The sequence below is a fragment of the Toxotes jaculatrix genome, chromosome 19, assembly GCF_017976425.1.
Source record: "Toxotes jaculatrix isolate fToxJac2 chromosome 19, fToxJac2.pri, whole genome shotgun sequence".
NCBI classification, from domain to species: domain Eukaryota; kingdom Metazoa; phylum Chordata; class Actinopteri; family Toxotidae; genus Toxotes; species Toxotes jaculatrix.
Genome location: NC_054412.1, coordinates 8968511 through 9076231, shown reverse-complemented (window position 1 = coordinate 9076231; position 107721 = coordinate 8968511). Strand labels below are relative to the sequence as shown.

The 107721-nt window shown below is 41.2% G+C and overlaps 6 protein-coding genes across 10 annotated transcripts; 3 read left to right on the top strand and 3 right to left on the bottom strand.

Moving 5' to 3' along the window:
- Positions 1–2618: 2618 nt before the first annotated feature.
- adgb (androglobin) lies at positions 2619–37585 on the bottom strand. The gene is made up of 35 exons (XM_041064582.1): positions 37453–37585; positions 36834–36993; positions 36547–36639; positions 35196–35267; positions 34744–34920; positions 32513–32652; positions 31183–31269; positions 30006–30172; positions 28086–28162; positions 27113–27287; positions 26597–26690; positions 25911–26061; positions 23259–23304; positions 22256–22367; positions 22036–22099; positions 21759–21866; positions 20647–20755; positions 20236–20374; positions 18583–18697; positions 18066–18233; positions 17817–17955; positions 17175–17306; positions 15186–15279; positions 14454–14585; positions 13988–14141; positions 13482–13669; positions 12954–13120; positions 11809–11948; positions 10147–10258; positions 7717–7874; positions 6378–6533; positions 6112–6202; positions 5897–5999; positions 3301–3484; positions 2619–3115 (listed from the first exon to the last, which is right to left on the bottom strand). The coding sequence occupies exons 1-35, from the start codon at positions 37521–37523 to the stop codon at positions 2912–2914; spliced, it is 4479 nt and encodes a 1492-aa protein (XP_040920516.1). The 5' UTR covers positions 37524–37585; the 3' UTR covers positions 2619–2911.
- Positions 37586–39051: 1466 nt separating this feature from the next.
- rab32a (RAB32a, member RAS oncogene family) lies at positions 39052–52599 on the bottom strand. 2 transcript variants are annotated; one of them, XM_041064407.1, is made up of 3 exons: positions 52236–52592; positions 43674–43951; positions 39052–40383 (listed from the first exon to the last, which is right to left on the bottom strand). In XM_041064407.1, the coding sequence occupies exons 1-3, from the start codon at positions 52447–52449 to the stop codon at positions 40234–40236; spliced, it is 642 nt and encodes a 213-aa protein (XP_040920341.1). In that variant the 5' UTR covers positions 52450–52592; the 3' UTR covers positions 39052–40233. The 2 variants fall into 2 exon arrangements, with proteins under 2 accessions (XP_040920341.1, XP_040920342.1); XM_041064408.1 differs by lacking the exon at positions 39052–40383 and adding an exon at positions 40399–43447 and having other exon boundaries at positions 43660–43951; positions 52236–52599.
- Positions 52600–53197: 598 nt separating this feature from the next.
- On the bottom strand, positions 53198–80272 carry grm1a (glutamate receptor, metabotropic 1a). Its single transcript, XM_041064406.1, has 8 exons — positions 79543–80272; positions 76186–76435; positions 63879–64114; positions 62157–62403; positions 61363–61531; positions 59917–60043; positions 57309–58242; positions 53198–55582 (listed from the first exon to the last, which is right to left on the bottom strand). Exons 1-8 carry the CDS (start codon positions 80270–80272, stop codon positions 54766–54768), a joined length of 3510 nt encoding a protein of 1169 aa, XP_040920340.1. The 3' UTR covers positions 53198–54765.
- Positions 80273–85044: 4772 nt separating this feature from the next.
- On the top strand, positions 85045–90878 carry LOC121200056 (F-box only protein 30-like). Of its 3 annotated transcripts, XM_041065108.1 has the most exons (4): positions 85045–85181; positions 86515–86563; positions 87760–89904; positions 90038–90878. In XM_041065108.1, exons 3-4 carry the CDS (start codon positions 87817–87819, stop codon positions 90230–90232), a joined length of 2283 nt encoding a protein of 760 aa, XP_040921042.1. In that variant the 5' UTR covers positions 85045–85181; positions 86515–86563; positions 87760–87816; the 3' UTR covers positions 90233–90878. The 3 variants fall into 3 exon arrangements, with proteins under 3 accessions (XP_040921042.1, XP_040921041.1, XP_040921040.1); XM_041065107.1 differs by lacking the exon at positions 86515–86563 and having other exon boundaries at positions 85046–85181; XM_041065106.1 differs by lacking the exons at positions 85045–85181; positions 86515–86563 and adding an exon at positions 85258–85376.
- A 2065-nt stretch (positions 90879–92943) lies between these two features.
- si:dkey-17e16.9 (hydroperoxide isomerase ALOXE3) lies at positions 92944–98924 on the top strand. Of its 2 annotated transcripts, none has more exons than XM_041064383.1 (15): positions 92944–92975; positions 94020–94186; positions 94298–94502; positions 94655–94736; positions 94853–94975; positions 95070–95173; positions 95609–95781; positions 95959–96102; positions 96224–96427; positions 96866–96952; positions 97041–97207; positions 97400–97521; positions 97616–97716; positions 97925–98095; positions 98211–98924. In XM_041064383.1, the coding sequence occupies exons 2-15, from the start codon at positions 94040–94042 to the stop codon at positions 98388–98390; spliced, it is 2010 nt and encodes a 669-aa protein (XP_040920317.1). In that variant the 5' UTR covers positions 92944–92975; positions 94020–94039; the 3' UTR covers positions 98391–98924. The 2 variants fall into 2 exon arrangements, with proteins under 2 accessions (XP_040920317.1, XP_040920318.1); XM_041064384.1 differs by lacking the exon at positions 92944–92975 and adding an exon at positions 93893–93903.
- A 540-nt stretch (positions 98925–99464) lies between these two features.
- epm2a (EPM2A glucan phosphatase, laforin) lies at positions 99465–106952 on the top strand. Its single transcript, XM_041063666.1, has 4 exons — positions 99465–99808; positions 101646–101820; positions 104741–104985; positions 106196–106952. The coding sequence occupies exons 1-4, from the start codon at positions 99562–99564 to the stop codon at positions 106477–106479; spliced, it is 951 nt and encodes a 316-aa protein (XP_040919600.1). The 5' UTR covers positions 99465–99561; the 3' UTR covers positions 106480–106952.
- The last annotated feature ends 769 nt before the right edge of the window (positions 106953–107721 follow it).

Sequence of the window (107721 nt, the reverse complement as noted above, 5' to 3'; positions counted from 1 at the left end):
ATTAAAACATTTTTTGCTGACTCAGTCAGCTGATAACTTACACACATTAGTGTCAGACCTAATTAGGTGCTGCGTCCTCATCAGGTTTTGTGTTGGGTCTTGTTTTAGATGCATCTAGTCTGACACTTTGATGAAATAAAAGCACAAAGTGCTTTAGTGTGATGATTGACTTCTGCTGTGAATGTACAAAGCAAGATAATTGGCCTAAATTGCTGTACTACAGTAGATGAGCCATTTTAACAGCTTACTTGTATATGGGTAACTTCATATAGGAGACATTATGAACTATGATACCAAGCCATACGAGATCTAATGAGGGTGGGAAAGAGCAGCATCATAGCTCACTGAAAGACACTGCAAGACAAGATGTTGCCATAGAAAAAGAGAGAGAAACCACAGACATAGGGAAATTCCTGTCTATGTCTCAGAATGCCCTTTCATCATTCACAAAAGTAACAGCAAAGAAACTGATTAAGGCGTCCTGGAATTATTACCTCCAATATGGAAAGTAAATTAAAGAGCCACCACAGTCTCCACACCACTCGGAGAATGTGTATCTAGTTTCTCCAGTTTCCTTTCATCATTCACAAAAGTAACAGCAAAGAAACTGATTAAGGCGTCCTGGAATTATTACCTCCAATATGGAAAGTAAATTAAAGAGCCACCACAGTCTCCACACCACTCGGAGAATGTGTATCTAGTTTCACTTAATTTCATCATCCCTCTATGTGGGTCCATTTAAGAATCAAATATTTTCTTATTACTTGTGGGAAGTCCAATGCTCACACGCAGTGACACACACACACACACACACACAATGGCTGACTGTTCCCTTGTTTTCAAGGTTACACCAGAGTTCTTCTGTCGTTCACAACACATTTGCATCAAACCACCAGCAAACAGCTGCCAATTAACAAACAGCCCCTCCGTTAATACACACACGTCACTGCCAATTACAGTGTTGTATGATCTCTCTCTCCCTCCAACAACAGAGTGGAATGAGGCACGCACACCCAACCACTAACACCTCATACACACTGGTGAAGGAATTTCAGGAGGTGGAGAAGGAGGAGGAGAAGTAGGAGGAGGAAGAGGAGGGAGGGTTTAGGTGTACAGAAAACAGCAAATAGCAGCTAACGTTTTAGAAAGCGAGGAAGGAATTGGGCGAGAGGGAACAGTGCAGAGACAAGAGGAAATGTTCTGTGCCAGGAACAAGGCTTTCAGGATTAACTCTGTCATGCAGCTACAAGGGTAGGAATAGTGGCCGGTTAGATGAGGCCTGACAGATAGAACAGACACATAAAATGTGGAGGAAAGTACACACACAACACTGAAGCACACTTATAGGAGCAGAGAAAACACTGAGCAATGTACAAATACAGACAGTGTTTGAAGTATATATGTAGAGTGAAGCACAGGGTGGATACATATGTATTAAACACTGTGTGGCCACAGTCGCACACATCAACAAATTACCATTAAATTTGCTTGTGTCTACAGAACTTAGATCTTATTCGTGTGTTGTATGATGCTAATTTAGCTCCAATATCATTATAAAAGGGAATAATTTCCTAAATAGGATCGTTTTAATTCAGGCATCGTCAGCAACAGGGTATAAAAGCTTTAGAGCAGGAGAAGATTACTGCAGGATGACTTTGCACACACACACACACACAAGCAGGCACAAATAATTATTTTTATCCTGCTATCTTGTACATACACACACATCCACTCACTCTAACACTTGCACACACACAGAGCAAAATGATAATTTCCTTCATGCAGCAGCACAAAATTGAACTATTCATTATTGTCAACCTTGAAAACAGCCAAGTGCAGGCTTGATAATGAGAATTTATTAATGTCCACAGCCACTAGATGGCACCCTCTTCCCTTTCAATTCCAATTTAGCTTCCCATTCCTCAGCTGATCAGCTGACTCTCTCTGTGGGGATGGAGACCAACTAGATGCACTCTAAGATAAAGGGCACTTATACTACCACAACAAATTAATTTGAAAAAGAAAAAAAAAACAGAACAGATTGATCAACACGTATGTACATATCAGAAACCTGAACAGCTGTTGTGAAATACATTCATTTCAACCTTGAGGATTATGGTGATCAATAGTTGCCATGTTGCTGTAAAGATCTCCCACCTATCTATGTTGCATTTTTCGTACACATGACTTTGTCTTGGTTTTGTATAAACAGACTCTTGTAGGCTTCTATCAGCAAGAATATATCAATCAGCCAATCAATCGGCACCACTCAGCTTGTGGGAGGCTGGCTGTATCCAGCATGCCTGGAGTCATTCAGTCAATACAGTGACCTTCAAGAAAACAAAAGATTTGCAGAATATAATCAGGCATACTGGGCATCAAAAAGTCAATGCCATACATTGCAAGTGAGATGGCTTGACATTCTCAGTTCAATGAAAGAGAAAGTGGATTTGCATGTCTGCACACAGCCAGTAACAGACATTTTGTAATTTAGAAATGATTATGTTTGATGTGTTCTACAGGAAAATGAACAAAAACTACAAAGACTGCTTTTGTAGGTGAACAGTGGCTCTGTAAACACAGGTCATAAATACCAGATGAAGGATATAGATGTGTGCTTTAAGAATGTGATTAAATATGGTATGGAATACAGTATAAATATTGTGAAATTATGAACATTGTTTGTAAGAACTGAAAAAGAACTTTACAAACATTAACAAACTAACTTTTTAGACTCCCTAGTTTCATTTTCAACCATAGCATTTGCAGCTTTGAATTAAAATCTTTTGGTCAGGTGTTGTTTCATCAAGCTACAGGGTTGTGATTAAATGCAGATCGTTCGGTGTTCAAACAGACTTGTTGAGAGGTGTCTGAGAGGAGAACTGAGACTGGAAGTTGGTGCCAATGACCATCATTTCTTCTTGCCAGCACTCTTGGCACGTTTGTTGGGTTGCTGGGTGGCAGCAGAGGTGGGGGTTGTTTTTTCTAGAACTGCCTGCTGGGCCTCCTCCAGAGCTTGCTTCTCTTCTTGTTCCCTTTTCACGGCCGCCATCTGACGGCTACTAAACGCCTCACAAGCATCGAGAAATTTCTTACAGCACTGCTTCAAGGCTGCCTGGAGACAAGACAGGGAGGCAAAGGGATAGAAGTTACAGAGTGATGTCTAACCAGAGGGAAAGCTAGCTGACGAAAAGTCTTTCACACTCTGTTTCACTATGAAAGCTCCTCATTATTGCTGTCTACATCTTCTACAGAAAGTTTCACCAGTCACTTAACTTCTGTGTGTGTGTTGTGACTGACCTGCATATTCTCATACATCTCCAGCTGGCATCTTATTAGCTCCTTCCTGTTGAGTTCCTGCTGTTTCTGGTGTTCCAGCACGTTGTCTCGGACCAAACGGTAGGTCTGGATCTTTTCTAAGCGCTCCCTCTGCTGGCTCTCCTCCATCTGTGAATCCATCAGCACTGGAAAATCCTTTCGGCGCCTGCAGGCATACACAAGAACTTGATACAATTTGTATATATCCAACACATGAGCCCTTTACACCTTTTCAATATTGTCTCTAACCCGAATGCTAATGTCAGATACTTTATTTATTTACAGTGAATACTCAAGACCTTGTCCGTGTTGTGCTATTGCATATGTTCCATCAAATTTTGAAAGAAATATTTTGAGGATTATATTGCCATCTCAAACTATTGTAGATCTTATCAAACTCCACCAGGTTGCAGATTTCACTGGCTATTTTGTGAGATGGGACAACCGACAATGTTGACACAGGCAGAGCAAATAAAATGGAAATGTGGCAGATAAATGTAGAGACGGGCAGAGGAAATGATAAACACACTGTCCCATGCTTTATCTCATATCCCAAGTTGTACATCCAGATTGATATCTGTGAAATCCATTTGGTTTTGGTTATACCCACCATGTTTGGGCATTTCTCTGTTAAGATGTGATTGTGTAACTCAAATGTAATTTATTTGCGTCTATGCGTGCATTTTAAGAGAGACAGGAGCAGCAAAACATGGAGGAAGACAGAAACAAACTGCATGTGTGAGGCAGTTAGTCAACGTGTGTGTTTGTTTGAGAAAGTAAAACAGCTGGGAGTATTCTTCTGATGATCTCGCGCACACACACACACACACACACACACACACACACACACACACACACACACACACACACACACACACACTCAGGGAGGAATTTAACGAGAGACTGCCAGTGCTAAATGTGGCTGCCTATTTCCTATAAGCTGACCTTAATGAAGAGGGGAGGCCAGTGGAGGTGACGATGGAGTTCATTTGTTTAATGAACATTGCCCTGTTTAACCTCTTTCACTGCGTGTAACAACGTGTGCGCAAATGCTATAAAGATGACAGGCATGAGCGCGTGTGTGTGCGTGCGTGTGTGTGTGCATGAGTGTGAATCTACGATGTGCTCTGTGGTGTGCCTCTGTGAGAAAGAGGTGTGTTGCAGACTAATCAGACTCCCCTAATAGACTACTCCTCAGGATCTCTCTCTCTCTCTCTCAGCTTGGATTGCAGACCACAGTGCCAGCAGCCATTAGCAGCTGGACACGAACACACGTGCGGACACACACACACACACACAAACGTACCCACAGCAGGAGAGGATGGAGAGGTGTTGGGAGAGGGGGCACATCTCATTGGAGCGACAAGCTCATTGGGGTCCTGAAATAGCTCTCTAATTAACAGACCCAAATATCATCTCATTTATCATGGAGAGGGACGGACAGAGGGAGGGAGAGTAATGGGAGACTCAGGGGGAACTGTGGAGGGAGACTCTTCCCTTCTGAACACTTACTGACAAAAGTCGAGAGCTGACACTTTACATGTTGACAAGCAGAAAACTCAGAATGGTGCTTGCGATAATAATTGTACATTCATATTCGAGAAACTGGTCAAATTGGTGAGTGACATTTCTAATTAGGTCCAGTTATAAAGCAAAGCTGTTGTGTTTCCACTTTGTGGTTGCATTGCATTTGGCTGTGCAGCTACTAATGATGTAGCTGAAGTCAACACGCCCATCCTAACACACTGCATAAAATATTGCACTGATGTGTATTTGTTATATTTGCTCTGGAGGTTGTGGATGGAGAATATTTTATCTGGAAGCAGATCTCTTTATTTATTTGTTTATTTATTGTACAGCTTTTTCTCCACATTGCCCCCCGCCTCATGTGTGTATACATTACATACAGCACTATCCTCTGGAGTCCATGCATTGCCCTTTCAAGCCAGGGAAAGTGTATAGTCTTGTAACACTGCTGTTCACAGCACCAATGGGAGCAAAGGTCACAAACACTGGCAACGTCCGTTGCAGATGCTGCATGAACCGATCTGCTTATGGGAATAAGGATGCTGGTATGTCCACCAACATAGAAACATCCACAGTCAGCATGTACAAACATGCACACACAAAAACAAACCCCCAGTCTACTGCAGTCAGGCCTTTCAGCTAAGTCTTAATTCAGGCCCACAAAACTAAAAAAGCAGAGTGATTCAACAACTACATTAGGCAACTGGACCGCACACTGCATATTACCCACAGGACTTGAACAGGAAAAAAAGATACTGCCTATTAGAAAAATACAGTGAGATGATGAGTCTGTCTTGGCTGTTTATGTATTATTATCCATCTCTGCCCTCTAAGCACAGAAAGGAACAGGCCGACCTGAGGTCACAGTGGTGCAACAAACGGAAACTGAGAATTCTGCAATGTATAGTTATGTGGCCATGTAACTTGTAATGGCTGCGGTTTGCTCCCATCCTCTTTCTAACTGTGTACTCATGCTGTCCAAATAAAGGGAGGAGTAAAATAAATGTAAAGAAAGAAAAAAAGCAGAAAGGGTGAGAAAGCAGCAGAGCACCTGATGAAGGGCGTGTAGTCCATGTGGGGACAGGTGGAGGAGGTATCGGTTAACGTTCGACTGGATGGGCTGAGAGATGTATCAGGACCAGATCTGGAAGCAGCTATAAAAGAGATGTATAAAAGGCCTCATTACCATACTGTATGTGACAAGTAAAGGAAACACAAGGTGCACAAATACATATGAATATGTACGTATGTGTGTGAGTACTGAACCAGGCTCTCTGTTTTCTGCATCATGTGTAGGAGCTTCATCACTGGCTGGATGTTGGACTTGGTTTAGAAACCGGAGACGAGACTGTAAAGCCTAAAAAGACAGAAATAAATTCTGTCTGTAGTGCATGTTTGAATATAGGTGAGGCCCATACCTTTCACATTTCTACAGGTGATACAATATATCAGAAAGTAAACTTCATGAAAACGACTCCAAGTAGTAGGTAATTAGATTAAACTGCCATTACAAACACAAGTTTTCAGGTTACCTTGGCACAGCGGCCTGGCTCAACCATTTCCCAGAGTTTTTTAATGGATTTAATCTGGTCCACTCTCTCTGTGTCCTTCTTCACCTCAATGCTTGCTGCTTTACTCTTGTCACCGACCACACGCAGTGTCCAGTGCGGCTTAGTCACGTCAAAGCTCTGCACAAGCATGTACACACACAGACCACAAGGCAAACACAGACAAAAAACGTTGCGCACATGTTCACACACACTAACATCCCAGCTGAAGGTCACCGTACCACGATGTATAATGAGTGTGTCTCTTTCAATTTGCAACTCAGACAGTCTGGTACACAGCCAGCCAGCCAGGATTTTATGTTCTGTTCAGCTGTCTTGTCTTTATTGTAAATAATAGATCATTTTTAGTCCATTTGTCCAGAGATCATTATGTCCCCTACCTTCACCAATGTTGTGCTGCTAATGCTGAAAAAATATTCAAAATGGAAATTTACTGAAGGTGACCAGCATTCTGAAAATGTGCCTTTCAAATTTGATTGTGTTTAGGGTTTGACATGTAGCGCAGTGGAGAATAAAAAGAATAAAAGGCACTTATTATGTGGATCAGAGATTTATCAAGCAGCTGTGGTTCTGACTACTAAACCAAGACCACTACGGACCATGAGATCATAGTGTGTGATAAGATGAAAACATGTCTCTTATCCAGTGTATTAACACTGAATTAAAGGCAGGTTTTCCCGGCAGCTGTGGGTCTTTGTTGATGTCAGGCTCTCTTTGTTAGCATTTCAGAGTTAGCTGACAGCAGAGTCAACCAAATATGTACATGCTGAGCCGCCTGATAAAACAAACTAAACATATTACAAAAGTGATGTCAGGAATGAGTTCAACAACCCCATTACATTGGTTTAGATGGGAATCTGTGAAGAGGAGCGAAGTATGTACTCCACTGGAGTACCTCAACACCCTCCTCTCCAAAAGGTTAATATTATTTACTATTTTTGCTCAAGTTTTAAATGACAGCTACCTCTGTACCTTATCTTAAAATAACATACCGGCAAAATACACTGTGAAAAAGTATGTGATTATGCTAAGAATGCAACAGCACTGCATGGCCTTGAGTGCACATTGTCTATTGAATTTGAGCTCTTATAATGAATGGGTTCCTTATGTGGCACAGCAATGTCATTGCCTATAAGTGTATATAATGCAATAAAACTAATGAAACTCGAACAGTTATTCTTCAACAGCTCATTCTTGTGTTTATAGATTAGAAATACATGTGCATAATATTGGTCCTATTTTGCAGCTAACAGTGTTGTGGTGTTTTGTCGCTGTGTGTCACAGTGTAGTAGTGATGTATTACCGTTTCCTGCCTGAAGCCAGATTTGGAAATGGCAGCTGGCTTCCCCTTCTCCTTGTCGCCTTCGACTTTGAGGTTGGTTTTGGGTGTGTCAGACTTGTGCCCATCGTGGCTCAGCGTGTCAGTGGTGGATGAACGCTTCAAGTCCTCGAGCTTGTATACTACGTTTTGCAAACAGAGATTAGGTAAATTCACTTTTTCTTTCATCATCTACAAAGTATGCTGAGTATAAATACTGGCAAAATGGTGTTAAATACTATGAGATGTAAATTCATGACTATTATCATAAATATTTTGTTGTAAAAAGAATTTGAAATGTTACAGCCTTAATATTCCAAATTACAAAATGTCTTTGAAAAGCATATAGAGTATACTTGTAACATTAGAGTAGCAATAGAATATAGAAACTCGTCTACCATGTCCAATGGTATACATCTTTAGAATGAACCTCTGATCTTCACATTCTACTAAACGCAAGTACAGCTCACCTGAAGGAGGAGTGTGATAGTTTGGGCAAACACTGCATGTGTTGTGTGGTTGCTTGTGTGCTAGATGGCAGTGTTGCACTTTATAGCTAAAATGCAACATTAACTATGAGTCTCACTTTCCTGATACAGAGAGGCATAATAATCCATCATTTAGCTGACACCCTGTCATTCTGCCTGAACAGCTTTAGTGCACGCTCATTGAGTTGCTCTTCTTTCAAGTCATACAGAAATTCAATGTTTAAATTGGATATAATTGGATATATATATATATATATGCCAATCTGTGTTGTTGTAATTTCCAAGCTGCTATGTGTATTGAAATTGATTTTTAGCTGGACAAACCTAGAAAATATTTATTAAAAAGATTTTGCTCAGAGCCTAAAAGGACACTTGTCTGGATACAACAAATGTGTCTTGCACAGCTGCATGCACAGCTACTGCTGACAGCTGACTGGTTTAACAGTATATACTGGGGTTTAAAGCAGAGATGCATGTATTTGCATGCTTTAAACAGGCACAGTACAGTATTTTGACTGCAGCTTGTTACACAGCTTGTTAAAGAGGTTTCAAAGCTTGGCATGGCATGTAGTGCATGTGCATCCATGTAGCATGTAGGGAGCATGATCAAGGGCACAGCCTCACCACTGAGACAGAGTTAAACTGGGTGAAATTAATTCACTTTCCTGCGGAGATATTTCCCAGGGCACCAGGGGGCAAGAGCCAGCTTCATTTGACTTCCCATTGACCCACTTTCACAAGCTCATCGGAAAACCACAGGAGATACATATGGACATTGACTTACACATACACACATGGACAAACCTGAGCATACATTGGCAAAAGAACCTTAACATGCTCACAGATAATTGCGAACAGAGATTGCATGCAGAAGAGTAGATGAACACACGGCATATCTAAGCAGGAAGAAATCATTACTGTTCATCTCACACATGACCATTACTGTAATAAATACAAAGCTTCGTCTTCCTCTGTAGTCAATTTGACATCTGGATATCTGGCTTGTTAATTAGGAATACTAGGAATAAGTCCCACACAAAAACGTGCATGCACACCCACACACACACACACACCATCCGTAAATTTCATGCCATGCAAACAGAATGGGTAAATACAGGGACCATTGTCAGAAGCAATAGAGAAAAGAAAATGAGAATTCAATGACAGCAGGCTGCCCTTCCTCTTTAGGCAATCATGCAAATTATCACCCATGCAGCACCTTTTTCACACCAACATCCACCCGTGCAGCAATTAATTCATCCCCTCAGAATATTTAAGAAGGTTCTGCAAATTTCAAAGCCCTGATTTTTCAATCGATCCAATTTGTGCAGCATGATTAAAGGCAGAGAAGCAGAGTTGGTGGCAGAGGACAGGATTATTGCCTCAGCCAACGACCAGTGGGCACAAGAAATCACACTCTGTGATCTGCGCAAGCAGCTGTATTCATTTGGCTTTCATTAGGCTTGTGATTACAGGCCCCTGGCTAGCGGAAGCAGAGAACAAACAGAGTCTGCCTTGGCCCCTGACACTGCCTACTGAGTATCTGCCACATTTCACACTAAACACAAAAATAAGCAGTGCAAAAACAAACACGAAGGGCATATTAGAAAATCCATTCAGAACCCAGGGCTCAAGAGCTGAAAACTTTTGAATGCAATAATAAAAATGAAATTGCTTCATGACCCACTATTGGGGATATTTGGGGATATCTGACCCACAAATAATGCATATTTAGACTTTCATTTTGATATTCAGATCAACAATCATGCTACTTTACTAAATTAAATAAACTATATTTTTATGTTTTCAAGAGAAGAAAAATGATTATGAAGAAAAATACTTTAAACAGTGACTTTCCTGTCTTTCCCTTGGGTGACAGAGTGGCTGACTGTTTGAGGCGGTGTTTGTGATTGTCTTAAGTATGTACCTTTCATTTTATTCTTCTCCAAGTCTCTGAGCATATGGACAAAAGCCAACTGAGATTCATCCAAATCCCAGCTCTTATAAAGCACCTCTGCCTGCACCACATACTTATGACCCTGTGAAACACAGATAAGTAAAGTCAGCGTACAACTTCCTCATTGTAGTTTAAACACAACGTAACAGATACACATAGTCAAAAAAGACACACACACAGTATAACATGTGGCATACAACACCACAAGCTTAAAGCTAGCATCAGATGCAAGCTTTTTTGTGAACATACAGCTGCAAACTTCACCAGTACTGATGACTCAGAGAGAGACGCAGACATCTTAAAGAAGAAGATTACATTTTGTTTTTGCCATTCTCTGCCCTCTTTGACAGAAGCACACGCTTGGCACAAAGGGAGAGAGGAGGCAGAGGGCTCGTTAGCCAAGATTATAGCAGGGGTGGTAACTCCTACATCCATCACACAAAAGACAGAATTTAGACAACATTTCAAGGTGAGACTCCAACTAACAGAGCAAGACATGCTACAAAAACCGAAAATTAGCCAAATATAACAGTTTTATTTTGTCAGATATTAATGTTAATAGTAATAGAGCCTAATAAATGTATCTTACAGAAACTGTTTGTGTTATGTTTTTTTTTTTTTCATGTGTTTACATGTGTATTTAAGTCGCAAATACGTTACACCATAGGAGCCTTCTCCATCAATCCACAATTACTGAGCATCGATATGTCTCGTGTGTGTCCCTGCGGCGCAGAACAGCACCTTAATCACTGACCCTTTGCTCTAAGTCTTGATCAATGTTCTTAGACCTGATCAATAGCTGTTTATTCTGGCCTGCTGCTGATCTGTGGGATCTGACATGATCTGTCTCATTAATATTGATGCCACAACAGTATTGTGTTCCTTCATGGAACAGGCTTTATTAAAAAGTATAGTATTTGTAATATGTGCAAACCTCTTAGTGCAAAAAAGATAATATTTGGTGTTAAAAGGCTCAATTCACTACTGTTAATTTCAAATGAACTGCAGTTATTCATGAGGTGTAAGCCGTTGCTGAGGGAACATTAAAATGATTGGTTGTTCTGCACATGCATCACTTGTATCAATGACAGTCATAACAACAACAAAAAATCACCTCAGTTAATTTTCACACTTTTATGGGCTTGTGCACACTGCACAGTCGATGTGCGATGTGGTTTTTTTTTGTGTATGTGAATGATAATAGCGCATAGTATATACTTTGGCAATAAACAAACCGTATGACAACAGGTCTGTTAGGTATAGGGCCTTCAGACAATAGAGTGGCTCATAAATCACGCACAAATCACTGCTCTCTGACAAGTCAGACAGTAACAACAAAACCACCCCTCCAGTTTCTGCTGCTCTCCTCTTGCAAATTTTGTCTGTGTGAGAGTGTGTGTGTGTGTGTGTGTGTGTGTGTGTGTGTGTGTGTGTGTGTGTGTGTGTGTGCGTGTGCGTGTGTGCATGCCTACAAGTAAGGCGTTATGTGTATCTGGCAGTGAAAAATTGATATGAACACAGGCAGCAAGAAAGTGGGTGAGAAAGACAGAGAGGGAAAGTGTGATGAACGCTTGTGTGCGTGTGCAAGTGAGATCAGTTAAGTGTTTGAGTAACAGCAGATACCACGCAGACAGTTGATATCGTAGTCTCTGTGGGAGGCTGGTGCCGGTCAGACGAGGAGTCTGATTTCCCAGGTTTTTGTAGGGGAGTGTCTGCCACTTTGACTCCCTTGTCCTGGGAGGGGCATCCTTTCTGGTTCTGGTTCTTCTCATTTGTGTTACTGGGGGCTGTAACAGAGACTAAGCCCGTATCTGAGAAAAGACAAGAGGGGTCAGCAATGTGTCCTTGTGTAACTAATCAAAGCATCGACAGAAAAGCAGACTAAAGAGTTTTACTGGAAGGTTTTGGTATTTACTTATTATCGGTACATATCCCATCTGTATATCTGCTTGTGGTCAAGTAAAGGCAAAATGCCAAAAAAATTTTTTACAGGTACTATTTCTTCACAACACGTAGAAACAATGTGACGCCACAAATTTAACATGAAACTCTACGACAGCTGTGGCATGACACATGCCACATAAAAAGGAGTAAATTAACCACTTTAACCCTCTGTCTAAAAGGTGGTAATATCAACTAATCCAAAGCTTAAATTCTGCCAGTCACTTCAGAAATACTATCCTTGATGTCCAACATTAATCCCTGTGCAGTAGTGACAAGTTACAACTCTTAATACTAAACCCAACAAAGCTATTTGATGTTTGGTCTTGGGTTGTCAACACCAAGTACACCAGTGTAGTTTTAAGTAGGAGTTTGGATTTTGTGTTTCAAACAGGAATGTCTGCAAACTGAATTAAGAAAAATGAATTCAAAAAAGAAATCACCTGACATGCTCAAAGCTAGGGTGTGCAAATTTCTACATTTTTGATTAATGTTAGCCTGAGTATGAACAGCATGCGCCCAACCAGCCTAACAAACTGTTCTAGGAGGGTTGCAGAGTTTAAGTGTGGACTGCTGGATATAATGAGAGAACAAGATGGGTGGCAGAGAAGAAAAAACTACACAAAATGTAAAATGATTTCTGTGAAACAAAGAGCCAATGGGGATAGAAAAAAATGTTCTTTTACGGAACTGATGTCTTGTTCATATGTGTGCAGGTATGTGTACAAAGAGCAAAAGGGTTGAAGAGAATTTGCAAGCCTGGCAAATCTTCTGCCAGGATCCAGAAGGATTTCATTCAGCAGCTACTTCAATTACTAAAGGGAATGGCTTCTCACCTTTGTTGGCCAGGAAGCAGAACACAGGAATTACCACATGGCCTTTCCCAGTGTTGCCAGCCACCTCTTTGTCTTGGTCCAGAATGGACAGATGTATCAATACATCCGGCTTGGAAGTCTGAAACTGAATTGTTCCTAGGACATCTGTTGTTACCTGCACTGAGTAACTGTGGAGAAATTTCAAATAAGTGGGTACCATTATTCTCTCAGAGTACCATTAGTCTCTCAGAGTGCCCTTAATGTCGTCCTTAATGTGTCGGAAAATGGGGCCTTTTCAAGAGCTTCCTTAAGAGGTTACCTGTTGCGTTTAGTAAAATATGTGCTCTGTGATTATTGTCACACCTTTTTTTCTAATAATAAAACAGATCACTGCAGTGTAAGTAAGAATAAGTGAGATCTGTTGGACAGCATTTATTTTTATGACAGACCCTCAGCAACAATGAATTTCAATTGACTGTTATAAATCCTATGATAATGATTCTACTTAACCTATCAATTAAGTATATAATACACCCATAATTCTCTCACCGGCATATGAGGTTTTTGTCATTGGGGATGTAATAGTCCCTGAATTCCTTCACTGAAAATGTGTTGAGCGGTGCCTCGAGGGACCGCTTTGGAAGGGGTTCCCTTGAGCCGATCAAGCGCATCCTCCACTTGGCACCAACAGGGGGTGATTCAGGTGTGACAGCCTCTGCTACAAAGGTGTATCCAAGCTGGAAACAGAGATACAGAGACATGTAACTATGATATCAAAATATTTTCAGGGAATGTGTTAGACAGATGTACACAGTGAAAACCACCACAAGTAGAAATTTTAATTTACTCCTCCCTCTTTTAGGATTTGTTTAATAGTTAATCCTAGAAATGTTCCAGTCCGTATTATAGCAGGCAGCCACAACTGTCTGCCAAACAGTCAACAACAAGTTTGTACCTAGTTACTGATAAAGTCTGGCAGGAAGAACTCCTATAGTGGGGCAATTTAATATGTCACATGCATGAAAGGAGTGCACAGGCTGAAAGCATCCACAGACCTTGTTGGGTTGATAGACATGGGCTGATAGTTTGTTGAAGACCATGTCCAGCTCCTCTCCTGTGTCATTATTTATCACGTGCAGCAGACAATTAGGGACTGGGTAATAGACCTTTGGTACCAGCAGCATCTTCTTAGGAACTAGGAACACCTCTCTTCACATATAAGAAAAATAAAGAAAACAACAAGATATTAAATTCCAAGGTTTGACCAAACTGTTGAGTACTTTCCCACAGTTTCTGTTTAAATTCAGAACTGCAGTGTGTTACAGAAATATCTACATTTCCTGATATTAGCTTTACAGCCAGAAATGAGAGCTGAGTGCTTTGCTCAAAGACAACATTATGACATTTGGTGAGAAACAGGACATCAGTCATTTACACCTGAATTCACCCAGATTTTTCAATCCAGGTTGGGAATCCTCTTTCACTGACAAGCCTAACCTTTAAGTAACAATGTTCTCTAACCTAAAGACCAAGACCCAGGAGCTGGCTGTGTCTTGAAGAGAGACAGAGTAATCAGCGAAGGTGATTTTGGTCCATTCATCCTGCTGACAGGGGTAGAGCTCCCCTTTCCCCTCAGAGCGGTCAATGATATACCTGTGCAGGAAACACAGAAGGGAAGAGCACTTTTAGAAATGTTTTAAATCAAGCAGATGCACTTCACATCTCAGCACGAACTTTGACTGAAGTGGATGTTTCTGTCAGTTAAGAAAAACACATGCTCAGAGGCTCACAACACCCAACAAACCCCCACCCTACCCTCCATATACACAATGACCAAGCTCTGAACGCTCATGCACACACATACTTCCCCAGGCAGCGGGTCATTCAGCAGACGCTGCTAGCCGATTGGAACGAGGAGAGGATAAACAGCAGATGGTACCACTGGGAAAAGATGGAACACAATGTGGAAAATGTTCCCTGCCTGGCCGCCACAGGCCGCCACAACCAGGAGAGGGAGCAGATTTTGGGCATGCGGTGCGACAGAGAGGCAAAACGGGTGCCATACAATGTATACAACACTGGCACAGGACTGCGGTAGGAGTGCCCTCATATTCTCTCAGATGATGACAATGTGTGAATTAATATGTGCCATATCGATAAGGTGTGTGGTGTAAGCTAACAAAATTAATATAAAAATTTTTTACTTAGAGTTACTGCAATTATGTATTTTTACAAGATGTCTCCTTCATTTACCGTAGCAAAAAGACAGCATGTTTGTCTGCATCTGATTCGATCTTCGGCCACATGTCGTAAAGGATCTTAGATGCACTGAGATTCTCCTTCGTGCCTGGATGATATGAGCACACACACACATTAACACACACACACAACACACACACACACACAGGAAACTAGCCAACATTAAAGATGAAAGACAATCCATGTTGCATTAACTTTCACACTCATCTCACAAGACAGGTAACCACCCTGACAGAACTGAAGCTTTGATTAAAAAAAAAAAATGCAGTGCTCTGTGTTCATGTGTATGTGTGTGGAAGTGTGTGTTGGTGCATAGAGAGAGAGAGAGAGAGAGAGAAACACTCCAAAGAGATAACTACATGATAGATGTTTTCACATCTGACATGTGGCATAGGTGTCCTCACATCCTCCCTTCATCCCTCCCTCCTTTCCCTCAGCTCTTTCTTTTCAAATGGCCACTTTTCTAAATTGACAGCCATTAGAGTGGCCAAGGCTGGCTATTGAGAGATGAGATCTTCTACCAACTTTATAACTAAAAGGTGGTTACCAAACGGAGGCAACAGACAGGCAGACAGGAAAGAGGGGAAGGGGAGTATAAAGCCTAAAAGAGTGAGGAGAAAGAGAAAGCTGTACAGAAATGTGGGGTGAACAGCAAGTTGTTCATACCATGGTACAGTGTGCTTTGAACAAATGTGCTGAGGAATTTGGCCATCTAAAATAAGAAAAGTCTGGTTCTTACTTCTCTTTAAATAAATGGCTTTTCAAATTCTTGTTAAACAGGCAGGGCTTTTTAAAATGATTGGTGCTTTGCCATTACTGCAAGAGCCACTCTGAAGGCACTTTGTGATTTGAAAAATAAATGAATAACATTTATGAGAACTTAACCATGACAGGCATATTTCATAGAAGTTATTCAGCCTGGGCGTGTGTGCTCATACTAATGCCACATAACCACCAGCAATATTTTTTTTTTTTTAGCATCGCTGGCAGATGGGTTCTATGATGATTTGTATATTCTGGATATTTGGTATGCTCAAGCCATAAGGAAACAAGGCAAAAATCCACTGATGCTACAATACAGCACCATTTTATGCAAATGCTACATTAATGAGGCTGTACATTCTCCCATATGTGCAAATTATTCAGAGGGTGGCAGTGTCATGTGTTGTGCCTGGAGAAGACATAGCCAGCTTCCGGTCCTGGCAATAAAATAGAGAATGTCTGAGCAGTGTGTCACCTCCAGGGTGTCCTCTGGAATCAACAAGCAGAGGTGTACCTTCAAAGTAAGATAATCACCACCACCTCTACACAAAACTGGATATTAAAGCCTATTCAACTGAAACTGGAAACTTTTAAATTACCTGCAACCTGCACAAGAGCATAGTTGGCAATGAAACAGTACAAGAAAAAAAGAAAACACTATTTCACAGCAAAAATGCTGCTCAGCTCAGTCCCTCTATTTATTCTCTCATTCTCTTCCTCACCTTCCACTTGCTGTCACTATTGAGAGGTTTGGCTGTTGATGCCGGAATGTTGTGTACGTGTGTGTGTGTGTGTTTCCTATATGTGTGTGTATCCCCTCTGTGGCCACCCCTCATCTGTCAGGGTGTATTAGGGAGAGTGGCAGTCTCATCAATACATATTTGTGCCTCTGCTCAGAGGCTCAATATATGCCACTGGGCTAAATCAAACAGGGAATATAAGAAGCAGAAGGTGTTTTGTCTGTGCGTAAATAATAATCTACAAATGAAACACATGGATTCTGTTGTTTTAGTTTTATCACTAATTTAGCTCCTTTAGCCTGCCCAGCTGCTGCAGATGTGTCTGTCTTTATAACACAGAGCATTAAAGAAGAAAGCTAAATCTAATGAGACTGTAATCAAAAGTCAGTATTTTCATCTATTTAGATAAAAGTTAAGATTTAAATCTGATTGTGATACTTGAATGAATATATGTTCTGTGTGTGTGTATGGATGTGTTTACCGGGTTTTGAGGCATTAAGGATTTCTCTTGCCAAGTGCCCTTTGAATCCAGCCTGCAGAACAGTGACTGCCTTGACCTCCCTGTCTGACGGCTGCCTGTCTCTCCAGTTTTCTGGAGGTTCAGACTCTGCGTCTACTCAACAGCAGTGTAACAGCAGAAAAATGCAAGTTACAGGTGGAATATTAAATTATGACAACCGTGATATACTATACAATAAAATCCAAGTTCAAAACAATATATTAAAATTTGGGAAATCTAAGCGGTGAATAAATATAAATGGTAGAAAGGTAAACTGCCCAAGATAAAACTAAAAGTTTAGGTCACCAAAAACTGAAAAAATTTTAGAAATTTTATAGAAATTTCAGAAACGCTGCGACACCTTACATATAAATTTATGTAAATTTAAATAACTGTTGACAAAATTGGGTTCTAAAACATTTTTGGTAGTGTGGGTGTCATACAGTGGTTTAATCCTTTAATTTTAGCAGTTACATTCACTGCAAGAGAGAGATGAAGGTGTAGCACAATTTAAAGAGTCATGTTTAAACTTGCTGTGACACACAGTATTACATGCTTTAGGTATATACTCATACACATATGTAAATGGACAACATGCAAAATTCATAAACAAATTACACCTACATGCAGGGGAGTCTTCTTTGCAGCCAGTGTCCAGGAGTGAAGGGTCAGCAGTGAGGGCCAGTACAGCAAACCGCTCCTCTGCTGTCAGCTTCCTGCCCAGAGCCTCACATAGTGTGTGGTAAACTGCAGCATTAAACACCTATAAGACAAACCCAGACATACAATAAACACACAGTTATCTGTATGTTAACTGTGTGTTTGTATTCACTAAATCTAAAGTGCATCTGTGTACCAAGATATGCAAGCTACCTGAAGGTGTTCCCATTTTCCGAGGGTGGTGTTTATGTTTTGGGGACAATGAGCCTCTTCTAGTGTTCTTCTGGCTGCTGGCTGGTCCTGCTCATCACTAAAGGAAGACACCACTCTGGACAAGGCTCCCCAGATGGATGAAGCCTGCTCAGTGAATCGAGCACTTTCCTGTTAAAAGATAAAAGTCAGGAAGCATCTAAGTTTTTATGTACCTATGCAGATTAAACAGAACGCAAACAACAGCAAATAAGATAAGGCAGTTTTTCCCACAAGTATGAACCTACTATAGCACATGCTGTTTCTCTTAAATATGAAGGTGTATCTATCTAGTAGCAGCAGGTGACAAAAAAGGTGACAAAAAAGAACAGTATGATGATGGGCTTCTCAGCTGTAAAACTGCATCCACAGATAAATAAAAATAAAAAAACTAACTAAAATTATCTCTTAAATTCAGCAAGCCTTCAGTGCCTAATGGAATTACTATTAGTGTCAACTGATAAATACAGGCCTTTTTCACCTTAGTAAGTTGTGACATTATGGTTTCTTCATCCCCAAAGATGAAAGGTGTCTTGCTGCACAGGTGGACGTGGTAGCCCAGTGCTGCCTTTGTGTGGAAGGACAACACATGGCGCCTGGAGGGGAGAGAGAGAAAATGGAGCATTTTGAAAACAGGCACACATAATCCAGGTTTACTGCACACTATTAATAACTCGAAAAATGTGGTTCCCAACCTTTCTGGTATGTGTCCCCTTAAAGAGAAGTTTACTCACAACTCTTTGTCAAAGGCTGTATATGTTGCTATCACTTCAACCAGTAGTTTTAGTGTTAGCCTACTATAAATACCATCCACCCCACACCCTGTGGCTCCACAGTTTTGAGAGGTAATAGTAGCCATACACTAAGATGGAAAATGCATGAAACAGCATGTGCAATCCACTGAATAAAATTCCTTTCTAGTCCTAATAGTAGAACTATGTTTCTGTCATGTAATAGTGAGTGGGTCAAACAGTCAGACGAACTGTGGCCTAATGTCCTCTCTGTGCCAAGCTCAGTTCACAAGCCCTGGTCAGATATAAGAGAGTGGAACCCCACTTGCTTGGCCCCCATTAGCTTTACATAATTCAGCCATCACAGTCTAACTAGATGGATGAGCACTGAGGCAGAGCTGGGCTACAGCTGTAGAAGAATAGGGCACACAAAAGGGAAATAAATGGGAGAGAGAGAGAAGAAGGCAGGGAGAACAGGAGGACAAGAGAGAAGAAAGGAAGAAAAGACAAATGGAAAGGGAGGGGAAAAGAAAGGGGGATCACAGAAGAGGAAAGAAAAAACTCTCTTCAAAATTAAAAGAACAGGACAGTATGAAAGCATAGGACAGCATGTTCAAATGTTATAGAAGAAAAAATAACCCAGGGAAAATAGTACCACATACAGGTGAGCTGACAGGGACACAGAAAGAGAAAAAGAGTGGAAGTGCTTTAAAAATGACTGCTTCCCAACATCATGGACAGCTATTATCTCTTGGAGAGAGTGTACTATGGGGCATATGGGTATGATAAGTTGAGTGCTATGTGTGTGATTATGGCTCAGTGGTAATTGCACTGCTGCATACCTGCACCTGACCCCAGAAACTAGGCCCTCTGCTTCTAGGCCAAGCAGCACCCATTAATAGAGACTAGGACAGATGCTTTTTACTGCTTCTCAGAGCATCTGAGGTAGACAGATAGCCTCTGCTAACTTTATGATAGCTTAAAGAAGATCTCTGCAGACCGGTGAAAATCACAACAGATCTTTCTTTCATCAAAAGCTCTCAACAGTGCTGAGTAAAAAATGTATACATCTTTATGGCACATTCTCACACGTGTTAGCCTTTGCCAGATATAGTGTACAATATTTAAATTATTATCAAATATTAAATATTTTAATTATGAAACGGCACACAACACACAGAATATACTACTGTGGTAGTAGCTAATGGTATTTTAATGACCACAGATCTACGTTATGGAGTCTTAAAATATAATTATTGTAAATGACAGATATGCATCTTTTCTCTGAGATGTCCCAGTGACCATGATCTAAGCTTTCAGATTCAATCCACATGGTACACAGCTTCTCAGTATTCTGTCATGATGGCATACAAAGAAAAGCCAAACAATCAATGCTGCCCTACCCTGGAGGTAAGTTAAGCATGGCTGCCTTGGAGGAGGTGGTCTTGATAGTGAGAACAGGCAGCTGAGACTGCAGACTCTTCCAGGAGTGTGGCTGGGCGATAAGAACTGCAGACCTACACGCTGCTGACATTTCCTTTTCTAAGCGGTGTTGTAGAGGGGAGTGAAAAAAGATGTATTGGTCACACACAATAATCAAATATCACAAACACAGTAGATCATGTTGATAATTCATGCAGCTTCTATGAATTTTTACATATACTATATGTTCCAAATAAGGTTATGATGATGGCTTGTGCATGATGAGACAGGATGCAAAAACCATTGTGGGTTTAGGTTACAATTAGGTTTAGGCAAGGGTAAGGTTTAGGGGTCTGTGTGTGTGTGTGTGTGTGTGTATAGATAATCCTTACTCTCTTCAGCTGTATCTCCCCAGAGAAGCAGAGTAGAGAAGCTGATAAGGATCTGGGAAGGCTGCAGGCTGTCCACACACAAGTAGTGAGTGCCTCTCACCTCTGGACACTTGGGAAACGCACACACACAGACACACATTTAAAAAAAAAAAAAAAAAAAATATATATATATATATATATATATTTGTGTGTGCGTGCACTGGACTTAGTTATCACCATGAAGGCAGACAAGGAGAAGAAAAAGTGAAAGAGAGAAAGAGCATAAAGCCATAGGGAGGAATGATGGATAAAAGGTGGCTTAGTAGAGGAGAATCTGGAGGAAATTACAGAGGAAGAGAAAAGAAGATGGGGTAAGTAGAGGAAATAAGAAGAGATAGAAAAGAGCAGAGTGAGCTAAAGAAGCATTTGACGTGGCACCTACATAGAGAGGACACAGAGAGGCCAAGATGGTGAATTTAGTCATATAAGAAAAAGCAGACAGTGAGAAAGACAGAGAGAGAAAGACAAATCAGGGGACAAGAGAGGGACAGGAAAAGACAGACAGAGAACAAGAGATGAGGCAGAGAGTGGATACATGTCCAGAATGACAAGGAGAATCAGCACTTTATACATGCAGGCATAAACACACACACACACACACTCTGTCACTTTCAGGCAAGTTCAGAGGAGTGTATATGCGATGCATGTGATACGAACAGTCAGTTTTCTTAGAGAATTTGACAGAACCACTTCTTCCTGAAGACAGCACAAGTACTGCTTCTAACAAATACCTCAAATCTGGCTACGTTTCTGCTGGTTTGGCCTCAGTGAATCCCACCATGGATAAGTCTAAAACTGCTACTACTAAAATTGCTTTAAAATCCTCCTCATTACTAACAAAGCTTTGCACAGCTTCCAATCACTATATATCTATAAACTGCTGACCCCTCAAAAAACCAATGCATCTCTTTGGTTCTCCGACAAATGATCTGCACTTACACCGATGTTGCCTCCACTGAATATTTGGTTAGCAAGCTTTATGTCATAACATGAAACAGGATCACACAAGCTAATATGCAAATTGTGATTGTGTGCGATTAGCGTCTGTGTGTTTGCATGTGTGTGTACAGTACTTCGGGGCTTGCTACAGCAGCTGTCACAGGGAGGGATCCGGTGGTAAGAGAATGTGTAGATGACCCAGTGCAGTGGCTACCTGTTGCAGTCTTGGCCAAGACTGTGCTCTGCAGACAACAGATAAGTTGCAAATAGCAATACATCAAATGAAAACAGCATTAATGTCTCAAACACATGGAATTATGTGGGAAATGAATGGAAAGCTTAGAAAGTATCAACACTGGAGACTGAACATGGTGAAATTAATCACTGGTAATTTTCTGATACATACTGTACCTTAAAATGAGATTTTTTGACATGATGTGGGTAGATATGTGATTTATGGAACACCAACAGAGTCCTGGAAGAAAAACATAAAGATGTGCCAAATATTTCTGTACTTAGTTAATAAAAGCAATTACAGTTACAATCTCGATCATTTAATTTTCTGATTCTGTCTATTGGTACAGCATGTTTGCAGTGCATAAATACATATGTGTGCCTATGTGTCTCTCACTGAAAGCATTTAGCAAAGTCATCCAGGTCCATCCAGGTCTCCTGCAGGATGGGTTTGACCGGAGCTGAAAGTTCCTTAGTTCCAGGCTCCCTTGTTGCAGTTTTGGGCTGATCTACAGATTATAAAGCAAAGTACTTTATCTAAAATTCTTCATTACTGCTAATACAAATCTGCAGCATCTCAATAAGAGAAAAACATGCCCTTATCAAACTGAGAAGCATCCAATTTGACTGGTGCTTTTCATGCCACACTTAATACCAAATGGATATAGAAACTGTGAAATCTCCCATTTCAAAATGCTGTGAGTAACAAAATGCTTTTCCTCTTGTGACTCATAGCAAGTTATCCTAGACTCAAATCATTATCTTAAACACAGTGAGTCGAATTGGCCAAACTCCCACATAATGGCATAGTGTAAGCGCACATGCACATCCATACTCCCACTCACTGACTCCCACTATCTCAATGCATGCAGCGCAAAGTCGTAGACATATGCACACAGACACGCTCTCCATCCAAAAAACACACACATGCACACACACGCACAGTTGCTCTGCCCCCGAGCTCTACTCAAAGCGAGAGTCTGATCAGAAAGCTGAGGCGGCGAGGGCCGGTGTCTCTGCTGCTGAGCAATGGTGGTCTGCTCACTCAAACTGCAGGTGTTACTAAGCAACTAAACGGGGGCAGAGAGAAGGCAGGGAGTTGGCCGGTTGTCATGAGGCATAATTTCAGTCCCATCTTCTTCAAAGTGTCTTGGGCAACCAATGGAGTCTTGGAGAGAAAGATGGAGGGAGTGGAGGCAAGAGATGCAAATTCCTCTCATCAAATTAACTCAACTATGCTTCACAGATGCTGTTCAAGTCAACCAATAATACAGACCTTCACTATTTTTCATTAGTTCCAATAAACCAGAATTAACGAGCCTCTGCCAACTGTGGTAGCCAGTACAGATTATTTGCAACATAAATGAGGGGGCCCAGCATTGCAAAGGAACAGCTTTTACCACTGCAGATTTCATCAACGTCCTTCTTCCTGTCCTCTGCAGTAACCTAGAGGGACAGAGCGAGAGAAAAAGAGAGAGAGTGAGAGAGGCATGAACAGTGAGTCGCTGATAGAGTAACACTGCCAGAGATATGTCTCCACCCTCTAGTGATTCCATGCCAGCTGTGGTGTTGCGCCATTCTCGTTGAACACAACAGGACACGAGACACGGTTTAATGTGACAGGGGCTGCTCCTCCCCTGCTAAAAACACCACCAGGGAATACCAACTCTAATTTACTTCGACTGTCACTGACAGATGAGGAGTTATTATGTTGTTTAGCATGTTATTTCTCTTAGAGGGGAATTACTCAACAGCTCTGATTTCATGCTCGTCTGCCCAGCACAATAAAGAAATATAGCTAATGAGTCATTATTAAATCCTTCAAATACCATATTCTTCTGTCTGAGCAAGGCAGGACATGCTGTGGTCTGGAAAAGAGCGTTACTGCTGCTTTGATAACAAAGCTGGATTCAAGTGCAAGAGCTGTGGTACACCTGTATCAACTAGCTTCACTTCCCTCCAAGCCCTTTCATTTGAAGTTTTTTTTTTTTTTTTTTTAATAGTGCTCCCTTGAGGAAAAATCCTGGTGAATGTCCAACAGTTTACTCAGCTCTGAATAAGAATTATGGCTTTGTGTCGTGTAAGACTCTCTGATGAGTCAGAGTGAGTGTGTGTGTGTGTGTGTGTGTGTGTGTGTGTGTGTCTGTGTGTGTGTGTGAGTCACCACTTATTTGAATAAGTACCCAGAGACCCAGACAGACGGAAAGAGGCATTGTGATTGGGAGGCACACTTGACCTCCTCTCCACCACGATAGCAACACTTTCCCGCAACAAAAATGTACGTGTGTGCGCATGTGTTCACAAGAGTGCATAAAACTTTGAGTCAAGCTCTAAGGCACGGCACGTCCTGTCCACCCACAGCATGTCATTCTATTAGACTGCTTGTCTTACCTGCGTACAGTAAGAAGACACTGAGACTTGATCTTACAGACAAGGCTCCAGGGATTTTAAGCTGCTACTTTCAGAGGCTGCAGCTATTTTCTTCTGTGATCAAATCACAGTCATGTGTTGATGGGTGGAAGAGGCCGCCTTTCTTTAATCCCACACTTTATGGGGCTTTATTTTACGCAGCCAGAGTTAAGTTTTTGCTCTTCAAGGGTCTCTCCATATTTCAGATTTTCCCCCTGAAGTGTGCCCCAATTTACACATGAAAAATCTGAAATAAAATCAAGTTAGAAATCTCTGTGGCTGTTCACAGTTCACAGGCACAAGGAAATCCATTGATCTCACAGCCCAGACTGGACTTTGGGAAGTGTAGTTCTCTGATACAAGTAAACTGAAACCATGGAGGGGCTTTAGTGATTTAGTGATTAACCACATTCCAAGCATATTAGAGGTTAAAACTGCACACGTACTCCAGAATCAAATGCTTTAACCCACACTAAAGTTGAGCGAGTAGGCCATTAAGGGTATTAGGGACATCATGTGACACCACCTTTTTCTATTCTAGGATCCAGGCACAGAGGTTGAGTCTGTTGGCCAGCGTTGACAGAAACAGAAGGAGGGGTCAAGACAGCAAAAACTCCTTCTCACTTGATGTACAGTCCGCTCAGCATGTGATCCACCACGTGCTTGCAAAGAGTATGAACACACGTTCAGTATAAATGTGGCACACATATGACACATACACAAACCAATCCACACGAGTGCATGTGCTCACACACATCAAACGACACATCAAATTAGTGTGTCCATACTGCCCTAGCCTAACCGCTCTATAACTGGTCACAGTTACACAAGAGGGCGATTAATATGAACTCTATTTTTTCTCTGTATGCTCGGAGTGAAGTGTAATAATGAACCCCCCAGGAGATGCAGACACTGATGGCTCACCATCTAATTGCACTGCTTTTTTCATCAGCTCAGTACACGACCTCTTCCCGTATGAAACCCACGCGCCCCGTTCACCACCACCACCACCACCACACACCAGAGATTCTCTTTTCCCATTCTTGCTCTGCTTTCATCTCTAACTGTCCAACTGTCAGTTTCATTCCATTTTTCAGTCCCCCTCCTTTCTTGTTCGGTACAGTTGTCCCCCCACTTTACTCCTCTTTATCTTTGTTTCTATCCTCGTCTCTGTGTCTCTCCGCTGCTGCTCTGAACCCCAGCCCACCCCCTCATCTCCCTTCCGTCACCGGTTCTCTCTTTGGTGCAGATGTGCCCCTGGTCAGTGGTGGCCTGGCTGGGAGACAACAGAAGTGACTTTGAGACTGGGGGATGGCAGCCTTGTTGTCACTGACACACAGAGCTACTCTGATGAGCCTTCAACTGCATACTTACGGGGTAGACAGAGGGGTGGGAGAACAGGGAGAAAAAATAACGCAAGGAAATAACAAGAAAAGGCAACAACATTTTGCAGACAGCTGCGACTTAGTTTTTGTAAACAGTGTTACTGTGGACTTCACAGATCCTCATGGCCATTAAACAAATGGCTTGGGCTAACCACAATTAATTTTCTATTTCAAACAACAAAATGCTCAGTAAAATGTTAAATACACACATAGTAAATGTATAAATTAACTGTGTGCTGAGCAGACAAGTCCATGTACCTCTATTTTGTCAGTGCTGTTTGGTGAGCTAGCTGTGGTTTCAGCTGCATCAAGCTCGAGGCCTTCTCTGCATTCAGTCTCCTCTCTCTCAGCAATGGACACCAGAGGGGATCCGTAGGAACGCTTCCTCTGAGCACTCTGCTTGGCCTCTCTGACACACAAAGACACATATTCATGCTATGTGCACATCCAGTGCATGCATGATATTATCATCATGCCGTACATGCATCTCATCTCATGGTAACATGTTTAGAAGCAACACACCATATCATCTAGAAATGAGTCATATGTTTCACATTATAGACATAAAATGACACCAGTACATCATTTCAAATTAGTTAGAGGATGTGAGAATTTTTCAGTTAGTATAGTAAAAGGCAAGTGGAAAAAAACTGTGTATATGAATAAATATGCCCACATGGTTTGAGTTGTCAGCTACCTGTATGTCACTGCCGTGTTGCTGGGAGAAAAGCAATACAAGATGGATTTACAGAAACTAGATAGGAAAAGGAAAAAAATAGTAATGTCATAATGATAATGTACTTTATTAATTCCCATATGAAAGCTTTTGTCTTGCTCTGTGTCCTCCACTGGGAGGTTAAATGAGCAGAAGAACAGAAAGGCAAAAAAAAACAAAAAACCATCTTGTTTAATTTCTCTGTTTTAGATCATTTCAGTGTACCCACAGCTCTGGGACTGAGCCAACTCTGCTCTTGACACAGTAGGACAGAAAAGGGCTGGCAACCTCAATGAACTGCTCTGGTTTTGACAAAGGTAGCTCTGCAAAAAGAGAAAAGAAAAAAATCCTCACACATCATGCCAGAGCTGCTTTTTCACACTGACTCTTTTTACTGCATTTTCTGTTTTTCACTCCGAGATCAGCTGATGTCAGATATGCCCGAACCAGCAGCTATTTACAACACAGGAATATCGTACCTATCCTCCTCCTATTTTCATTTCTGCATGTGGTACTGTATGCCCTCTGTACTGTAGGTTCTAAATCTCCTGCATTAACACTTGCTTTCCTTTCTAGTCATATTTATTTATGACAATCACCTACACTCTATCAAATAATTTGTGCTTTTCTATTTGTTTGATATCCTCCCCTGCATCCTCCCCCTGGTTTCCCCTTCATCACCTTTTCTTCCAAATTTAATCTCATCATTTTTTATTTCCTGGTTCCTCCTCTGTCTCTCACTCACTCTGTGGTTCATCAGTGACCACAATCTTCTTGCGCTGGCGGATGAGTTTCCATCGGGGCACAGGTAGTGGTTGGGGTGGCGCTTCCAGCCGGCATGCCCGGGTTCTGGTCAACAGGGCAATGTGGCTATACATCAAGGAGAGGCTGTACCGACGCAAGAACTCTGAGGAATTAGCCTGTGATCGGGCAGATAGACAAATGCACAGAAATAAAAGAGCACACAGTGTTCACTGTGGATTATGTGCACTAATATTTAAAAATGCAGTTTAAAACTTCTTCTCCTATGCTGTTCATTGTCACCTATAACCAACTCTACATGTGAATCAGTTCAAACTGTCAAACTGGATTCTGATTCAAGATCAAAGTGTGGAGGTCATACCTCCAACAGAGGAAAATCCTAGAACCTGTCCACCAATTAGGTTTAGCATGGGTGTAAATAATAAAACAAGTGAAGCCTGTTGAGGCAAAGCATCCAAATAGAACACAACATGCCCCCAGATCACAAGCACTGTTGTGTTTCATCTCCACCTCCCACTGCTACTATGGGGCTTCAGTGCATTTTCACATTTGCTATATAACAGAAGTGACTAAAACAGCAGATATTTTATAAAGTATTGAAACTCGATAATACGTTTTAAATCTTAATACATATCTATGAGTTATTTAAATCAAATTGGAGATAATTGTTTATATATATTTGGGTCCAACTGGGTCAAAACAAAAATGAACAAGTATGTACCAGTCATACTCCTTAGGTTGTTGATAACAGTCACATCAGAGTTGAGATTTTTTGCACCAAGACCATGTAGCATTTGCATCCTAATATGAACCTCTGTGCTGCTTCCAAATCAGTAGTGGAGATCTAACTGCAATCTACAGATTGCATGGATGAAAATGTCTCACGTACCAGTGTAATAAATGATTATGGGTGCATATGTGGCAATCAAGAGAGGAGAAATAGCAAAAAGACATACCATTTGGCCAAACTCAAAGGAATTGTTATGCGGCTGAAAAGGATAGTAGCTGGCACAAACCACTATCTCGGGGGTACCTGAGAAAAAAAGAAAAGAGAACCTTCATTCGCTCAAGTAATCTAATTAACAGGTAAACCCAACAGGCATATGCAAACTCACAAGCATTCATGGGCACATAAGTATATTCTATACAGTGTGACTGATATTGGGGACCTTGCAGTGTAGCATGAGACATTAGATTTTAGAGACAGGCTGAAATTAGACTGACTCTGATGAAACATTTTGATATAGTAAAACCTGGAGTCATCTACAGATGCAAAGTAATGTCGACAAAGAAAATGAAACTAAATTTCCAAATCAATGTTAAGTGAATCCCTGGAGATGTGAAAGCACTGCTGGCCTTCACGGGTATAAATAAGGAAAAAAGAGAGTATCTAGGTTATCCGCGGATGGCCCTGAACCCTATAGTGCATATTAGAGTATATCGTATAAGGAGTACATGGGCCAGGAGACACGGAAAATCAATTTGAAGGACCACAGTGAAGAGAGATGGAAGCACTGCCAGACTAATATAAAGGCTACACATTAAGAATTGAACAGAGAAGTGGTTCTCACACTGCATAGTGATTCATGCATTTCAATAGAATATAACAGTGAACATGGAAACTGTAACTGTAACAGAGAAGAATGTGTGCAGCCACTTGTATTTGAATGTGTGTGTAAGCCTTAAAACATACGTGTTTTGTGAAGTAATTCCACTTTGTGCATGCATGCCATTCAATGATGTTAATACCTTCATTATTACAAACAAGTGCGATTGTAGGCGAGACCAAGAAACAGATTACTGTTTAGTCTTGATTACAAGATTTTGTCCCGTATTATTTCCTTAGCGTCACTTTACAATAGACTGAATTATGCACAATGTTGAGAATGATTAGCATCTGCGTTAAATGAATTGTACAACCTTAATAAAGCCTTTATCTCTCTACCGTAATGACCTGAAACAACTCCAAGCCACTAACTCTTTTCTGAGGACATGTTTCAATCCTGCCTTCATCAGATAACCGCACTTGACTTGGGAGGCTCTTCTGCCCTGCGGGAACACCAAATAATTCACCCTGCCACTGCTCCCTCTGCTGGTTTATTTATAGTCCACCATACACGCATTAACCCTCTCTACACTTCATAATACATGAGCTTGGGAAAACAGGAAGTGATGCTTGAAACGACAGGAAAGAGGCAGCAGAGCGCTGGCTGACTGACGACAGGGCTCAGAAATGGAGGTATTTTGCAGTGTGGCATGATAGTGACTTTAGGCCTGGAGTCTTTCACATCATAAAGTAACTCACCAGAGAAATCCTATGAGTGTCGCAAAGGTTTAAGGGTTATTACTGCTATAAGAACATGGAATCATCGATCAGTGCGAGTTTCTGTGGGACAATGAAATATTCATTGTCATGCTCTATACTGGTTGAATTATGGATGCAGAGGGAGCAAAACAGAGATTTACACACACTGTGCATTCGCATACATATATACAAATATACAGTACATAGTACATACACACAGACACGCAACACACACACTTCTCTTTGTGTATATATGTGTGTATATATATGTGTGTGTGTGTGTGTGTGTACAGTGGGGTCCAAAAGTCTGCCACCACTTTGCCATTCAAGTGAACAGGAAAGTGGTCTCAGACTTTTGGACTAGATATGTGTGTATATAAACAACACAAATGATCACAATCTAATGGATGACTGATTGAACTGACTCTCTCAATTACACGTGCAAGCAGAGTGTGTAATTGAGATGAATGTTTGCGAGTATGCATATGTGCATAACTGTGTGCCTTTTGGCCTTCATGTGTGTGTGTGTGTATGTGTATACGTCTGGCTGTAGTACAGCTTGGGCCTCTACTTTTTTCTGGCTCTGGCAGCTGGCTCTTGCTGTCATTCAGGCTGGAATCTCTTCCTGCAGTTGGATCTGCAGTCTGAGGCTTTGTCTCTGGCAAGCTCTCATCCGGGTGTGTAAATATAGGAATGGTATCTTGTAAGAAATCCCAGATTCTTCCCAGGTATACAGATCTAAGAGGAAGTTAAAGAAAATATGATTGGTTACAGGTTACAGTTCTTAAAATTTCACAATAATCACTTTTTCAGTTGCGCAGACAAGTGGTGATGTCAGTCTCTCTCTGTATTGTACACCATGAATGCTCTGGTATCAGTGGCTGTGGCAGTGGCTGATAATGATGCACCAGAGCATCGTGTAATTTCTTATGCCAACCAGCTTCCATTAGCAGTGAATATCAGGATAGTATAACTAAAAAAAATACATCTACAAATGAAATCATAAGCAGATTTTTTTTTCTTCAGCTAAAATACTGCTGGAATTGTTCTTTTTTGGTACCACAGTAGCAAATGATGTAAATAAAACCCTCTGAATGGGTGTGGTCATGGGTACATGCACATGGGACTGCATACCCACGTGTCACAAATCAATCTGAAACACAAACACAGTCATGCTCAGTGCCTGTACGTGTTGATAGATTCCCCAGGCGACTCACTAACAGTGGCTAACCTGCTGAGCTAGAGAGAATAACATTCCCGGCTCCACTCCAAAACACTGTTGCCCCATTAAAGTTCCATCGCTGACAAGCTGAGATTCTCCACTGCACACTGCCTCCCCTCACCCTTTATTATATAGCTCCTTGTTTCCATCTTAGACCTCAGTTATTTTCTCCCAACATGTAGCTTTCCATACCGCTGCAGACAGATACACTTCTCAGTACGATTTTGCTAGAGTATACTTTACGAAATAGTTTACTTGAGAGGACAGAACGCACACTTTGTCAGACTAATGAGTGAGTGGCTTTAGTGCCACAGCCTTTATTGTGATAAACCACTAGAGATTAGATGGTCCGTCTCACATTTAGTTTTTTTTGTAAATGGAAGTAAAACACAAAGGGAGGGACTGTCAATGCCCCTTTCAAAGATAAAAACAAAGAGGACCCCATATGTGTAATTTTTAGGACATGTAACTAAAGACGCCAGGAAGACGGGGACAGAAGAGTGGAGTGAACCAATGAATATCTTACTTTACAGGCCTGATTTCCGGGATCCAGCCAGTGAGGGTGTGGATAAAGGTGAACTCACCAATCTCCCCACAGACCTCTGACTCAACACTGAAAAACAAACAATTATTAAAACAGCTGCAACAAAAGACATGCAACAAACTAGACACTCCATTCAAACCACCCATAGTGGCACTGGAACCGCTCTCAAACGGAACTTCTGAGGTTGTAGTTTCAATATGGTATATCGAATACACAATATGCCTGGTGTTCAAGAGGTTTAACTCATGAGAATGCTGTTGCTAAGCAACTGACAACAAAAATAGATGTCACTTTCTCTTTGCAAAAATCATGAAGGACTGTTTTCTGTCTTTATTAACACCATGTTTAGGAATGACACCGGTGACAGACAATATTCATGGACTCTGTGAACTTCACCATTTTTAAAAATATTTGTGTTTGTGAAACCGAATGTCAACAAATGTATGAATAGCATTATGGGGTGTGAGTCTAAGTGTGTATCCTTCACACCCAATTTTCAGTTGAAACAGATGGCTGCAGCTGCTCTAATTGGTCCTCTTGGGATCCTGTGGCCAACATGACCAGCCCACAGTCAAGACACTGAAGGAAGTGAAATCAATTCAACTTAATCAGTAATGTCAGAGTCCATAACCACTACAAAAAAGCTACTTAGCACCAAAGCGTGTCCTAAAATTCAGGTTTTTTTTTTTTTATTAAAAAAAAAAAAAAAAGACTATTGCTCTTCTAAAGAGCCCCAGCAGACACCTGGGCAAAGTTTGGTTCTAGTTCAGTATGAAGAACTTTCACTATGACTTATAAATGATTCACCAGAAGAGAGGCTCCTTTGTTTCCTGTCCTGGATAAAACATTTATGTCTCGACCTTCTGTGGACACTGGAACAGCCACCTTTACACACGCCATGTTGCCCCATCACAGACACGCACACGGCCTGTCTGTCACCAAATTCAACTCAGCCCAAGGCAGAGATTAGGTCAGGTAAAGGTTTGGGCAAGTCAGCAAAAGGCACTCTGTCAGGTTCACGTGTATGTGTGTGAGCTTTAATTCATTTTGTTCAATTCACTTCCACAAATGTAGGTACTGTGTGTATGTGTATGTCAACTTGAAATGAACTAGTGCAAAAGGTTAGTGTGCATAATGTGTGATGTATTATTACAGTGGTGTTGTTTAAGCCAAGCTGCATAGTGGGTATATATTTGGAACAGGGTTAAGTCTGTTTATAAGCCCTCTTACTTTAAGACCATAACTGTTTCTCAACTCCTTGGGGAAGTGCTGAGCTGCTTATGGAGTTTTCTGTTGGAATGTACAAACTCACCTTGTGTTGGCCACTTTAATGAGAGCCTTGGCCAACAACATTGGCCACAGCTCTGACTGACAGGTGGAGGCAGGGAGGAGAAGGTTATTTTCTTCATCAAATGGCATGCAGTCATCTACTGTTATCTTCCGCCAACAACCCTGAAAGAAAGGGCGGAGGACCCAGTGAGTGAAGATGGGGAATAACAATCAGTGCACCTCAAATAGGAGTTTTAAGAAATTACATTATCTCTTTAAATTAGTCATGTGAAACTACAACCAACAGCTGGTTAACTTAGCATAAAGACTGGAAACAGGGGGAAACAGCTGCTCTGAATATGTACTACAGTGAGTTTTGATATTTGTTCTCCCATCAGTATTCTCATTGCTGCTCAGAATCCTCACCAGTTCCCAAAAAACAGAGCCTATTCCGGCAAATTTAACCATAAAACCAGTTGCAGAAAACACTGAATTCCTTGACGTATAATGTTTTGGACTGAAACAACAGTTTCACGTTAGAGGGAGCTTGTTTGATCTCTTTACCAAACAGCCCATTGTGGTGGGGAGGCAACTGCGTTTAAAGATAATAAGAAGATCAAATATGATTATGACTGACACCAGCCTCTAACACATCTACTGCTAATGTAAAATTAAAGAGTTCTCCTCTCATTTCCAAGTGTGCCACGTGTAAATCTGATCAGCATAGCAAGGACAAAAAGGGGATTTTTTTTTTTAATTTAAAAAAAAAACAGTGTGTAACTAATCACCACAAAATCTCTGATCTATGGGTTTCATCTTTCTGCTCCATATTTCTCCTGGCATTAGCTACCTTATGCTTGCATCTTTGCATCCTGTGTGGTGTCAGAGCTTGTTACATGCTGTCTGTGGTGTGGTCTGTCTACTGGCCGTCTGGGGGAGTTTCACACTGCTTGTAAAGAAAAGCAGCACAAGCAGGTGATAATCTGACTAACTGTTCACAGCTGTACCTCTCCCTTATCTACGAGAGCAGTGCGCACAAGCTATGCAATCTTATATACAGTGAAGACAGGCACACTCGCTTTCTTGCTACTTCTTCCACTTTCTTGTCAAACCATTGCCCCGAGGAGGAGCTTGATGTGTTTGCAGATGGGGTAATATACAGTGCGAAAGGGCAAGTTAGAGGAGGAAGGAAGAAAAGGAGGAAAGGAGAGACAGAGTTGTAGGATGGTAAAAAAAAAAACAGGGTGACAAAATGAGAATAGGAAGGATATTCACAGCGCCGTGAAGGAGGAATTGGAAAAAAGACTGGTGAAGAACAGTAAAGGATCAGACAAGCTGGGGAGAAATGGAGTAGCTTATGAGCAAAAACAGGCGAGGAAACGGGAACGGGGGTTGGGGGCTGGGTGCTTAATGCCATCTCAACAACCATCTGTTAGTGTGCTCTGGTTGGCACGGGGACTGCTGCCTACAACCGTGTCATGCTTGTTTGTCAAGGCAAGAGTCACAGTGTTACAGAACATCATCACTTTTCGCTGTGCCTTTCTCACTCTCACGCTGACCCAAATTGTTTTGCAGGAAGAAGTTCCCTTTCTGAAGTCACACAATGATGTAGTGTCCACTACCCAGAAATCTGTGGCAAACAACACACATACCGATGCTCACAGGATAGCAACTTCAAGCTGTATAGTTAGAGAAAAAAAAATCTGTAAAATCCTTAAAATTAATAATTGATATGAATGACACTGCAATGCATAAAGCCCTCCCAGGGTTGCGTCTGCTCTCATATAGACCCACAAGGCATCGATATCCAAGTTGAGCCTTGCTCTCTGAGAAGCAGCTGACTCCTGTTAAGCTTTATCTATTCATCAGGCAATGTATGAAGCCCAGCCACTTTTGGCACAGCAGTGAGTCTGATTGATTTAAGCTCTGAGTGGATAAGACTTTCTGATTCTTCCCCCGTCCAAACCTCAGCCCATCCCCAGTGCCCTCTCATCTGCTGCATCCTACAGGGTCTGCTCAACAATACAATGTAATTCTATGTCATCCATCGCCTCAAGCATGCCCCCCCAAAAAAGCGTGATCAACAAAGAGGCATTGTGACACGACTACATCCGTAAGGATGTCAGCATTTTTGAGTTTTCTGACATGTTGCATTTTCATACAGTGTAAAGATCAGACCAAAAAGCCATCTCATTTTTTAATAAAAGTCCTCAGTAGGTTTAGATGACTATGTGTGAATGTGTGTTTGCATGTGTGAGTCTGTGTCCAGCTTACCATCCAGTACAGCCTGACCAAGTATTTCCCATAGCTGTTGTAGAGTGGCACATGATTTTTCACCACCTTACACAGCGAGTAGATGTGCTCCCAGGGCTTCCAACCTCCTTGTTCTGTGGACGTACTGTTATACAGCGTCCAAACAATATAGATCTCACTGATGATCCACCTCATCAGCTTGATCAAAGATGGAGGAGAGAAGAGAAAGAAAGTAATCACGGGTCTAATAACTACCAACCAAACTTAGAATCTATTGACTGAATCATCAATTATCTGATCTATTATTCACTAAATCAATAGGGCATTGCATTACCTGAATCTAATTCATTTCTGTCAGTCAAACGCCACTCTGTCTGACACCTGAATTAAACTATCCAAGTGCTGATCAATACTGGCTAGCCAAAAATCAGTGTGATCTTTATTAGAGAAGTAGAAAACTGTTGAAAACTAACCTCACTGCAAATCAGATGATCATTGGGGGAGATTAAGTCAAACGTCATTTGATTTTCAACAACGATGGGACCCTAAAAGAAAACACATCCTTGTTTTCATTGTAGGCGTAGATTGATACGTTCACCTGAGAGTTGACAAACTTTCTGAATTTAGGTTATTGTAGAGTGTGTTGTATCATCTGTACATATCAGAATTATTCATTTTAATAGCACACTGTCAAGCTAACTTTAGAATGTTGCTGTCACAAGTCACCTGTTTAAAAAGGTCATGAATATGTGACCTACTTAATGCTTCCCTACTCATCCCAAGGTCTAAACTGGTCTAACCTCGCCATGATACTCCCTGACTGTGTCTGTGATGAATATTTGACCACCAAGCTAATAGACTCTCCTATGTTCCTAATTAAATATGAATTAATGGGTCAGGTAATGGTGAGAGAGATCAAATGTGGGTCAAGGGAGGTTGTGCTTTCTCCCATCATTACAGCGAAACCAAGTGAGAGCAAGAATTTCAGTCAATAACACCAGGTTTAGAAATATAAACTGCGATAGACTGATTCAGAGGGAATTTCACAGAGGTACTCTTGCCTGCATCTGCACAGCTGATTGATTTTGTGATTAGCCCGTGCTCCTCCTGTATGAAATTAATGAAATGCTTGTGACATCTTGAGTGAAAAGGCAGTGTGTGACCTGACAAGGACTAATTCAAAAAGCAGGAAGTTTTCAGTAATTGCTAAATACTGCACTGAGAGAGGGGAAACAGAAAAGTGGAGTGATGCAATTAAAACTTCACTGGAGGTGACTAGAGAGCAGATTTCTTTAACTACATTTCACACTATGTGGCAAAGAAATGCACCATGTTAATAAATGTAATAGCTGAAACCATCAGATTAGTTACTTCATTAACCTGCCAATTTTTCTGATTAGGAGATTAATCCTTTCAGTCAATGCAAGACCATGGTGTCTTTTAATCCTTTAGTCTAAAAAATATTAGACAAATGATCACAAACGGTTAGAAGAAGTAAATACTGTGTTTAAACCTCTTATTTGGTCTGACCAATCATCCAAAATCCCATGGATATTCAATTTACAGTGAAATGATAAGTAATTTAATTTAATTTAATATGTGTATACCTGCATGAGACATACAACAGACCCTATTTATTATTGTTATCCTTGACATGTCTTTGAACTGCTGGTATAGTATACTGTGTAACTGTCCAAGTGTAAAGAAGTTGTGTCAACGTACACTGTCACACACTGACTTTGTTGAATTAGGACAGGTAGACATTTGGCGTACACTTTTCCACCAGAAACCATTTTTTTTTTTTTATAGAAGCATGGAGGTTACCTTGTTGACAATAAACTCTGCAGGGCGTTTCCAGGAGTGCACTTTCAAAGATGGAGGAAGGGAAATTTTTCCCACAGGATCTTCAAAAAATGACTGCAGACACAAGTACACAAAGGGAATATTAAATCCAGAGGCACAGAAAAATCAACAGAGTCAAAATTAATATCAGTTGTAAAATGTGTTTGAAGGAAATTATGCACTGTACTGTATTGCAGCACAGTGTACAGAATATGTCGCTTATGGCAATGATGTATTGGAAATTGAAATGTTTTCTTCTCCACATTTACAGCACTGGGACTCTTGCTTGTCTTTCCATCTTCAGCTCCTTCACTTGAGTCCCATTTCTCCTTGCTGACTTCTGCATCGTTCCACTCAGGCCAAATGGGGAATCTGCACCTCAATACACCACCTAGGCTCTCGAAGGAAGGGGCAGCTAGGGATGCTGCTCTGAAATGGTGACACATAGCAATTCATTTCATTTGTTCTTGGCTTCCCTTTTGTCAATATTTAGCAACAAAATTAGCCAGCTCAGCAGCAGAGATTCAGTCTAGAGTAAACCCACCAAATCTCTTGTTTACCCTCTCATAGTGAAAGTGATGTTAGCTCATATTGCAGACACAGACTGGGGATTAACACACATACCATACGTGCTCATGTACATCTCAAGTGGTTAATAGGCTTCTGACTCACAGCAAAGACAGACTAATGGATAGCTAGATAGCTACTATAGATAGTGTATGTTTTCTATTCTTAAAACACTATGAGACAAGCCACAGTTAACATATGACGTTCTACCTCTGGTGCAGTTAGCAAGCTTCCTGAATGTTGGGTAACACTAAGCTAAGGCTAACGCTAACTACAGCTGTCCTTAATCAACGCTAATTGTCACCATTAACCCAAACTCACTCTGTCTGTCGGTCGGATATAGAGACTTTGCTGGAGGAGGATTCCTTTTTCTTTGGCCCTGCCTTGGACATTGCAGTTGGTGCACACTGAAAGCCAAGTTACAAAGAAACGAACAAGTCAAGTAGCCTCCCGGAGGTGCGTTTGTTTGGAAATGTCTCTGCTCTCTAAAGTTTGCGCGTTGCTAAGCAACGGAGCTTTACCGTGGGCGGGGTCTTGGGCTGTTGCATCACTTGTTGCTATAGAGAGGGATGGGCAGATTTTCCTGTACTACACATCGATGTACAGAAAGATACTTTAGTGCACAAACCGCAAATGCGATAAATTAACCTGGTCTGATCGTATTATTCTAAACAAACAACAGGTGGACAATATATTAGAAACAGCTTTCAATGGACTGGAATCCAGTACAACACCACTACAACAAAATGTGCTCAAAATGGCAATTCCTGAAGGCTATAGTGTTGAATTGTACTGAATTGCCTCAACTCTGTCACCATGTTATATGCATGTGTATGAAATGCATGCTGAAATGCTTTAATGACATGATGTGGGTTGCAGTGTGTGCTCTGACTGAGAATTGTTGTAAAGCTTGCACACAACACGACTGGCATGCCTCCATTGCATTCCTGCTCTGGTAACAATTAGGTATGTGGAAGAGCACAAGCTGTAGTGTTGAGAGCATAATATCTGATGACTATCACACACTGTTTCTTGAGTGGAGTCACATGATCCTCTCTCTCTCACACACACTCAGTGTGAGTTTGACTTTTCACACATACAGCTCTATCCTCCCTTTGTGCTGGGAGTTTCTTCGAGGTACACTATGGGTTTTCTTACACATTTTGTACAAATACACACATTCTGTGAGCTTATTTGTCCTCCCACATATACAGTGCTTGATTATGTAGAATCTAGACTGTTAAGGCTGGGGAAGTGAAATTCACAATTTTATGTAAGCCTTATTATGGCCATTAGTCCATTAATGCTTTCCATTAGGTTAACTAATCTTTAGGGCTGTTTTAAAATTGGTAAATTTATGTTGCCACTCAGTCATTTCTCAAGTGCAGTCAAAGTAATGTCTGTTTTCTGTTAGTGCTGTTGCAGCAATTCTGCTATAGCACAGCAACATCAACTTGTGCCCTTTTAAAGTCCAAAGAACCTGCAATCACCTGCGCCAGGAATTAGTGCTTGTGCACTATGTTAATAAGAAATGTTTTAATAAGAGAATAATCCCAGCTAAACCGGCTTCATCCAAGACGTCCACACCTGTAAAAACCAGTGGATTTCATAGTCTGAAACATCTCCTTGGGAAAATGAGCCAAACCAAATCCGAACAGGGAAACAAAATGTTTTCACTGCATTTGAGTCAAATATTGTGCTTTAAGTATGTTGTTTGGTGCAGGCCTCATTTAGTCATTCACATACAGCTTGTTCATGAGCAGGTTATATGACTGAGTGAAGTGTGCATGATTTGGAGCATGTTGGCCAGCCTCAACATTGTTCCAGTGTTTTGCTCGTACATTTGCAAATACATTAGATGAACACTTTTAAACGATTAGACTAAAACGTGATCATACAATTATTAATACACAACACAAATCTGTTAAAATGTTTATTCTCTTTTGGTCTTGTAGATTTAAAGTATTTTCACATGTAAACTTAATCTCATCTCCATGTTTAAAAAAAAATCTGAACATTTTTAACAGATTACCATCCCTATGTACAAGAGAGTGTAGTCCTCTGTATGATTCTGTTTTTATCTCACCAGTTGCATAATGCATGACCCAACACATTTTAAAAACACATACGGTAAATCAGATCTACATTTTTATACCGGTGAAAAAACAATCAAACAAAGATTTCTCAGCATCTCATATGTTACCATTATTAGAGTTTTTTTTTTCTGAAATACTGTATTGTCTGTCTTTGTCCATGTAAAGGTCTCAGTGAACAATGAAAAGTTTGACCCCCCTCCATGTATTATGGCACATTATTTCAGAGAAAATATGGCATAAAGACAATTCATGACAGCAATAAGAGATACGGTTACACCTTGATACAGCTTAACAGTGATACTGATATGAAAACGGCTGGACACACACACAAACATGAATGTGGTGTAAGATGAATGTTTAAGGGGTAGTAACATCTATGTCAACTGAAGAACAGCTTCAGATAGAGTGAACAATAATAAAGTGTCTTGTTTCACAAACAAATGTTGAATGACAAGGAAAATGAGAGAAAACAGACCAAAGTGATAGAAATTAGGAGGCTACAGGTTGTTTTCTAGCTTGTGTTTCTCAGTGTTCCGCTTAGTTTTCACCCCTTCTCAGGTATGGTACAGTACAGAGCTTCAGAGGCTGTCAGGGCAACTGGAGGAGAAGCAGGGTTCAAGTGTGGAGGGCTGGCTGGAGTTCATAGCTGGTGATGGAATACAGAGTCAGGGGAATATGTGGTGAGACAAACACAATTATAAAGATGCTATGGTTTGGAGAAGTAGGACAGAGAAGAAAACAGTATGGTAGAGGCAATGACAACATTTGCGACAACATTAAAATAAAATTGGGCTTCTGTTCTCGCCTAGGGAAAGCTACAGTGAGAAACTTGGATGTGCATTTCAAATGGGCAGCAGTGCAGGGAGGAGAAGTTCCTGGAGCTTTAAAGACACTAAAATTCATATTCCTCTGCGAAGCTGCAGTACAGGGCTGAGAGCCACAGGCTGGGCACAAGCACTGGACCCTGCCAAAGGGAGGCGGATGGCTAATGTGAAAGGATTGAGTGTTAGCAGCAGCCTGACTTGCTCTCAGCCGCCACAGTCTCCTGGTCCAGTTTGATCCGGTCTCCATTGCTCTCCTCGTACGGCAAACCTTTGTCATTAGCCAAAATATTCTCTACCAGGAAACGTGCTGCCTCATCCACGTTGATGTTGTCCTATGAAAAGGTCAAAACAGTCTGTCAGAGAGGTGATAAAATACTTATTTCACAAAATATAGTACATTTACACCTTAGTGACAGGGCAGACACTAGTCCTTGTCCTTGATTCTACTTACCTTCAGAATTGCATCAGAGGTCCACTAAACCCCTTTATATGGACCAGCCTGTTAAAGTAACAGTTTTAAAGGCTTTCTAGAGAGCCAACATGAGGCCGACGGAGACGAGGTTATAACAAAAAAAAGGCATTTGCTTTTGTCCTTCACATTGTGGTCAAAAACTGTCATCCTGTGAGCTGAGGAGGTAAAACAGAAAAATTGAAAACAGAGCATTGAGCTGTAAAAGTCAGGAATTATTCAGGGACACCCTGATCACATTCACACTGTTACACATTCATACTTGGAAGCTGTCCAGTACAACCACAGTCTGACCTGATGGCCCCTGAGCACTGAGAGGTTAAGAACCTTGCTTGAGTGAACCACAGTGGTGTTGATGAGGGAGGTGCAAGCCCTACTTTTTCCACTTTTCCCACCCGGATTTAACCCTGCTGGGCCAGGGGACTGAACCGTCGACCTTCCAGTCACAAGCTCACTTCTCTAATCTTTAGGCCACCACTGCCCAAAATCTGAGGAATACAACCCCATGATTATAAGTCCTGGCTGTGTCACTTTTCAACCTCCGTGATTTTTCAAAACATAGATTGTGTGCACCAATCAGAACCAGACTATCCTCTTAATTAGAGAGACTAAGTTGTTGACTACATAATAACAAAGGCTGATTAGGATCAGAATAAAACAACAGCCCCTAAATATCTGACTGAGTGACCTGCATCAGCCACAAACTCTACAAAACTGTGCTGAAAACAAGTCTCATCATAATTGTGTAGTGTTTATATGTGTGACTTTAGGGAAACTGTGTTTTGTCACTTCAAGTGTGCTACTCCTTGACAGAATTCCAATCACAGGTTGCTGTGGGTTGAATTTAACACTAGTGTGACGGGGAGCACAAAACAACAACAACACTTCATTGCACCCACAGAAAGAAAACGGCTAGAAAGGCTTTGCACACATCACACGCTCTCACACACTTCACGTGACACAGCACGTGACACGGCTGCGGGACCTAAGGTTATCTGAAATGAGTTAATAAAGTTAACTCTGGCTGCCAAAACTCATCAAAGCATTTTTCATCTTGAAAGTATAAAAGAAGGTTGTGTTTTAAGATGTGGAGGTGTGTGTTTGCAAGCATCTGTAAAAGTTTCCTAGAAGGACAAAGAGGCTGAGTTAGGAAAAGACACAACTGTGTCTGAACAGCGTCTGAATCACAGCAAGTCAAATGTTCATCCCCTCCTGTGGAGACTCACAGTCAGAAAGATGAACATTTGACTTGCTGTGATTCAGACGCTCATTAGGAACAAGTGCAACTTTCAAGGAGAGTAAATTACTACTGAACATGCAGCCTTTTGTTTGTGTCAAACTTGTGCCTTCCCCACAGTTACCTGCTGATGAGTCTGACAGGATGATGACAGAATAGAGAGTTTGTATTTCACCAGTCAACATAAGCTTCAAAACACAGACTAACAACTGTTGAAAATAACTACAATTACCACCACTCCATGAGCTTTCAGAGGGAAATGCTGTACTTTTTACTCCTACAGTTACCACTTACTTTTCAGACACAGATTTTACATAGAAAATGTGACAATTTTATAAAATGTGATTTATTTTTACCTAACCAGTTAGAATCTGCACCACCATGACCAACAACAGCGTTAAAGCACAGTTTACATGTTAATGCATCAATGATAATGATCCCATCCTATAATAATATAACATTGGCAGGGGCCATTCTGGATAACGAGTACTTTTGATACTTTAAGTACATTTACTGCATTAACTGCTGTTTTTACTTTAGCAAATGATTAGTGAATGCTTCTTCCATCACTGTATCTCTAAACTGAACCTTTGTAGAAGTGAGAAGTAGCCAAAATGATCTCACTTCATCAAATTCTGATCACAAAAGCAGAAGTACAAGAGCACAGTGTAAACACACATACACCGTCACACCATACTTCTGACATTATTACCAAAGTTGAGGAGAAACACTACGGAACATTATCTTTCAGAGCCCCACCCCTCTAACCCTCACAGCTCTGGGCAGTGACATCAATCAACGTCAAACGATACCATATCACACCAGCTGTCGAACAGAGATCTTTTCACTGGTTGGGAAGATAAATGTCCAGAGATGTTGTGCATGAACGGTAAAGACAGCAGGATTTAAAAACAAAACAAAGGATAAATTTCCTGTCACAAAACCGCAGCTGTATCATTTGCACAATTTAAAAACAGCTTCGGATATTTGGTAACGGTACAAAGATTTAGGAAATACTGGTGCTCTCATTCTAGACGCCACATTTCTTCTTATACTATTATCTACAAGCTGCCATACTTAACACTGAATTTTGGATATAAAATGCTAATATGAGCAATTGCTGACTGTGTGTTTAACAAACCCATTACTACATGTATCCATTTCACAATCACCACAGAGTGATTACACCACTCAGAAAGGGCCTAGCTTCCCCACAGGATAACTTTTGAAGATTTCCTGTCTGCCACGAGAAACAAAGAAGCCTTGCAGTAAAACGGCAAAATGCCTTCACAGTAAAAGTCCAGTGGCTCCTCTCATTTTGACTCAGCTATGTGCACTTTAAAGCTCTTATCACATCTGATTCACCACAAATACAAGTCACGTACAAGGGGAAAATAGCATTTGAACCCATTGTTAGTTATGTTTGGACCGTGACTCAAGAAGCTTGAAAAGAAATATCAATATCCCATGATGCAAAATATTTCAGCCAGCTCTAATTTGAGCCTTAACTTTGGTAATTTCACGCTGCTGAACCCTGGTTTAAACTGTACAATGAATAAAACATAAAGATACATCTGAAAGGAGAATATTTTAAAAAGAAGCCTGTTAAAAAGATATTGAGAGGAATGTGTGTAAAATCGCATGGGTCTGTTTCATGCATATGTGCTACTTATAGCTTCTCTGTTTAATGCAGGGGTGTCCAAACTGTTCCACAAAGGGCCGGTGTGGCTGCAGGTTTTTGTTCCAACCAAGCAGCAGCGCACCAGACTTGACTCATTTAGTCAACTGATCTCAGTCTTCAGACAATTGATTGGTCAAACTGTGTGCTCTTCATTGGTTGGAACAAAAACCTGCAGCCACACCGGCCCTTTGTGGAACAGTTTGGACACCCCTGGTTTAATGTATTGATCTCTCACCTTAGCTGAGGTTTCAAACCAGCCCAGAAAGCCAGTCTCTTTGCAGAAATTGTCCATTAGGGCTGTGTTGTTGGAGCTCTCTTTCTTCTGGTCACATTTATTGGCGAGCAGCACTGAGGGGATGGGGTTGCCATTAGCCAGCTTCACCTTGCTGTCCAGATCGTGCTTCCACTTAGACACAGCTTCAAACGTGGATCCCCTTGTGACATCGAACACCACGAATGCCCCCACGGCCTCTTTGTAGTACACCCGCGTCATGTTCCCGAATCGTTCCTGCCCTGGGGGATAGGAAGAGAATTCAGTCAAATATCTTGCAAAACACTTAAAAGCTACATGAGTAACAGGGTTTTGGGTTTGTGAATGATTAAAAGAAATAATGTGGATGTGATGTGATGAACCCATCAAAGCAGATTTGATTAAACATCTGAACCACATCATAAAGAGAGCCTCTTAAAGCCAAAACCAAATGTCCTAGCCCTGAGCTTGGTTGAAGTAAATGGTGAAACATTCGATATTTCACTCTCATTTCCTCCTCCATATGTGGCCAAAAAATGATGAGGATAGAGATGGTTCCTATTCGGCCTATTTTCCCCTCATTTGCCACAGGCCTAATCCACACAGAGAATAGCAGAAGTAATCTGCCATAATAATAAGCCCATTCTCTGTAGTCATTCTCTGAGAAAATCAGAGATGATATTTCACAAAGGCAAAGCAAGGGGAATTACCAGCAGGATATAGGGTGTCACTATCGATCTGAGAAGGCCTCTTCTTCAACTCAACTGGACCACTTTTTGGTTTTGTTTTATACTTTTCTCAAATCTACTGATTATAATCACAGCGTATCAGCTCCTCAAAGGTTAATCAGCCACTGAGGAGAATTCCATTCACATGCATCATGATGCTGAAAGTCAACTGACTATTTTGAAACATTTTTTTTGTATTTTTCTTTTTCATTTTGTATTTGAAGTGCGTTTGAGTTGCTTAGATGCCACCATCACATGGAAAATGACTCCAAGTCGATCCATGGTTTCATAAGTATAGTCAAAACTAATTCAAACTTCTTTTTATACTTTTTATACATTTAAAATCAAAGAGGAAATAGAGGTGAGAGAATAATTCCAAGAACAGAACTCAAACAAGCCTTTAAGTCTGCCCCATCACTTCACCTTACCCGTGCACTGAGGCGTATAGAACAGTGCCACAGCAGGGGGAAGTGAATCTATGATCAGCAGTTCAACTGGCATGAGTTACCTCTGGTAACACTTGGCTGGCTGGTGTGAATCTTTAAAGACAGGTCATGAATATATACGTTCAGTTTTAAATAATTTGAGACTCGGAGCACTGTAGATTTTGGCAAACGCTACTCAAACAGGAGGAAAAGAAGTGCTGTTTCTGTGTGGGACTATTTTTAGCCGCATATTTGTTGTGCTAGTGAGCATTTACAGCAGCAGGGTAATGTTTGTGGGATCGACTCAAGATAAATATACAGTGTCCATGTTCAATGTAATGAAGAAAACTGTCACACTGATGTGATTTTAATAGTTTTGGGACAACAGAAGGAGTTTTTTTTGGCAAAGATGAATAATCTATATCAAGCTTTGGCTGAACAGACAATACCTGTTGTAGGCTCAGTTCATTGTTGTGTTTTGTTTTATTTCCTTTTTCATGGGATTTTTTTTTCATAGTCTTTAATAACCACCGAGGTACACAGATTAGTTGGTTACCTCAAAATGAAACCAAAAACATTAAAAGTTAATTTAAAAAAAAAAAAAATGGGCGTGTGACTGGGCTCTGATGCTCACTCTTTTGGATGCCTAGACAGTTAGGTGTGTTAATGCTGCCTGGAGCTAGAGGAACTGAGAGCAAGCATGAACAGGACATAGGTGTGATGATAATCTGTGAAAACCTTTTTCAGACAGACAGTTTGTCTGTTTCATGCCAGAAGTCTACAGAGTAGTTACAATAACATATACTGTATGTTTCAGACAGTTCTGACAGAGAACCACAAAAAAAGAAAATAACAGTTTTATGTCATTTATGATGACAGTAGTGTTTTTTCTTCACATAGAAAAAGGTTTCTCACACTCACACACATGGCCTTGCTCAAGCCTCCAAATATAGTTCCTGTTTTTGAGCGTTTGCATGTCAACATACTGTATGACCACTCACCATCCTAAACACGAGATTAATATGGTTAAAGGTCCATTAAACTACTGAGTTCATGTTCATGTGACTTTGTTAAAAAAATGCTGATTTTTCAAGTAAAACTAAAATATATAGGACTCTTTTAGTTTTCTGATTTAACACCATCCAAAAACATCTATGACTTAGGTTCACAATAGTCTGAACTTGCAACTGCAGATTACAATCCTGTGTTATGATTCTTGCCAGCAAGGATACCATTTATTTACACTGGATATCAGATTCTGCCTCCACAGCACCTGCTCATTTGTCTTTAGTTTCAGTCTCTGCAGTTGTATATCAGGCTTTCAGTGACTTGAGGTAGATTTGAGGGATGTAGCACACATTTGATGCTACACTGCTCCAATTTAAGAAGGTCTACAGGGCAAGTTGTAATTGTACCGTGTATTAGACAGTTAACAGCCTCCACTAGAGCTGACTTACACAATACAAAATGAACCAAGAAAAGGTTTGAGGAACTGTGAGCACAGTTTCTCCCAGCATACTTTCACTTTACTGGAGGTACTTACCCAACCACGCAAGGAACTGGAGTGGCGTGGCGCAGTGCGGGTGTGAGCGAGAGAGTGAATACACTGTGGGGCCCACAGGCCTGACGGTAATTGCTCATAATTGAGAGTCTAATTTTAGCTGATATAACCCCAGGTGAATTCACCAGAGACACGACACAGTGGGATAAAGAGCCGATAGACTGAAATAAGGCTTTTATATCTACTCCTTCCAGAGCTCATACATTCAGTAGAGCGGAGGCAAAGGAAGATTACAGAAAGAAATAACTGGCCTAATCTAAAAAAAAAAAAAAAAATGTTTTTTTTTTTTTTTATTCTATTGCAAGCTCTGACTGCATCTAACATAACTGTGTAGCCAGAATGGCGTGGCTGAACAATACTGACCACAGAGGCAGTCTTGAATATTTTCAGATATAACTGAACAGAGCCAGCCATTTTATTCAGCTAAATGAAACATCATCTAAAAATAACTTACATGCTAAGGTGAAGAGATGGACAAGTGATGGAATAGTGGCTGAAAATTACATTTCTGCAGAAGTGCAATGTAGCCCTGGACTCACCGACTTGCCCAATAAACCATGACTGTGTTCTTTACACAGCACAATTTTTAAATTTTTAAATTTAATTTTTTTTTTCTTTTCCATCTTAGAAATTTAATTCCATAAGTGCTGAAGAGGCCATGACAGCGTGTCATTGTATACATTCCTACAGTTCACTTGATTTTCTGACACGTCCGGTCCTTATTGCTGGGTCGATATGTAAGCAGAGCCAGTCTGGGGGTGTTAACCTCACTCCTCCCGGGAGAGAGCTGGCTGGATGGAAAGGACTTGTATGGAGTGATTATGGCAATCAATACCACTGAAGTGATTGCAGTGGCACACACGCACGCATGCTCACACATACACATACACACCTGACGGGTGTAGGGGGTAATGAGTTATTTGGGGTATTGATAAGGTGCTGAGGTTCCACACAGACGTCACTAACATTAAATGACAGCAAATCCAATGGTGCCTGACCTTTCAAGTGTCATAAGTCCTGAAAATCATTCACACAGCCCTGTTTCAGAAAAACAACACAAAGGCCACAGACTGCACTACTTGTGACTTAATGATTAATTTAAAAAAAGCTACTAGCAATTATTTTCATCATGGATTAATCTGTTTTCTTGATAAATTGATTTGTTTGGTGTATAAAGTAAAATGCTTTATCTGTACCGTTGTTCTGATCCATGCTGTTAAAACTGGATGAACACTTTTTTAAAATAACTGAGTGTAAATTAAATGCTTTTCCATCGGTAAGTCCAGCTATCAGTCAGTGGGTCAGTCAGTCAAAGGTTTGGCTTTAAGAACACAGGAGAGGTCAGAGGACAGAGGTCAGAGGTCAGGGACTCGTGCAGGAAGTTCAGCTCTATCAACAATGTAATTCCTACTGCTCATAAACAGAAGTCTAAATAAAGTTAATAGTAACTATCAATTTAAGGGTATTTACACTCAACTGGTGTATTTTGATCTCTGATTCTTCTTAATCACTGGCGCTATCATCTTGCTAAAAAAAATAATAATTTCTTTCTAAACAATATGACAAATAAAATGATACCTAAAGCATTAATGAGTGTCCTATGCTGCTAACCCAATCAGCGTAAAACACAGGAATGGAATGAGCTGTATGAACAATGGAGTATTTACCCAGTGAATGCCACAGAGGAGCATGAGACTGCAGGAGAGAACAAAGACGTGTGCTGCTGCCTCAAATGCTCAACTGCCTACAAACTAAAGAAAAGTACATCAGGATCTGTCCGTAAAGGGAGACAGAGAACTATTGTGGAATTCCGAAGGCTTCAAACAAGGACATTTCAGTTCAGTCTTCCACACTGATGAATTAGGCACCCTGGTTATGAACATGTGAAAACCTTCAGAGCTTAGCAGTTAAAGAGCCACTAGATGAAAAAGAAATGGTTTAGTTTACAGCCACTGTATCATCTCTGTTTGTTGTGTGGGAGAAAACAGAAAGAAAGCAAAGTCTCATCATTATCCATAGCCCTAGCAACTCCGGTTTCCTCTACGGTCGTACATATTGCTATCCTGTGGGTGGGTTACCATAGAAACTGTCCAAGCCAGACACGGCAGTAGCAACAGCAGCAGCCTCCGTCTGTTGTCAGGAGGCAACTGGCTGTGAAACTTCCCCGCTCGCCCTCCCTACAAACACTAAAATAACAAACACAACACAGGGTCCAGTCATTAAGGTAGTCTTCAGCACGAGCTTCAAAAGAGAGACTGAACAACACATGACAGGCACGTTCTCTGAGCAGCATGTGAGGAGTGACTTACTACAGCTTACTACAGCCTTTAGCACTGAACAGAGTCTGAATTGAGGGAAAATCCCCATTCTTTAAGTGGTATTACGCTTGTTTCCCCTCACCTTCAACGGGAGGGTTGGCGGGGGGCTGATCAACATAAAGCCTTGGCACAAGGTTGGAGGAATTTAGTTCAGAATGATAATATTTGCTGTAGAATATTAAGAAGAGTTATTACACATGACCTATTTGATGAGGAAAAGCCTCTTGGACTTAATCTCTATGTAGAAAACCTGAATAAATGAATGAGCGAAGACGTAACGAATCCAGATGCTTTTAAACAGGGCAGTTCTGGTGGCTCATAGTGGTCCAACACCTTACTAAGAGACTTGAAGTTGGATTTCATTTTAGTTTGTGATAGCAAAATTCATATCTTTGGGTTTTGGGCTGCCAGTCAGATAAAAATAATCAGAAGGCTAAGGATTAATAAGCGAGGAGTTTATCCTGTAAGTGTCAGAGTTCAAGGAAAACTTAAGTGTTTCAACCAAGACCGAAGGGATACCACTTTGATGGGAACCACAGCAGCCCTTCTCAACAAAGTGCAACCTTCTGCTTCTGATGGAATGTTTGGACCTATAAGGTGCTGGCTTCTTAACTCTATGCCATGGTGGTAATCATCCTGTCCACTGGCTTAGACAAATCCAGGAGAGAATAGCAATTCCGGGTGAAAAGGGGTGGGAAAGCCACAAGCTTCACACTGACTTCCATGGTGCCCCCATCTTGTACAGGCCCCTGATTACTATCATTCCTCCCAGACTGTAATCATTATTAAAGGTTGGTAAAAGACAACGCAACTCTCAAGTTGCTCTCAGTGTTGCCAAGAAGATAATTCCTCCTCCTTTCCTGCACGATTAAATGGCTTAATGGCTGGTCTTAATGACTTGGCAAATATACCTCCAGCTTTCAGTCTTTCACACCCACACACGTTTCATTACTTATTTTATCCCCGGAGTGTCCTCAGGCCAGGCCTTGGTGTAGGTGTGAATAATGAGGTTTAGTATCTGTGTCATCTACCCTAAAACTTTCTTTCTGGTCAGTGTGTGTGCACGCAACCGCTTTGCTTGCCCAGTATGTGCAAGTGTGTTCCCTCGTCTCTCTCAGTCTATCTAAGGTGCGTATGTGTGGCAGTGTGTTTTATTTACCCTCGCAGATCCTCTGATCGAGTGCTGTCTGGCTGTGACAGGCAGACGGCCCTCGCTGGCACTCAGTCTCAGATGCCCCTGCTCGCTGAGCTAGTGCTGCCCGACGCCCCAGTGACGGCGGGGGAATGTAGCCCTCACTGCCAATCAGTCTGTGACAGGCATGCAAGTTGTTGTGGCGAGCTCCCCCCTCAACACCCAACTGTCCACCCCCTTTCTTTCACTGCTGTAAGCGATGGAATAAATATAAAAACAGCAGTCTTCTAACCATCTGTCCTGATCTGTCTCAGCATATGAGGTTTGTTTGATTGAGGGAGAGGATGGACCTGCACAGTCATGTTCCAAAGTAAGAACAGAACATATCTAGAGGCAGGGCTAATCATTTCTTCTTTCAACAGGATAAAAAAAAAATCATTAAAGGACAAGTTTACATTTTTCAACTTGGTCTTAAAACAATACTCGCATGAACACTGAAAGAGTAACATGTTGCTATAACTGTTCCCCTGTTTATACTTAAGTTCTACTTAAGAACTTAAGTTCTAACATACCTGTAACTTAACTGCATTATAGTAAGATGATCAAGTGTTGCATTCACTTAGATCTGAAATGATCAGTAAATTAGTTTATAGACAACAAACTTGGATAACTGATCACTCATTTAAGTTTTTTTTTTAAGTAAAGACTTTACACACCTAACAATTAATAACACCACAAGAAAATGTTCATCACATTTCTCATTAATGAAAATAACTGTAAGTTGCAGCCACTACATTCTTTATACTTCCAGAACAGTGTAAACATATTCTTGGCACAGGCAGAAAAAAATCCTTAAGCCACACTCCTTTCTTCGAGTGCCACCTTCTCTGGGAATGATTAACTACCTCTACTGTCCCTCTGCACATGTGAGATCATGACTGTTAAGTGCGGTCTAACCCATGACAGACAAAGCAAACAATACAATTTGCATTTGTAAAGTGCCGCAATTTAAATAATGTCTTTGCCTTTTATCACCACAGAAAGATTTCTAAATAAGGCCCAAAGCTTTAACCTAATGACAGACACAATCCTTGGAACATTTGCCAACAAGAGTAAAAGAAAAAAAAGAGCACATAGGCACAATTGTTGGTATTTGCATGACAGAAAACCACACACACACACACACACTCACACACTCAGGCCCCTTAAGCCATGTGATCTCATTACACCTAACATAAAAATATCCACTGTGAATTAACCTTCTGAGTTCCAGTATATGTGACCAACCAATTTCACCAGCCCTAATGTCAAATGTATTTTTGCCTATGAAGACACTGCAGATAAAACATGAAAAGATGGAGGCTAATGGGACATCACACACACCCCTCACCCACCCAGCACCCCACTTTACACCCTCATTCCTGCTGACTGAACTATAATGAGCCTGCATCTGCCAGTGGGGTCGACACGTGATTTTAAAGATATCTTTCCCTCTTGGTTTTTCTGCTTCTCGTCTTTGCTCACTTCCTCTCTCACCTGTCCTTTCAAGCATGTCATTCTCCGACTCCCCCTGTTTACAGTGTGGTATTTTCATGCCTGGAGATGACAAACAGTGAGAGTTTGAGCAAGGCTGCCTGCATGTGGGAAACTTTTATTTACACTGCTCTGATTTCTCTCGGCTTGCTTACTAAAGCTGCTGGAATGCACAGGCTGGTGTGTGTGCCAAGTTCAGCAGCTCGGAGGAAAAGTTACTGAAGTTTACTGAAATCTTTGCAGAAATACAAGGACACACAGACAGGGATGTCTGATGAATACTACAGTGACACTGCAACATGGGTAAGAGGCTGCATTAAAAATAAGGGCCAGTAAAGACACTCAGTAAGCCTATCAACACATGTTTAATCCCCAGAGAAAATATTACAAGAATTATGGCGAGCTTCATTGAAAGGGGGTGGGGGGTGGAGTAATAGCAACGTGACCTACATTCCTCTGACAATTATGAGCTGCCCTGATCATAAAGTGGAAAAGACAGCGAGCAGACACGATCAACCGGTCTTTTCTGATGGAAATTCCTCTCCTGCTTCTTTTGAGTTCATGGCCTCCTGGGAATTTAAACTTTCACATCACGTTCCTGCAGACTTGCCAGCTCCTCTGGTTCAGTATTAAAACTGTGGCCATGACAAAAGCGCACACTTTCATCATGAAATAACTGCGTGCTCTGAAGTATCTCTTGAGCAGACCATGAGTCAAAGTGAAACTCACCCCCCCTCCCCTCCCCTCCCCACTGTCACCCAACAAAACTTGAGCTCGACTCCCCAATTGGCTCCAAAACCATCTGGTCCCGTTTTGTAACACGGAATCTCGCCAGCGAGCGTCTCCTTACCTGCGATGTCCCACAGCTGTAACCTGACCAGCGTTTTGCTGTCCCAGTTGATCACTTTAAGTGCAAAGTCGACCCCGATCGTCGCCCTGTAGTGCTGCGAGAAAAGCTGGTGCACGTAGCGCTTGATGATGCTGGTTTTCCCGACGCCCAGTTCCCCGATCACCAGCACTTTGAACAAGTACTCCTTACACTCGGACACCGAGCCCCCGGCCATGCTGAGACTGACAACTGACAACTTTTCTCAAAACTCAGACAACTTCTGCTTTCTCGCTCATATAGGCTTCCTGTGAGGAGCCGCTGTTGAGTGGGCTGGCCAGGGAGCTGAAGGCCAGATGAAACAGAAATTACATTTGCCCCCCCCCCCCCCCCCCCCCGCCTCTGTAATTCTCCTCCTCCTCCTCCTCCTCCTGACGCCGCTCAGCAACCACCTGATAAGTCATAGGACCCGGAAATGTCAGGGAAGCTTGATATATGCCCGATCCTCCTCCTCCTCCTCCTGCTGCGTTTACAGTGAGCTTTTCATGTTTACATGGCGATTCATTGTTTCCCATTCAAACTCCCAAACTAATGCATTTGAAGAGTCATGGCCATCAGCTGATCAAACAAGGAGACCGAGATTTATTTACCTCAGTTAGGATGTTTTTCTATAAAGAAACAAGAATCCAATATGTGAAAGTGACTTTAAACCTATGATTCACTTGGCTTCAGTTGCCTTGAAAACTTCTCCAGGACCCCAGATGGCCTCCAGACTCTGTTTTGGAAAACACTGACCTAATCTGATATTGATCAAGCTTTTAGCGAGTCTAAGGACTTTTGCTGTTCAACCTAATGACAAGAGCTGTTTTTGGGCTATTGCAGGCAGTAATCAGTCCTCATAATATAAATAGTTTTTATTTTACAGCATTGTTCAGCTTGCCCCAAAACATAAAGGCCTATTTCATTCTAGTTTTGACAGTGTTAAACAGGTGGCACCCTCGTATATTTTACATTGGTTAAAATCAGTTAACAACTTACACTATCATAAGACTAAAAACATTTGGAAATACAATACAATTGCACTATGCACTGTATAGTCTTGTACTCTGAAATAATTTGCATTCTTATAGATAAAGAACTAAGAAACTTAACCTCAAGTAAACTACTTAGGTTTATAATGCAAGATTGAAGCAAAATTGAAACATGTATAATGTCGTTACAAGAAGCAACTAATCATTGGTTACTTTTACAACTGAATATTTTCAAGAGGTTACAGTCGACTCAAGTTAGCTTAAAAGTTACCCAAAAACCAAACACACTGCTCCTTGACAAGTATCTGAGGACAGTTTCAAAATGTATAAACTTTTTTTTCAGTTGACATTCTAAATATAGAAACATTTATCAGTATTACAAACATACCACCTGTGTGAAAAACAAGAGATGGCTTAACAGTATTACAAACTTTGAGAACTTGTACAAGTACTGTGTTTTCCATTACAATGACACAGCAAACTCTTATCACATCCCATGCGCGTAAAACTTGATCCCAGGGTTATGATTGAGTGTAAACTGAATAAACAACACTGCCATCATCTACAATCACGCTAACCTGTATCAGCTACATCGTAAAAATTGAAAGCGGGGATGTAGGTTGATAACATTTTCGATTGGCACATTAAAATCCATATCACATATCGTACAGCGCAAGTCTTCAGCAGAATCTCAGTTCAGTAAGGATTATTTTTGCGGTGCTGAGCACACCTTGCAACTCGTAAAAGTAAGGTTCAACCAACTTACTGCACTTTTTCTTGTTAATCTATCTCTTTGTAATATTTAAATTGCAGTGAGGTCTGATGAGAGAAAGCTGAGGTGAAATTAATTAACCAAAAAAAAGGCAGAAAGCGCATCTTTTTTTTTTTTTTTTTTTTTTTTTTTTGATGCAGCTGCGACTGCCCACACACATGAACAGACCTGTACATGTGCGGCAGAGACAAGCAGAGCTAATCAAAACTGGCGTGAAATGCACTCGAGCTACTGCAGCCCTTACAGCCAGTTTGGTGTGTGTGTGTGTCTTACAATGTGTGTCTGCACATTTGTTCACATAACTGGGCTTCTCTTTATATGTTTGTTGCAGACCGTTTAATTGCACTACTTTGAAAACCACAGCTACTTCCTTTATTATGATTCTCATTGCTTCTTAATTCATCAAAATTTGGCACGAGAACTGACTAGTTTTGGCACTATTCCCAGTTTTACACTTTAGAGAAAGGCTTTGTGCACTGACAGCTCCTCAGAAACATAAACACTCACAGATGATTCCTGGTGTTTTCCTACTTATAGTTTGGATTAAACCCCTTACTGATAAAAAGCAGAGTAATAAATACAAGCAAGAAAATGACAGCAAAAAATAAATGTTAAAAACTTGAAAAGGTAAGTAATGTATCTGTATATGTTTGTGTATGTGTGTGTGTGTCTGTGTACCTGTATGTGGAAACACATGTCTATGTGATGCGCAATTGTGCTGACAGCTACTGTGTCAGCGCCTGTGATGCTCTCACAGTGTTGAGGAGCTGTGTGCGAAGTCTCGGAGCATGTTTGAGGTGTAGACTGAGCTCGGGGGGCTACCGAGCATTGACTCGATGACGGGGGAGCCGCTGTCAGACTCCCCCGAACACACAGAGTCTCTGAAGGGGGAGGGAGGAGACAGCGCTAGGGAATCCTCCAGAGTTGGCTTGTTCTGAGTTAAATCCTCGCCTTCCCCGTCCTCCCCCTCCCCCTCCTCCTTGGCATTATAAATGTAGCTGTGTAAGAGGTCCAGTTCCTCGTCCTCGGGCCCCTCCTCTTCAAACGCCCCCACTTGTGGGGCCAAAGGAAACTGAGAGGGAGTCAAGCTCAAAGGCTCGCTGGCAGGGATTGCCTCCTTGGCGGTGTGGTCATTCAGTGCAGGGACATGGGAGCTGTGTGTGTCCACCACAGTCCCCTGCAAGTGCTCTGTAGTGCGGCCCATCAAGTGAGAGGGCAAATAAGAAGCTGGCTTATCTAAATCGGACTCCAGCCCTTGCATCTGTCCAGAGCAAGTCGGAGTCCAGAGGGGGCGCTGCACGTCGCCCTCGTCGTCCTCCTCCACCAGGTTGTACAAAGGCTTAGCGCCAGGTGGTTCTTGGGGAAGATGCAGGTCTGTGCCAAGGTCGCAGGTGGAGGGCTCGCAACTGTGGGGGTCGGGGGTGTTAGTTAGGGGCCTGATGACCGCCGTCTGATTCAAGCCGGCTTCCTGTTTCCTCACATGCACAGACAGTCTGTGCCACACATTCCCCCCCCTCGGAGGGTGTCTTGCACCTGATTCAGACCATGACACAGACTTGCCATTAGAACTATGAACGAGATAAAGACCCAAGTTACTAACACAGGAAACCGGGAGGTGGAGACAGAAAAACAGCATCAACAGAGCAGCAACATAACACAAGAGAGCAGCAGCATTTCAACATTTCTGATGCATGTTAAAACACTCTTTTTTTTTTTTTTTGAACCACATGACTTGACATTAACAGCTTTGCTAAGGGGTTCACTCATGAGCTCTAAAGAGCATTACATTTATCAAGTGTGGCACTTCACAAACATGGTGATTCATAATGTGCTGCAGACAGCATTATGATCTTCAAATTGCTTCAGACATTTAGCTTACAGAATTAAGAGCCATCCAGCTCATTTCCTCTGGTCTAACTGTTTGCTTATATAGTTGAAATGGGACGCATGCACTTGGAATAAGTATTTCTGCTGGTGCCTGAACTGGCCTGAAGACGACAGAGTTTAGCGCAGAATGAGCTAGGACTGGCTCTAATGTGATTAGTTAGGGAGGTGGGGAGGGGAGGGGCGTTCATGCTGAGAAAAGTTAAATGTGAGGTTAATTCAGGATAAACCAAAAGCAGCAGGGTGGCAAATCTCCTTCATGGAGGGCTGCAGTGTCAAAAACCTTTTTTTTTTTCTGCCATTGCCATTGCCAGGCAAGGAGTGACAGGATCACAGAGGCAAGCGATGCCTGTAATTTATTGGATATTTGAACCAGCCTGGATGTCTTTGTTGATTAACTCAACAAGCTCAAGCTGAGAGCCAGCCAAATTAAGAATGGTCACTTGTAGCACATTCTCCTTTATTTCACTCATCAAAATTAAACATATTTCAATGCAACGGCTAATTAAACAGGAGGTTTCCACACAACCTTCCACAACAACTCCACCTCTTTACTGTGGACTACTGCTGCATTAGGGTGAAAGTGTGTGGAAAACTGGGGAAAATCTCAGCTTTAAAGACTTCTGTGCAAGCTGAGTGATTTTCTTTATGATCACTTTATGATTATTTCGCAGGTGAGTGTTAAAATTTCTCCCCTGGTTGTACATAATAATAAAATATGTTGGTGCCTCAGGTGACAGTGCAGCTCCACAGGAAAGGAGTTGAGTGACCTCCCATGCCAAAACATTTGCCAGCCTCGACACTGTGCAGACAGTATGCCGCTCATTTTAGAAGGTTCAGGGGTTAGAAGATTAGAAAGGCTGCATAGCAAGGGTGAGAGACAACATGTAAACATATTGGGATCACTCTCATACTCTGCCCCACTCCTTACTTTAGACACCTCTCCATGTGCCACTGCTGTGGATCTCAAAAAAGTTATATGCAAGTCTTAAATCTAGTTTAAATGTGTGAAATCTATACTTTAATCATCACTGACATGTTAGCATAATCAAACGTCCCACCTTGAGTTTTCTGTTAAATTTAGCTTAATTTCAATGACAACATTTCATTCTCAGGGGGAGGGGGATGTGCCATATAAACCAGTGTTCACCGCTTACTGTATCTAAATCAATTTGTCAGTTTAGTTTTACATAGACTGGGGAACTGGTTATTAATGTCATGCATATATTCTTGTGATATCTTTAAAAAAATAAGCACCCGCATGTTACTTGCAAATAAGTGATAGATCATCTTTGGAGAGATCACTGCACCATTTGAGTGGTTAGGCATCTCATCATTTTGTCTCTAGCCAGTCACCCCAGGAAACAACATAGATTCTAGCAAGATAAATACCATAAAAAGGTCACTCACTTAGCGTTCCCAGATCCAGGCTTCTTCCGTCGGAACATATTGAGGAAGCTGTTGCTTCCACATTGAGCAGACTTGCCGTCTCCAACGTGCATTCGCACCACATCCGATGTGGTGAAGGCGCTTCGGACGTTCCTCTCTGGTTTGGCAATGATAATGTACATCTTGGGGGTGAACATGCACCCCAGTGCCACTGTCACACTCAGGCTGACAGAGAACGACGTGGTGATGATCTTGTAGTTGGAGCCAAAATAAATGGGCACAAAGGCCAGCCAGATGATGCAGGTAGTGTACATGGTAAAGGCAATGTATTTAGCCTCATTAAAATTGGCTGGGACGTTTCGCGTCTTGAAGGCATAGTAGGTGCAGCTCATGATTAGCAGGCCGTTGTAGCCCAGAGGCGCCACCATGCCTAAATTGCTGGTATTACAGATGAGGTAGACCTCACGTATGCTTGGGTACGACTTGATGGGCTCAGGAGGCTCCAGGATGATAAGTGTGATCTCCAGAGTTAGCTGCACACTGATCAGCATAAAGGCAATGACCACCTGGGCCCAGGCGCTCATGAAACGAGGCTTCCTGGTGCAGATCTTCTTCTTGCTGCCAGCCAGAATGCGGGCAATGCGGTTAGTTTTGGTCACCAGGGCGGAGTAGCACATGGCAGATGAAAGGCCCACCAGGAGCCGCTGCAAGTAGCAGGAGGCCACAGTGGGACGGGCGATTAATGTGAACGGACAGATGTAGCCTAGGAAGATGCCTGCCAAGATGATATAACAGAGTTCCTTGCTGGAGGACTTAACCACAGGTGTATCACGGTACTGAATGAACACAAAGGTGACAAAGGAGGTGATTAGGATGCCCACGCAGGAGAAAACCACTGCCACTATGGATTCCACATCCGCCCAGTCCAGATACTTCAGAGGCAGGGGTTGACAGCCTGGAAAGAGCAGAGGAGATGTGAGGTCAGTTTTTTTGTTGTTGGTGCTGTAGCATATTTTTGTGAATGAAAGGTGCAGTAGAGCAGAGAAAAGAACCAATGAGCAGACAGGAGGCAGGTGGGAAAGAGGAGAGCAGCACAGATTTGGAGACGCAAGGGAAGTCAGGTGTGCAGCAGAGATCTTCCAAGATGGCCTAAAATTGCTCAGGAACAAATTTGCATGTGTCACCATACACATCCCAAAGCTCCAGTTCTGTCAGATTTCTCTCTCGTTTTCATGTTACGCCAAATGTGTATGTGCAGACACGTGGGTATGTGTGTCTGTCATGATGCACTAGTTGCGTACTTGTCATCTAAACGCACAGAGGAAGTTTGTAAAGCTTAATGGGAGAAAACTGACATCCTTAGATTCCCATAGCTTAACACTCCATAAATTACATGCTGCTGCTAATAGCATTACAGTCACTGCTATAACAGGCGAGGCTGTGCACGCACAAACCCACTTCTGGTCTGCATACTAACTCCCAATATGTCAAATCATGAGAAAATTTGAAATTCTAAAAAATACTTGTCGCCTCAGAAAGCTTGGGTATTTTCAACACAAAAGGTGAAAGTTACTCTTGTGAATATCAACGTGAAAACCAGTTGTTACTCTGAAGTATTGTTTAAAAGTACTTCTGCAAAAAACACACTGAGGCACACTTCAGGGCAAAGTGTCTGAAGCACACTGCAGCAAACTGTTGCCTGTTTTCTTTTGACCACCCACCCACCGAGCTTAGCACACCGAGGTATCAGCGTCACCGTGTGCAAACAGACAAGGGTGGCGAAGATGAAATGCACGTATCTGTATCTGCTCTTACAGAATCCTCCAATCCCTTATTACTCTGAAAACCTATACTGTCGCGCCTAAAGCCCTGAGAAGACCTTTAAATAATTCAGAAACAAAGCTCATTCTTCTGTTGCGCAAATTTATATTCCACTTTTAGCAACATAATGAAATTATGGTAAAAAAAAATAAAATCCTGCCCTTAATGAGTATGTGAGTGAACATATGGACAGTACAGCCTCACTCTATGAATAGGACACCAACTCTCTCTATTAGAATTCTCCAGATAGGGACATGTAATGAGAGTGAAGGGAGAATTTCTTCCTCGACAGACTGCTGAAATGTATCCCCAAGCCTCTCATGGCAGTAATGGGATTTTACACCTGGGAAACGAGAGCTCCTCTCAACTCTATAAATCGCTGTCAAAACAACCACTGGGTCACAACAAGGCAAAGAGCAGGGGCGGAGGGAAGTGAGCAGTGTCACTTTTGGGAGAGTAGTGTTGGGGTTGAGAAAGCTAACAGAGCAAGGTCATAGGACCTGGATGATAAAAAGCATCAGCAAAAGGAGGTGTCAGGGTGTGAAGTATGAAGAGGCTGATGGGAGGAGGAGGAGGATTTTTGAGAGCACAAAATAGTCAGAGAGAAAGTGTTTGCGCTGTTGCAGTGAGACTGGTTTTATGGGATATAAATGTCCTGAAAAGAGAGTGGGCACAGGGTAGTTTAGCTGGCAGCAAACACATGAAATGGGTAAAATAATAAGTGTGGGCTGATTATGGGGTAGAAAATAAAAAGGATGGATAAAAATTGTTCAGGAAAGTAAGAGTAGACTGGTTTTCTCTCTCCTACCTGCCAGGTCATCATCGGGCCACCATCCCAGCTCACACGCCTTACAGGTAAACTCATCCTGGACGTACTCATTGTCCTTACACGTGGTGCAGATCCAACAGCAGCTCACCTCGCCCTTCCTAATCACCTGCACGCAGAGAGGCCAGACATCAGCGTGGGGGTCACAGACATCTTAGTAACCAGTCACAGCTCTGATCAAACCACGACAAGAAGCACATCACACCCAAAGCAGCCTGAACAAGTAATCAGCATCAAGGGGATATCAAAGACCAGGATATGCTGGTGCTGTTTTTTTTTTTTTTCTTGAGCCCCAGACATAGTGTTTATAAAACAAGGCCAGTTGCATTTACATTCTGCTCCCAGAGAAGCTGTTACCAGCACTGTGATATGTAAAGCAGGGTGATAAGTGGGGCAGGAAACAAAGCAGATAGAGGGGGAAGCATGAGCAGCCAGGAGTGAGGATGCACCCTCCCTCAGGGCAACTTAGTGTATAGCTACACTGAAAGCAAATCAGGGCATTTCTACAAACTGGGCTCAATCCCAGTTTTTATCATTTGCTGTCCTGAGGTCTTCTCCTCAGCCAGTAAGGGTGAACGGCACAGAAATTCATTTGTACACCTTGTGCAAATATAAATTATGTGTGTGATATAATGTAGAATGATTCGACTTGAAATCTCAGAACTGTGAAAACTACAAGGATTTAGTTTCTTGTCCTTGTGAATTCTTTTCTCCTTCAAGAAGCATTTTTGTATGACATGTAACTGAGGAAGCAGGGCTCCAAAATGTGGGACATCTCAAAAGTTTATTTGCCAGCTCAGCATACATTGGATTATTACCAAAGAGAACAAATGCAAAGTGTAAAGATTCATTCTAATGACTTTGATGGTCCCCTGACTTCTCCTTAAGTGCCACCACGTGAATGACATTTTTGGATTTTACTGAAATGTCTTTATAACTGTTGGATTGTCATTAAATCTGGTTCAGATATCCATGAATCCTAAAGACTTCACAGGGCCCCTGACTGCTTGTGGAAATTGTTTGTCCCTACCAGCAGGTAAATGGATTGGCAAAAAAGTAGGAGGAGTTCAGAAGTACAAGGACAAGAGTATTTCTCTTGTGTTGGAATTTGTGGAACTGACAAAGACCAAGTAGTTTGTGAAACTTGTTGTGTGTGTAGGCCAAACTCCTCTACGTGATACAATAAAAAAGAGTTAGCAGAATATGTGTTTAAATTAGATCTGCTGGTAGTTGCTTATAGAAACACTGGCACAGTGTTGTATTAACACCTCTAAATAGTTTTGGACGGTTCCTCCAGAGTCACACAGCAAATTCTCCACTGGTAATGACTATTGATTTTTTAGGACTTAAGGTTTTTCAAACTAAATTAACTGCTAGAGTTCATTTAACAATGAAGAATTAGCTCTAAGGGGTGATCTGGATTCCTACCTTTATCTGTCCTTTGGAGCAGGGCTCACTGCAGACTGAGCGGACCATGTCACTGCTGTTCATCCACAGCTTGTTGTCATCGATGCTCAAGATGCCCTCGTGCCAGGAGCCCACATTTATATAGTCATAACGACCATCACCCACACTCTGTAGATTCATGATATCATACCTACATGGACAGAAGTGGAGAGAGACGGAGGACCATAATGAGCGGAAACTACTTTATTAAGTGAGGAAGGAAAAAATAAGAGAGACAAAGTAGAACAGAGCAGAGTTAAAGATCATAGAGGAGTGAGGAAGAGGGAGACAGAAGGAGAGGGTGAGAGTGACAGGTAATTTAATGATAACGATTCCACAGCTTAGCAAACCTTTTTTCTTATCCAAAGACATTTAAACAGCTTACAACCCAGTTAGTGTGACATCAAGAGCTCATGCCAGTGCACACTGTGGCCTCATTTTTTATATTGAACCAGAAAGTGCTCCACCTGACCTCTAGCTGACGGAGGAATGACACGGCTGTGTTTTCAGACTGTCAAATGCTGTCTGTTGGACTGAAGAGAGATGAAAGTGGCTGCCACGGCGGACAATCCACTAAATCTGTTCCAGTCCTAACTAATTACATCCTTTAGTGCTCAAGATTGGTGCACACGTGTGTGCATGTGCACGTGTGCTAATGAGTAGGAGACTGTGAGAATAGAGAAATTCACTGATTATAACCAATGTGATTATGTCAACTCTAAATTTCCATTTTTCTGTGTTTTTCTACACGATTACCACCCTCCTCATCCTCTTACCTTCCTGGGGTGTCTCCATTTTCATCAAAATAGATCTCCTCCCCAGAGACTCCTCTGAAGGACGTCTTTAAGAGGTAGTCCAGCAGCTTGCTGCCATCGATGGGGTCCATGGCCTCACAGAGCCCCGTCTGCCCGGGGCACAGCTCCTTGTGCATATCATGGAGGCCATGAGCCATGGCATAGATGGCATTGATGACAAAGCCCATCTTACTATCCTGAACATAGTTTTCATGCAGACTTTCATTTCCTGTTAGGGAGGAAAAAAACAAAGGCATCAGAAGGTTTGTCTTGTGTTGTGTGTTTTATTCAAAGAGCAGTTAAAGAAATATTGTGCTGCAAAAAAGAATCTGGTGTTTTCCACAATGCACAATGAAATCTGAAACCATTTAGAATTTATTGCAAAACAGAACCCTCTTTTGCAGCAAAATATATTGGCTCATGAGGAAATCACAACAAGATGTCCAAAGCTCAATAGGAAACAGATGTGGAGAACAACTGTTGTCTGGGAAAGTCCCAGCACTGTGGACGCCAAGTTGTACTTCACCATCAGCCATCTAAAGGCACTGTCCCACAGTCAAACCTCAGTGTTTTGGAGGATGGGAAAAGTAGAAAATGTTCAGTTTTTTTGCGTCCTCATATGACGATACTTCTTCCAGTGTTTAAGAATGAATTTACATTTCTCTTTGCTTTAGACAGTGCATTTAAAATATTGGGGTTTTTTTTGGCTATGGCATCAACATGCATATACAGTAGAAAACAAAGGGTGTGATCTATCTCACTAGTGATCAAAATCTTTTTCAAGTGTTCCAGCTGTTTGGGTGAACAGTGTGTGTGTGCTTGGTCAGCCATTCCTTTGTGCAGTTTTTCAAAGTGTAATGCCATTTTTGTTTTATTCCTCATACAGTATAAACAAGCCCAGTGCTCCACATCAGAGTTTGACTGATGCAATCTGCACTAACTAACTGAGAGCCTGAGACTGCCAGGATGGAGACATCTCCTCACTTGACTAAATCACAGTTTTAAGAAATTACAGAGATGTGTTTTTTTTTTAGCAAAGCATCAGTCAAACTCTTCCTGTCTTGGGGGAGTTAAATGCAGAGCTACAGAGTGCAGGTGCAATTCTGATAAAAAAAAAAAAATCATCATCACTATAGTAGTGGCGAGAAAAATGCACTTACCACCTTGAAGGTCTTTGGAATAAAAGAGGTATGTAAAAATGTGATACACACAAGGTAGAGAAGCAACTGTGACTGTACTGCTGTGCGATGGTAACAGACTGCACAAACCTCTAAATGTATTTAGCATTTGATTAAAAGCATGCTGAGCAATTCATTTTAATATGATTTTGATTGCAGCATTAATTTGATAGCTTTTTCCTTTTTTTTACATTTTTGATTAGATTTGTTGAGTAATTTTGAATTGTGATTTAAATGCTGTTAACAAGCCAAGAACTCAATTTACCGTGATCACCTTTTTGAAAGCAAAGGGAGAAAATATTCAGGGAGGAAAACAGAGGGGAAAAAAACACAGTTTTAATACTATTATTCAGTTTTGTACTCAGGTCAAAATTAACCCTCTACTCTTTGACAGTGAAATTAAAGAATAGAGGACAATGCCTGAGAGAACTACAGACGAAAAAATAGACACTACCTATTCATTTGTTACGAGAATCACCTCTTATTTTAAAACAGCAAAAATGTGAATTTCTCTGTTGTCACCCACCGGAGCAGATTTTCTTGTAGTTCTTGTTCTCCTGTGGATGACCCGGCAGGCGGCACTGGAAACGGTACTGCCAGAACTCGGGGAACCAGGGGTTCCTGGTGTTGGTGTCCAGACGCAGCTTCAGGTAGTAGTCATCAAAGGACTTGACCACCTCTGATTGCAGCTTCATAGTGATGCCTCCCTCTGCTTCACGCTCATAACCCTCTACAACCTCATAGCGGTCTGCCCATCCATCACTGCAGGAGCGAGAGAGAAGAGGAAGAAGCTATAATGTAACGATGGCAGAGGGAACAGTAAAAGATAATAAAAAAGATCTGAGTGAGTCTTTCATATTGGATTGTTGTATATTACAATTTACCTTTAACTACTGATTTAGACTGTCAAGCTCATAAAAGTATTCTCATGAGCTGCATCATCGATGATCAATGTTCAAAGTTTATTAAAAGACCAAAAAAAAAAAAAATCCTCAAACATGAGCATGATGTGGTAACTCTGTTGTATGCAAAACTGAATTAGAGCAGCTGTGGACCGAAACTCTTGGTTTGTATGTTTGTGTTCAAATGGAGACTTAGAAGTTCCTGTCAAACAGCAGCAAAACTTCAGTGTCGCTGTGTTGTTTTCATTTAAACAATGAGATACCACTACAAGTAGGTAGACTACTGCCTCCAATCTTGTACCATGCTAAATTAGCATGGCAGCACTGGCTGGAGGCTTATATCAAGTCCACCGTAGCGATCCTCAATTTGAGAGGATGCGAATCTCAACAATAGCGCCTCAACTGTAATTGTAGGCTTTACACAATCCCTTTCAGCTCGCTCGTTTGTTTGCTTGTGTAACCTTCTGTGCGAGAATTTCTACCCTACCAAGCTAATTTGGACATGCCGCTGCCCAGTGGGCTCTAAGAGAAATGGAAAACACCAGTGAAGGGGACACTGGAAAACAAATTAACAGATAAACAGCACTGCTCCGAGCTCTGCTCTTTCTCTACATCTAAGCCAGTGAGGGTTTCCGGCTGTATTTTACTCTCTGTGTCTCTCTGACTTCAACGTGGGCTGCAGGCTACTGCCTTGAAATACCTGTGCTATTGACAGCTACACACCAATTAGGTATGACTCACCATGGAACCAATTACCTCGCACACATGGGATGTTCTGGGTGATGGATAAGGACGTGTGTGTGTTTCTGTGCGCGTGTGTGCAGGTCAAAGTCTCTGACCTTTATGTCCACAATTACCGTCAGTCAAGAAAAAGGAGACGTTCAACCAAATTTGTGAGAATGTACTGAGGGCACTGTAAAACCAGTGTAATTGAGGTAGTATAGGCGTCCTCAAGCTAAAAGCCTTATAGATTCCTATATATACTGGGCAGCAGGAGACGGACAGCGTGGCAATTTCCCGAAAGCAGATCCTATGATATCTAGAAGTTGTTAAACTGTCTCCATCTGACCCTGACATCTGTCTCTCTGATTCTGTCTCCAGTAATGACGTGTCTTAAGGTAAGTGAACTGCCCACTATACCTAAAAAAATACACCGTTATCGTCTCACTGCCCAGTATCAAAGACCACATTCACCTTGGGAGGTGGAAATTTAAGGGATAAGGCTGGTGTTGTTTTATATTTTACTTACAGTCAACAAATACCATAACAAACAATGTATTACTCCATCCTCTACAGCTTTATAGCACAGAGTAATAAGCTGTATCAGGCTTTGGCTACACAGACATGGTTGTAGAGAGAGGACAAAGTTACAGATCACAACATAATATACTACATATAATATATGTGTTGTTCATTGGGTAGAGATCTGCCTGTTATGTCTGTAAAGATGTTTGCAGAATTTTTGCTGTGTATTTGTAAAGACAAATTCAGCTGACTCTTCCTTTTCACTCTCCTAATTGAGTTTAGAGTTGGAAACACGTGAATTTCATTGGTCCCAGTCACATTTTGTTCATTCTCTCCAAGTGAATAGCGCCTCTGTCCCCTCCTCTCTCTTTCAGTGTTTACAGTACAGCTACACACTGTGTGCGTATGTATTTTCCAAGTGTGTGTCGTAAAGGCGCCCTACCTGACAGGGTATCTGCATTTAATGCAGTCCATTCAATGCAATTCAGTGTTTAACATATTTGTTGTAACACAATGGTGGGAAACAGATTGGTTTTTAGATAAAAAGAGAGAGAGAGGAGGAGAGAGCGAGGGGAGAAGTGCCGTTCAACGCTCTACATGAATAATGCACGAGGCACTGAAGACATGCTAGACTGTTTCTCACAGTGGAGTTTGTGATGAAGTAAAATGACATTCTCTCTTCTCGCCCTCCTCTCTCAGGATCGTGCTGTCTGGCAGAACTCCAAACAGCTCATCAAAACTCTCAGGCCACCAGAGGGACGCCTAATGGGACAAAATCTGATTTAATGTCACCTCAATGTTCCGCGGCTTCACACTGCATATTGGAAGGTCCATTATTACATAACCTGAGTCAGATATACTGGAGGAACACCTGTTCAAGCAGATTACGGAGTCAACGCTGTTCAAGTATGTTATTAGTTTCGCGGATGTTGAACTGGAGACAGACAAGGAAGTCGGTGTGAATATAAAGCAGCCCATTAAAATCTATGTATTTGAGTACTTATTGTAAATCCAACAATCGTCACACCTACAGTACACAAACGCACAATCTGTGATTTTGTAATTGCCTCTCGTGCAAAAAAGCCTTGCGATCAGAGACTCACTGATATGTGTTGGAAAGCAAATTGTGTAAGAACTTAAAAGTAATTAAAAGGATTTTAAATTCAATCCTACATTTGACATTAAGCCAGTGTAGTAAAGCCAGTACCAGGGTAGTATGGGAAAGTGGCAGAGTTGTGAGTGCATCGTCTGCACATCCACAGATGGAGTCACAGTTTGATTTAGGACACACTGAAGCCAAACAAGTAAAACCCAGAAGACTGAAGCTAATCTTGACTGTATAAATTAAATTTTTCTTTTACCCTCAACTTTCCAAATACATTTTATGAACCATTTAAGTCAGTACTTATCTCTGCAAGTAAAGTCAAGTATTCCTTTGAAGCCATATGCTTAATAATAGGATGTGTGTATCTCGATGATTTACTGAGACTCGATGATGTGTGGCATTGTTTAGAGGAGCGCGGTGTGCCATCAGCTGGATAATTTATAGAGTAGTATACAACAGTGAGAAGACTGAGAGCTCCCCCCAGACTCTCCCGGATGATCTAGTTCCAGTTTGATAGCACATTTGTATATTTATGAAGCCATGAATTAATTGGCAGGGCAGAAATTTAATCACATGCGCTGTTTCCCCTGGAGGATGAATGGGAAGAGGTGCTTTAAAAAGAGGAAGGGGAGGATACGGGAGTCAAGAGTTTCCTAATTGCTCTCTTCGAGTGTTAAAATAAAAGTTCATGTAGTTAATGGAAAAACTTTTAATCTGTCTGTCATTCACAAACCACTAGAATATCAACTGATCTAATTATAAGAATGACGGTATTTTAAAAAGAAAAAAATCATGCAATAAGTCTTTGGTTTTGTAAAACACACTGACACACACTTTCTTTACCTCTATTGTAACTTCTTTTCTTTCTTTTACGAGCTCTAAGAAGAACTGGTCTAGATGGAGCATCTTCTTCCTACTTTATATTCTACTGGGTAACTTAATCTCTTTCACGGGTTCCCAACTGTTTTGTCTGACACACCCCCACAGCCCCGTTAGATGAGCTCAAAGCCTTCATCAACATTATTGCCAAATGTGTTCATTTGAATGGGAATGAAAGAGATATTTTTAACACTATTAATAAGATAAAGTGGATTTTGTTACAATAGTCTTTTGATCAAATGCACAGCGATCCATGGGGCCTGTTTCACAAAAGCGATTTGCAGATTCTGACACCATTACAGATTGCAAATAGTGTCAGCGCCACATTTAGCAAATGGCCGATAAACTTACTGGGCTCTTCACCAAATTCAGTGGGCTTGTATGCGCATGCATGCGTCCTAAGAATGGCCTTTGATTTGATTAGAAATTTAATGAATTTATGAATTTATGTATTTAATTAGCAAGAAGAAAAAGTCTCATGTTTCAAATTGCAGCTTGCGTGATGCTTATTTGCTGAGACGAGTCCAAGGAATGGTTTTAGGCTTGATCTCTTTTCTTTTTTCCCAGTAGCTTTTGTCAAGTTCACATTTGTACAATTAGCACTTGGATTTACAGAAGCAGGATGTTTCCTCTAATTTTCTATTTCACTTGCTAACTAGTATTTAGGCACAAGCTGTTAAGGTATTAGAGCTGTTTTAAGGTGGTGAAGGGTGTGTCCTGTGCACTCAACTCACTGTAGCTGATATCTTATTAGTTACTGTGACAATGTAAAGCCTCACTTTTTTTGGTAATGCTATTTGTGCATTTATTTTCCGACATATGCAGACATATACTGTATATTTGCTAAGCTACACCAGGTTTGCTCTTCACATGCTCCAAGAACTGCAGATGAACTGCAATTCTCCCTCCCCTCTCTGCCTCTGTCTTTCTCTCCACAGTTTCCCATTATCCACTATTTCTTTTATTTCTATGGTGGTGGTGGTGGTGGCTTCTTAGCTGCATGGCGGCAGCAGCAGGACTCTCTTGAGGTGCCACAGAAGGACCTGGGTGAGCCAGGGAGCCTTTAAAAGCCCATCCAGGCTGCTTTTACTTATTCATCATGCCTTCTGCTTACTAATTCATCATTTACTGTACACATAAAAGAACCACATAATATCCTGCATTTTTTTTTTTTTTGCAATACTCTGTGTACAATGTTGAAACTGTACATGAGAAGAAACAAATCCAAAAGTAGCTGAGGTTTTCGTAACAGGGACAGGTGTGCCAGGTTGGTCGGTGTAGGTATATTTGCTTGACAAAAACCCTGTAGATCGAAAACTATGCATCATTAAATTTTGGGGAGCTTTCAAAATTGAGTGTGTGGATTGCCTCTCTTTTTCTTTTGCATGCTGTTGTGCCCAACAGGGGTTGGCTGTACACACTTTCCTCCTCCTCCTTTGGTTCAAACTGTGAAAAATCATACCCTGCAGTTACCCAGACCACAAAAGATGATCTCTTCAGATTGTTGTTTAGTCGGACCAACTGTCCAAAACCTAGGGTTGTTTTATTTACAGTGATAAAAAAAAAGAAAAAAGCCACAAATCCTCACTTTTTAGAGAGAGAATGTTGGAATATTTGCATTTAAAATGACTAAAACAATTAACTGGTTATTCAAATTATCGCAAAATGATTTGATATACCAATGCAAATCGTTTTAGCACTACAGTACTGGGCTATGGCACATCCTGAGTGATTTGCGGTGCGCCTCCATTCACTATTGTCTTTGTGTATACATGTTATATCCATACAGCCTGGTCCAATGTTAGCTGTCTGTACAAGAAAGCATTTCAGCTTCTGTGAATCATGATGTGACAACTATGTCCAGATGCAAAGCCAGTGTGCTATTTTGGATCACTCCAATGTCATTCACCCATCCCCTCGCACAAGGGAACACAAGGCATCAATTGGAAACAGAGAGATGTCCTTGACAATGTGTGGCTGCTTTCAATTAACATCAGAGGCGTGTTATAAATATTCAAATGCAGCTCATTGTGCTCCCTTGCTTAGTAGAACACAAACAGATGCAATCATGAATCCTCACTGAACTTGAATATACTTTCCAGAGACACCACATGTGTGTACAAGTAAAGGAAGCAGGGCTTCATTACTGAATGAACGTCGACAGTGTCTCCTTATCTTATAATTACAATCTTTGTTACTGTTGTTACTGGGAGGAATTTCTCAGATGTCAGCCATATTTTCTGAGAAGGGACTATTGTGTTTGGAGCCCTGCTGACAGACTGAATGACAGATCTGCAGTGAGACGATCACACCAACCTTGTCATGAGCCCAAACAAAATCTCCATGGTGACTGTAGCACAGGCAGCACACAGGCCTTTTATTCTAGTAAATCATGCCCTGCAAACAAAAAGGATCCTGAGTTTGAATGCTGCATGACTTGCCCCAGTGAACTCTCACTAAACTTCCATGTGGATTGCTTTAGTGCAGAGAGGGTCATGACGACAGACCCGTGTTGCACAGAGAGACCGTGAAGATGGAGGCTCAGTGCTCGACATCACTCCTCTTCTGCTTTTTTGTCTCAGTCTTCGCCCACCCCTCCGCCGCCCTCCACACGTTGTCTCTCGCTCTCCGAGTCTTTACATTCATAACTAATGTATCAGTGCTTTCACTGGAAGCCTAACAACCGAAAGATGTTTCTGGAAAGCGAGCCAGACAAGAGCGTTCAGCACATTGTCGGTCGTGGGTATTATGCCGCGCACATCTCAACATAATAACTGAAAGGGGGAGGGGAGAATTACAGATGATGTGGAACAACCTTCCTGAGATTTCAGTCTAAACATTGTAAGTTTCTTTAAAACAATAATATCCATAAAGTTACTGAACAGAAACTATTTTTTTGCAGTCTTAAATTTCCTTGCTCTTGTTATTCTAAGGGTTTTCATAAATCTGAATGTATTTTAAAACGTGTGATTCAAGAAGGATCAATTCCACAAAAAAAAAAAAAAAAATCAGAGACAAAAATTCAGCCTTAACCTCTCGTACATCTACAATTCTGGACGAAAAAGATACCAATTTATTTTGGTGTTGTTGCCAGAGCTTTTGCCAGCGATAAGGTCTCTTTTTGCTCATGCCCCGCTATTTGCCAAATTACTTGCGAGAAGAAGTCAATAGGCAGAATTCCACATCCTCCGCACTCTCCTTCCTGAGATGGGGAGGAGATGAAAGCCTTGCAGATGACAGGAAAAAGGCAACTAAATGTGTCGCGCCACAACTCCTCTCTCTCTCTCTCTCTCTCTCTCTCTCTCTCTCTCTCTCTCTCTCTCTCTCTCTCTCTCTCTCTCTCTCTCTCTCTCTGGCGCCCTAAACGTTTCATTTATTCAAGCTCAGAGCAAAACCTGAGTACCCCTTGTTACAGAAAATCAAATAATACTGCCAAATGCAGAAATGCATGTGACACACACAATATGGGTTCACAGCTTTCTTTGCACCTCTGCGCAGACTCAAAAGGCACACTCATAACCTGCTAGTGACTAGTGCCAAGGCATTACAGAGGTAGAACATCCACATTCCGGTCCCAGTGTCCATTTTGTCAGGAATAAAATAAAAAAACAAGCATCGAGCTTTCGAAATGGGACCCAGACCAGAAGTGTGAGTGTAAGACAGGGGCAGAAATGAGCGTTACATGTGGAAAAGCAGCTTATGCAAATGATGTTTAGTAATAACAGCATTCAAGCAGCATTAGAGGGAGAGAGAAAACGAATGCTGCTAATTGCCAGAGAGCAAGCAGGCGGGCAAATGGGTAGGAGGGTTCACTCCATGCTGCCATTCAGAAACTAGGCTTGGTGCTGGGGAACAGGCAGTTGAAGCAATGAGAACAAAAGACACTGTACAGTAGTTTCAAATCTGCAAAAACTACAGCTTAGCAGAAAGACAGTTTCTTTATATAACCGAGCAGGTGGAAATATAAGAGTTTAATGGTGTGTGGCTCAGCAAAACCTCAGCTAAAAACGCACACTGCCACGTATTTTAACGGATACAACTCACTCCTGTCAGCTCACAGACCTAATCTGTCCGTTACAACAAACATTTTAAAATCCTGTTAATGAATCACAAAAATTTGGTCAGTTTCTAACATGTCTCTTAAAGATTTCCAGTTGTGATCACTGTTGCTTATTAGCATTGGGTAACGGTTGCACTGTACATTTTACTCCTATCAAGTGTCTCCCTGATGTAATTTGTAATATGATTAGTTGTAAAACACAAATATGTGTGTTTTAAGAGCAAATATAATTAGGACTCTGAAGGGTCAAACATTGGTTCCTTGGATTGCTTATTAACTTTTACAAAACACAAAATGATTCTGGTGACGAGGTAAAGGATCTTCACAAACAATCTATTAACTGAATAACTATTTTAATAAGAAGACTGGAGAAAACTAGAATATTGTGGTAGTGGATCTCTAACAATATGACCTGCCAGCACCTGGGAGTCATTGTGTATATAGCTCTCTGTGGTCAGGCAAGGAATCTGTAATCAAGTACACTCTATATGTAGCACAGGTTGTTCCCTCTTTATGCTCATATGGTCCAAAATTATGATAAATCCTCACCACACAGGTTGTGGAGTCAAACAACCTTCCTGGTCTCCGCCAGTGAAGCTTAATGGGTAATATCTTTTAACTTCCCTCCTCCAGTCATGTGGCTTTACTCCAGAATAGAACGAGGCTGCTCTGAAGATAAAGTGGAACAATGATTTTATTTCATTTTCACACATATTTCCAGCTTATGATGTGTGTTACACTTATCTGCAGCTATTGCTTGCTCTCTGACATTAAAGTGATTCCTCCCTGTGGTCAGACTGATTTCTGATTTATGTCCTAAACTCTCTGGATTCAGCAGAAAGCTATACAGTAGCGACTTCAAAGAGGCTTTGAGGAAAAAAATGTTATTGCTAATTCCTTTTGGCAAGGTCTATTTGTCATGGAACTGCCAGATGCTGAATTTAGTCTTTGAGAGTTTATGAAAGGTAAAGAAAAACTTTGTACATTTCCTGGGAAAGAAAAATGCTCTGAAAATCCAGTTTCAAAACTAAGGCTGGTGTTACTCAGCAAGGCAAAGTAACATCAGATTGAACTTGTCAGTTCTACGCCAAAAAAAAACCAAGCAGAGACAGTTGAATGAATATAAAGAGACGTGATCAGTGCAACAGATGTTGTCACACTGTCATCTATTAAACAAGGTAACGTGAAGTTAAGTGAAGTTCATGTACCATGCTAACTCCCCCCTGGCTGCAATTACAAGCTCTATCAAATTGCATCCCTCAATAATAACAGAACTCTTCATGAACTGAGAAAAAGGCTCGTTAAGTCTCTTGATAGTTAATTAATAAGACTGGGTTTATACGAGAAGTCCTCCAAACTAAACAACAAAACATGTCTTTTGTCATTGCCCTCCAAAACAACATACATAACAGGGTGATGTATCAGTACAGTGAAAAATAACTTACATTACTGTTTTCAACATCTTCAAAAACATTTAATTTTTGGGCCATCTGGGGGGCAACACAACAAGCTATTAACACAACAACATTGTAAAGTTGTTGCATAAGCAAACAGTTGACTATCAACACATTCAGCAGATATGGAGCAACATTAATAATCATTTGGAGACCCATCTATTCATCCCAACATCCACCTGGATCAGCACCTTCACATCTTTTCTGTTCATTAAAAAACAAACTAAGGTTAAATGAAAACATTCCCTGTTCTTCCTGCTTCCTTCAGCCAAATTTAAATGTGTTTCTCATTTACTAGAAATCACTCTGAAATGTATTTGAACACAACCACAAGAAAGACATCACCGTCCTGTTGATTGGAACGACGTGGACAATCTATGTCGGCAACGCGTGTCTGTATCTGGGTGCCAGAGCATACGCATGGAATAAATGTTGCCTCATTATATGCACCTGTGTGTGTGTGTGTGTGTGTAGTTATAGAGTGATGGAGGCAGCAGATTGGCAAAATCATGACTGACATCAGAGAGAGAGAAAGACAAGAGCCCCTGTGACTGACAACAGCAGAGCAGAGTGGAGGTAAAGTGTTGAAGTGATGCAGAGTAGAGTCTGAGGATCAGGGATAAAGTGGGTCGAGCACGCTGCCACACCTGGCCCTTGTCTGAAGAGCAGGTTCGCCGAACAGCAAAAACAAAAGCTCTCAGGTTCAAAACTCTCTGCATGTCTGCTTGCAGTTTATGTAGCCACTGCTGTATAGTGTCTTTGTCTGCCTCTGTGGTTTTCTATGATGAGATGGGAAAACAGCAACATAGCCTGCGCTTGGGTTCTCTAAATCTCTTTTTATGTCTGGTACACTATTGCTTATGCGGTTTTGTTTGTAATAAGGGAGGTGAAAGGGAGCAATGAATAAGGAAATGTACAGTAGGTTGCAATAACCGCCTCACCATCTCAGTGATTTATACGGAACCTGCTGCACACACCGATCCTTATCCTAAGTTGCTATAATTTAAACACCAGTATTCTCAAATGTAACATTGCAAACATTCCCGGTTGATTGTGATGAGGAGTCATGCACTTTGATGTGGTGCTTTGAGATTTTGGGGGTTGCTGTAACTGAAAGTTTTTTGGTTTTTTTAAAGAAAAAAACCTTTAACATCTGCCAAATCCTGTAGAAACGGTCACAGACAATACTGCTTCATGATTTCAGCCATGCGGATTTTAAAGCTGCATGTGCTGACTTTTTCAAGGTAAAATGTCAACTTTTAATTTTTCCCAGTGTTTGGCAAAGTAAACGATAAAAAATTTGCAGTGATAAGAGAGAGACTCAGCGCATTAGTGTCTGTACTGTCCTAACTCTGTCACTTTATTTCATTCACTCTCTGTTTGTCTTTGTGTATTTTACATCCTTCCAACTCTCTGTAGCTGTCTGTGCACACACACACACTCCTCATGAAAGAGGTTTCTTTAGAGGTGAAAGCATAAATTAAGAAAACAAGCTCCCCTTTGATGAGCTAATACCTGTCTGCCAACATCATTCAGTTGTTCAGTACATGCCAGGAAACACACACATGGCTTGGCATCTGTGTTGGCCCAGACTTCCTCTGTCATTTTTACACAGTCTCTCTATCTCCTTCTCTCTCTCTCTCTCTCTCTCTCTCTCTCTCTCTCTCCCTCTCTGTGTGACCCAGAAGCGTTTCTTCTGCCCATGGAGACTTCCACAAAAGCTAAAAAAAGGCCCACTTTCCCATCCCACCCTATGGAGGAAAGAGAAAAAGAGAGATATGGAAAGGAATGTAACCCTAGAGTGTCATTATAATGGATAATTTAAAAGGCATGTTCTGCATCTGAAAAGAAAGAGTGGCCCTGTCAAGAACTTAAATATGCACGTATGCACTGAATATAACACATACAATATAAACAGAGGCTGCTAAGAGCAGCACTTGTCTTCTCTTCACCACCACTGGGAGATATTGTAGGAAACAGGAAAGACTTCTTCAAGGATAATGGCCATGACAAGAAACAAATCCCTTAGTGCCAGCCAGGAGAGAGGTGTTCATCAGACCAGAGACTCTTGCGTAACAAAAACTTACTGTCAGATTTTATCTAATGAAACAAGGACTGTAGTTCTTTACCAAAGGTTCCTCTATGCAATAATGTCTCCAGATTGTGCATAGTCAAGAAATTCTTAAAAATATACAGTAGTGATGGAAGGTGCATTTTGTCTCTTAGGTTCTTCCTTGTGGAGGATGATGGGTCAGAAGTTGAGCTGCACTTTTGCAGTGTTCAGCAAATCTCTAATGAATGCTGCTTAGCTAGGCTACAAGCCTAGGTCATCCTTAGCTGTCTTATTAATGTCCTCCTCATGTAACGTACTGCTGACAACTGCCCTGCAACAGACCGGTGCCAAAGACCTCTTCCCTCTCTGAAATGATGGAGGAAAGATATTAAATGAATGAGCTGAAAAGTGGCATCAAGGTTGCTGGGGCTTTTACTGACAACTGTGAATGTTCCTTGAGGGCTATTTCATGGTGTAATGTGTCGCTGTATAAGTGTGTGAGATGACTCTACTTGCCCTTTTCTAATGACTAAGATTACTGATACAGTCAGTCACTGTCACTCAACATTGACTAACAGACAGAGAAAGAGCAGAAGAGGAGAAATATGGAGAGAAAGAAATGGAGTGAATATCCAAGGGAGGAGTAATGACAAAAGCCAATCACATTGACTCAGTATGGTTCCTCATGTGTACATCTATATGTGTTGTGTAATGTGTGTGTGTGTGTGTGTGTGTGTGTGTGTGTGTGTGTGTGTGTGTGTGTGTGTGTGTGTGTGTGTGTGTATGTGCATGTGCTTCTTTCTGATTGCTCAATATGGTATAACAGCCATTCCCTTGAAAAGCCAAATAAGGGAGCTCATACGGGGTGAATATGGACTAGAGGTATTGTTTCCCTCTCTGGTTTTGCGTCTGTGACAGAGATACCAATTATTCATTGCTGGAGAACATTTCTATTCAGTGCTATTGGTATGTGGTCTAATTCTTCTTGGTTGCCTTGGTGACATGCACATCAGGAAGACAGCACGGCATCTCGCAGCCTTCCAGCCTGTTAACCAATTTCTTGCCATCCAGAAAGATGCTCTCAACTGTGAATTAAAAGGTTAAAAAAAAAAAAGAAAAGAAACCGCATCCATACCTGCCAATGAGGAGGAATTCCCCAAACACCCCCAGTCGCCTCATGGCCATCAGGAGACCTCGGACAGTCATGCCCTCGCAGAAACACACCACCACACGGGCTTTGGGTAGACGTTCCCGTAGTTTCTTCAAAAGGCGATCAAAGTGCTTCTCCCCTGCGTTACTGTAGATCTTGTCCGAGTGGGCGATGCATAAGCCTTCCTGAGAGGCCAGCTCCTTGAAGGCCTCCATTCCACTCTCCCCATAGTTTCCTGTGGGTAATGAAGAAAACAGACTGTTATTAACGAATTTAGAACTCTGCCCTGAAACATTCTGGCCTTCCTGGAATTAAACAATAAAACATTTTCCTTGTGTGATATATTTTCACTGTCTGGTAATCCCATTTCTTAAATGAGCCTTTGTGGATACGGATAACAACTGGCTGTGATATTTTCACTGACTGTGAGATGGAAATACGGGGCATTATTTTCTGATTGTAAGTGACACAATCAACGTTTTAGAAATAACAAGCATTACATGCCTTGTTACTTGCAAAAACACACTGACATTATTAAATAGCATGAGTAATTACTTTCAACCATACGTTTCTAATTATTTGACTGATGGACAATCAATGTGATGCTTAAAGCACCCCCCCCCCCAGCAGTTGTTCAGAGCGTCAAGCCCTGACTGAGCTGAAGCTCTGATCCTCTCATAATGAGTGTCAGAGAGTTTACTGACTGCTGATTGCAATCAAAGTCAAATGGAGTAGATAGAAAGATAGATAGAAGATAGCTATCCTTGTTTAACCATCTCAATCAAGATCCCTGCAAAGCTGTTTGAGTCTAAATCTTCTATTTCCATGCGGACTGCAGTGCTCGGCTAATGTGTCACGGTCTGGATTGTTGATAAAGCCCACGGCTCTTTAGCATGAGAGCTGGATTACACAGACAATCCAATCACTGGTGCATGCTTGAACATGTGTCTGCGTGTGTGTTTGGATGTGCGTGTAAGCCAGAAGGAAATTAAGAGCACCTATCCATAAAAATCTGAAAACATTTCTTGTGCAGTTGCCTTGATGAGAGGCCAAGTTCCTCGGGGCCTCCACGCTGAATTCCCCTTGAATGGGTGACGAAGAACAAATACTCTATCTGTGCATGGCGTGTCTTTATAGAGCAAGGAAGACAGTAGCTGAAATAGGCATCACAGTAATGCATTTACTCTGGCACACAATAGGCCCATGTGTTGGTTTTCCAATTGTCCTTTGATGATATTTTCATTTGCCTCATTTCATTCTCTCACTGGTAAATGGAAATAATGATATCCAATTATTTCACTCTTTCCATCTAGGCTGTGAGACAGGTGGGTGGCGGTGCATTAGCTGACAGCCCATTTGACAATGACCACCGAAAACCTGCTTTGAGTATTCCTACCAGACTGATGATAATCGGGACAGGTAATTTATGCAATTTCACAGCCCTAGCTGTTGCCACGGGCAACAAGCTGCATTTATAACTTGTCTAAGGTGGTGGAGAGGGAAAACTCATGAGCTTAAGCCAGTCGTGACCACTATTTCAGAGATACCTAAAGATAGAGCAAAACAAACAAGAAGATTTACATATGAGTTCTTAAAGGTCAGTGTGAAGTCTGCATCAGGCAAATTATAATGTGAACTCTTAGAGATAAAAAAAAAATTATTTTAAACTTCACGTTTTTTGGAAGGTATCCTACTTTTACCGCTCACACAGTAGCCTGAGTATGTGATGTTGCTTGCAATCAAATTCATCCTTCCCCAGGCAGGTCTTTCATTACTCTTAAATTATGACTTCAGTCCCAGAGGATCCTTCTGTAGGTATCCTGAAGGTCAGACAGCTGACGCCACCTAGTAATGCCTCCAGGTACTACAGCTCCCTAACTCCCTCTGTTCATCTATCTGATAGCAACCTGTGTCAAAGCTCCTCTCCAGCACCTGACTATAATAGGACTTTCCAAAGATGTTTTACTCTCCCTATGAGTCCGCAGCTCCTCAGGGGGGATCCTGGGTAATGTAGCCTGTCAGTCATAATTTCGGTGCACATCACTGACTGTGTTTCACTAAGACTTTAATGAAAAGCCATGGACATAATTCACTTCACAGTAATTACTCTGTCTACCCAACCCGTCTCTTCCTTTTTCCTCCTGTCTCCACCATAACTGTTGTGCTGTTCGGCTGAACAAATGAGAAAAGAGAAGTTCTCAGATAGAAAGTGAGCCCATCACAGTATGAAATGCTGAACATTATTATTCCTAGGGTTTTGTGAGGAGATAAGACATTCATTTTAATTTATATATATCTGGTGAAATTTGAAACAGTAATGTCATTTTTCATCCCAGCCTCATCCTCCTGGCTTAACCATGGAATTAATTTAACATTTCCAAATGAACACCTAAATTGTTAATGCTAAAACGGCTAGATATGGCTAGATGGCTAGATATCAACTTCTGAAACTTGCGACTCTATTAACACAGCCGAGAACCTCCAGCTGTGGTTCCACATACTAAAACACATTATAACAAAGTGTCAAGGAAGAGGAACGAGCAGCATTACATACATTTCATAAAGAAACAAAGGAAAACACCACCCCATATTTACTCAATAAATGCTCTACTTACAATCCTTACCCTAGTGCAGGTTCTTTAATCCATGCATACACACTGGGAAGATGTATTATTGAAAGTAATAACCACACCACAACTCAATTCCGGACAACTGCTTAAAGATCCTGATGAAGATGCAGATATATGGACACTGCTACCTGCTCCACAAAGCATGAGAGTGAAAGACTGAGACAGAGACAGGGAGATGTGCATGTGCATGAAGAGAGACCAGCTCTCTGCAAGAGACAAACATGAAGGTGCACCTGCAAAGTTGCAGTCATTGACAAAAAACAATGATTATGTTAATCTGAATTGTTTGGGAATATAGGCCCAGAAATTACCTTTGGCGTTAATACAATTTTTCCGACATCTTGCCAGTGCTTTTATCATATTATTTAGTAAACCAGTATCTTCCAAGGTTCACTAGTACAACTAAATTTTAAGTCAACGCACTGAACACCCAAAATTTCTACAGTGTTGTTAAAAAGCTGTATAGTGATCCTGTATATTTTCAAAGTGACTGGGTATTGTATAAGTATGTATATCACTGTCTAACTCAAAACTGTTCAATAACAGCATTACAGTGATGCCATGGATTATTTAAAAAAACATAATGAGCGATGGGTTCACTGTAAACACACTGCACTGTCCACTAACATACTAAATGACAACATGGCTGTTGGCACATAATCAGAATATAATGACGGTTTTCCAGATAGGGAGGTCAGAGATGGGGTCTCACCCTCAGTGTGCACCGCAGACACATAGGTCCAGTTGTACCGCTTGACAATGTCCAGCATGGCCCGGGCCTGGAGGGTGTCTGAGGGCACGACCCTCAGGAAGTACTTGAAGAGAGTCTTGTCACTCAGGTCGATGCTGGTGGCAGAGTAAGCGATCTGCGGGATGTTGAAGAGCTGCAGCAGATTCTGCACCTGGATGGCCACAGAGCTGGATCCCGGGCCGATCACTCCGGCTATGGGTTTCTTGGTGGGTGGAGGCTGGTTGGACGGGGTCCCGTCAATGCACCATTTGGACCCGTCCTTATCATCCCGGATGGAGATGAGGGAGTCCCGGATGAACTCGATGCTCTGCTCCAGGGCCACAGAGGAGTGCCAACAGGAGTCCCGGATCTCACAGCCCAGGCTGATGTTGGGAAGCAAGTTCGGGTCGCTGTTGATCCGGTCCAACGTGTGGAACATGGCCTCCACCCTTTGGATGCCATACTGTTCGCGGACGTCCCCGCACTTCCGCTCGGCCACTTTCTCCGCAGACGGCTGGTGGTGGACGGAGAAGAGAGCGCCGATGATCACGTCTCCGTCCATACGAGCCACGGACCGGGAGACGGTGCGAGGGACCACCGACCGCTCATAGATGCTGCTGCTGTGGGAGAGCACGAGGACGCGGAAGAAAAACGTGGGGAGACACAGGAGAGCGAAGAGACCCATCTTTACGCGTGCCATATTGTGCCACATCGCGTGAGCCGTGCCAACTGTGCAGGCATACTATCTGCTGTCTGTCAGTCCATCCACGTTTATCCCAGCGACCATGATCTGTGAGCGCGACACCTGGGGCATGTCCACGCACACCTGCAGAGAAATAAGACAAAGTGCTGTGAGAAACGACGCCAGATGTGCTAAACGTTTATGTAGGAAGAGTTGACTGAGCACGCATGCTCCTTTCCATCAACGCCATTCCTACAGCTGAAAAGAGTCCTCATGCCTCTCCTATCAACTACCATCGAGGTGCCATTGAGCAAGGCAGTTAACTCACACCCAGCTGATCAGTGGGCAGTAGTGGCTGCGCAGGATTACTGACCACCGGAAACTGCTAAACCGCGCAGGTGCCTGGATGGAGCGTCCAGGTGTTTCAAAATGCCTCAAAGAATCGTGTTGTATTAGAAATAACCGGCGCTCTGAGCGGGGAAAGGCTCAGTGTGCTGCGCCTGGCGTCCATTGAGAAAATCGTGCAGAATCCAGATTTCAGCACCGCGGACAGCGCGCTTTCCAAACACGTTATGAGGACGTCTCTGGGACTGTTGCCCCGGCTCGTCGTCTTCTCACGGACACATTCCTCACGATCTGACTCAGCTAGTCTCTAATGAAGCCGAGAGACAAAAATCCCTCCACAGTCGACTCCTATTTGAATTCTACATGAGGACTGATACAAGACACCCTGCTGTTGTTTAAAACGTACTGTACATGCTTCCTCTTATCTGTCGTGATATCTTAACATGGCTCAATAACAACAATAATAATAATATTAATTATTATTAATATTATTATTATTATGATAATGACACGAACTAAGCTAACCTATTTAACAGAATGGTCTGTTGTCAATAGCTGATACCTCACATCCTTTTTCATTGTCCTGTAAACATCCTACATATTCGAAGCTGCCTTTTTTTTCTGTCTGTTGCATCAAAACTTACCTGAATCCTTGAGACATGTCGCGTGCCTCCGTCCGTCTTCTGTAGCGCGTGGTCCTCGGCTCTATCACTGGAGTTTCTCTCTCCCTCTCTCCTTCTCTCTCTCTCTCAACTGGAAACGTGAACATGAAGGACCCCTTCCAGGCCACCCCCCCCCCCCCCCCCCCCCCCGCAACCATCGTCCTTTTCTACAATATTTACCTCCTCTGCGAGTCTTAAAACATACATAAATAATCAGTCTGAGAATTAAAAATTTTCAGAGCTAAAATGAAATAAAGAAAGGAAGAGATATCACGTACAACAGATTTTAAAAATCAGATCATTATATGTGTAAAATAATTCATTACACTATTATCTCATGCACGGTATTTTATCCACTCCATCCACATATGTGAACAGATTTAGAGATGTTTTGGTGGAAGAGTATACACCCAGGTTAAAGGACATGTGACTATAGGAATTTGTCAGTCTTCACAAAAATGCCAGGTCTGTAGCTCTATCAGTAAAATGTTTTTGTATCACAAACTGTGTTCATGTGCAGATTATTATTATCTATGTCGTCATACACATCTGTGGGAACTTAATATTAAGTGTGTCAAAATTCTGTTATGTTGAAAAGGGACAGAATAAGTGAGATGTGTTGGTGTCAGGCGTTAATCACCATTTGAGTTATATGACAACTCACTGTAACTGAAGGGAAAGATGGTGGACTGACAAGCGCTAACAACAAGCAGACAGAAGCGTCAAGCCCCGCTGTCCTTCATGACTTATAGCTATATCTGATATCTTCACACTCTTGACTTAACTTGAGGCACGAGCTACTACTGGGTGTTTTCAGCACCATGGACAGCAGTCGACAGTTTGCATCGTGCCACCTAGCGTTTGGATGAAGGTCAATGGAGACCAATCACAGATCTGCTTCTGTTTAACCTGCTGAACAGAGATTTACGAACAACTCTAGCCTGATGTTAACAGTAACGCCACGATGGCCTGATCTGCATTGTGGTATTCCAGGTAAAGTGCTGTAGGTCTGAGCTTACCCGCCACTGTCAGGTACTATGACTGAGGAGAACTTCGGCCCTCAACAACTCCGCCCCTCAGCGGTGGAGACACTGAGCGAGTGTCACTGGTTTAACTCCACCCAGCGTGTTCATCCCACGCAAAGTTACGACCCACTCCCGCGGGGCTCGCAGTTTACGTGGTGGGGTCCTGTCGTGACTCGCGCCAGGCGGTATAAATCACAAATAAACTCGTGAAGGAGCAGCTATGACACTGCCACGGCTGGTGCCCGGGGCTTCGGGAGCGAGCATCTGATATTGAACCTGAATAAAAGTGACATGTTTGAGAGAGAGAGACTACTTGGATGCTGGAGCCACACTTCAGGGCAAAGGACGACGACGGTACTCGGTTTATTCGTGGACTGCAGTCTGCATGGGTTGACCGCAAGGCTTTCCAGCAATGACTTAAATAGTATTATTACACTGATCACGTGGTATTGGAGACCAAAGACCAATAAGCTATCAATTAAAGGAATAAAACAGGTATATTGTAACTTTCCCCCTTTCACTCAGCCGCCTAATATTAATGTAACTGTCGTTGCTTACGGTTGTGAAAAATTGGATGATCCAAAAACTAGACATATACTCCCGTTTTATTTCCTCAAAACATAAACCCCATCCATCAATCTCTTGGCAAGTCAATTTTTCATGTTAGGCCTTGCTTTGCACAACTCGGGGTAATCAGCAAAGTTGGTACTTACTCAGCAACATCTGTCCTTTTCATCCACTCGGGATTGACAGCCTATTAAAAATGCGACAGTTTACAGACAACTGCACAAAGAATCTTATATAAATACCCGGTCTGCTGTTTAAAATACCACATTAAACCGAGTTTAATGGTGAGTTGCAACGTTGATGGTGCCATTAACCGAACGTTAAAAAACATGGACGAAATCCAAAGTAAAATAAATTTTAAAAAATCTGTCAATGTGTCTTTTTACTACGTGTAGTTAAAAAGGGTGCCCTGAAGCCAATGCTATTTTAAATATTAAAGGTTGAGAAACCATACTGCTGTTCACTAATTCAAGAAAAAACACAATTGCTCTCAAAACATTCATCATTAATTGCTGATTCAAATAACGAAATATGCTGCTGTAACTGCTATCTGGATTATTAACTACTTTTAGATCAGAAAGCTCAGTTAGTCTCCAAAAGAAAAATTTGCAGCTTTTCTATTTCTCCACTTATCCAATTTATAATCTATCTCCTGGGTTGGTTGCTGACAACGCAATGCACAGGATCAACTAGTATGTATGTGTGTGTGTGTGCGTGTGAGAGTGATATGGAGTCAGGTTTAGTCATGATAGACCCTTTGGTGGCCTCTTATTGTCTCACTTTCAGTGTTGGCCTTAACATTAGCACCTAAGTATCATATTATTATATACAGATGTACGAACGATATTATTCTTGGATTCATCTACTGCATATTGGGCGTAAAAGGCACAAATTAAAAACATATATATCATATATCTGTAGATTATAAAACCCACTGTATATTCATTTTAAGCTCATGTACGTTCATTAAGTACAGAGATTTTAACAGGAAATGTTATTGCAAATCCGGCGTGTAATAATTATTATCTGTATAATAATTATTTAAGATGTTATATATTTTGTAAATAGTGACAGTCCCACTGACTGCATGGGCATGCTTCAACACCTCATGACAAGTGTGTTCAGAACTGCTAAGCATTGTCCTGCTGATGTGTCCATGAGTCAGGTCCTGCAGCTCCAGGGGTGCTGTTTTTGTAGGTGACCCCGACCTCGAAACGCTGCGTCTCCCTCTGCTAACGACAAAGAATTGAGGCATAGTCAGCCAGCTTGGAGGCCGCTTGGTAAAAAAAGGTGCAACACTGACCTCTCCCGTTTGTTACTTGTTACTGCGTGCAATAAAAAAGATCGGTAAGCTAATGCATTAAGTTCGAAAACTTTAGTATTTTTTTTTCTGTTTTGTTTTCTTTCTTTTTAAGACAATTTTCTTCGTCAGGGTCTTCTTTTTGATTGATTTACTCTCTTGTACTTTTCAACTTTTCTTATGAAATTGCTCTTTTCTTTTTCTTTTTAATTTTTTATTCCTGCAACAATTGTAGGTTTATTTTTGAGAACTGCTATGAGCCGTTAAAATAAGATAAACAGTACGAACCTATGAGCACGTGAAGGCAGCACAGCGTAAATTTGGATAGGGATGGAGGGCCCAAGTGATTTTTGTATCTGATATTTATTGATACTGGAAATTCACACACTTAAAATGAACAGCCAAGAATGTATGTATGAATATTTTCCTTGTCGGCCAGAGCAGTATCAGTATCTCACAGTATCTGTTTTCAAAGCTATGTTTTAATTTAAAGTATAGGTGGTATAGATATTACTGAATCTAAATGCATTATCAAGCAAATTCAAAACAAAATGCACAAACTAACAACAAAAAAACAAAACATTTTGTAAATAAAAAATCATGTACTCATGTTTTAATAATGTACAAATACAACTTATAGGCTCACGGTGTATTTAAAATGCAAGGACACAAAGATTAATTTCCGTGATTAATTTCAGTGTAAATTATGATTTCATAGGCAAAGTCTATATTTACAAATGTTTATTTTGGTTTTATTTTGCTTGGTTTAAAACTATAAGAGTGTCAATATACACAATTAAATGGTATTCTATTTTTATCTTTACTATTCTTAGCGCTTTTCTGTTCTTTTTTCTTCAATGTCAAAACGTATGTAAATTTTTGGTCAATAAAGTTTTCAAATTAAAAAAATGAGGCTGAGATGTAGCTAGCTTTCATTAGCAGTTGCTCTACAGAGGTAACTACAGTTAACAGCCAGTTGTATTTATGTAAAATAATCAAACATATCTTTTCATACGTTCCCCTGCCAATACAATCGTAAGGTGAGTAACTACTCGCATGCTAACCCAACGTTTTTTGACTTGACTTAGCTTGTTGTGAACCGTTCAACTTCCGAACTAGCTATGTGTCGTTAGCCAACATTAGCCGGCCAGTGTGAGCTAGCTTTCCATTGTTACAAAAAACAAGTTGATTTAATGGAGAAAGAACAGTTGACAACAGGCTGGCTTGCAGTACGGGTATGTACACAAACTACGGTGCACTTTATCAAAAGCGTCTCTTGTTACCGTCGGTTCTTTTGCTATAGCAATGTTTGTTGTAAGTAAACTTCTACTATCAGGAATATGAGCTAGCTACAGTGTGTTCCTGGGGGGCAGCAGCCTCTGTTGTTATCAGTGTATTCTCCTTATTTGGGGCACTTATTAGGTAAAGTGAACCAGCCTGAACTGCTGGCTAAAATGTCATTTAATCGTAGCGGGAGTGGTAGATATCCACCACAGTTAAAGATTTAGTTATGATAGGGGGTAAAGAACGATGATTATATGGCTCATTGAGTGCGCTGATGTATGGTAACTGATGTCCGTGCAAGCTGCATTTACAGTTCTAACCCTAGACTGGCGACAGAACAGCTATTCCTTCTCAAACTTACATGTACGTTCGTACATTGCTTAACAAAGTTGTTCGTACGTTGCTTAACAAAGCTGTTATGGAAACGGAGTGACTGTTGCTGTGTTAGCTACAATAATATCATAGATTAGCATCTCAGTTGCAGAACATTGTGATTTGTTCAGTTCTCCGTCTACACACGCAATTATCAACATTCTGTACCATCCATGTTGGATATACTGAAAGAAAGACACGAAGTTGCCTTTCTCTATCTTCAGGTACACTTCATAGGTGTTATTAACAAACATAACCAGACAGCATTACTCAGCTATCTCCCAATCCCATATGACATACTAACTGTATATAGTATTACTAAATACTCTATTATACAATTAAATCAACATACTTTCTCATTTTATAGTACTAACAAGAAATTATACAATACATACATCATGAGATGTCAGTCAAACTGTTGAGTCATTAATTACTTTCACAAAGAAAGCAAAATGTTTTGTAAGATCTCTCTGGGGCTGAGTCACAACTATTTGCATATTCTTGTAATGTTAGCTGTGAATAGCTTTGTGCATGGCATTGTTGGACAATTGTGTATTTCCTGAACACTCAAAAATCTAAATTTTTAAAACTTTTTTAGTTTGCATACTGTTTGTAGTATATTTTATCACTTAATGAACATACAGCAGTCTCAAAACCTGCTTAGAATTAGTATGTAGTACAGAATTAAGACATAGTACTCTCTTTTCCCAAATCTAGGAAAGGAACAGTTTTTACCTCCTGTCCAGCTAGGAAGCTTCCTAATAAGGTACTTGTATGAGACAGTCTTTTGGGTGCATCACGTGACTGCAGCTGACTTCCACATAGGGTGGAGTGGGGGCACTGTTTCACAGCAGCCTCCACAGAAAGAACACCAGCGCCTCACACAATTTGGCTTGCTTAGTCATTCAGTTTGTTTGGAAGACCAGTTTCATTATTTACAAGAGGAGGCTGGTATGTTACTATGTAAGTCTTGCTTTTAAATCAGTTTCACCGCAAATGACAACAGATTACATCAGTTCTACCATGTTAATATCTAAGTGGTAAATGCGAGACATCACTGTAATGTAATTTATGATAAGGCTTATGTAACTCAGCCTAGTGTGATTTCACTGCTTTCATAAGATAATTTGTAATGATAAAAATATGAAAGTAAATAAATAAATCTGTGCTACATTTTGGAATAAATGCAATAAACACTGTGCAACTCAGTAATTTCAGCTGTCTGTCCCATTGTGCACCACAATAAATATATCCTTGTGTTTTGGACAGAGCCATAGATTTTAACTGCATGTTTATATTGTATTAAAATACAAACACACCCTGATATTTTCACTTTGCTTAGGAATGTGAGGAAGTTAAGTTAAAATCTGGTTGGTGCACATTTACATTAATACATAAATGTGTAGCATAAAACTCATTCATGTATACAGGTCTTGGATACTGTACTGTATATAGCTTTCCAGTGTTGGTTTATTTTATAGTTCTATTTACTCTCTTCTGGTTGCTATATTTGCATCTATATTTAGCTTTCTATATTGATCTATAGTGTAGTTTTTCTTTATTTTCCCTCCGTCACTCCCTTTGCTCCATCCCTTTTGCATTATTATCTAGTCTGTATTTCTTTTGCTGGCTTTTCCAAGAAGCTTTGGGGCTTTGTTCCTGTTTGTTTGTGCCAACAAAAGACATTAGGCTTTGGGGCACAGATCTTAGCAAGCACAGTGACATCTAGTGGTTTGCAGTAATAATAGCAGCCATACAGGATAGGAGCTCAGGTGGTGTACCAGAGCTTTGGGCCTGATTTCATGCATTTCACATGGAATGTGGTGGTGAAACAGACTTCGGTGCCTATAATATAATATTCTGCCCAACAATAATAATCCCCCCCAGAGATAAAGTATTGTTTTGTCATGTTTTATCTTTCATACATGTACACTATTTTCTCTATCTCTCTTTATTTGGCAGGACAGTGGATTTTATCCTAGTCACCTGCAGGAGCTTTCCACCCCCTCAGCTCTGAAGATGGAGGAGGACCATGTTCATTGTATGTCCTGTGTTAACCACAGATGCATGGTTAGACCTGAACCAGGCGTTTCTTGTGATCTTATTACCTGTCCTCTAGTGTGTGGGGCTGTTTTTCACTCCTGTAAAGTTGACGAGCACCAACTTCTGTGCCCACTGGTGAGGGTCCCCTGTCTCAACAGTGGCTATGGTTGCCCCGCCACTCTGGCTCGCAACCAACTGTATGGACACCTTGAGGTGTGTCCAGCTGGAGTGGTGTGCTGCACCATGGAGTGGAACAGATGGCCTGTTAGCTGCCTGGACTATACCTCCTATGAGAGCCTGAGCCGTGGGGTGGAGGAGGTGGAGCAGCTGGACATGGCACTTGCCCTTCAGGACCAACGCACACTACTCGAGTCCCTCAAGGTGATTGCCATGGCACCTACTGCGGAGGGAGAACCACTTGTTCCAGTTAGTAAGGAGAACAGGGCAACAGACTCAGCTTTGCTAACATCTGCCCCTGAGGCTCCCACCGTAACCGAGTCACCTTCACAGTCATCACCCTCACATCAGCCACAACCTCCCCCACCAGGCTCGGCAAAGGAGAAGATTGTCAGTGGGATTAATGGCTTGAACGAGGAGCACTTCAGTAAGCTTTATGAGGCCACAGTTGAGACGGCAAGAAGTTTAGCAGCTGCTTTAGACTTTGTTAGCAGTTCCAGCTCTGTTGACAGTAGCACAGAGTGTGTGAAAAGAGGAGCAGTTACACAGAAGAGTAGATTGAGTAGTAATGGAGACCTTCAGAATGGACTGGAAGACAAAACATCTGTCGCTGCTGATAGTTTGAATAAAAGAGAGGTGGAGGAGAAAAGTGTTTGTTCTAGCTGCTTGAGTGGAAATGGGGCTGCTACAGAAACAGATCTAAAGATTTTACACTCACCAAATGGACCACAGTCAGGAGCAGCAGGGGCCTGTCTGGAGACAGCCTGTCCTGTTGAGGCGCAAGATGACATGAATGCTGGTGTGTCTCAAGAGCCACTAACCCCTCAGATGACTTCTCCAGTGCATGTCAGCCAAGGTGTGGCACAGAGGGCTGGTCATGTGGTCCTGGAAGACAGGGGATTAGTTCTTTTAGAAAACCACGGGTCTGAGCGGAAGTTCCACAATTACCAGTTTTTTAGGGGCCAGAGCCAATGTTCATTACCCAACGGACGGATAGGTTTTATCCCAGACAGGTCACTGTATAGACTGCGACCCAAGATGGAGGACAAGGCAGTGGATACCTCTGATCTGGAGCAGGACGATGACCCCATGGGTCTCGGAGAGATTGATCTGATCACAGCAGCCCTGTTCTTCTGTTTAGAAGAGTCCAGAGAGTGTAGAAAGATCTCTGATACAGTCTATGTTGATGGATACCATGTTGACTTTGGCACACAGACTTTCACTTTCCCTGCAGCAATCTTGGTAACAAACACTAGAGTGGGTGACATGGCGTCTGCGTCTGCCTGTGATCATGCTGCCCCCCAGCTCTCCTACCCAAGCCCTTTCCGCACTCTCCGCCTCGGGCTTGTCTTGGAAGCTCTGGAAGTTGAGGCGGTGCCACATAACCGCTACCTCCCTCCTAACCCCCGCTACCAGCACATGTTCCCCTTCGTCTGCGGTCAGTCATTCCGCCGGGACCAGTTTTCTTCCCATTTCACAAATGTCCACGGTGACATTCATGCTGGCCTCAATGGTTGGATGGAGCACCGCTGCCCCCTGGCGTATTATGGCTGCACATTTTCCCAGCGGAGGTTTTACCCATCCACCCAGGGGGCTAAGGTGGTTCACGACCGGCACCTCAGGTCCTTTGGGGTTCAGCCTTGCCCAAGTGCAAAACTTCCAAGTGACTCCCAGTCTGACCAATTCAGTGGGCTGCCAATTGAGATACTGTGGCACATAGCTGGGTTCCTGGACAGTTTTAGCCTGTGCCAGCTGTCACTGGTTTCACGGACTATGAGGGAGGTGTGTGCCAGTCTCCTCCAGACCAGGGGCATAGTGGAGCTGCAGTGGGAACGAAGACAAGGCCCTGGTGCTCATGGCACTGTGTCATGGCAGATCAAGAACAGAGTGAGTAGAAAACTAGAACTAGAAAAAAAAGAAAGCATATAAATTTATTTCCCAAAATACTGACCTGTTCTTTTAAATGTTATGCATGCAGCGCCCTCTTCATTCCAACATACATTTTTATTTACTGTCACAGGTGTGGAGATTCAGCACCGCCTTCAGCCCAGTGTTGTCGTGGGGTTTCACTGACCTCCCCAGCATGTCGGACCATCTTAAGAAGTGCCACTTCAACACAGTGGAGCACAAGACAGAACCTATACCCCTTCCTGCCATGTGCACTGCACGAGATGGACACTCGCTGCGTCGCGTCCTGCGTCACGTGAACACCTGACCAAACAAGGCTGACCTCTCGTAGCTGCTTGAGAGTCACTGTGGTGTTATGTGGATGTTGCAATTAAAGATTTTCTGTTCTGAAAAACAACTAACTCTTCCTGTATTACACTTTAGAGTATGAAGAAGCCTTAATGAAATAATACCTTACTTGTCACGATGAAGGTCTGTTGCTGTTTGGTGATCCCTGTGTGGAGAAAAAAATATTAACCATTTAGCTTTGCATGAATTTTTGCTGAAAATGCTTATTCTGGTAAGATAAAGTATATTTTCTTGAAGACAAATATGCACAATAGATTTATATTATTCTATATGATGTACTGAGAAAATGCAAAGAGATTTGAATGTTTTCACTATCATGCCTTTCAGTAGTAGCCATGGGAAAAAGCAGATTATTGGTTATATTGCATTATTTCTGTGTGACAGAAGTTGTGCCAGCACTTTACGCAAGATTTGCTAATCCCTCCTATACTGACCTGTGACCCTAAATGAGCTAGTCTTTCTGATCCCAATATAGGGTTTCAACCCAAAGCAAGTCCATTATGTGGGTTTGTAGGTCTCAGGACGTGAGTCAAACCAGACGGATATTCATATGAGGAGCCCAATAATGCATGTGATTTGCTACCGTTTAATAAAATCTTTACAGCCTTTTATATGTTTGTTTGTCTTTACAACTTTACCTGTTTATTCATTGTTGCTACAGTCCACAGGTGGTTTGATAATAAGAAAAATATCTGAACTTTACCTATAGCTGTCTAAACAATAATTTATCCCCACTTCGTGTAGCCATTCACCATGGCTAAAATTATAGCTAAAATACTGTCAAACATTCAACATGCCTGATAATGCCAGCAGGGCTCCACATGCAGTTAGTTAAAATGGAAAAAGTCATAAGTAATACAAAACGTTTGATGACCAGGTACTTTTGAACTGTCCCCATGCTTTGGATCTGGGCAGGGATCTTTTTTGGATATTTCTCACCCTCACTGTCTAGTGTCTCTCTGTCCAGAGTCTGTCTGTAAGATAAGATAACACTTTATTGATCCCACAGTTGGGAAAATTTACTTGTTAGGCAGCTCACAAGAAAAACAGGAAAAAAGGATCAAGTGCAGAAAAACAAGAAGTGTGCATGCAAGCTGTAGATTACAGTACATTTGTATCTCCACACACCTGAAGGTATAATTTGCATCTGCAAATGTATTATGATTTGCAAACTGTTATTTCCAATGCAGCGAAGAAGACTTAGGTTAGTTTTTAGGTCAGGTTGAACAGTGCTCTGGGCCACTCCCCTGTTCGTAACACCAAGGTCCCAAGTTATTCTTCCTTAAAATGTTTACTGGTAAGTTTATGTATTTAATTGGTAATTTCTTTGTTCTTGTTTCTTTGTCTTTCACACTTTTACAAAAACATCAGCATACTATATAATGTTTTATGAGTCATTGTGGGCATTGTGACAGAACTTGAATCTCATCCTACATTTCAAACATATGTGTGTGAGAACATGAGCAAAATTACACCAGTACTTAAATGTTTTGACACATTTATGAAGGAGGAATGAACTTTCAGAAAAAAAAACTCTCAAGACTTGTTCTATGTTCTCATTTAGTTCAGTTTGTCAGTAGTGTCTTTTCACTTTCTCCTCTTCATAGCTGCTGATCCCCCATCACCAATATACCCTCCATATAAACATCTTGAGCCGTGTTTATCTTTATGGCCCTGGCAGAATTCTTGGAAACGTATGTGACACAGATCCAGCTAAAAACCTTAAAGTAACCAACAAAACACTTGTTTTTTTCAGAGTTCACTTGAACCAGATGGAGTAACAGAACTGATAAGAAGAGGGCTCTTCGAAACGACCTACGCCTCCTTTTGCCCAAATGAAAACATTGCAGCAAGAGGACTGTCACTTGCTATTCTTCCAGAGTATGTTACAGAGTACTGGAAGGATGACAACTTTTATGGATTCCAGTTTCTGAATGGAATCAACCCCAATGTGGTCGAGCGCTGCTCACAGCTTCCCCTGAACTTTCCAGTAAAAAAAAAAACAAAAAAAAAACATGGCAAGTGAATCTAGATGATTCAACATGTGTTGTATACTAATTTGAGATACACAAGTCTATGCAACTGGAGCGAGAGTAAAAAAAAAAAAAAAATCTATTTGGTGAAAACACTATTGTTCTTACTTCATTACTAACTCACAAGCAAAGGAGAGAATGTATTACATTGTAAATACTGGATACCTTCAGGGTACAGCACTGGGAAACAAAACAAAATGAGTTAAGTAAACATCTCTAGCACATCTATGAATAGGCCCCAAAATAGGCTCCAGTGGGGGGGCCCCTTGAGAAAGATGTGGCCCTGCATAATTCATAATGCAGTGTGGGGGGGCTCTGAAAGGCACAGTATAATACAGTATTATTTCATTAACTTGAGAGAGAAGGACATTGTAAACACACTTGTCTGCTGCATGTCAACTCAGCATTAAAGAAAAAATATTTACCCATGTTTTTTTTTTCTCTCAGCATTCAGGCTATTTGTTTGGCTTAGGGATTAAAATTATATATAAACACTCCTGTGGCCCTAAACCCTATAGGCCCTGTAGCTATAGACCCTAAAAACCAGAAACACAAGTTTCACCACCTCTTCCATTAACATAACAGGGCGGAGAAATTACTATAAGAAGAGGAAGAGAGCAAGAATTCAGTGCACAGAGGAGGAACAACTGGACCTGTAACTACAAAGAGGTAGGTAAAAACAGCAACAACAGGTGTGACGCTGAGATCAAGACACTATATATGTAATAATGTCTGCAGGATAATACAAGGGTAAAAGTTAAGGCAAAGGGCCCCTTGAGAAAGGCACGGCCCTGCATAGTTAATTATACAGTGTAGGGAGGGGGTGCATCTGAAAGGGACAGTATAACAGTATTATGTCATCTTATTGCTATGGTCAATATAAATTAAACTCGAGGGTGCAGGGACACCGTCTTCACAGATGTCTGCTGTGTGTCAGCTCAGTGTTAACACTGTGCTCAGATGTACTGACCTTAAGCTTCGACAACAATAGCAGCTGTTGTCGGGACTATGGATTGAAGTGCTGCTAAAAAACATTAAAATCCGCAGCTAGGTTGTGATCAGGTTTATAGCCTCTCCAAAAGTCTTGTTTTATCAGGTCCTATATCTGACAAGAAGCAAAGTAGGACGGGGGCCATTTCCTGGATGTAGGGTGATAATAATAATAATAATAATAACAGATAAGGTCAGGCAAGTAAATTCTGAGAAATCTTAGGAATTTTAAAAGGCTGGGGCCCACCATCGCTGGACTTGTCTTTATCAAAATAACAGATTACCTCTACCCTTGGCAGAGATGTACGCACTTTGAGTGCTTTCTAGTATTTGGTTTAAATTCGTATTTTGTTATAATTTTCTACCAGTTATTTTAGATTTTATAATACATTTACAAAGTGACATGTAGACCTTCATAAATGCAGAGTTTATGAAATGAATGATTCAGAAATAATAATTCAGGCTGTTTGTTTGGCTTTGGCTTGGATTAAAATTATGCTTCAGTACAACTGTGGCCCCTGGCCCTGTAGGCCCTATAGCTATAGGCACTAAAAACTGGAAATACGAGTGGCACCACCTCCTGGACCTGTATTTATAAAGCAAGGAGGTAGGTAAGAACAGCCTTTAACTAACTGTACACAGGATAGACAAAGGCAAGCATTAACAAGCCTTTTGCACACCTGTGGGTGAATATTTTTGTTTATTGTTTGTTTATTTTTCTAGACAGTATCCACTGAGTGACTATGCCTGAATTCAAGCTAGAGGTGACAACAGGTGACAAGCAACATGCAGGAACATGGGATCACATATTTGTCACCTTATATGGAGATGAAGGACAGAGTGAGCGAACTGAGTTGGGCAAATGGGACACCGACTTTGTAACTGGGACAGTAAGTTGAATCCAGTTTGAGTCTGTGACTTAAACATGAAATAAAAAGCCCTTTTCTACATGTTCCTCTTACATTATTAACTATATTTATATTAACCCTTTTTTTTCCCAGACGGGGACCTACACCCTGAGAACCAGTGAGTCTTTGGGGAAACTTCTACTGGTCAAGGTGGAGAAAGATCCCTATGTTGTTCTCCTAGAAGATGAGTGGTACTGCTCCAAAATAGTGGTGACGACTCCAGATGAAGATGTCATCCTCTTCCCCTGTTACAGATGGATCTCCAGGGGAGAAGTGACAGAGCTCAGGGGAGGGAAAGGTCTGCTTCAAATTCCCCAAATGATTTATTATAGATAATATTAATATTTTAGATATTATTTTTTTAAACACATTTTTGGTTTTAGTTTTTTATTAACAGTTGTTGTTTGCAACATAAAATGTGACTGCTGTTATGTTCTTTTCAACTCTCAGCCACAAAGGCTTGTGAAGAGGAGTACCCTCTGTTGATTGCGCACCGGAAACAAGAGCTGATACTTAAGAAGAGCTTGTATCAGTAAGTGTGCAGCACGCTATCTACCTAGAGCTACAGTTATGGTCTCTGAGACTCATCTGGAAACATTTCACTGTGGTTTTCAGTAACTTTTTGCATTTTTTTGTATTATTTTTTAGATGGAGGATTATGGATGAAGGGCTACCCCACATTAACAATTTCAATGATTTGTCTGAGCTCCCAGCTGAAATCCGCTTCTCCAAGTCCAAATCAAGTGAAACGCAAAATACAGAACTATTAATGTGGGTATATGTGTATATTTATGATCAACACAACCAATTTAGTCATATGCTCTTTGTTTACCTCCATTTTTTTTTTTATCCTGTCTTACTTCAGTGATGTTGAACTCAGGCTTAAGGGGATGCATGGATCTGTGGGAAAGTGGAAAAGCATTGAAGACATGAAATCAATCTTCTGGTCCAAAAAGACAACAATGTCAGGTAGATTTTATTTCCAGTTTTCCAGTTCTGCTGCTTCACTCATCACTGCAATACCACTATCATAGTTTCACGTAACAGGTGACTGCATATTAGCATTTGGCAGACACTCTATCATCAATTCACTGAAACAACAGTTCTTTCTAGTTCACTGGCAAGTTATCTAACAGTCCAGTCAGAAATTGGTAATCAGCTATCAGTATATAGACTAATCTGACCAATGACACATTATTTCTGCTTGCAGATCAGTTCTGCCTTCAGATCTGTATAACCAAAACCAACACCCTGCTCCTTCAAATCTTCACAAACAATCCATCCAAGATTGCACGGATTGTTTTTAGTTAAATGATCATGGTCAACACGTTCTACTTCGAACCTGAACACTGAAAAATATTTTAGACGTTATATATCATATTTGTCAATTTGCTTTTCTTCCAGAGTATGTTACAGAGCACTGGAGGGAAGACGACTTTTACGGATACCAGTTTCTGAATGGAATCAACCCCAATGTGATCAAGCGCTGCTCACAGCTTCCCCCAAACTTTCCAGTCACAGAGGAGATGGTGAAGCCGTTCCTGGATGAAGATACCACTCTGCAGGATGAAATGGAGGTGTGAAAGAAGAGTGGCTTTAAATGGGTCATAATCTTCTCTTTGGGAGACAGTTTGCTCACTTAAAGCTTGTCACAGTGGAAAGTCCCTGAATCCTATTTCCTTGATTCATTACAAATCTGTGCCACTTCTTGATGCCTTGAACACTTCTTTCTTTTGTCTTTCTTTCCCATACAGGAAGGCAACATATTCCTCTATGACCAGTGGAAGATGGATGGAATACCTGCGAGAGATTATAATGGTGAACCTCTGCAAGTGGCCGCTGGTCTCTGTTTGTTCTACTTGAACCCACAAAAAAAACTGATGCCAATTGCAATACAGGTATTGCACAATTTAAGTAAAATCACTGGTCTAGTCACATAATCCTAGTACACTCCATGGTCTCAGAAGTACAGTTACACTTTAATATATAAAACTTAAATATGTTTTTATCGCATTCCAGCTGCATCAACATCCCTCACAGGAGAATCCCATCTTTCTGCCCAGTGACTCAGAGACAGACTGGCTGCTGGCCAAGATGTTTATCAAAAATGCAGATTTCATGGATCACGAAGCAGTCCATCACCTCATGAAGACTCACTTTCTGGCAGAGGTCTACGCTATTGCCACTCTTCGCAGCTTCCCTGCGATTCATCCCCTCTACAAGGTATAATTACACAGCAGAGAGCACAGGACTGGTAAACTTATGAAGAGCCTTAAATGTCACCAATAAAATCAATTCTAAAACATACTGGGACTCATGGTAAGGAGGCTAAAACAGGCGTGATGTGGTCAGTTATCTTAAATCCTGTTAAAAGCCTGGCAGCTGAGTTCATTACAGATTACTGTTATGTAAAATAAATAGTATCTGTTCTGAGAAATGTGGTATTGTTGTTGCAGTTTCAAATGAGTACACATTGTCAGTGTAGAGCAATACTTTTATTGCTCTCCACTGACAGAGATAGAGAAGGAAAAAAATGCAAAACTGTTTTCAGTTTTGTTACGACTATGGTTTCTTTTAGTGATCTTTACAGCCAGGATGTGCCGTCTGTTGTCTGAACTAAGCATCTTACTTTGACATTTTATGTCTTTTCTTTCCGTACAGCTGTTGATTCCACACTTCCGGTACACTCTCTACATAAACACTGGAGGCCGCGAAACTCTTTTTGGACCTGGAGGGGTTTTAAGGATTGTAAGGCACTTTAACATACCTCTTTTTGAATATTCAGACTTCAAGAAACTTGTCTGATGGTAAATATTTCTGTGTTGCTGATTATTAGAGTTCACTTGGATATGAGGGGCTGACAGAGCTCATGAGGAGGGCTGTCTCGGAAATGACCTACAGCTCCCTCTGTCTGCCAGAGAACATCACTGAACGAGGACTGGAGTCAATCCCCAACTTCTACTACAGAGATGATGGACTGAAGCTGTGGAACATCATCAACAAGTAACCTTTACATACATGTTAAAGCTGTCCATACCATTTTACAATCAACAGCTTACAGGCATATATGTAGAGAGGGAAGTGTTGCCGGATCAAGGTTTCTCATGTTTTCCGCTGATCTCTGTCTTTCTGTCTTTTTCCATACACAAATTTAAATATATAAAATTTTAAATTACATTGCTTTGTGTTTACCAGCTTTGTAGAGGAAATGGTGGATCACTATTATCCCTCAGACAGTGACGTGCGTGAAGACAATGAGCTGCAGGAATGGATCAGTCAGATTTTCATCCATGGCTTCTTGGGAAACATGGCCTCAGGTATTTAAATGTTTTTGGCTGACAATATTTGATAAATTTTCCAAGCAAGCAGTGAATGCCAAAGGTTAACTGATAATGCTGGTGCTGCCAACAGGGTTTCCTGCATACTTTGACACTACAGAGGAGGTGGTCAAATTCATCACCATGGTGATCTTCACAGTGACGGCTCAACATGCTGCAGTCAATAATGGACAGGTGAGGCAAGAGTAAATACTTATATGGCAGATCTTCAATCCGCTAACTCCCTTTAGCAGGCTCTTAGCTGAGCATTACAAGGGTATAAAGATTTCATTTCCTATGTACATTTACATCCTTTCTTCTGAGATGTTTAAAATTCGATTCAGTTGATTAAATTAGTTTTCCATCAACGTTGCCACATATTGAAGTTTCTTTTATCATCTAGTTTGACTACAACTCCTGGGTGCCTAATGGATCACTGCTGCTGCACAAACCTCCTCCAACCACTAAGGGGGAGACAAGCATGGAGACAATTTTGGAGACCCTCCCGAATGTTGGAGAGACTGTCAACTTTGCAGCAATGACTTTAATGCTTTCAGAGAAATACTCCGATGTTGTAAGTTATGTCTTAATAAACACTAAATGCAGTAGCATCATTATGGCCTATCCACATGGCCTTTGTGGATACTGTGTCACTGTACTCTTCTGTCTTGTTTTTGTTATTCTGACAGGTTCTCTTGGGTGCATACCCTGAAGAGCGATTCGATGAGCATGAACCCAAGCAGATGATTAAGGACTTTCAAGCAGAGTTGTCCAACCTCAGTGAAGAAATCACAACAAGAAACCTGATGCTTGAAGTACCCTACACATATCTGGACCCTACTCAGATAGAGAACAGTATAACTATTTAGGACAGTCAGAGGGAGCCATTCTGTAACAGCCGATTGCATCCACGCATTTGTCAACACCTGCCTTGCATGCTGGGAGGTGTGTTATACTTTGAAATTAGAACATACAGTAGGTGAGGTGTTAGATAGTGTTGGTGAGGTGTTGCATGCTGGGACAAGAAGACTATACTCTAGTTGTATCATGATGAGTGGGCCTAATTTATGCTAACATATGGACCTACTGTTTGAGCAGCAACATAACTGCTTAACACAGGAGGTAATAGCTTAAACATTACTCTGCAAACATCTGCTGAAAGATTTTAATTTGAAAGTTTTCTGCATTAATGTCTGCAATCAATGTTCTGCCTCAGAGCCAGTTCTTCTTTATCAGCAATCAAAAGTAGTAATTTAGCTTCAGGTTTACTTTAATGTTCTTACTTATCCTTTATTATAAGAACACAATAAGGGCAGGGATTTAGTTAAAGCATAACATAGTGTGGAGTATATTATTATGTTTACTGGAAATGGTTGAATTCTTCACCTAAAATATCAAAATAAAGATGGTCTAATGTGTGTGATTACCTCAGTGTCACCTGTCTCCCACTTCTAATCGAGTTATGTTTTCAGTTGTTCAACTTTGCAATCTCCTTTCAGTTTTACCACGTTACCAACTTTTGAGGAAACTTAACCTCTTTTTAAATAGTAACTTATAACTAAATCCAGTGTTGTATGTGTATGTGTGTATGTGTAATACCTGTATTATTTGGTCCTGGACCAAATCTATAGTAAACAATTTATTCTACAGCATACCTATAAGAACACCTCTGGAGTATTTTAAAGAGGGAGGTAGAGAAAAAATCTTCACAATGAATAATCTGTGAAGAAAAACATCTCCCCACAGATGTGTGCAAGACTTATCATATGGACGTTTCATTATAGTTTAACACACACACGTATATATAAATATTCTGATATGATTTCTGTATGGTGCCCAGTAATCGTAACAGAGTGGGACTTCATCCCCTCTCCCCTGTCTTTGAAAGCTACACCAGTCAAACAGGACCCGGTTATTTATAGACTGCACTACACCGTGTAAAATCGGCCACACGGACTTTAAACACGCTCCATAATATAACCTATAATAACCCATCCTGCCACGTTCAACGACTGAGGACATTTAGTCAAGGCTGCTGCAATGATATTCAGGTTCGGGGTCATTCTCACTCCGGAGTCTTCGGATATAGAGGTCTTTGTTTTGGGTTCGCGTGTGGAAATGGGCCAGTGGGACCCGAGCAGAGCGGTCCCGATGAAAGCCTCACAGAAGCTCCTGTCCACACAGGAACCGAGTCTGTGGATCGGCGACGTGCGGCTGGCCGAGCCGTTTAAAGACACACTGTGGTTCAAGTTCGTCAAAAGAGTCAGAGGCACTTATATCTGGGAAGGTACACATCAACACCGGGAGATTTAGCCGCTTTTATACCGAGATTTTATACTGATTTAATATAATTCCCATCGAAGGCAACATATCAGGGAAAAGACGAAAACGACTCCGCCATGTTTGATTTATATTGTGTAATGTATCCTTATGGCCACATGATGGCGGTAAAGCGACGCTTCTCATTTACTCAATTTTGTTCTTCTTCTTCTACCCTTCGTTTAATGGCGGGTGGCAACTATGGTTTAAAGGTGCATTACCGCGACCTACTATTCTGGAGTGTGGTTCGTGGTTCTCTATTTCCACCAGGACTGTTAGGAAAATAAATAAGTGAATACATTCTCTTTATTAACCCAGTTTCTTTTGAAAACACATACACATAATATTCACATATTTTCCTTTGCTAATGCTGAATAAATTCTTATTTCTCTTCCACATTTTTTTTTAGTTCTTTATCTTTTCTCTATGTGTTTTCTACCTCTGGCAGCAACAGATAACATGTTCAATTGTTTGAAACCACAATGTGTCCTGATCTTAGTCTTCATATGACTGTTTGCTCTCTGGAGTTTTTCCATATTGATTTCATTCCTCCCACTTTTTGCTTCATTTCATGTGAATGACGTCCTTTTGTTCCCTTCATCCCAGTGCTCTCGCAGGGCAGTCACGATATTACTCCATTTTACTGCTCCAGCTTTGGTTTTTACTGAAAGCTACCTCCATAATTCTATTCTATTTCAGAGCTTGTTTAGCTAGAAAGTCTGACATTTCATTCACCCTCTATGCCCCTATGAGCAGGGATCCACATAAACCTGACGGCTGTTTCGATATGATGTAGTCTGAATAGTGTTTCAGATGTTTCAGAGAGTATATCTGGCCTGTTTTGGGTTGACACAGACTGCAGTGATACCAGAGCTGATAATGAGTCTGGGCATAATATGATTTTTAGAAAAAAAAAATTTTAATCTTACTTTGCTCTATCCACTGCAATGCCATTATAATAGCTAACATCTCTGTTAAAGTACTGTTAAGTGATCTAGTGTTCTCTCCTTAATGTTTATATTTAAATCTGGGACAACAAAAGCAAACCCAGCATTTCCATTTTTAGGCTTCTTTGATCCATATGTATATATCGGAATAAATGTTTTATGCGTTGTTCTTAGTCTTTCCAGACTATATACCCAATCTCCTTCCCCTTTATCCCTCTTTCTCTTGAATATAAAAATCTGAAGACACAGGGCGATAACCATATCAGAGTCAGCTGGTAAGGTCTCATGTAATGCCATTTCTTTTGCCACTTTACTTGCTGCTCAAACATAACATTCTCCTTTGGCTTTCCCACTTTCCCACCATGGCTTAAGGGCCTTCACAGTTGGATGATTTTCTTCCTTACGCCCTTGTAGACTTCCCTAGCAATTCGCCATTAGCTGCTTGTATCTTAGGCTCAGTGGTATTTCTCCCATCTCCACTTGAATTTCTCTCGCTGGAGAAGTCTTAACAGCCCCGTGACATAATCTCAGTGCCTGATTTTGAATCACTTCCAGCTTCTTTAGCAATATTTTTGCTGCTGACCTATGTACTAGCAACATACATATTCCTCAAAGCATTTTTACTTGCTCCTCATTCAGAAATCACATTATAATTAGAACCGTCTTGCATTTTTTTGTTTATCTTGTTTATATGTAACTAGTTACTGTCCCTTAAATTAATTACAGGTGACATCTTATTGTATTTGTTTAGGAGAGATGTCTATTAAAAACATCTTTATCAATAGTCTGTGCCCCAAAACATTGTGAAATGTGTATTTGGTCACTAACTTGCACAAAGGTTGTCTTCTTTGTCACCAGGTAGTGGTCCAAGCCATGACAGATGGTGTTCATATGATGAGGGGAACGTGGTCGATGGAGTGTACTGCCACCCGATTGGTCACTGGATAGAGGAAACAGGACACACAGATGAGATGAAACACACCACCAACTTTTATTTCAGTGTGGCTGGTCAGAAGGCCATTCATTTTTCCAGGTAAAACAATTAATGCCTTCTTTGCATGATGATGTATGAGAATGCTCATCTCACATCTGTAGTTCCCAATGGGGAAAAAACACCCTAAACACACAAACTGCCAAAGTATCCTTCTTGCAGCCTGTAGTAAATACAAAGATCCACTGTTGGTGCCTGTTGAAAGTTTTCTACCTTTCTGATGTGACATCTGTACCAAATGTAATATTACTAAAAACTAATGAGGTCCCCTGAGGCCAGTGAATTTCCATGCTGAAGTATGAGGATCAAATCAGATCAGCCCCTCTTGTCTTATCTTCCTTACAGTTTTCAAACAAAATGGATCGTCTTTAGTGAGGCTCGTGCTTTAATCTATGTTCTCAGTGCAAGCTTGAGTTCTGCGTTGTCCTGATATTAAATCTGTCACAGAAAATGCCTCTGCTGTACTTCACTGACCTTCAAAGAGGGCAGGCCAGTCATGTCACACTTTCCTTTTTTGATGAATGTTACAGGGCAGATAAAGCCTCAGTCACCCTTTTTATGCCTGTTCACTTCTTTCTTTTTTAACCTTGCTCTTTACCATTTAGTTATAATCACTGTCTGTCACTTTGAAATTGACTGCTCTTTAAAAAAGTAGACCACGAGCAGTTGTATTATTACCTCATCAGCCTTGCTGGTGATCTCAGTGGGAAAGGGAGGTAATCAGTCAGAAGTCATTTTTGGTTTCAAGGAAACTCAAGACAGTAACTGGCTCATTTTGCAAAAGTGATTCATAGTCAGATATTATTCGAAGGAAGCTGTCTTCATGCTACTCCTTGGTATTTTTTAAAAATCTTCCTCCTATTCACAAGTCTATTAGAGAGAGACAGTAAACTGTTTGTGTCAGCTCATAATATCTCAATGACTTTGGCAAAATTCAATCATCTACAGCTTCCAGGTTGAACAGCTGCATTAATTATTCTTAATCTTAATCAGTCACTCCATGCGCCAGTCAAAACAGGGCTAAACTTTTATCGCAGGGGGATCCTTAACAGATACTCTGTTGTTTCATTATTCATCTCAAATAAATGTAAATAAATGCGTCAAAGAAGCTGCTGAAAGTCACTCTGTCTACGATTGTTTCCAAACGTTTTCGGAGTTTGGCATTTTCCCCTTTTTATTAGGAAAGCCAACACTCCTTGGTCACCATAGAATCGTTAGCTACAATCAGCCACGCTGGTAGTGTGGCTTTAGAAATGCCATTATCTGTTAAGCAGTTTGTAAGTCAGTCCACCACTTTGTCCAGACTGAAATATCTCAGCAACTGTGACATGTAAATCGCTAAATCTCTGGAGTTGCCTGCGGTTTGGAGGATACATCTTCATGTGTGAACGAAATCTATAAATTAGGCCTTAACTGATGATAGTCAATGGCCACCCACGCAACATCCACCATGCACTCTATAAACCTACCAGTGCATGCCTTCATTTCATAAGGCATATACACAGTTCCATGGTATAAAAGGAACAGAGGAAATTAACCTCAGCCCCCTAAAGCAGTGAGCACACAACTTGCATAAAAATAAGCAGACCTGACTGGTGCCATCAGGTTTTAATTTGCGTCCGAAGACCTTACAAGGCTTATGTCAAGGACCTGTGTTCGGAAGAAAGCATTGTGCCCTTGTACCTTGCCTATTAATAGCTTTTTAAATTAGTTCTCTCAGACCTTGCATCCATGTAGCCCCAAGTATGATTCTCACTCACCTCTGTAGTAAATCATTATATGACTCAAAGAGACTTTAACTCACTTTTTAGCCGCTGCCTCTTCTCTAATACTCAAATTCAAAGGAGAGGAGGCCTTAGGGTTATGCAGTCATCTTTGTAACAAGTTATTATTACTGTTGACCTGAAGAAGTGGGGTCTATCAGCATGCTGAGATGTTTGTTTTTCAGTTATGAGTAAGTTTTTAAATCATCTTGGAACTAAACGCTAGAAACAAAACAGACGTAACAATGCGAGGTTATGTTTTCACCTTTGTTTGTTGGTGTGTGTGTTTTCTTGGTCAGCAGGATTATGCAAAAAAAGTATGAATCTGAATTTTTTGACTGAAGTCTGGTGTATGCTGTTTGACATTGGCACTGGCAGAGGTCTGTGCTCTGAATGTTCTACTAGTTTTGTTTAGTTATTCTGTGCAGAAAAGACAATGTTTTTCAGTTGTCTGCAACAGACTGAAATAGTCTTGTAATACAAGAGAGATAAGAAAACCGTTTTTACATGACTGGTGTAATTTTTGACTGGAGTAGATTTTTTTTTGACGTAACTATATAGTCTTCACACTGGCACTGTGAGAGAAACACAGATGTGTAATCCTTTAGTGACAAAAAAGGACAGCTGATTCTGGTAACAGAGACTTTCACTGCAGTGCCACTCTGGAACATCACAAATTAACAGCGTCCTTTCATCCATTTACATGTCACCTCCTCTGGCTGTTGACTTTATGCATGCTAATGAGCAATAAATGGAGTCTGCCTCAGACCATTGTGGTCAGGAAGAAAATTAAAGGGATAAGAGGTCAATAAAACACCATTACTATGAGGGAAAGAGGGAGGAAGGTAGGATAAAAGAAACATGGGGAGATGAAACCTTTTGCTTATTAGTGACCTTCTCATATCAGCTTTCGTCTGATCTGTCAGTAAGACAGTTTTCAAAAAAAAATAACCTAACCTTTCAACATTATGTCAAATTTTTTAGCCTTGCTTTTGAATGGTAGATCCACTTTAATTCTGTGTAATCCGATAAAATTCACTTTTACATTACCTTGCAAATTTCTTAGTGGCTAGTGAATCATTACCTAGTCCTCACAACAAATTTCAGCATGTGTAAAATTCTGTATAAGAGAGACTTACAACAAACAACTGAAGGACGTACAAATAAATGATTAATGCATCCCTGTTTATTGCCCCCAGGGTGCTACCACGTGTTTGGCTGGGCAGCTGCCCTCGACAGGTAGAACACGTGACAATCAAGATGAAGTATGAATTGGGCATAACTGCAGTGATGAACTTCCAGACAGAGTGGGATGTGGTGAACAACTCCTATGGCTGCAGACGCAACCCTGGGGAAGCCATGACCCCGGAGACCATGATGCATTTGTACAAAGACTGTGGCCTGGTGTATGTGTGGCTACCCACACCTGACATGAGCACCGAGGGTAAGTCAGTATTTAGTTAAGTCAGAGTGAGGGAGCAGACACAGCTTTGAGCTGTTATGGACTAAATCTCTTCCTCAAAGACACACTGGCAGTGCGCGCGCTTTAAGCTCCAAACTTACTCATTATGCCAACCTTCACCGTGATTGTATTTCTTCACCTTAGAAATGTAATTGAAGGTTTCATTCAAATATTTCAAAGGTCGGAAAATCAGCAAGGATGTATGCTTTTATTAACAGTTTCAAGAGCTAGATGAATGCAACATATACACCTGAAAAGGCTCTGTGATAGATGAAATTATAGCCAACCATGACCACAAATCACTTTCAAAGGTTTCCTTTGGCCAGAACATTAAGAATTATTCATAAAGTATGGTATCTCATGCATCGTGTTAGTCATAAAATGAAGTGCTATTAATGCTTCTAGAGTAAATTTAAGCAAAGAAAAAAAAACAGGATTACCCTAGATCATCTCATACATAGCGATCCTATTATATGTGCATCTCTTGATATTTATAGTTAATTCCTGACAGTATTATATTTTGCTCTGGAATCCAGCCACCCACACAACGATTGTGATAAATATAAATTTTAAGTATGTATGGGTATGCCTTGAGGCAAAGAACTGCTGACAATCATCTAAGATGTATAGTTTTTTTCTCCAGAGATGATGTGAAGTTGTAAATATCCAAGTTAATCCATACAGGTCACAGTATTGTAACAAACAAGTATTGTCTGTGTATCCAAAGCTTGATGCATCATTTCTCTGTGCTATGGGCCGCCATTGTTGACCAAAAACTACTAAAAACACATTAATGAGCCACATCATTGCATTAAGTGACATGTTTCTTCACTTGAGTAAGTTCCACATATACCTTTGTGGTTCCGTAGATACTCACTGGAGCACCAAATCTGTATTAATCCATAGTCCCCCCAAAAATGAACTGTTCAGTTTTAATAATGTTTGCTAAAAAACACAATACTTTCTGTTTTTGCAAATTACTGAGCCCTTAAAAAAAGAAAATGAAAGTATAAAGATTTAATTCAGTAGGAATTAGTGGGCTTAAGGCAGAGTGCCATCAACAGACTAGAGAAGTCAGCAAGAATTGAGAGATGTCTTTTTGTGGGACTTCTTATTTGAAATAAGGAAAACACAGAATATCGCCAGCCTTCTCCTTTAAATATATATTGTCTGTTACTCTCTTCTAATGCAGGTCGTATAAGGATGCTTCCCCAGGCTGTATTCTTGCTTCACGGTCTCTTGGAGAATGGTCACACTGTCTATGTTCACTGTAATGCCGGAGTAGGCAGGTCGACGGCTGCTGTGTGTGGCCTGCTTATGTACATCCTCGGCTGGAGCCTGAGGAAGGTGCAGTACTTTGTTACAGCCACAAGACCAGCAGTGTACATAGATGAGGAGGCTTTAGTCCAGGCTCAGGCAGACTTCATCCAGAAGTTTGGACAGCTGCGATCATCTATCCCTTACCCAGAGACATGAGAGTTGAGTGTCTTTGTCCTGTACTTTTTTAGACTTTGTATGGTGAAATAACCTTTAGCAAGAAAATTAACTTCTTTCTGCTTAAATTTAATGTATGTAAATGACCCACTTCAGCTGAGTGGCTTTCGAAAACTGGTTGATCCTGAAGTATCCAGAGAGAGTTTCACTGGCTGCCAGCATAGATGTTGCAAGCAATTAATCCTAGTGTGATGTGTTAGCTTGTAACTTCAGAAATTGCCCTCTGCCATTTAGCACATACAGTTGCAAATTATGCACTTGGAGTCAAACTAAGGACACTGTCGGCAGTTTTCAGTAAATGTCTGATGGGGTGTTTGGGAAGACATTTTCTTTTAGCCTTTGTTGTAATAATCAATGAATAGAGTTGACATTTTGAGGAGGAAACTTTAAGCTGATTTGTTGAATGACAATGGCTGAGAGGAACACACAGCAAAACAGACCAAATATCACTATAATAAAAAGCAAATGTAACTAAACCGGAGACATTACTCAGGGTAAGACTTCTCATTTTAAGGTGAGAGGGAAGCAGGTCAAAGATTTAGATAAATATAAACTCTATTTCTATTGCATGACTGTGTATCATTTAAGAGAATCCCCCTTTCCCTTTCAGAGGGAAAATTTGTCTTTTTTTATGGAGAGAAGTCTTAATGCAGCATGAATATGGCAGCCATTGCCAAAGCAACGAATAAATTCCTAAAACGACATTGCCTCTCCATCTCTGTCAGACAGGTATTCTGCTCCCAGGCATCGAAAAATACAGCTCCACCCCATCTCTCTCAGAGAGCTTGATAGCATTTCATCTTTATTTACCGACAGATGCTTTTCCGATCCTTCTCCTAAATAACAACATCCCTGCCAGACAATTTTAATGCATACATAATAGGACATTATTAGAATACTATTTGTTGTCAATTTTGAATTTCTGCCGAGACTCTTATTGAGGACCTATTGCTTTTTGAAAATACAAATCCACTGTTGTTACCTGTCCCTGATTTCAGAAAGTTAGCAGCTTAGTGAGGAGGGAAGATTCTTCTCCTCAAGCACAAGTCTTATAGCTTCTCATTACTTTTCAGTGAGTCCCTGCAGAAGACAGCACCTTGTGAGGGTGTCAGTGGGGATGGGTGGGTGGATTGAGCCATGCATATGTGCTAGCAGAAGCGAATCATAGTGGATTTCTAAACGTTCTAAAAATACTCATAAAAACTGAATATGAAATAAGAGACA

Coding starts and splice junctions, on each gene's coding strand:
- adgb (XM_041064582.1), bottom strand. CDS start 37,523: ATGTCCAAGGCAGGGCCAAAGAAAAAGGAATCCTCCTCCAGCAAAGTC. Junction 26,062..26,596: donor GTTGGCTCAGTCCCAGAGCT/GTGGGTACACTG, acceptor TTTGTGTGTCAG/AGAGGCCAAGCAGAGTGCTC. Junction 15,280..17,174: donor CCTTAATGCCTCAAAACCCG/GTAAACACATCC, acceptor CATATCATCCAG/GCACGAAGGAGAATCTCAGT.
- epm2a (XM_041063666.1), top strand. CDS start 99,562: ATGATATTCAGGTTCGGGGTCATTCTCACTCCGGAGTCTTCGGATATA. Junction 101,821..104,740: donor AAGGCCATTCATTTTTCCAG/GTAAAACAATTA, acceptor TATTGCCCCCAG/GGTGCTACCACGTGTTTGGC. Junction 104,986..106,195: donor ACCTGACATGAGCACCGAGG/GTAAGTCAGTAT, acceptor CTTCTAATGCAG/GTCGTATAAGGATGCTTCCC.
- si:dkey-17e16.9 (XM_041064383.1), top strand. CDS start 94,040: ATGCCTGAATTCAAGCTAGAGGTGACAACAGGTGACAAGCAACATGCA. Junction 97,208..97,399: donor CTGTGGAACATCATCAACAA/GTAACCTTTACA, acceptor TGTGTTTACCAG/CTTTGTAGAGGAAATGGTGG. Junction 97,522..97,615: donor CTTGGGAAACATGGCCTCAG/GTATTTAAATGT, acceptor TGCTGCCAACAG/GGTTTCCTGCATACTTTGAC.
- LOC121200056 (XM_041065106.1), top strand. CDS start 85,335: ATGGAGAAAGAACAGTTGACAACAGGCTGGCTTGCAGTACGG. Junction 85,377..87,759: donor CAGGCTGGCTTGCAGTACGG/GTATGTACACAA, acceptor TTTATTTGGCAG/GACAGTGGATTTTATCCTAG. Junction 89,905..90,037: donor CATGGCAGATCAAGAACAGA/GTGAGTAGAAAA, acceptor TTACTGTCACAG/GTGTGGAGATTCAGCACCGC.
- grm1a (XM_041064406.1), bottom strand. CDS start 80,272: ATGTGGCACAATATGGCACGCGTAAAGATGGGTCTCTTCGCTCTCCTG. Junction 62,404..63,878: donor CTACAAGAAAATCTGCTCCG/GTGGGTGACAAC, acceptor CCTCCCTAACAG/GAAATGAAAGTCTGCATGAA. Junction 58,243..59,916: donor GCCCGATGATGACCTGGCAG/GTAGGAGAGAGA, acceptor TGCTCTTTCCAG/GCTGTCAACCCCTGCCTCTG.
- rab32a (XM_041064407.1), bottom strand. CDS start 52,449: ATGGCCGGGGGCTCGGTGTCCGAGTGTAAGGAGTACTTGTTCAAAGTG. Junction 43,952..52,235: donor ACAGCTGTGGGACATCGCAG/GTAAGGAGACGC, acceptor CCTATCCCCCAG/GGCAGGAACGATTCGGGAAC. Junction 40,384..43,673: donor GGTTTGAAACCTCAGCTAAG/GTGAGAGATCAA, acceptor ACCTTTTCATAG/GACAACATCAACGTGGATGA.